This window comes from Rattus rattus, chromosome 15, assembly GCF_011064425.1.
Source record: "Rattus rattus isolate New Zealand chromosome 15, Rrattus_CSIRO_v1, whole genome shotgun sequence".
Taxonomy (NCBI): Eukaryota; Metazoa; Chordata; class Mammalia; order Rodentia; family Muridae; genus Rattus; species Rattus rattus.
This window is the reverse complement of record NC_046168.1, coordinates 70159501-70301283: the sequence shown is the minus strand read 5'-3', so window position 1 is coordinate 70301283 and position 141783 is coordinate 70159501. Positions and strand designations below refer to the sequence as shown.

The 141783-nt window shown below is 48.6% G+C and overlaps 4 protein-coding genes across 6 annotated transcripts; 1 reads left to right on the top strand and 3 right to left on the bottom strand.

Annotated features, from left to right (window-relative positions):
- Window positions 1-32180: 32180 nt before the first annotated feature.
- Window positions 32181-36633, top strand: Il17b (interleukin 17B). Its single transcript, XM_032885888.1, has 3 exons — window positions 32181-32242; window positions 34100-34389; window positions 36298-36633. The coding sequence occupies exons 1-3, from the start codon at window positions 32222-32224 to the stop codon at window positions 36527-36529; spliced, it is 543 nt and encodes a 180-aa protein (XP_032741779.1). The 5' UTR covers window positions 32181-32221; the 3' UTR covers window positions 36530-36633.
- A 5363-nt stretch (window positions 36634-41996) lies between these two features.
- Window positions 41997-52749, bottom strand: Pcyox1l (prenylcysteine oxidase 1 like). Its single transcript, XM_032885864.1, is given in 7 exon segments — window positions 41997-42982; window positions 43348-43488; window positions 43732-43943; window positions 47008-47182; window positions 48345-48530; window positions 48533-48550; window positions 52608-52749. Coding segments are annotated over 7 exon segments (1482 nt in total). The 5' UTR covers window positions 52696-52749; the 3' UTR covers window positions 41997-42320.
- A 6699-nt stretch (window positions 52750-59448) lies between these two features.
- Grpel2 (GrpE like 2, mitochondrial) lies at window positions 59449-71389 on the bottom strand. 2 transcript variants are annotated; one of them, XM_032885606.1, is made up of 4 exons: window positions 71265-71389; window positions 64757-64910; window positions 63807-63888; window positions 59449-60782 (listed from the first exon to the last, which is right to left on the bottom strand). In XM_032885606.1, the coding sequence occupies exons 1-4, from the start codon at window positions 71336-71338 to the stop codon at window positions 60418-60420; spliced, it is 675 nt and encodes a 224-aa protein (XP_032741497.1). In that variant the 5' UTR covers window positions 71339-71389; the 3' UTR covers window positions 59449-60417. The 2 variants fall into 2 exon arrangements, with proteins under 2 accessions (XP_032741497.1, XP_032741496.1); XM_032885605.1 differs by lacking the exon at window positions 71265-71389 and adding an exon at window positions 66230-66361.
- A 2398-nt stretch (window positions 71390-73787) lies between these two features.
- Afap1l1 (actin filament associated protein 1 like 1) lies at window positions 73788-135844 on the bottom strand. Of its 2 annotated transcripts, none has more exons than XM_032885912.1 (19): window positions 135737-135844; window positions 107963-108091; window positions 106989-107072; window positions 106155-106249; window positions 104939-105047; window positions 102074-102172; window positions 101314-101525; window positions 98437-98616; window positions 96530-96622; window positions 93724-93817; window positions 93143-93295; window positions 90803-91014; window positions 88492-88637; window positions 88036-88108; window positions 86669-86780; window positions 83372-83536; window positions 80544-80722; window positions 78699-78827; window positions 73788-76114 (listed from the first exon to the last, which is right to left on the bottom strand). In XM_032885912.1, the coding sequence occupies exons 1-19, from the start codon at window positions 135750-135752 to the stop codon at window positions 76091-76093; spliced, it is 2304 nt and encodes a 767-aa protein (XP_032741803.1). In that variant the 5' UTR covers window positions 135753-135844; the 3' UTR covers window positions 73788-76090. The 2 variants fall into 2 exon arrangements, with proteins under 2 accessions (XP_032741803.1, XP_032741802.1); XM_032885911.1 differs by having other exon boundaries at window positions 78699-78830; window positions 135737-135828.
- Window positions 135845-141783: the final 5939 nt, after the last annotated feature.

The following is a 141783-nucleotide window of genomic DNA, read 5'->3' as shown; positions in this document are numbered from 1 at the left end:
TGCTTCTGTTCTGTCTATGTCTTTTGGGTTTGTGTATATGCTCGTATGTTCCTCTGTGTGTGTGTGTGTGTGTGTGTGTGTGTGTGTGTGTGTTCGTAGGCATATGCTTGTGCATGCACATGAACCAGTAAGTGTGAAGACCAGAGATTGCTATTAGCTGTCATGTATCGTTCAGTACCACTTTTTAAAATTTAATTCGTTTTTAAGTATGTCTCTGTGTAAGTGCTTTAGAGGCCATAAGAGGGTGTTGGATCCCTGGGGACTAGATTACAGATGGTTGTAAGCTTCTGTATGGTATTGGGGATTGAACCCTCATCCTCTGCAAGAACAGCCAGCATCCTTAACTACTGGGCCATCTGTCTAGCCCCTCTACCTTATTTTTTGAAAGAGGGACTCTTTTCCGACCCTTGCTGATTCTGCTACATTGATTATCTAGCAAGGTCAAGGTTCCATCTGTCTTCGCCTTAGCACTGGGATTATAAGTGCTGTCAGAGGACCTGGCTTTTATAAGGGTGCAGGAGATCTGAATCCAGGTCCTTGTCTAAGGCTTATACGGCAAGCACTTTACCAACTGAGTCACCTTCCAGCCCATCTTGCCTGCTTTGTAAAGAATAGGAGTCTCCAGGGTTGTAGGGCTTCGTGGGAATGTTCAAGCTTCCTGGATATCAGGCACTGGTTTCTTCTGGACTATTTAGGGTACAAAGATCAGCAGGCAGGGATGAAACTCCTATGGGTCTTCTGCTCTATGAGTGTCAGGAGCTACAAATGCAGGACATGGGGGTAGAGAGGGGGACTTCATGGTGTCAGGATTCTCCCAACTCCCCCCTGTTCTCATTGCTTCACTCAGTGAAGCTGCCCCAGGACGTGAAATCTTGGGGCATTCTGGTCTCGCACCCTCGTTCAGATGAGAACTCTGAAGCTTGGAGAGGGGAAGAAGCAAGGGAAACAAAGGAAGTGGTTGAAGTCAGGGATCCAACTGACATCCAGCTAAGGTCCTGACCTCATCAATTGACTGAAGGATGTCATTGGTCGACACAGGGGGCCTCTGGGAGGAAGGGGGGGGCAGAAGAGGGCCTTAAGTTCCCTGGCTTTGAAGATGGAATAATCATGACTTCCTTCTTCAAATAGCTTTTGGCTCTTCCTAGAAGCCAGATGGCGGATGTTTGGAATGTATGCTGTAAATACTGTTTCAGGAGGGGGCGGGGGTACAGATGTGTCACTTTCTTCAGTAACCAGAAAAAGATCTGAGGGAGGGGCAAGAAGAGGGAAGCTGGCTGTGAAAGGAAGGATCTGGGAAGAAGGGAAGGATAAGAGAAGAGACACGCGCGTGCGTGTGCATGTGTGTGGTGTATATGTGGTGTGTGTATGTGTGTGTGGTGTGTCTGTGTGTGTAGTATGTGAGTGTGATGTGTGTGTGTGGTAGGTGTGTATATGTATATGTGGTATGTGGTGTGAGTGTGGCATGCGTGTGTGTGTGTATGTGTGGTGTGTGTATGTGTGGCGTGTGTGTGTGTGTGTGTGTGTGTGTGTGTGTGTGTGTGTAGATATTGATGGCCACAGAGGAGGGTAAAGGGAAGGAGACAGCAGCAGCTGGGGAGGGGGCTGTGGTGCAAAGGGACAACTCCATCTTGGGTTAGGAGTAAACCCTACATCTAAAAATAACTCAGCCTTTCTCCCAGCAGGGTTGGCAGCAGGGTTGAGAAAGGCACACTTGCCCTTTTATGGTAAGAAGAAATCCAGATTCTCAGAGGCAGGCTGGGCTGGAGCCTTACAACTCTGGATGAAGCCCAACCATGGGGTCTAGGGTGGGATAGGGCTGGTGGGACTGCAACTTGGTGGGATTTTCTGGTCTGAGTCCCCGACTGTCTGTAAAGAAAGAGCCAAGGTAGGGGCAAAAGGGGCCACTTGGAAAAGCTGTGCTGGTCTGCTGGATGCTGGTATTAGGTCCTAGGAAAGCCCAGGGAGGGTATCTGCAAGATGCTAGTACTGGGTCCTGGGTATCTTGTGTTCACACAGTTCCCTGTCTCCAGGAAGAAAGAAACTGAGTCCAGGTAGGGAAGGAGATTAGATTTCTTGTGAGGAGTTCAAGACAGTGGGAAACACTGACCCAGGGTCATACCAGGGTGGCCTTTGTATCCATTGCTCTGTAGACAGTGGAAAGAACACTGACCTGGGAGTGACAGGCCCTGCTTCTCTTCCGGTTTTTGACTTGCTTTGTGACCTTGAATACTCTGCTGACCCTTTTTGGTCTTAGCTTTCTCCACTGGGATAATTTTATTTAATATTTGTTGTTTTATTATTATCATTTGCTTTTGAGATAGCATTTCACTATGTAGCTAAAGGTGTTATAGAGCTCACTATGTAGACCAGGGCATCCTCGAATTCACAGAGATCCACTTGCCTCTCTGTCTTCTGAACGCTAAGACTTAAGGTGTAAGCCATTATATCTGGCTGACTGGGATAATTTTAAAGAGCTTCCCAGAACACACACACACACACACACACACACACACACACACACTCTCTCTCTCTCTCTCTCTCTCTCTCTCTCTCTCTCTCTCTCTCTCTCTCTCTCTCTCTCTGCTTCTGCGCCATCACACACTGCCCCTTACATGCACGCACACACGCAGTTTCATATTGCATGGTTCAGGCTCACCTTGAACTCACTAAGTATCCTAGGCTAGCTTTGAGCTCACAGCAACCCTCCTCAGATTTCCTGCAGGCGTGAGTCACCACGCCAAGCTTGTTTCCACGCTTTTTCTCTCTCTGGGAATTTCTTGGCTGGAAAGCAAAGCTTGGGCATAGAAGAATCTGTAGGCTGCTGTTTTCTTCCGGCGGCCCACCCACTTCCTGGGCCAAACCTCCGGGGTGAATTTCAGATGAGTGAGACAGGAGATCTTAGGGGGAATCCTCTGCTTTTCTGGCTCCTTGGGTCCAGACCCTACTGAACACACTGAGGCCAGAGGGTGTCTCTTGTTCAAGTTCATATGACGATCTAGGCAGAATCCAACAGAACCAAGGACTTCGCTGTCCCACATCTTGGGGATTTCTTTTGCAGGAGGCCCCCTCCCATTTGTGGCTCCAATAGCTTGGAGAGCATCTCAGGCCATATAAGGGACTTGGAAGACGGACCAGCAGGAATTGATATAAGTTGCTATTAGCTGACAATGGACCGTGACGTGTCCTGCTTGGATACCTGTCTCTACTCTGTCCCTGCCTTTGATTTGAGGAGCTGCATAGTCTTCAACATTGGCTAGAAGACAAAGGAGCTCCAAAGGATGCCTCTACTTGGACAGTGTGATGGTGGGGAAGTCTTTTCTCAGCTTCTTTATCACTGACATGAGGAGATAGAAACATTTTACCAAGAAGCCACAAGGATGGATACCAAAGGGATATCAAAAGGCCTGTTCTGGTGTTAGCCAGCCTGAGGCAGGGGGTTATCACTCAAGGTCCTCCAACGCTTCTACCCCATACCCCAATGCCTTTATTCAGGGAAGCCTGGACCCCTTCTGCCCAGCTTGAACCTGAGTTCAGGAAGCTCTACTGGTGAGCATCCCTACCCTGTCTGTCAGCCTGACTGATGCTTGACTCTGCTGTTGCAGGACTCTCGCCCAGGCTTGGCTGGTCCCTGGGCCTCTTGCCCAGAATGTCTACCTCCCTGGGTTCTAGAAGGTAATGGAGTACCTAGAGTTGCTCCTGCACCCCAGCTTACTATACTGACTTTTGTGACTCAGCCCAGGGAAGCTGTTTGCTTTCCTCACTAGCTTCTTGTCACAGCCATGGCTGGGGAAAAGGCAGGAGCAGAAGAGGGAAATACTGAGACATCGTGGTCATAAGTCAGCTGCTTTCCTGTGACCCTGCTGGAATCTCCATGCAGACTCTGTGGAGCGTGTGAACAGGCTCTCAGAGGCTCTGCCCCCCACCCCCCACCCCCCACCCCGGTCTCACTCCTGCAGGGTAGGGAGGCCATTGGATGAATGGTCCCCAGGGACCTTATTCTCATAAATAGGCTCCAGGTCTCTCTGGTCAGGCCTGGAGTCCCTTGGGAGGATGAAAAGATCACAGTAGGATAAAAGGAAGGGGGGGGGCCCAAGAAGCCCTGCGCAAAGCCAGGGCAGAATTGACGTCATATCTGGCTAGAATCTGACATGCAGGCAGCCAGGGACTTACGCTCCATGGCTGTCCCACGGCAGCCTGCGTGGGCATGTGGAGTTGCAGGCTGCTGGTGGGAAAGGCCTCACGGGGTCACCATTGCTGTTATCATTGCTAATCTCACATACTTCTTTGGATAAGAAGCTCACTACTTCCAAAGCACCTCCTCCCTCTTTGAGCAGACAATTGGAGACCCCTCTAGTGTGCAGATGTCTCTGGCATCTCTGGGCCTTCACGCCCTGTCCACTGGGCTGCAGAATTCCTGCTCCTCAGCGAGCTCTGGAGATGTCTGAAGTTGGTGATTGTAGCATGCTGTCTCCCTGTCCCGGCTCTTTTCCCTCCCCTAACATCTAAGCATTAGCCCTCAGCTGTATTCCCTCATCTCCCTACTCCTCTGGGGCTCTTGGTCTGATGGTGTTTTGGGGATGGGGACAAACAGATTTAAAAAAAAAATCTCTACCATCAGAAACCAAAAAGCTATCTGACAGCTTAAGTCATTTCAGAGCCCGGGTCTCTCCCTTCGCCAGCTTCCCCTTCCGTGTGCTTTTAGAGCTCCTGAGAATCCTGAAGACCCCTTGGCAGTTCTGCCTCCTGGCTCCTGGGGGGGCGGGTGCCCTCCCATCTCCTCTCCACTCTGATCTCCCTATTCCTCCACCTGGCAGTTTTCTTCCAGATGGAGTCCCGGTGACTACATAGACTTGGTCCCCTCCCATGCCAAGTGGTGGCATCAGGACCTGAAGAGCTCAGCAGGGCAGGGCTCTTCCTTAAGTGTAATGGCTACAGAGCCAAGACCAGGCCCTTGTTCAGTTCCCCTTAGAGGATACCTGAGGCTCTTCAAGGTGGGTGGCTGTATGCCCGAGATCTGCTGGCTCAAGGAAGGTAGGTGAGAAAGTGGGGTTTTTATCATGGCCACTACTTATGCTGTCTAGGCCAGCAGCCTGTTCCGACTCATCCCCATTCCTGTTTGGCTAGGAGAAGCAGAGGAGGAAGGGAAGGGAGAGTTGGTCAGGAGGGGCAGGGTTCTATCGATCACCCTCCCTGTGATACAGCCGGGGTCCACAGGGATATAGATTGACATGGCTCTTGAGGAGGTCCTCAGGGTGGGGTCACCTTTAGTCTTGGCCTAGCTCACTATTCCTTCTTCAAGACTCCAAAAGGCTGTGTGGGGAAAGGGCTGATGAGGCCTCCAAGGGGACACAGACACCCTGGCAGGTGTGCACTAGAGGGGTCTGGCCAGGGTCTGCATTTTCTGCCCTCAGCAGGGCCGTGGTTGAGAGTGTGTGGAGAGGAGGACTCTGTTCATCCTGTCAGCATAGTCATGCTTAATCTAGAAGGCACATAGCTTCCCCCACAAAACGTCAGGTATCCCATAAAGGAGGCGAATGCTGGAACTGGTACGGATTCATAGCCTTCTTGGCTGGTTCTAGAAAATAAGCTATGGACTCAGCCAGATTTGGAGTTGAGTCCCAATTTTGCCTATTGACCTGTGCGGCTTTGAGCAAATGGCCAGCTCTATCTCTCTGGGCATCTTCAACTTCAAGGATGAAGGTACTTACCTCAGGGTCCTGGGTAGGGAGACCTGATACATAGCAGTTTGGGTTTTGTGGGAGGTTGTCGTGCTGGGAATGGGCCCGTGACCTGGAGGCAAGCAAGTGCTCTACCATGGTACAGACCATGGGCTAACAACATCCCTAGCGTGATAACTGTTTTCTGAGACAGGATCTCATGTAGCCCAGGCTGGCCTTGAGCTCACTGAGTAGCTAAGGATAGCCCCGTGAATTCCTGGTCCTCCGTCCTCCACCGCCTGAGAGCTGCTATCACAGACACGTGCTGTTTTGTGTTGAGGGTTGTTGTTTTTGAAGGAACAAAAGCATTTTATTCCTTAGCATCCAAGAAGTTGGAACCCAGCAGGACATCTCCTACCCGAGAAGCTGTGTGGGGTTGGAACAGCTCTTTTTTTTTTTTTTTTTTCGCTTAATCCCTGTGTGTCAGTCATTACTCCACGGGCTTCAAGAGCCTCCACTGCTCTAATCTAAAGGCTCAACAAACTATCCTTGTTAAATACCTTAATCTCCCTACTCTACAGACGGAGCCGAGGAAACTCAGGGAACCACAGTTGCTTCCAGGCAAAAAATGAAAGATTCAGAACGAAGCCGCCTGTACCGACCTGGTCCCAGGAAATCCCAGCTCCCTGTGACTTCACGGTGTTTTTAGAGCACTTCGACTATAACTGTCTCGTTCCTTCATCCTGGACACGGGGGACGCCCCCACTCCCAGCCTCTGCAGAGTTCTGTATCTTGCAACAGACCCAAAAAGTGGTTGAGGGAGCTTGGCCGTGTGGGTCAGGAGAGGGGGTAAGGCCCACTGTGCATCAGGCGTGTTTCAAATCGGAGCAAAGGTTTGTGCTGCTGCAAGGCTGCCACCAACAGACTCTTTGGCAGGCAGGAAAATAGCTGGCCCCAGAGCCCTCACAATGCGTGCTGATGCCAGATCCCCGTGGGGCCTGTCTAAACAGGCTGTTAGCCGAGGCTGCCCCCTGCTTTCCACTTTCTGCCCAAGCCCTACAGCTAACCCTTAGGTACAGGACCCAGGGTGCATCAGGATGACTGGTATTCAGCCTCCTCCATGGTCTTCCTAAGTGCCTGTGTGGACAAGAATCAGCAGCCTACAGAATATACGTGAATGTGCCTACCTGCCTTTTCCTCCCTCCATCCTTCCCTTCCTTCCTTCTTCCTCCCTCCTTCCCTCTCTCACTTCCTTCCTTCCTTCCTTCCTTCCTTCCTTCCTTCCTTCCTTCCTTCCTTCCTTTGTGGTGCTACGAATGAACCCAGGTCCTCACCTATGTCAGACAAATGCTCTACTACTGAGCTACATCCTTACATTAACTGGCATATACAAAATAAAATATTTAATGTATATATTTCAAGAAATCCCATCACTTCCAGTATGGTCAAGGAGAGGGGGTCCACCCACTGGGAATAGCCTGATGACTTCTTGTGTGGTCTTCCAATTCACACCCAGGACCCAGCAACTCCACTCTCCAGGTACAAACTGAGAAACTCTGGCCTCTGTGTACAGGACGTGTGTTTAAAACTGAACAGAAAACAGAGGGCAACATTTCTCACAATTCTCACAACGTGTCTCTTCCCCCTTTCCTCTTCTGTTCTTACAGGATTTACATGGGCTGACCTGGTTGCCTTGAACTCACTGATATCCCCCTGCCTCTAACTCCTGAATGCTGGGATTAAAAGTATGTGTCACCATGCCCAGGTTTCTCATGGTCCTTTGAGTCACCAGGGACTTGAGCCACAGGGGCAGCCCTGATGGAGGACTGAAGGAAGTGGCAAAGGACCTTGGAGACCTACGCTAGGGCGTTGTCTCACCTGAGGAGATACTCAAAGCTGGCTCCGTTTGTGGCAGCTTAGAGTCTGGAACTTTTCTTCTCAGCAGAGCTGTCTGTATTCACTTTTCTCTAGAACTAGCCAGGAAGGAGAAAGGGCCGAGGCTGGCCACAGAGCTATAGTGTGGCTGGGGGACCAGTGAGTCTCTCCTCTGTTCTGGGACAGTGACATGGCTGAGAGTTGGCCTTAGAGCCAGGGGCCGCTCATCAAGTCCCAGTACAAACCCTGGGACTAGAGCCTCCCCTGAAGGTTCAGCTTTTACATCATGGCTCTACAGCTCACCCCTGGGAAGGCAGCTGAGAGCATGAAGGTGGAAGCTGGGTTGACACCTCCTGCTAGTTTCTAGTGGTGAGCCCTTGGGTGGGCTGTGGGTTCCTCCTCTGTAACCAGGGGTGTTGGAATTAGCTCCTGAGAATAAGGAAAACAATAGAAACTGTGTAGCTAGTGTCTGGCTCCAGGGGAAGGTCCCATACATATTTTATCTCCATACAAATTCTGTTTGTGAGATTCATTGGACACTTCCTAGGAAGACCATGGTGGCTGTAGCAGAGCAGGAAGATAGAAAGTCTTGGTGGAGACAGCACCCTGGGACAGCCAGCACACATATACAGTGTCTGGCCTCTCTGTAAAAAGGGAAGAAATGGACCCAGCTCCCGCAGTCCTGCAAGGCTTCAGTAAATCTAAAAGTCTCAGGTTCCTGGATCCAAGTCACGACAAATGAAAGCGATATGTTTGTTACTCACGATACCTGAGGAACCCCCTGACTAGGCCGACACACACTCTGCCCCAGCTCTGTTGTCAGCTAGAGCTCCACTTCCACCCAGACTTATGGTTGCCCAACTGTGTCCTGATTGCTCTACGGCTCTGGGGACATGCACGGCTGATTCCTAGCTCCGAGCAGAGGATGAGTGCAAAGGGAATTGTCTTAGTCTCTCTGCCCCTTTCCTCTGGCTGGGATTTGTTCTACCTTCCTCTTTCTAGGGCACTCTGAGTATTTCTTCCCTCTGTCTCATTTCCTCGCCATAAAAATAGGTTTGTCAGAACTTAGGCTGCCCCTATTCCACAGAAGAAGAAGCCTAATCTGAGGTGGCAGATGACAGGATCAACCGCTCTAATATGTAAACAAGCCAGAGTTGGACCCTCTCAGGGGGAGGGAAGCTCAGTGCTTCCTTCTGAACCATAAATCCCTGGGTGACCAGGTATAAGAAGGAATAGATGTGGCCCAGTCTGGAACTGGAGGACTGTGTTCCATTCTGGGCCCAAGATGTTGGATGCCGCCTGTGTTCCAGTCAGGGCTGTACCTGGCCCCTACAGTGTTCAGCACAAGCCTTCCTCCCAAGGCCCTGGAAGCGCTCTGTGATTTCTTCACCCCATTCCTGCCCTGAAGTCCTGCACTCACGGCTTATTGCATCAGACACCATCCCTTGTGCCCACCAGAGGCAGTGCAGCACCCTGGGGAAACAGAACCCTTCAGCTAGATGCCCTGGGAGTGTTCTCTGTCACCTTAAGCTCAGCCTCAACAGCTCCCAGGGATCTGACCAAGTGCTTGGACTCAGAGTCTATGATCAAAGATGGATGTAGCCCAGGAATCTCCTGAGAGGGCTTCCCCCAAATGGTTCAGAAACCACACCCTATGTTTCCAGACCATTTCACACCTAGATAGGCAAGCTGGCTCAGAGAGGGATGGGTACCTGCCCAGAGCCACATAATCCAGCACTGAGTACAGATCTGGAATCTGAGCTCAGCCCCTCCCCCCTCCCTTCTACACATATCCTTTTAACCCTGTGTTTCCTACTCCCTGGGCGTTTGAGCTATTCAACTGCTTCCTCAGGTTTGGCTTACTGGATCCATTATTTGGAAACAGTTTTCCTCAACTGGGGCCCCAGATCCTTGGGGCTGTGAACACCTGATATACGGTAGAGACAGGGCAAACTGCCCAGATGTGGCATGGTGGGCACTTGGCCTGCCATCAGCTCAGCCCCCAACTCCTCATTCAACAGAAGCAGCCCATAGGACTAGAGCTGCTCAGGGTTGGGTCTAATGCTTAAAGATCACCAGATGCAGCGTTGGTACAGATGGGGAAACTCAGATCTAGAGAGGCAGAAGGCAACAGAGCAGTTAGACAGCAGGAACGAAAGCCCCTGGAAGGAAGCCCCAGAGACCGGCGCAGGGACCTGTGTCTGTGGCTGGTCCTTACCTTGACTGGTGTCTGGTCCAGGGATGACTCTTCGGAGGTGGAGGCCCAGTCTGTTTGGGGTGTGGTTGTGGGTGTTACTGCTTCTCAACTAAGTTCACTTGGGTCTGGCATCTCTTGATGCTACAGGGGCATTTTTAAGCAACTTGCACTGGACCCCCCTCTGCTCAGCCCCTTGCCCGTGGCTCTCTGGCCACCGAGGCCTCGCTGCCTTTTACCTTATATGAGCTGAAGAAGCGAGCCTGGTGTTGGGGCAAGGCGGGTGCTGAGTCCTCCCTGGGTCCCCGATTGGCCAGGACGCCAGCCACGTGACTGCCTCGCCTTGACCTGCCCCTGGTGCCGAATGTTGCTTTTACCCCCTAAGGAAGGAGTGGTTGACAGTTTTCATATTTCTTCTAAATTTGGAGGTTTCAGACAATGCTGAGGGCTTGGCTTCAGCCCCCAGAGCCCATGTGGAAGTTATTAAAGTGGAGAAGGGCAGCGGAGGGAGGAGGAGGCAGGGAGGAGAGGAGGAAGGGAGTGGGGGACGGATTTCTGAGAGTTGCCAGTTGTCAGCCTGGGAACTCAGCAAACTCCTGGGAGAGAGCTGTGTGTGTGTGAGAACTTCCTTTTACTCCTGCTGCCCTGGGTCCCAGGACGGGACAACGGCCCTGGGATGTTTTGAGAATCCCCCAAGAGGAAGATACCAGTTGAAGCTTCTGGGGCTCAACGGGTGATGGGAACAGAGATACAGGGCAGGCCCTAGGGAAGGCGAGTAAATCTCTTCTCCAGAAATCCAGTATCTTGAGCCGCTGCTCCTATCCCCATGCAAAGGAGGCCCAGGGCCCACACAGTGAGACTGCCCTATCTGGGGTTGTCAGGCATGCTCTGCTGGGGAATTTCTTACCCTAAGGAACACAGCCTCTTTATTTTTATGAAGACTCTTAGGTTTCAGAGTTTGCAGGTATTCATCGCCACATCCAGTCCAAGGCCTGCTCCTGCTCTATTCGCAGACACCATCTCTGCGAGATCTGTGGGCTATCTCATTACTCCCTACCACATGCCCTCTTGCGTCCCCTTAGGACTCACCTCACACAACCACACTTGTCTCTTCTAGGAGCTGGTGACTTCCTGGACAAGCTCTGAGCCTCCAGACTTCGCACAGGGCTGGTCAGAAATACATATGGAAGGGCTGCGTGAAAGGCCTTGGCCAATGGGAAGTTCAGCTCTGAGGCCTGCAGAGAGCTCCTCCTAGTGGCCAGGCACGTCTTTGCCGAGGGCTACCACTCTGTCCTTGGCCTTCGTGGCTCAGGGTTTCACTTCTATGTCCACACTGGGTGGCTTTCCACTGACTATTCACAGTCTGATATAGATACCCAGGCTCCAGGCTGGGCGACTCCCACAGCTACCCAGGTTTCCCTTTCCTGGGATCACACTCTATGATCTGTTCCCGTTTTTCACGTTCCTGCTAATAACAAACTCATGCCACCCTGTGTGGGTCCAACCAGGGGGTTTTAGGGGATGGAGTCAGACGTCAGACTGTTGATTTGGGGGACAGAGAGGAAGCAGGGTCTGTCTACATAGCTTTGGCTGTCCTGGTACTCACTATGTAGACCAGGCTGGTCTTGAACTCAGAGATCCTGCGTGACTCTGCCTCCTGAATGCTAGTATTAAAGACATGTGCCACCATGCCTGGACCACACTATTGATCTTAACTGGTTCCCAATCAACTAGGAGTATTCCTAGTGGTTTATTAAACACTCCCCATCTGCAAACTTGGCCTTGAGGAAGAGTTCCCTGGATGTGGACAGGCAAGTAAGGGCAAAGTTAACTGTGGCACTCTGGATTTTCATCTTTGTGACTATAGGGAGCTAGCCACTCCCTCTCTGTATGGCCAGAGAGGATTGGCAGGGTAGTTGTGCATCCCGGAGTTGGGAGGGAGCTGGAGTCACCCTGAGTTCAGCTCTACCCCTTGGTGCCCAAGACAGTATTAATGGTTTTCCTCCTTAGAATGGAGCCGATGGAGCACTCAATTCCCAAGGGCTTGCCACACAGCAGTCACTGTGGATGTCTCTGCTTCCTTCTGTGTGCTGGGAGATAGATAACTCCACACACGCTTTCATTGGAATGCAACTGAGAGAGGTGCTGGGTGGTGAAGGCTTGTGATGTCTCGTTCCCCAGTCTCTGCATGGGAGTTAGCCATCTGACAAGGGTGCCTGGAGTGAAACTTCATCTCTCCAGGCCCCGGGTTCCGGCTGAGTACAATGAAGGGCTGCCTATAGGGCTCAGAGGCAAGGCAAAGCCAGCCCAACAGAACCATGAAGGAAAACCCCCTCTGGAGACCATGCTACTTCAGTCATGTATTGTGGCTTATGGTTGAGAAGAAGAAGGGGCAGTGTAAGCTCCGAGGACATGACATTGCCTCCGCCCGCCAGCTCTGCAGTGTTGTTAGCCGGCTCTACCTGTGAGCTAAAGCATGGTTACCAGAAAGTCCACTGGCCAGTCAGGCATTGTCTTAGTCAGGGTTTCTATTCCTGCACAAACATCATGACCAAGAAGCCAGCTGGGGAGGAAAGGGTTTATTCAGCTTACACTTCCACATTGCTGTTCATCACCAAAGGAAGTTAGGACTGGATCTCAAGCAGGTCAGGAAGCAGGAACCGATGCAGAGGCCATAGAGGGATGTCACTTACTGGTTTGCTTCCCCTGGCTTGCTCAGCTTGCTTTCTTATAGAACCCAGGACCACCAGCCCAGGAATGGCACCACCCTCAGTGGTCCCTCCCCCCTTGATTACTAATTGAGAAAATGCCTTACAGCTGGATCTCATGGAGGCATTTCCTCAAGGGAGACTCCTTTCTCTGTGATAACTCCGGCTTGTGTCAAGTTGACACACAAAACCAGCCAGTGCAGGTATGGTGGTGCACACCTGTTATCCCAGCTCCTTGGGAGGCTGAGCCAGGAGGACGGCTTTAGTCTAGGAATTGAAGGCCAATAGACAAGGACTTTGTCTCTCCCAAATCCCCCTCTAAAAAAGCAATCCGTTGTCATGACCATGACTTAAAGAGAGCCAGGAAGTTAGGGCTACTTCTAATTCTGCAAGGGGACCAAAGAGGAGCTCTAGTTTGTACAGGTGGAGACACAAGAGACTTTTTTTTTTGACACAAGATCTCAAGTAGGCCAGGCTAGCTTCAAGGTTGCTATGTAGACAAGGCTGGCCTTCAACTCTTGATGTTTCCTCTAGCCCCCAAGTGCTGAGATTACAGGTACATGCCATCACACATGCTTACACAGTATTAGGGACCCAACCCACAGCTTGTACATGCTAGAACACTCTAGCAACTGAGCTATTGTGGGACAGTGAAAGGCACCCTAGTTCCGTGTTGAGGAGGCTTGCATCCTGGAGACCCCGAAGGAACGGTAGGCCTTTCGCCTGACTCCTAGGAAACCAGACTGGTCACTAGCCCACAGTCCTCCACAGATTTGTGACCATCAGTCATGTAAGTGTAACGCTCCAAGCCCTTCCACAGGTAGAGGACATGACCACAGGTCGTGTAGACTCAAGACAGATCCCCATTATAATGAGGTACCTAAAGGCCTGGAGGCTCAGCCAATGAACTTTCCTTCCCAGACACTCCTCCCTGCAAAAGGTATTTAATCTCAGGCCCATTCCGAGAAGTGTGGTACGGGTTTTACTCATCTACTTTCCACCATGATAATAAATGCCTTAAAATCACGAACTGTCTCTTTTCATCGGGATCTGGGATCTGCCGCATGGGGAGCCACAGAAAAGGCCTTCGCCATCTATTGTCCTGTAGATGGCTTCCCTTCCTTCCCAGCTGTGACCACCAAGCTCAAGCCTACCCCATCAAGCCAAGGACTACCTAGGAGGGACCAGCTGGAGCTTCCCCTCCTTTCCCCTCAACCCCGGGGTTAAATCCAGCCCGCAGGCCCCCACTCCATTCTCAGCTCTTTTGAGGCATCCCAGCGGCACCTGGATGCCCAAGAGCCTGAGAACCAGACAGCCCCAGCCTCCTCGCAGGCCCGGGAACCTCCGAGCCAACTGTGTCCGTGACCTGCGCCCAAACTGCACTTCCCCACCCCTGAGTGGCGTTCCATAGCTTCTCACAGCCTGACACCCCTGTAGGATGGGGTGTGGTCAACTTCCTGTGTTCTGCCTCCCCCAGTGGCCCGAGCCTGTGACGGAGCAGACATAGGACGCCATTAACCCGACAACTAGCGCCAATTAATAATCCTACAAGCTACATACACCCCCAGCCCTGAAAAGACCTTGAAACAATCAGTGAAAGACATGAGGGATGATATGGGCTGATGGATTGGCTTGGTAAAGCAGTGAATTCTCGGCCACTAGGGAATGCAAGTAAAGGGTGAATACGAACCCGGTAAGTCTCTTCCAGCTCTGAGACCCTCTGAATTTCATTTCATATTCCAGCCCTCAGCCTTTCCCTTGCTTTTAGCATGATTTCCTAACAATTCACCTCAGGGATACAAGTCAGAGGTGAGAAAAATTATGTTTAGACAAGATCTATAACCCTTAAATTAAAACGTAAGCTCCAAGCTGGGCAGTGGTGGTACATGCTTTAATCTGCTCAGAGGCAGAGGTAGGTAGATCTCTGTGAGCAGGAGACCACCCAGCTCTACCTGGTGACTTCTGGAACAGCCAGGTCTATGTAGAGATACCTTGTCTCAAATAAACAAAAAGGAAAAGAAAAAGAAAAAGAGTTAATCATGGTGACACGCAGCTAAGCTATATCAGCTCTCGGGAGGCTGAGGCAGGAGAATCACTAAGAGCTCAAGGACTGTGTATTAATTACGTTTCTGTTGAGAGAGCAAACTGAAGGCAGGACAAGGCTATGAACTCTCAAAGCCCATCACCAGTGAAGTACTTCCCCGAGCAAGGCTCTCCCACCTCCCTGAACAGCACTACCAAGCGAGGACCAAATGTTCAAATACCCAAGCCTACTGGACGGGAAACATTTCTCAGTCTAACCACCATGACCTGCTTGGGCCATAAATCCAGGCCAGCTCAAGTGAGACTCTCGGAACCCAAACCGAAACTGGAACCCTGCATCCACAACCCATCACAACAAACAAACAAGCCAGACATAGAAATACATGCCTTTAATCGCAGCAGTTTGGAAATAGAGGCAGGCAAATCTCCATGAGTTTGAGGCCTATCCGGTCTCCATAGCAAGTTCTAAGCCAGCCAGGGCTATAGCGTCATGCCCTGTCTAAACAGATACGAATAACAACCTCCCCCCAAAAATGTTAACTGCCATCTCCAATGGTGTTTGAATGTGGGAGGTGAGGCTAACTGACTTCTTCACTGCAGAAATTTGGAAAAGGTTCATCTCCTCTCTCAAAATCTCTCTCTCTCTCTCTCTCTCTCTCTCTCTCTCTCTCTCTCTCTCTCTCTCTCTCTCTCTCTCCTCTGTTGAGATCTGTGAGGTTGTAAGACTCACTCTGAATATGGGTGGCATTGTCCCACAAGCTGGGGTCTGAGACGGAATAAAAAAGAGAAAGCAAGCTGAGCCCGGACCTCCATGCTTGCTGTTTCGAGACTGCATGTACAGTGTGGGCAGCCTTATACTGCTGCTCTCAAGACTTCCTCTGCCTGATGAACTGTCCCTTCCAACGGGGAGCCAAAAGAAACCTGTACTTCATTAAAGTGTTTAAATTATGCATATGGGAGTGTGAGTGTGCGATCGTGCGCGTGTGCTCATATAGTACCGTAGTGCATGTGCGTAGGTCAGAAGACAAATTTCAGAGTCTGTTCTCTTCTTTCACAGGTCAAATTCAGGTTATCATCACGTTTCTTTATCTGTTGAGCCGTCACACTGTCCCAACAAGTTGTTTTTTTGAGGAAAGTAGTTAATTCAGAATTCTATTATTTCCTCCTCATCCTCCTCTTCCTCCTCTTCCTCCTCTTCCTCCTCCTCCTCCTCCTCCTTCTCTTCTTCCTCTTCCTCTTCTTTTTGTTGAGACAGGTTTTACTGTGTAGCCCTGGCTATCCTAGAATTCACTCTGTAGACCAGGCTGCTAAGCATTCACAGAGATCCACTTGCCTCAGCCTCCTGAATGCCGGGATTAAAGGTGTAGGTCACCACCACCTGGCTCAGAAGTCTTATAATTGCTTGCTTTGTGATCAAACTGTGCTCTCACAAATGTACTCCGATCAGCAGCTCAACTGGAAGAGTAGAGGATGCATTAATTCTCAAAGATCGTGCTAGAGAGCTCCTCTCAACGTACTGATGAGGCTTTCTAACAAGCCCAGTACCAAAGACACATGGTAGAACCTCACTGGGGTAAAACGTAACTGTGAGTGGGTGAGGTGGGTGAGTGTGTGAGTGGCCATGTTGAATTTGTTTTGTCTCTCCCGTAGTCTTCTGCACAGACAAGCCAAGACAGACTCTGACTATGTGGTGCCTGAGGGAGCATCTCTGGGAATGGCAAGGGAGGGTAAGCTGCCCATTGTCCTGAAAGAAGGATGTAACAGACCCTTTGTGCTGCTCGCCAAGGAAGACTGGTTGTGGAGGTGGAGGAAACAATGTGTAGCATAGTTCTTCCAAAACTCTGGGACAGCCTGGCATGGGACGCTGACAGGAAATGGCAACAGATTGCATTATAAGGCTCTGATTAGTTGGCATGGGACCCTTTCCTGGTATAGTGGGAACACTGGCTTCCAACCCTCTGGCCCCTTTGGCAGTCCTGAATTTGACCCCACCACTCAGGCAGTAACTCGCTGAGATCTGCCTAGGTTGGTCTTTTCATGTTTTTCTACCACAAGGAATGAACTCACAGGGCCAAAGGGGCTGCTTAGATGACCTGTAGACCACTCATCAAAACCTAGCAGGATGGTGTGTGTGTGTGTGTGTGTGTGTGTGTGTGTGTGTGTGTGTGTGTGTGTGTGTGTGTGTACAAGCCGGAGAGGGCCGAGGAGCTGTATGTCTGACTTGCTGCTATTACCAACATGGGGCAGGGCCTTGAACATTTGAACCTCCAGGGACAACCCTGATATATTAACTAATACCCAAATAGTGCAAAATAACACATCACAGGGCCTGGAGAAGTAGAGAGGTAGCTCAGTGGTTAAGAGCTCTTCCAGAGGGGTTGGGGATTTAGCTCAGTCGTAGAGCGCTTGCTTAGCAAGTGCAAGGCCCTGAGTTAGGTCCCCAGCTCCAAAAAAAAAAAAAAAAAAAAAAAGAGCTCTTCCAGAGGATGTGGGATCAGTTCACAGTACCCACATGATAGCTCGCAACCATCTATAAGTCCAGTCCCAAGAGATCTGAGGCCGTTTTCTGGCCCTGAGGACACTGCATGCATGTAGTACATACAGAGATGGGAATTCACACACATACAGGTGTGCATTGGCACACACACACACACACACACACACACACACACACCCCATAAATAAAAACACTTCAGTTATACAGGTGACTTGCATTTGGTTGAGTGTGCACCAAAATGCATTGTTGGAAATAATTGCTGAAAGAGTGCTCAAGTTGGATAACTCAACAGAGCTGCCTTGCCAGGCCATTCTTACTCTTGACATCAGAAAGAAGTGCCACGGTTAGTCTTCTAACTCAATTGGCTAGACTAAGTCATGCCAGGTAGCCAGTAAAGCACTTCTTCTAGTGTGTCGTAGGCTGTTATTTCTATCAGGAACCGAGTGACGAAAACCTACCTTTGCTAGATCCCTCTCCTGCTCTTAGACCTTGGAGATCCAAGTCTTGTCCTGTGGTCTCCAGGAAAGAAACTAGCAGCTTCCTGGTTCCCTGGCCTTTGAAGATGATGCCAGCAGCTCCCCTGACTTTTAGTTCCCATGCCCTTGTGTGCATGTATCTGTAGGATGTCTGAAGTCAGACGGTTGACAAGGTGGCGTCCTTCTAAAGCTGTGAGAAAAAAGGGTGGTCCATACCCTAGTTTAGCATCTGAGGAGCGAGCGTTCTTTGGCACTCTTTGTAGACGAATTACTCCCATTTCCACCTCCATGTTCATAAGGCCTCATTTCTATGTCTGTCTCTAATTTCCCCTCCTCTTAAGGGACAGACATCTTGCTGGATGCTGATGTGACATTCTAATCGTACCTGGAAAGCCCTATTTCCAAATAAGGTCAATGTCTTTCCTGTTGCTACGACTAAACATTCTGCCAAAATCAACTCAAAAGAGAAAGACTTGGGCTGGAGAGATGGCTCAGTGGTTAAGAGCACTGACTGCTCTTCCAGAGGTCCTGAGTTCAAATCCCAGCAACCACATGGTGGCTCATGACCATCTGTAATGGGATCCGATGCCCTCTTCTGGTGTGTCTGAAGACAGCTACAGTGTACACACATACATGAAATAAAAGAGAAAAACTTTATTTTATCTCATAGCTCAAAGCCTAGTCTGTCATGGTGAGGAATTCAAGGTAGCAGGAGTCTGGTCATATCATAGGGACAAATTCTGAGGTGTTGAGGATTAGGACTTTATCATATTAATTTAAAGAAGGTCTACAAGTCAACCCTGGACAGGAGTGAGGAGACAATGCTACATATATGACCATGTGCTGGTGCTTCCAACAGCTCTAACAGTGGCCTTCCTCCAAGAAGTCTGGGTGAGGTAGTTTCCAGTTTAGATATCAGTTTGAGCTGGTTGGAAAAGATGCTCTAAAGACTCTTAAGCCTCAACCCGATACCACCTATCTACCACACCGTTCATCTGCCCCATCATTCTCAATCTCAGATGTTGAGCACATGAGTCTACTAGAAATTTCCCTGTTCTCAGAAACCAAGAGGTGGCGAGGGTTAAACTCCTGTGATTAACGTGTGATAACCATCATTCATCAGACCCACCTGTTGACTAATGGCTTCCTCAGAGTTGAAATGTTCCCTCAGGGAAGGAGGCAGGGAGGAGGTTTGAGACTCAAGACTCCCGAGATAGACAAAAGGTCACGTGTCTGGAGTGGCAGGGGGTAGAGGCAATGGGAAAGACTTAGAAGATTCTCTAAGACCCCTACCAGGCTTTCTAGAAGGGGTAAGCTACGCTAGAGAAGTCAACTGTGCTGAGGGAAGTCGACTCTGACTAGCCACGGTGCAGAGAGCTCTCTCAGACCAGGGAAGTTGTGCAGAGGGTTCCAGGGTTGCAGCTTTCATGAGTCATCCCCTTGGTGCTGAGCTTTTCAGTGATGCAGCTGCTTCTGACTCATCCCTGCCCTGTAAGTAACCACTCACTCGGACTCCTGCTAATAACCCTGATAAAAGCCCACTGCTTCACCAAGATGGACTTTATAATCATTACTTGGTCAGTCATAGGTTCCCTTTCTGGGATGAGTAGGTATGCGTGTGTTGTGTTGCTTGACTTCTCCCTAGGAAAAGTCTCTTACACAACACTACTGGTTGGGAAGCTCCATTGAACACAATCCAGTCAAGATGACGTGGTCCCTGGGGCTGTTACATACTCCCGACTAGACTCTAATCCCACATGCTGAGAACTGACTTTGTAGATCCTTTACACAAGGCTGTCACACCCAATTTGCTGTTCTGTTATAATTTTTAAAAAATATTTTAAAGATGTATCTACTTTTTATGTGAATGAGTGTTTTGCCTACATGTATGCATGTGCACCACGTATGTACAATACCCACAAAAGACAGAGGAGGGCATCAGACCCTCTGCAACTAGAGTTACAGTTTGTGAGCCATCACGTGGGCGCTGGGAACCAAACCCAGGTTCTCTACAAGAGCAGCAAGTGCTTCAACTACTGAGCCCCACTTTATTATTATTTTTATCTCAAGATTACTTCAAAATACAGTCGTCTTTTCTCAGCCATGACATTCCTGGCATTACCACTTCCTTTGTGCCCTGGAGATGGAGCGCATGCGCAGTCCAAACCCCACGCTCTCTTCCAGTGCATTACGGATGAGAAGGGATCCGAACCAGGGAACCAGGTTTCCCCATTTGTTTGGCTACTGCCTTGTTGTGGGTGGCGGGGGCCAGGACATCCAATCCATGAGAAAGGCCTACATTTTCTGCTCACCTGGGAGAGCGTGAGAAGGGTGTGGATGTATTTTTTTTTTCTTCTTCTTTTTTCTTTTTTTCGGAGCTGAGGACCGAACCCAGGGCCTTGAGCTTGCTAGGCAAGCGCTCTACCACTGAGCTAAATCCCCAACCCCTGGATGTATCTTTCCGTCTGTATCTGCTCTCCTTGATCTTGAGCTTGCTTGCTGAGGGCTGCAGAGATTTTGGCTGCTTTTTTTTTTTTTTTTTTTTCTCAAATAAAAGTGCTCAAGTATTGTTTGTATCGATACCTCAGTTGAGGTATCTGTGGAGTACCTCAGTAGAGACAGGGACGTCAGATCATTTCTATTGCGTGACATTTACTAATATTTCCTTTTGAAGAAGAATGAGGATTCATTTCTTACAGGGACAAGACATCATTGGGGGTCGTTGTAACTGAAGCCTTTGGGTAGATTCAGCTTAGATGCGTCTGGATCCGGGGACATCTGTCTTGTTCTCTGAGAATGCATTCTGGGAAAGAGGGAAGGGTTGGGGGGCGGAGCCACGTCACTGAGAGTGAGCGGCAGTCAGGAGCAACTGCTTTGTACAGAAGATAGTGCTGTAGGACTTGAGAGGTCTCGCGAAGCATGGAGGATTTCAGAAGGCGGTGGGATTAATGTATTTAGGCATTTGTCCATGCCTTTATTGGGGCTGAGATACCAACTCCTGTCTGACCTTTATAAGGACAAGTGGGGCACTTCAAAGATAAAGACGGCCTGATTTAAGGGCCTGTCACCGTCTCGGGAGTAGGCAGACCAGTAGACACCGGTTCCTAATTAAGCTTCTCTTGTCACAGTGATGGAAAGGGTATGCCAAGAGCTCAGCTCCTACTGGGAAGCCTGGGAAACTTCTGAGAAACAGTTTATAAGGATTCAGAACAGGGCAAGAAAGGCTTTAAAAGAATCCTTAGTCTTCTCCTGCCCCCCTCCCCCACAAAATTCTCGCACTGGAGAGGATGAGCAAAAAGATCATGAATTTCAGGCCAGCTGGGAGACATCGCCAACAAACAAACAAACAAACAAACAAGCAAACAGAATGCTGTCTGGGAACACAGTTCAGGGGCAGAGTATTTGCCTAGTGGGTGGAAGGTTCTCTCCTCCCACCCTCTTTATTTGGGTCCAGGAGATTGAACTCAGGTTGTCAGGCTCGGTAACAAATATCTTTATAGTCGAGCCATCTCTCTGGTCCTTATTCATACTTTTAAAAGATTTTTTAATGGGTATGTTCCTAAGTGAGCATATCTCTTGTGTGTATGGGTGCCCATAGCGACCAGAAGAAGGCATTGTGACTTCTGGAGTTACAGACAGCGGAGAGCCATCAGACACGGGTGCTGACTGAACTCAGCTCCTCTGCAAAGATGGCAAGAGCTTTTAGCCACCGAGTCATCTTATTATTTACACCCCACTATTCACACCCCACTATTTACACATCTTAAAGGCGCTACTATATTATTATGTCACTTTAACACAAACTAAAAGGTGGAATTTAGGATAGGATTAAAAACACAAACCTCTTACATTTTTCCCAAGCGTAGAATGACACCCACTTTGGGAACGCTGTCTTTGCTTCGAGTTTAGAATAGTTCTGTTCGAGAGGTTCTGGGGCATTCGTGTGTATGCTAACTCACGGGTGGTGGTGCGGTGAGGTTTGGGAGAGTGGAGATGCGCGGCAAGGACTTGCAGGGTCTCTAAATGGTGAGGGGTATAGACTGAGCAATGCCGTCCTGAATGAGGAGGATCGTGACAACCAGTAGATGGTCTGAGTCCTCAGAGCCTTGGCCTGTGGAGGAGTATTCTGGCAAGTTCTCCGTGCCCCAGCTTGGCTGCAGAGGAGTAGAATGGTACTCACCTTCATAATAACTCTCCTCCCTCCCTGTGAGTATCCACTCCCTGTCTCTGTGGACGAAGAGCTGGATCATGGTGATGGGTGAGGTGGTATCATAGCAAGGTGGTACCTGTTGGTTTTGATTATTTTACCTGCTTGCTGTAGGACAGAGAGACATTTCTCCCCAGGAGCCAGGGGTTACGCTATCAGAGAGGAGTTGGGAGGAGGGGTTTCCAACTGAGAGTAACCTGGCTAGTGGGTCTGGAGGACATTAACACCCCTCCTGCCTGGTTCGCACATACACTGTGCTTGCCCATCCTCTGTCATACTGCACAGGCTCCCTTCCCTGCAGGTACCCTGCCCAGTCTTTCCATCTGATACTCTTCAGCCCTGAAGACGGCTGCTGACTCCAAGCCTTCCTTCATAAACCACTCAGGACTGTTAAACAAATCCTATAATTAGAAGCCAGGTTTGCTAGACCAAGGGAGAAATGTAACATTGTCCTCTGTCTGTTCGCTGGACACTCAGCCGGTGTCCCATGACCCAGAGGAGCTGTGACCTTGGGTTTCTAAGAAGCCTTAATAAGGTAATGTTTATAAGGTTCTTAGCTTTGTAACTCCCGCTGGAGTACAGCCCTGTGAAGAGAGGACATGCCATAATTCCGGGACAGTCCCCTCCCCCGCTATCTTGATGGCGGAGCATGTTGTCCCCTTAGGTGGTGCATGGAAAGTCCAAAGCTTTAGAGTAAAGGAAGTGGGCTCTCCTCCCAATGCTATGCTGAATGCTGTGTGCCACGGCACCCATTTCTTTCCATCTCTGGACTTTCGTTTGTCCATCCTTAAACTTAAGAATCGAGGGACGTTGCTCTCAAAGCCTCTTCCAGCTCCAACAAAGGCTGTTTCTTTTCGGTGTTTACCACACTATGTTTCATCTCAAGCAAGGATTCATTTCCAAATTCCGTTTTCCTTCTCTCGATGCCACAGAACTTGGTAGTGAACTTGAGCTGTATACCTCTGGGAGGGAGCTGGAAAGACACATAAACACGCCTTCCTCTGCCTCAGTATTCAGTCCTCAGTCTCTGTCCAGTGAGAGGAAATGGAAAAGCAAGCAAACAAACACAAGACAGGGACCGTTAGGAAAAGAACTGACAGCCCCCAAGTGGGACAACATGGGGGATATAGGGAGAGATGGTCACACCAGCTCCTATAATGAGAGCTGACTGAAAGCTCTGTGAACCAGACTCTGATAACTTAACCTCTGTCTTAGGGTTTTACTGCTATGAACAGACACCATGACCAAGGCAACTTTTCTAAGGATGACATTTCATTGGGGCTGGCTTACAGGTTCAGAGGTTCAGTCCATTATCATCAAGGTGGGAGCATGGCAGCGTCCAGGCAGATCTTGGTGCTGGAGGAGCTGAGAGTTCTACGTCTTCATCTGAAGGCTGCTAGCAGAATACTGACTTCCAGGCAGCTAGAATGAGGGTCTTAAAGCTCACACCCACAGTGACATACCTACTCCAACAAGGCCAGACCTTCTAATAGTGCCACTCCCTGGCACTGAGCATATATAAACCACTACACTCTCCATCCTGCCAGCTCAACCCCCAGCAAAGCAACAAGGTGGTTACCTCCTCATCACCCTCATTTTACAGATGAGAAGCCAACAAAGAGGGAAAAAGAGGGATGGGCATGTAGTTCAGTGGTAGAGCGTTTGCCTGTCATATGCTATGCTAGACCCTGGGTATGATTCCCTGCCTTACACTGAGAGAGAGAGAGACAGACAGAGAGAGAGAGAAAGAGAGAGACAGAGAGACAGAGAGAGACAGACAGAGAGAGACAGAGAGACAGCGAGACAGAGAGAGACAGAGAGACAGAGAGACAGAGAGAGACAGAGAGAGACAGAGAGACAGAGACAGAGAGAGACAGAGAGACAGAGAGAGAGACAGAGAGAGAGACAGAGAGAGAGAGAGAGAGACAGATGAAATTTGCCCCAGTGAAGTCTATGGTTGGGATACAGATTCAGAAACCTATCCTTGGCCTCTGGAGATCGGTCACCCATAAATCTGTGATGCTTCTGGTCATGAACATGGTGGGAGGTTTCCATCTCTGCGTCTCTGCTTCTGATGGAAGGGGCTCTGTGACCTGTACGAGTCATGTGACATAGGCCATGAGGGCACCTTGGCTGCACCAACCTTCTTAGGTTTGGGGACTGCTAGTTGTTGTAGCACAACTCGGGGAATCCTGAGCGTGCCTGCTCGGCATGGACAGAGGCATCAGGCTTGCTGTGGGCATTCTCAGTCAATGTATGGGCAGCAGAACGAAGGTTCAGACAAAAGGTTCAGATGGAAGGCCAAGAGACATTTGATGGGCGTGTCAGAAAAATGTCCTTTGATGGCCTCGTGGAGCTTGAGAGTCGAAGAGATCTGCGATTTCCTTAAGAAGACATGTGATTCTGGGATGCCCAGCCAGACCTAGTTTGGAGGCTAAGATAATGGGGTGAAAGCAAGGGGATACTGGTATGGAAGAGAAAGTCCTCTGAGGATAGCCATGTATAACAGACAAGCCAAGCTGTCTCCAGGAGAGCACACTGGGAAGACAGAGCTGGGTCAGCCTGACCCCTGCGTCTCTACAGGGCTTACTCAGTGTCCTGGCACTCGGGCACAAAGCCTTCCAACAGATACATCCTCTCCCTTGCAGATGCGTGCAGAGTGCAGGCAGCTGTGAGCATAGCTTGAAATCATTCCACCTTTCACCCTTGGTGGAAGCCATCTATCTGATGATGGGTCACCCGCCTCTGACCCCAGCTGACCTGGCACCCTTATCTTTCTCTAAACCAGGGCCCAGCATTTCATCCCAAACCCTCTCTGTCCTTCTCTCCCTGTATAGCTATGGGCAGGTGATTCTCTTCCCTGGGACGCTTTCTTCTTCTCTTGTATTTATAGCGACTTCACTTCATGTACTGAGGAAATGAAGTCACAGGGTTGACTGCTTCTAAGCTGTAGAGTGCTGCATGCCTGTGAGGAGTGTCACTCTTATCCCCAGATAGTGGTCACATGCCTCTGTGTAGGACCTGGGCAGGACATCTCCTGTGATCCAGAGCCAGGGACCTTGAAGCTTCTTCCAACACCAGGCGATGATGGAGTTCATTTCCTGGGAGCCAGGCTCTGGAAATCGCCAACATCACCAGGCTGGCTCTTCTCCCCTCGTGATGTGTAGAGAACTGAGCCCCCCCTGGAAATTTGGGGAGACTTTGCCTTCTGGGGACAGAACTTTTCTCTGTTTAAGCTGAGCTAAGGGTCAAAGGTTTCTCAGAAGATGCAGCACAGAACTTGCAGAAGACGCAGATGTTGTCATGGATACAGGAGATGCTGAAGGCTGAGCAGAAGGGTTCAGCAAGAGCTCTTCCAAGATGCACTGCTGCTCCTGAAACAGGGACACTGTCACATCTGCCACTTTTCACTGGTGCACAAGTTTAGGAACTAGTTGTCCCCCAGGGCCTGCCGGGTGCCTGGCAGTTGCTTAATAAGGACACTGCTCACTAACTAGAGAAAACATTTAACCATTGCTATTTCCTCCAGAGCACACAGATAAGCTCCCAGGGAGGCCGAGTTGTGAGTCACTGTAGCCCTAAGAACCTATGAACTTTCTAGTGGTCACTAGGATAGGGACAGAGGCCTTGGCAAGAGTCACCAAGGCTCCTTGCCCAAGGGTAAGCAACTGAGCTCAGAGTTGTCGGTTCCCCAAATGGTGGGTTGTGAGTTGCCCTTGGGGAGAATGTGAGCAAATCTGTGTGGTTATCCTGGTCCCAGGCTCTCCACGGCAAGTGAATAAGAGACACTCATTGCTTGTAAGCAGTGCTCCCTGAAGGTACTCCAGAACTGTAGCGAAGCACTGAGACACTATCCTCAAGCCACATATCCCCAGATCCACAACAGAGAGCCACCCCAAATAAAACAGCTCAGTGCCAGACTCCAGCTAGAGCCTAGTGTTAAATCTGACCTGCTTCAGGCACAGCTTTCCCCTCTAGCCCGCCTCACTCCACTCCTTGTAAGATGGCAGATGTTGGCTGGCCCAACTCATCCCCTGCCCCCATAGCCTGGCTAGTTCCTTCATTGTGTCTAGGGCCCTGTAGCTGTTCTGCCCCCTTTTTTGCTGGATAGTGGGGCCTCCTTCCCCAAAGAGACACAGAGCTACCCAGGAAAGGGGTGGTGGTGAGTAGTGGTTTGGGAGATGGGTGTCAGAGCCCTGGAGACTCTAACAGATTATAAACATCCCCTGGGGCTGAGGCGGGGGATGTGTGGGTGAGTAGGAGGCCCAGTGCCTGGGCTATGCAGACAGGCTGTTTATATCCTGCTCCTTCCAGTCCCAGGCCAGGCCTGAGTTAGTATTGGCTGGGGACCATGCCTACGGGGTCCTGAGGCCTGTCCAGAAGATCAGGGACTTCTTGCTTGCTGGGAGATTCTACGGCTTGGGAAGCCTGAGCCCCCCCCCCTCCCCGTCTTGCTCACAGTGCCCCAGAGGCTTACTGCCTCTGGTGAAACGTATGGTGTGTCCGCTCTTCCCTAGAGTTCTTCCTTCTATTTGGGGTCTCTCTGGGAACTAGAAGGTTTTAGAAACGGAACTGACTAGAATTATCCCATGCTATCTGGTTGGGCAGAGTTAAGAACAGTCTGTTCAAGCAAACAGAAGCTAGGCCATTCATGGCACTTACAGATGCGTCACACACATAACCTCACTTTCATTACTCCCTCTCCCTTGATGGAAGTCGGGGTGCCTGCCCCAAGTAACCACAAACAGCTCAGCGGGCTGCATGCCTCTGATTGGAGTTCAGGTTGCTTTGGTTCAAAGTGTAAGTCTATACATCCGTCTTCCCAAAAACTGAAGAGCAAGAATACACCCATGAAAGTGCACAAGAAACAAATCGACAATAAAAGCAGCCCGAAGGGACCAAACACCAAGTGCCTGTTACATCAAAGGTGGAATGTGTATCCCGAGAGAAGAATGTCCCGGAAGGCAGGGAGGTCACCAACAAAGACCCCACACTGGAAGAGCTGGCAAGGTGTCCCCGCCCATGGGGATGTCTCTGGGTAGTGAGTGCTAAGCAGACACAGAGCAAGCACACAGTCAATCTGCAGCCTAGAAACGTGCCTTGGTGTTTTCAGGGCTGGTCACTAGAGAACCGAGTCCAATTCACACTTGTTTGACGTCCGCCCTTCGGGGTGCAGATGCTAGTGTCTGGCTAGGGTCCTGCTGACGTGGCTGTCCCTCCACACGTCTCGTTCACCCAGCCGCGTTCCCTTTTTTGAGAACTGGGAGCTTGTTGGCTGGGGCTATTCCCACCAACAGTGTTCCTGTCTCTGGAGCTTAAAATAGCCCCCTCTTGGCTGGGGCTCTGCAGTGAGCAGTGAGGTAGGCATTTGTGCAAATAAGGGCTTGTGAGAAGGGTTCCTACCCAGGAGGGCGGGGAAGCAGCATGGCAGAAGAGGAGGGCCTCCTGGAGGGATGCGCTTAGGGGTTCATCCCTGCAAGAGTGCCCGTGAGTGTCCTCCTGCTTCCCTGAGCTAACTGGATCCCCTTGATCAAGAACCTACATCTCTGAGCCTCCTGGCCTGGCTGAGGTCCCGGGGTGGACGCTCTGAATAGAAAAGCCTTTGTTTTCTTCCACTGGGTATAGCATCACTCCTGACTTGTTCGATAATGCCAAATTTCTACTTAGGAATGCCCCAAAAGCATCCCAGAAAGCCCAAGCTAAAACTCATTTTCCTAATAGCAACTCCAATTTCTGCCACCATGAGTCGGACACTCACTTTGGCCCAGGCATTGCGCAGAGCGCTTTGATGTGCATCCTCATTAGATCCTTACCGCAATTCATTGAAAATCAAGCGGTTGCCGTTTTGAGACAGGGTCTCTTGTAGCCTAGGCTGGCCTCAAATTTACTTTGTGGCCGGGGACGACCTTAAAGTTCTAATTCTCCTGCTTTTGCCTTCTGAATGCTGGAATTAGAGGGGGTGAGCCACCCACCTAGTTTATGCAATGCCAGAAATTGAACCCAGGGCTTTGTGCAAGCTGGGCAAGTACTCTTCTCTACCAAGCGAGCGGCATTCCCATGCCCATGCTAGCATCTCTATTGAACAGAAGAAACACAGGCTCGACTAAGGCAGCTTCTTTCCCAAGGTCACACAGCTACGATGAAGAAGATGGGACCAAGACTAAAGTCCATCAACCTGAGTAGTGCTAACTACCCTGGAGGATGTACCTGTTCCTCTGGATCCCCACAGCTCTGATCGCTCACCCTGAGTTCCAGCATCTCCAGCCCTTGTTACAACTGGCTCGGTCAAATGTCTCACATTGGGCTTTCTCTGTGTCCGAAATGTTAGAAACTGCCCCCGAGCTTGGGAGCTCTCAGGTCTCCAAAGGACTGGAGTTCCTGCCATGAGCTCCTAACCTTGCCTCATCTGGCTTATTTGAGACTGGAAGGTGAGGCTGAGGTGTTACAGGTCCTCTTTGATGAGCAGCCCCACTCCACCGGGGGAGGGGAGCAGCTGTCTTGCACCTGCACCACAGAAGGAGACAACGGGGTAGAATGGACTTGCTTTGTGTCTTCTGTGACTTTGCAGAAGTGGTTAAATAGAAGTTCCAAGCCTCAGCGTCCTCAGTTATCAATAGTTATCCTGCAAAGTAGGACTGAGCTCCAGATGTGCTAGGATTGTTCCAAACGAAACAACATACTTGAAGGAGCTAGCCCCTGCCTGGCACCCAGGAGGTGTGCCTCATCAATAACTTCTTATTTCTCATTATTTTCTTCCCTCTATTCCTCTCTCCTAATCATGTGTGTATTTGCATGTATGTGTGCACATGTGTTCTCCTATGTGTAGGTGGAGGCACACCTCAGATGCGATCCCTCAGGAGCCAGTCATCTTTGTTTTGTTTTTCCAGACAGAGTTACTCTGTGTAGCCCTGACTGTCCTGGAGCTCATTATGTAGACCAGGCTGGCCTTGAACTCAGAGATCTGCCTGCCTCTGCCTCCCGAGTGCTGTGCCACCATGCCTGACTTCTATCTTGTGTTTTGAGACAGGGTCTTTCATTGGTTAAGGGCTTGCCAGGAAGGCTAGGCTGGCCAGCAAGCTCTAGGGATGTGCCAGTTTCTGCCTTGCCAGCACGGGGAGCACAACGCAGACCAGAGCTCCTGGCTTTTCTACTTAGAATCTGGATTGAACCAAAACCCTTATGCTTACGTGGCAAGCCTTTTTATCAAGTGAGCTATCTTCCAGCTCCATAGTTGCTATTTTCTGAGAATATAGTAACCAGGTTTCAAATACTAAAGGCCTAGTATACAGTAGGTGCTCAAAGGGAAGGGTGTACTTAGGGTCACCACATAGCAACTCTCAGCAACTGTCCTCCACAGGCTGGGCTGGCTATCCCTGCTCTGACGTGGAAGACATCCTTAGTATTGCTTCTCAGCAGAAGTGCTACTGGGAAGCCAGGGGCAGCAAGCACAGGCCTTGTCCACCCACTTGGAGAGCCTGCTTAGCCTCAGACCCAGAAGGAAGGAATGAGCCGCGGCATTCTTCAGGGCCGTCTGGCTTTCTGATGGTGCCATCTAGTGGTCAGCATGATGAGGCTCTCAGCGCGTCTGCAGTGGACCTTCCTGCCTCACACCTACTCTGGCTGCTGATCCAAACATCTGTTTTGTCTTTCTCCACACGTGCTCCTAACCCTTATCCATAAAGACCCAAGGACCCCGGTCCTCATGCACAAGGCAAGAAGAGCCTCCAAGTCCTGCTTTCTTCTCCTTCCTCTTGGGCTCGGCACCCGACCTCTGAGAGAGTCCACAGGTTCACATACCAGACATCACTATGGGAAGACGACCCTTCTGTGGTGTGTCAAAGCCAAGGCTGGAGGAGGAGGCTTCTGTCTGATCCAAGACAGCCTGGGAATGGGGAAACTAGTGATGGTTCCTCTGTTGTCCCTGGGGTCCATTGTGAGCAATCTGAGCTCTTGGGGATGATCTAGCTCCCCCGCCCACTATAGACTAGCAAGAATGCTCAGCTCGGCCCAAGCCTGTCTGTCAGTTTAAGCATTGAGGGAAGCGCAGTGGATAGAAGCAGGGAGCTAGTTCTCCTTCTTGTTTCAGCACAAGTGCTGTGTGACCCCAGCAAGCCCTTGTGAACCCGGGATGGCCCACCTACCCTGAGCTTTATCCCTGGCTGGGGAGTGGTAAGGACCTCTGATAACTTCTAGACTGGGTTTGTATTAAAATGGAAGTTTTCCTATGTCAAAATCTCTGGATTAAAACACTAGAAATCTGGCTGGAGAGATGACTCAGTGGTTAAGAGCACTGACTGCGCTTCCAGAGGTCCTGAGTTCAACTCCCAGCAACCACATGGTGGCTCACAACCATCTGTAGTGAGATCTGATGCCCTCTTCTGGTGTGTCTGAAGACAGCTACAGTGTATTCATATAGAATAAATAAATAGATCTTTTAAAACACTAGAGATCAATCAACACCCTTCTTCTCTTCCTGTTATGCCCAAGACTGGGTCTCTTGTATCCCAGACTGGCCTTGAATTTGACATGTAGAGGAAGAGCTCCCCAAACTCCTGATACTTTTGCCTCCATTTCCCAAGTGATGCAGTCACAGGCTGTACTGCTGGTCTCCATTATTTTGTAATCTCCACTAGCACCACCCTGTGTCTGGACACTGGGCAGCTTCTCTTCATCCTCATGAATCAGAAGGAAAACTGCATGCACCAGCAAGTAAGAGGAATGGATATTTATGGGGTCCTGAAAGGCAGAGGAACCTCTATATTCTAATATATATATCTTTCAATCGCCTTCCCTGTCTACAGACCCCCAGCGTAGCAGCAGAAGAAAGCGAAGAACTAGTCATGCTGCTTCCATTCACTCCTTAGCCAGGTCCTTTCATTGTTTAAAGAGGGGCTGGGACAGCCAGAGCTGGGGGTGGGGGCTTGTTGCCCAAGGAGGTATTTTCAGAGTCCCCCGCCCTCCAGACTTTCCAAGGACAAAACAGAGCCCTGTCTAGTATTTGACCAAATATGGTGGTATCTCTTGAGGAGCTCGTGCCCCAGCCAGCTCCTCAGTTATGCCGTGGAAACCTGCCCCACACAGATTAATCTTGTGACATTCAGGAGCCTTTCACCCCCACACTCCCACCCCCGTCTCCAGTTCTTGTAAATGGCCAAGACTGGCCCTCAGCAAGACGAGGCTAAGGAACTTGTCCGCTCTAACCCCCTTCGCCCTCAGCGCCATTCCTGCCTCCCAGAAAATGTTATCTGTCGCTTGCTCACATTCGGTTGGCTGTTCACACAAAGTGACTGACCTTAGCCGCAGAGGATGGTCAGGTTAGCTTTGGAGGCCCCATGAGCCTTGGGGTCATGAAGCTGTGGCCCACTTTGAGAAGGCTGCACGCAGCACCTCAGCCAGAAGGATGGGTTTGAGGGGTACATGGGAGAGGCACTAAGACACATAAGCTCTAATGCTAAGACATCTGTTGTTTATAATAAAAAAAATAATAATTATCACAGCATCGTTTTATAATAAACAGTGAAGTGTTTGTTGAATGCCTACTCTGTGCCAAGCATTGTCATTTCTGACACAGCTTAGTTATTTATTCTTTGAAGTAACATCCAGAGATGTGGGAACAGACTTAGCCTTTAAGTAGGAGTCTGCGGGGGCCCACTCTTCCCAGGGTGTAACACCCATTATACAGATAATATAACTGAGGCTGAGAGAAGGAAGGCCGTAAGTAGTCAGTCACGCAGGGGATGGAGATCTCTCATGGAAGGTGGGCAAGTGTTACTCCATCAAGGCTACAACAGTTGGCTGTGAAGGTTTTAGGCATCTGCACCTTGGCCTGGGTGGAGCACACCAACAGAAACATGTCCATAGAGGGCTAGAACTGTGCAGAAAATATCCCAACACAAACAGTGTGGGATGGCATGTTGAGTTCTGGATAGGAACCAGGCCCAAAGTCCAACCTTGACACTGCTGATTCACTGTGGAATACTGGGGAAATCTCCTTCTCGTTCAGGTCTCAGTTTCCCTGCTTGTGACCAACAGGGTGGGCAGCCAAGCTCACCTGAGGCTGGTTGGAGTGGCTGGGGTTGTTTCTCTGGGAGATAGTGCTCCCTGGCTCTGGGCCAACCTAGTCTCAATACATTTTTTTCTCCGGACCAACCAGCAGCCCATCCCTCCTCCACCCTCACCCCCTTGCCATCCCCAAGGCAAACGAAGCCGATTGTCTCAGCTGGCGCTGTGGGTGCTGGCTGGTCAGCCAGCCGCAGGCCACAGGCAGAGGTGCCATCAGCCAGGGCCCCACCAGACACACAGGGCATTGTCCTTTTGGTCAACAGCCCCTGGGCACCTCAGCCTGGCTCCTGGCCGGCCCCCACACCCCTCACCGCCTGCCACTGTGCTAAGGCACAGCCAGCTGGGGGCCCAAGGCTCCCAGCTGACAGTGAGCCCACCCACCCACACCCCCCAGCAGCCCCCTGTGGAGCTATAATTGCCTCGGTCCATCCTGTTGCTGCCATTCTCTCTCTACGGCATCTGGGGTTCCTGGCCGGTGGCAGCTGCAGGCTGACTTAATGGGATGGACTGGCCACACAGCCTGGTACGTGGTGCTCCCCTACCCCACCTCCACCTTCTCTGTGAATGTTTCTTTCCCATTGATTAACGACTGCCTGTGTTTGGCTTGGAATCTGCAGGGACCAGCTCTGTCCTCTCCTCCAGGTCCCGAGAGAAACAGAGCTTGGTCTTAGCCTGCAGTCATGGCCCAAGGCCGGGACTCCAGTTCTGGACCCAGCCTGGCCACACTGAACCCCTTTCAGACAGAAGCAACTGGGGAGATCCAGACAGACTCAGGGAGGGACTAGGGTTTTTCCAGGCCTGGCTTCTGGAGTCTGGGCAGAATGCGTGATCTTTACGCAAGTCCTTCTGTCTTTGTTGCCCATCTGGAAATTGAGGGAGAGGCTGTCGAGTCTGGTCTGTGCTTCCCCTGCAAGGTGAGTTGAGCAGTGTGTGGGAAGCTTCACTGAGAAAGCCTGGAATGGCGGAAGTATTTCTGCAGCAGAATGTAGGACCAAAAGGAAGAATTTAGCAACCTGATTCACTGCGGCGGCGTTTACGCCAGCAAGTAGCTCTGCCAAGAGGGGCTATGCTGAAACTTGTTTCCAAGGATCAAAGCTTGCTGGGTAGCCTGGATAAGAAACCAGGCCCAGTCCCTGTGGACTGAGAGGTCCGGGGAAAGTATTGAGTCTGGTAAGAGGAAGAAGAGGAGGAGGAGGAGGAGGGAGGAGGAGGAGGGAGGAGGAGGAGGAGGAGGAGGAGGAGGAGGAGGAGGAGGAGGAGGGCGGCAGCAGTAGTGAGTGAATGATCTGGAAATGGAGTCTCAGAGGAACCGCACGCCAGCTCCATGCGGTGTTCCTTCTCGCCCACTCTTGTTTCAACTCATTTCCTTTCTGCAAAGCCTGTAAGCAGCTCCAAAACTCCTCTCACTCTTCCACATCCCTGGAAGAGTTTAGGCTTCCTCTGCTCGTGAGCCCTCCGTCTTATTCCATTGCATGAGCCTGTAGAAAAGCTGGGCCCAGCCACCTTGCTGACCCAAGCCAAGTGCGAGCCCCAGCCCCAGCCCCAGCCTCCAGCCCCTGTCCTGACTTGTCATTCCAGAACGCCCCTCCACCCCCACTCGTCGTTCCTGCTACTTTTCCGTCCCACCCCCACAGTTATCACAGCTGAGTTTCAGGGCAGGCTCGGTGGTGCAATCTATTCGCTCTGCTGGTATTCCAGGATGTCGTGACACCATGCAGATACCGACACGAGGGATAAAATTGTATGGAGAGGAGCTCAGTGCTCTCAGGGAGTCAGTGCATTGGGGGTGGGGCTCGGGGAAGCTAAGAGGATATCAAAGAACCGCAGGTCCAAGTACAATCACAGATGCATGAGGGGCACAGGGGTCAGGACAACTCCAAGGTGCTGAGGCAGTGAACTTGAGCCCACAGCTGTCCAAGGTGTTAGAAGGCAAACGGAGAAGGTAGAACTCTGATGGCAGAGGCCTGTGCAAAACCCTTCCTGCAGCTGCAAGAAACACGCTGAGCACAGGCACAAAGGAGTCGAGAGGATTGGGGGGAACAGGAGACCCCTGAGTGCCTCAGGACCGATGCCGGCCTTGGTGTGGTGAGATGACTAGAAGTCAGATAGGTTTTCGAAAGCCAGTTAGTAGGCAGTGGAACGATCCTGGCAAGCAACTATGGTCTACAGATTGAGTGAGTAGGGTGCATAGGGGGATTTTCAAGAGACACCCTATTTTAAGGACTTCAAGGTAGCTGTGGGTGTGTGGGGTGTTATCAGTGCCCAACACAAAGCGGGTGTCCATACGCAGGGTGGCCCATGCAGAGGCCTCTCTCTGTGACCTAGCTTTGGCCTAGAGAGACTTGGCTCTGGCCTTTGACCAGTAGGCTTCTCCCCCCAGCTCTTCCTTCTTGCCATCTCCATCTTCCTGGTGCCAAGCCAGCCCCGGAACACCAAAGGCAAAAGGAAGGGGCAAGGGAGGCCTGGCCCCTTGGCCCCTGGGCCTCAGCAGGTGCCGCTGGACCTGGTGTCTCGAGTAAAGCCCTACGCCCGAATGGAAGAGTACGAGAGGAACCTTGGCGAGATGGTGGCCCAGCTGAGGAACAGCTCTGAGCCAGCCAAGAAGAAATGTGAAGTCAACTTGCAGCTGTGGTTATCCAACAAGAGGAGCCTGTCTCCCTGGGGCTACAGGTAGGTCAGCCGGGCACAGCAGGCCACCTCTCCCACTGTCCCAGACACTGCGTTCAACACCTTGGATGTGGACGAGTTTTTTTTTTTTTTTTTCTTTCTTTCTTTTTTTCGGAGCTGGGGACCAAACCCTTGCGCTTGCTAGGCAAGCGCTCTACCACTGAGCTAAATCCCCAACCCCATGTGGATGAGTTTTAACCCCACATCTGCCTCTTACCAACTGTAAGGCTTTTGGTCAGTTGATTAGTTTTGCTGGGCCTCAGTTTCCCCAGCTGTCAGTGGAAGTAAAGGCCGTATGGACTCTGTAAGCTATTATAAACAGGCAGCCACATATAACACTGTCTTTATTATCCTCCAAGGGTGCTTCTAAGGGATTTTGTCCAGCACGCTTACTGGTGAGGCTTACATATTTCATGCCACATGGGTGCCTTCTTAATGTCTGCCTCAGAAACACCTCAGTGTTCCTGTGTTCACCCAGTCAAACTCCCTAGGACTGATGCCCAGATCACAGTGTTTTACTTGTCTTGCCTGCTTATGGTGCACAGTCCCCGCTTTGATTTGGGAATGTCTCTGCTGCTCTGGGCTGCAGAAGCAATGTCTGTGTGTCCGTCATCACCTTTTAGGTCAGCACGCAAAAGGAGTCCAAGATACATGAATTAAATGGAATAAAGAAATGGCTAGTTCACTTACCAACACAGTCTAGGGCTCTCCCAGCTATGCTAAGACTCTGGACTAGCACTGTTGGCCAGCACTGTTGGCCAGCACGTTCTTTAATAAAGTCCACTGTGGTAGCCATGTGACTACTGAACCACGTGGCTAATGAGACTAAAGGACTAGCATAGATTGAAATTTAAGCTGGCGTATGTAGCTGGTGGCTACTGTGCTGAGAGGTATAGCCCTGGAATGTGACAACAGAGTCAATAATGATTCTTCAGGCCACAGCGTGTTCCTACTTTGGCCGTGCCCATGTGTCAGTCAGGGAGATTGTAAAACTGTAGGCTTATTCAGGAGGTTTCCAATTCATTTCCAAGAAGCTCCCAAGCAAATCGAGGTGACTGAGGCCGTACGTTCCTAGGTTTAATTCTCTTACCTCTCACTCCTGTTTAACTAAGGAGGAAGTCGCGACAGAGAAGCAAAATGAATCTGGAGCAATCCCTAGAAGGCTCTGTTCCTTTTGCTCCCCCATGAATGCCTAAAGTTCAGGACAGAAATACTTATAACATGGGATGTGTATAAAAATACAACCCCCAGAATTCACAGAGTGGAAGGAGAGAGCTGACTCCCAAAAGTTGTCCTACAGCTCCTTGCAAGGTCTCCCTTGACTCAAACAAACCAACAACAGTTTGTTGAGCTGAGCCTGGTATAATTCCATCACTGGCAAGGCGGAGGCAAGAGGATTGCAAGCAGGTCAGCAAAACAAGACCAGCCCAAAAAACAGGAAAGGAAAAAAAAAAAAAGACAGAAACAAAAGAAAGAAAGAAACAAAAGTCCAAAGCGAACCACAACACTCCAAAACTTGTCAAATCTCTGAGGCTCAGTAACACAATAGAACACAGGTCTAGATTCTCTTGCAATGAATATTCTACACCCATGAGTGATCATTTTATCTCTGTAGATTAATTCCTCACAATATTAAAATAGGGTAGAGAAGGAAGAGGGATGACTTTCTTTTCCTCCCATAGTCCCCATGGTATCTTTCTGGCTGAAAGGAGGAACCTAGTTTTACAGACCCTGACTACCAGCGGCTAGCTTCCAGATTTGAGTCTCCTCTTTGAGAAGGAGGAGTTCAATACAACACACCCTGGCCGCTAGCCCTAACCCTAACCCTAACTGTGCAGACTCCTTGCGGTTGCCCTTCGTTGTTCTTCCTGGCGCTCACCCTGCCCTCTCTTGCCCACCCGCTCCCTGCAGCATCAACCACGACCCCAGCCGCATCCCGGAGGACTTGCCTGAGGCGCGGTGCCTATGTTTGGGTTGCGTGAACCCCTTCACCATGCAGGAGGACCGTAGCATGGTGAGCGTGCCAGTGTTCAGCCAGGTGCCAGTGCGACGCCGCCTCTGTCCGCAACCTCCTCGGCCCGGGCCCTGCCGCCAGCGTGTTGTCATGGAGACCATCGCTGTGGGTTGCACCTGCATCTTCTGAGCCACCAACCCTCAACCAGGTGGCTACTGCAACAATCCTCCCTCCCTGCACCCACTGTGACCCTCAAGGCTGATAAACAGTAAACGTTGTTCTTTGTAAAGGAAGGCATTGGGCTTGCTCCTTGTGACTAGGAAGCTAAAATTGTGTCAGAGTTGGAGACAGATTCCAGATCAGCGTGAGTGAGCATTTTCCCGGACTCGGCTTTCCAACAGTGAACTAGGCTATTAGAAAACGCTGGTCTGAGGGTGTAGCTCAGTTGATAAGAGTATCTGCCCAGCACAAATGAAGCCCTGAGTTCCATGTCTAGCACCATATAAACCCAATGGGGGTGGTCCACACCGGTAAACTCTGTGCTCTGGACGTGGGTAGGTCAGGAAACGCAAGGCCGTCCTTGACTACGAGTACAGCCTTGGATTCATGAGACTCTCTTAGGCAAACAAACACTGCTCTTATTTTTCTCATTTAAGATCGTGGCGGGCTTGCTTTGGGCTCCTAAGTCTGTGTAGCAGTGGTGTGATTGAAGCCTGGTTGTCTTAAGCCAATATGCTAGTCAACTAACGCAAAGTTACTAGGACTTTTAAGTTAGCAATTACTCTTGAGAAGAGACTGGCTCCAGGCTCTGCAGTGACAAGCTAGGGCTCAGCCTCTCTGGGTTTGATGGAGCTGATCCCTGTCGCAGACTGGTTGCCCTCCGTTCCAGGATTCTTTGCAGAACAGATCTAACCTCCCCCAGAGGACCTCTGCTTGCCAAAAAGGCATGAAAATATTTACAGTCACACACACACACACACACACACACACACACACACACACACACACACACCAATGAATGAATGTTTTATATATAAGAGCATTATATATATAATAGGGTTAATATATATTAATTATATAATATATATCCCAGAAGGGGAACTCTGGCTTCTTTTAAACACTCAAGAGTTGTAAGGCAAACTGGATATTTTTTGTGTTTTTTTTTTTTTTAAATCCAGCCACTAATCTGCAGTGCTGGATATTATGTATCCGTGATCCTCAAAATGTCAGCATGAGTCAGTCACCTGGGAAGCTCGTTCAGCCAGATGCTGGCCCAACACTCCGAGTGCTGACTTAGTTGGGGCTTGCTATCTTTCGCTTTGAGTACAGTGACTTCTTTTAATTTCTACCACTGTGAGTCTTGGCTGTTCCTTATGCTGCCATCTGTGACCAAACTCTGAGAAGCACTGGGTCACGAGCAAGACATTCTACTGACCAGCACGCGCAGTATGGAAAGTTATCCTAAGCCCCTACAGGGTTTTGCCCCCTGATGTTATCTCTTTCCCCTTGAAATTGAATCTTCCCCCCTGGGCCTTCTAACCCCACAGCAAATCCCCAATCAGCTGTCCTGGGCTCTAAAAATACCCTGCCTCCCCCCAGGACAGCTGAGGGGCTTGAGCTACTCTCCGTGAGTGAGTTAGCATTTCGGAGTTACCCTCCGGGAAAGGGTCAGCAGCCCCCTGCAGGAATACTTCACTCGGTTGCTTGAGCTCCTCTGTGTACTGCAGCTTCAATGTGCAGTGTCCTAATTGTCTGATTCACGAAAAGCCAATGGTTAGGTATGCGCCTGTCTGGGCCTGGAAAGTAACTTACCTTTTTTGGTATCGTTGTAGAGTGTATACTGGTTAAAATTACCCTGGGAAGCTTTTTGGCCTGGTTCCAGACACATGGAAAATACACTCCACGTGCCAGCTCATGCCGATCCCTTTAGCAGCTACTTCTGCAGGGGTTGCTTGTCTCTGAGACTCCCACAGATGTTCTCTGGGTCTTTTGTGCCTCTAAATACAGGGTAATCAAACCCAGGCTTTATACACGTTAACTACGAACTATACCACTGAGCTATCTGTCCACAAAGCCCTGTGCTCTCTGGGTCCAAGGCTTTACTGGAAGTCACCTTGGGGGAAGCTGAGCTGCAGAATTCCTGGGAGAGCACAGGTAGGTAGGTAGGAGGGAGTCATCCTTATTGAGGGCATGTCGGAACTCTGGCGATGTTTAGTATAGGCTTGTTACAGGAGGATGGTGCTTTCCCTATTGCTGGGTCCTCGTCTGCGAAATGAGCAGATGAAATTTCACTACCAGGTTCTTCTCCAGTCTACTTAAATCTATAGCCACGTCTTAAAAACAGTGTGATTTTTTTTATTATTTAGAGAGAGAGAGAGATAGAGAGAGAGAGAGACAGACAGACAGACATAGAGGGAGAGAGGATGTGTGTATGAATGCATACCGCATGCCACTGTAAAGTTCACAGGATTAATTCCTTCCACCCTGTGGGTCCTGGGATTGGACCGAAGTCTTCAGGCTTGGCAGCGAGTGTCTTAACCCACTGAGCCATCTTACTGGCCTGAAACTTGGCCTCTTCTTGGACCGGAGCAGGATAGCACAGGGACTGGGAAAAGTAAACCTAGAATCCAGAAACGTACTTGGGTCTAAAGCTAACTACATTTACTGTTTTCCGCTTGCCTGTGAGAAACTACCCGTCTGTGGGGTAGTGGCCTCGTCTGCCTTGATGGGCGCTGCACATCTGTACCTTACAGAAACACAACACGTAAATAAACACATGCTTCGAGGGACCTACCATCCACCCCTCACTTTCCTTGGTGCTGTCTCATGACTAGGTTAGGAGCACCTAATCGTGGCAACTCCTGAAGGTCGGCCATCTTGTGTCATCTGCTGTAGAAGGTAGAACATTTGTGAAGTTTTCTGTTTTTCTTTTTTTCTTTCTTTTCCTTTTCCTTCCTTCCTTCCTTCCTTCCTTCTTTTCCTTCCTTCCTTCCTTCCTTCCTTCCTCCCTCCCTCCTCCCTCCCTCCTTCCTTCCTTTCTTTTCTTTTTCTGAGACAGAATTTCATGAACCCTAGGCTGGCTTCAAACTTACAGTGTAGCTAAGGATGACCTTGTACTCCTGATCCTCCTGAATGCTGGGATTACAAGCAGGGATGACCGTGACTCAAGGCTTCCTGCATACTAGGCAAGGACCCTATTGACTGAGCTACATTAACCTATGTGCAGGGTTTTTTTTTCCTTCTTTTTTTTCCTTTTTTTTTTTTTTTTTTTTTTTTTTCGGAGCTGAGGACCAACCCAGGACCTTGCCCTTGCTAGGCAAGAGCTCTACCACTGAGCTAAATCCCCAACCCCTATGTGCAGGGTTTTAAGCGCTCCTTATACTGTACTGATGACTATGGACCACAAAGGTGGTGCCTTTTCTGTTTTACTGCCCAGACACACAAGCCTCTCTAGGCCTGGGGAGAGATTGCTGGTTCTGGCCAGAGAAGGCTGAGTTGGGCCCTGGGACCAGTTTTTGACTGACCTGTGTGTTCCCCTATTTGGAGTCTGTCCTGAAACTATGGTGACCATGAGTTGAACTTGAAGGCTTGGGCAAGCAGACCTGAGGGCATTGGGAGTGGCTCTGGATTGGAGCTGTTTAGCCCAGCCCATTCGGGCAAAGAAAGGCTCTGAAGAGTGCCCCCAGCCCAACCTTCCCAAGATGCCTCAGCCCAGCACTGGACCTGCCCTGGGGTCTAAACCATGCTCTCCTTGGGGAACTGAAGAAGGGATGGTTAAGAGTATGTTTTGCATTGTCTTTGGTCCTCTGACATACAATGAATACCTGAGCCATCTGACCAGTGAAAGACACTATCACATGTTTTACTGATGCCATTAAACTTGGGGACTGGATACACAGCTTTGACATGTGGGTAAGACCTCTGCTCCAGGGATTATATTATTAGAACCTGTTATTCTAAGAAAATCAGTCTACTCTGTTGTCCCCATTACTGGATGGGTGTCTGAAACCCGATCAATCAGCACTTGGCCCTTCCCTGGCCATGAGTGTTGGTGCAGGGCTGGTCTACATGGCCTGTGTTAGGAATTTGGCTCAGTGGCTGTGGAAGAACCTCCCAGGGGTTTCGGGGTGCTGTTGACAGCAGTCTTTGGTTGTGGGAGAATCTGAGAATTGCCCTGTGCTCTGCAGGTGGCCTCAGGTCATTTTAACCCATTTTGTCTTTACTGTTCAGACGTTTGTTTTTCTACTTCAACCAAATTTGTCTTACTGGCGTGCCAGTCTGTAACACCTACCACATGAAGATCACTTGTGCCCTAAAGACCATCTCTTCTCTGCCACTGCTATCACCTTCTGGAGCACGAGCCTGTCGTCCGAGTGTGAGCCTCCCTGCTCGGGAGGGGCTTCTGCTCCAGATTCAGACTTAGTCGAGACCTCAGACAAGTTATATGCTCACTTATGTGGGCTTTTGTCTTCCCTGCAGAAGGGAGCAGCCAGATGACTCTCAGGACTATCAGTTGGGCAAGCTTCTACGCTAGAATCCTCAGGTAGCAATGTTTCCTATGTGCACCCAAGCATCTCCCCTAAAACCCAGCTTAACAAATCTGAGTGGCCTGTGTATGTGTCTATATCTGCTTCTTCTGTGTGTCTGTGCGGGCAGGTGGCCCATACTGGCTCTATTTACTCCTGGGCTCCCTCTGTAGAAAGGCCCAGATCCGAAGGAACGAAGACAAGTTTCACTTCATTGTTAAAAGGCAAGTTTTGGGGGTGGGGTTGGTGCTGAGACTTGAACCAGGGGCGTCACACACACCAAACATATGCCCTTGAGTGAACTATGCCTGTACTCAATATTAATTTTTATCTATTTATCTAATGGTTCAGGGAGCCAACGCCCAGGTCTTCCCAAATGCTAGGCCAGCACTTTCCTACTGATCTTCATAGGTTAGAGAAGCAAAGCAATGATTCCCTCTTAAGCTAGAGCTAGAGAAAGCACCAGATTAAGCTTCAAAGAATCCCATCCCATGCTTCCTTTTGCCCAGCAAGGAGGAGGCTTTGGGGGTGAGGGAGGACCACTCCCTGAGGGCTTGTCTCTTTTGCAAGACAGAGCCATCGCATGACCCCTGTACCCTTGCATAAAGAGAATGGCCAGTACCTCCAGGGGATGTCAAAAGTGACCCTTCCTCCGAAGGCCCGGCTTGTTTCCTTCCACTTTTAATGGCAGTAGCGGGTAAACATTTCTCCCTCAGGTCGGATGAGGTTGGATCAGGTCGGAAGTGTGGAGATGGCCTCTAAGGAAGTTCTGAGCTAGAATCCGCTCCAAACAGCCCACCCTAGTGCTTTTACTTTCTGATCTTGCCTTTTGCTCTTAGTAGCTGGTTGTACATGCTTTTCTGCAAGGCTGTGCATTTTGGGAAGTTGGGAATGGAAGACAGAAACGAAATAAAACCGAGTTCTCTGCTCTATACCCCTTCTCAGTCATCTTGGCCTCTAGAGAGAAAATGAAGTCCGAAGTGGCTTGGAGGATGGATTTTTATTTCTTCTTGAAAAACAGTAACCAGGGGCTGGGGAAACCAAACCAATCCCCAGCTCAAAAAAAAAAAAAAAAAAAAAAAAAAAAAAAAAAAAATCACCAACAAAACCAAAACCCAAACTCCAGAAAACAAAACCAAAACCCTCCCCCCAAAAAAACAAAACAAACAAACAAACAAAAAAACCCAACCAACCAAAACAAAACAAAACAAAAAACCCAAAAACCTACTGACTTGAATTTGCTTCCCTTTTCTTAATCTCTCCCTCAAAAAATGAAAATAGGCAGCCTCTAGGAGGATCCTTAGGTAAGCAGACAGCAGATCACCTGGACCTGCTCAATATGTAAGGGCAGAGAAAGCCGCGCAGCCCGTGAATGTGACCTCGTCAGTCCTGTGCTGCTGGAGTGGGCTCCATCTTCAGTGTGGGACAGAGTTCCTGGGCTCTCCTCGGAGCCCTCACAGTTCAGTCTTGACCTTATGGATTAAGTCCTTTTGGTCAATCTTGTCCAGGTCTTGGTACCAGCGGTTATAAGCCAACAAAGCCACGTTCTTAGCTGCTACAGCCGCCACCTCCACGGAGCTGGCCGCCCACTCCAAGGCATTGAGGTAGAAGAGTTGATCGTGGAGTGCGAACTTTGGGAGGGTGCGGCGGGAGCCGTAGAGGGGGTGGGCCTGCCACTCCGCTGTCTGGACGGAGTAATAGGAACGGAAGAGGGTCTTCAGCTCCGTCCGGAAGAGGGGCTTTGGGGACTGCACTCGCCACACTGCTGCCTCCTGGGGTTGCTTCCGCCGGAAGCTGGTGGATATGTTGACAGGACAGATGTTGTCCAGAGAGCAGAAGAAGCTCGGGAAGTCTGTGGTGAGTATGTTGGCGAAGGGGAAAAGCTTAGGGTCAGGGAAACCGAAGTAGGAAGAGTTGAGGTAGCCATGGACCAGGGAGACCACAGTGGGCTGGAAAGAGCCCTGAATGTCATCAATGGGTGGAGTAAAACCTTCAAAGGTGATGTTACTGCTGCTGTTGTCCAGGTGCAGGGGTGTGGCAATGACCACGATGTCGTAGAAGTCAGAGCTGTTGCCCTTGTCTGTCTCGTACCCCACTTGGTACAGGGCTTTCCCTTCTAGCAGGAGAGAACATAAACGTTCATTTATACCCACCCACCTTCCCTTTGGGACCCAGCACTGGGGGTACAATGAGAATCTGGTGTCAGGGGTGCAGTCTCCTTTCCATAGCGATGTAGCTGCTGGACGAGCACTGACAGGGCTGTTAGAATGCCCAAGCCCTTCCTCTGGTTCTGCTGCTGACTGGCTGAGGAAAGGATGTCATTTGAATTCTCAGTGCTCAAAGGCATTGTAGCTACATGGAAGGAAGCTTCCTAGCTCTTTCTGTGAACCAAGACAGTGCCCTCTAGTGTTGGTAGGCCTCACACTGATTTTCTGAAAAATACTTCCTACAGGGACCATAACTCCTGCTCTGTTCACTTACCTGTGCTGTGCAGGGTCACAGAGGTCACTGTGGCATGGATCACAGTGGCCTTGGCGAGCTTCAGCAAACCAGAACAAACCAGCTTGTTGCCCCCTTCCACGGACCACAGGTTGCCCTGAGCCCCAGCTAGTGACATGGCTCCTGGGAGAGGGAGGACAGATGTTGGGCTTTCCTTCCAGGACAAGGCTTCTCCCAACCATGAGCATGGATAACATACATTAAATACAATGTGATTTTAAAATTAAAAACATGAAGAAGGAAGAAGGAAGGAAAGAAAGGAAAGAATGAGGGCAACGGTAATAAGCCAGAGGGGTTGTCATGGGACCCAGCTTGTTCTAAGGATATGGGCAGGAAGGAGAAGCAGGCTGAGAGTTACACACTCACCAGCAAAGGCGGGCATTGATGCTGACTGGCCATAGCTGGCCCGTAGGACAGCGGAGACGACATCATCAATGAAGCGCTGGGTGACGCCCACCTGAAGCAGGGACTCAGCCACGGAACGCTGGGTCATGTTGACAAAGGTGGCTTCCCCCAGTGAGTAGAGCAGCTCTTCTGCGCCCGAGAAGGCATAGCCGTGAGCCTGGTACTTGTAGATCCTAGGAGAAGCAAGGCACTGGAGTCTTGTGCAGAAAAGCTTTTAGGTCGGCCACCCATCACGAGGTCCTCCTGCAGGCCCGCCACTCCATCTCTTTGGCCTGTTCTGTGGCTTATACTGGGTTTATCTGAACCTCGTCACTGGTGGCCAGGGACAGCGCAGAGGTAAAGACATAGTCCAGGGTCCCACAGGACCTGGCTTCCTAGTGTGGCTCTGCTGCATGACGGTTACCTCACACTTCCTGCCCCAGGTGCTGATGTCTCTGAGTGCATTTTGTTTTCCCAGCTTTAATTCTGCTCTGGCTTCAAGGACCGAGCTGGGTGGATGGCAATAGCCTCATATCACTACTGCCCTCCCCTCTGGCTTGACCTGTCGGGGATCTCACTTGCTCAGAGCTCCTGTCTTATCCGCTGCCATTCACTTCGGGCCCCCAAAGTAGCACAGAAGGGAACCACCTGCTGCTACAGTTCTGGACTAGCTTGCCTTTGAATGGCTGCCTTGCCTGGGCTTAGCTTTCGATTTGGCCACTAGAGAGCAGTATGGAGAGGGTGGATAGGAATGAGGGACCGGAGGAAGACACGTAGAACTTGTTTCCACAACAGGGGACAGTCAGCACGGTAGGGTTACTTAAAAAACTGACAAGAGGGGGCTGGAGAGATGGCTCAGTGGTTAAGAGCACCGAATGCTCGTCCTGAGGTCCTGAGTCAGCACGGTAGGGTTACTTAAAAACTGACAAGAGAGAAAAGCATATGGAAGAAAAGAGAGGGCGGAGCACAACTGTGTCCATGAGGGACGTAATGCAGTCCCAGGACTTGGGAGGGTGAGGCGGGAGGGTTGTGAAAAGGTCTTACAGGCACGCCATGGCTGTGGCACTCAGGAACTCCCAGTAACTGCATGGAGCCTACAGAAGGTAGAGCCCTACAGGCCTTCAGTCACGGATGGGGAGGGGCTCACGGGGCCCCAGGCCACCCGAGGAAGCTAAAGACAAGTCAGGGCTGATGAAGAGAGACACTGAAGTCAGTGTCTTTACTAGAGAGGCCCATACTCCAGGACGGCTCCACACCAACCGCTGTGTGAGCAGCCTGACTAAAGCCAGTGGATGTCAGAGTAAACACAAAAACAGGGCAGAAGACGTGAAAGTGGGATAAGGACCTGGTGGGAGTGGAAGAGAGGCCAGTAAGAGAGAGAAGGGGGAGGGGGAAGGGAGAGGAGGGAGGAGGGAGGAGGGAAGAGGAAGGAAGGAGGGAAGAGGGAGGAGGAAGGAGGGAGGAGGGAAGAGGAAGGAGGAGGAGGGGAAGATGAAGGAGGGAGGAGGGAAGGGGGGAGGGAGGGGAAGAGGAAGGAGGGAGGAGGGAAGAGGGAAGATGAAGGAGGGAGGAGGGAAGGGGGAGGAGGGAGGAAAGAGGAAGGAGGGAGGAGGGAAGAGGGAAGATGAAGGAAGAGGGAAGAGGGAGGAGGGAGAAGGGAGGAGGGAGGAGGAGGAAGAAGGGAGGACGGAAGAAGGAAGGGGAGGAGGGAAGAGGAGGAGGAGGGAGGAGGGAAGAGGGAAGAGGAAGGAGGGAGGAGGGAAGAAGGAAGAGGAGAGGGAGGAGGGAGGAGGAAGGAGAAGGAGGGAGGGGGGAAGAAGGAAGATGGAGGAGGGAGGAGGGAAGGAGGGAAGAGGGAAGAGGAAGGAGGGAGGAGGAAGAGGGAAGAAGAAGGAGGGAAGAAGGAAGAGGGGAAGGGAGGAGGAGGGAAGGGAGGAAGGGGAAGGAGGGAGGGGGAGGAGGAGAGGGAGGAGGAAGGGAGGAGGGAGGAGGGAAGGGGGAGGAGGGAAGAGGGGAGGAGGGAAGAAGGAAGAGGGAGGGGGAAGAAGAAGAAGGAGGAGGGGGAAGGGGAGGAGGAAGAGGAAGGAGGGGAGGAGGGAAGAAGGAAGGGGGAGGAGGGAAGAGGAAGGAGGGAGGAGGGAAGAAGGAAGAGGGAGGAGGGAGGAGGAAGGAGGGAGGAGGGAAGAGGAAGGAAGAGGGGGGAGGAGGGAAGAAGAAGGAGGGAGGAGGAAGGAGGGAGGAGGGAAGAGGAAGGAGGGGGAAGGGAAGGGGAAGTAGGGGGAGGGGAAATTGAGACCAGAATGCATTACATACATGTATAAAATTATCAAAGAATAAATTAATTTAAAATGAAAGAAAGAAGAGACATCGGAAGTGCAGGGACATCTGGAGAATATCAAGAAGTCATGTCACCTTGGATGGCCTAATCTAGAGTGGAGAAGGACAGAGAGGTAGAGAAGGGTGCTATGGAACCATAGTAGGGCATCTGACACTGAGGAGGGTCAGTGATGGGGCCGGAGGAGCAGCCTCTCCTCAGGGCTCCAGGAAGCAGGGGGTTTACAGAAGAGGTGTGGCTGCTTGGCGGTGAGTACAAAACAGGTTCAGACCACCTGTCCTCTGTATCTAGAGGTAAGAGGAAGGGGCTGGCACTCAAGAGGAAGGAAAAGAGAATGTTCTAGAGCAGTGGTTCTCAACCTGTGGGTTGTGATCCCTTTGGGGGTTGAACAGTCCTTTCACAGGGTTCGCATAACAGAAATCCCGCGTATCAGATAATGACATTAAGATTCATAACAGTAGCAAAAATACAGTAGCAACAAAAATAATCTTACGGTTGGGGCTCACCACAACATGAGGAACTGTAAGAAAGAGGTGCATCATTAGGAAGGTTGAGAACCACTGTTCCAGAGAGGCTGCTGGCTGCCTCCCTCAGATGGCCTTACTCCTCAAGCTACCCCGCCTCTCTGTCCTCTTCCACCCGGGCGCCTCGTATAGGCACGCCGCACTTCAGCCTTTGTAAGTTACTGAGTTTGCAACCTGTGCTTCAGAACTTTGGTGGGAGGAAAAAATGGAGATTAGTATGACGTGGCCAGGCCCTGTCCCACACACTCCACAGGCTGGGGCTTGCTCTGAGCCTACATTGAATTGGGCCAGGCCCTTGGATTTACCTTCTCTCCCCTTTCACACTTTCCAACCAATCACTTCCTTCCTAAGAGCATTCCTAGTCTCCAAACAGGGTTCTGCGGCTCCACCCGGCCTCACCTCATGAACTTCTCCATGACTTCCTCCACCCACATCTGCAGCCTCAGGAAGCTGATGCCGTAGTGCCACCAGAGGCGGAAGAGGTTCAGCAGGTACCAGTCGGTTTCCTCCAGCACGAAGTGTTCTCCTCCGAAGATGGCGCTCCTGCCCACCACCTCACGCCGCTGTCTCAGCCCTGCGGGAGACCAGCAGCCCCCTCAGCTCCCCTTCAAGGACCCCAGGAGGCCCAAGCAGTACCTTGCTTGAGCTTTGGCACTGGGGCCTTCCTGATGCAAATGGCCGGAACTGTCTATTTTGTTCCTATACACTACTTGCCTAGAAGCAGCATGCTAAGGAGTACACTGAGAACATTCACTCTTCCTAGTGAATATAGAAACGAAGATGAAAACAATGTACCAGTTTGTATTTCTCTCAACAGGGATCTGCTTAGCCAAGAGCGAGGGGAAGGCTACCATTCCAGAATGTCTAAAGGCTGTTGTGACAGGGGCCCTGGCTTTGAGGTGGGGCCCTGACCTCACATGAGCTCCTTCTCGTTTCTCAGCTCTCCAAAGAACACTCCACTCATGAATATATATGTGTATAGCCATGATTTGGTCCCTTCTCCCCCGACCCCAACATGACATATACATTATCCTGCTCTGGAAAAACATCCTGCATCCTGGATAGTCTACTGCATTCTACTGCATGCTTACATGACATTGGGTTTGAGCCCCAGTACAGAGAGGGTGGGCCGAGAGGACATGTCAACCTTCTGGTATGGCAGACCCTGCTGTAGTGAATGAGTTTGCAAGTTCCCACTCTGTATATCCACAAGATCCTATAGGACCACTTCCGAGAGCTAGGACTTCTTGAGAGCAGACAGGGTGTAGATTTGGAGTTTAGATGATGCTGGCTTTGAGTTCCAGCTTTATTGCCTATACTGATTGTCATCTCAGCTGAGGTAAGTTAATGGTTTGAGCTCCAGTGTCTTTAGAGTGAGATCGGTCTCTCATCCTGAAGGCTGGTAGGGTTTGAGGTAATGTCCACATATCACCTAGTAGAGCACCAGGTATCTGGTGGGCAACAGGATGTGTGCACTGATGTAATTGTGTACTTAAGAGGCAGTAGGCTGAAAGGGAAAGACTGGTCTGGGGGGTCAAACCTGAGTTCTAATCCCGGCTCTGCAACTAACACTGTGTACCTCAGGCAAGTTCTTTCCCCTCTCTGGTCTCAGCTGCTCCATCTGTAAAATGAGGAGATTGGGCTAAAATGACTATCTGACCTTAAGGGTCTGGGGGAGTCTGGGCCCCCGGGAGCCTGAGGCACCGGGCACTGGAACCCCCATGATGGACACTCACCCAGCAGCTTGACGAAGTCCTGCATATGGAGGCTCAGAGAGTGAAAGGAGGCAGCTCCGCTCTCGTAGTTCTGCTTGTTGACGGAGATGGTGGCCAGGCGGCCACCTACGGTCCCTTTCTCATAGACGACAATTTGCACTCGGGGTCCAAAGTGTTGCTGAAGGAAATGGGCCACAGCAGAGCCCCGATCCCAGCTCCAATAACAGCTGTTGGCAAGTCCAAACAAGGCAGGGAAGGAGATGACACGAGAGAGAGAGAGAGAGAGAGAGAGAGAGAGAGAGAGAGAGAGAGAGAGAGAGAGAGAGACGGGGGGGGGCTGGTTACTTTTTACACACCCTGTGCAGAGCAGAGGCTCCTGGCACTTGCACTTAGTGGGCTTACGAAATTTCAAAGGGGGTAATTTCAGTCTGAGTTTTAAGATGCTCTAAGCTCTACAATTAAAGGGCTGCCCTCACCTACTACCACCCTTATCAGACAAAGCAAGACCCTAGCGGGAGAGAAGGAAAGAATCTCAAATTCTAGAATGTTCTGAAACATCAGATTGAGCCGTTCAGTAGTGGTGCACACCTTTAACCTCAGCACTGGGGGGGTGGGGGCTGGGTGGGGGGGAGAGGCAGATGGATCTGAGTTCGAGGCCAGCCTGGTCTACAGAGTTCCAGTACAGACAGGGCTACACAAAGACATCTCTGTCTAAAACAATCAGACAAACCAAACAATGAGAGCGATACAGACAGACAGAGTGGGCCAACTAGATGACTCCACGTAAAGGCATCTGCTGCCAAGCCTGGTAACCCCGAGTTTGATCCTTAGGACCTATATAGTAGAAGGAGAGAACTAACGTTTGTTCTCTGATCTTCACACAAATGCCGTGGTATGCATGTACCCCCTCTGCATATATCAATCAATCCATCAGTGTTTTAAAAAAATCAGATAATAAACTTAGAGTTTTATAAAATTCCCCCTCTCCTCCATTTCGCTTATTTCAGGGTTAACTGGTGAAAAGTTACTGACCAAACAAACACTTCCATTGGTGGCTAGAAACCAGTCCTTAGTCCAGGATCAGCACACTATAGCCCGCAGGCTAAAATCCAAGCATAGGCTTGTTCTATAAGTTTTACAGGCATGGGTCTTCCTTCCTTCCCTGTTTTTATTTATTTATTTATTTATTTATTTATTTATTTATTTATTTATTTATGTTTGTTTGTTTGTGACAAGGTCTCCCTAGGTAGATGAGGCTGGCCTCCAACTGATAGATATCTGCCTGCCCCTACCTCCCCAGTGCTGGGGTTAAAGGCGTGAGTCACCAAGACTGTCTGGTCTGGTCTGTTTTGAGATAGGGTCTCGCCATGCTGCTTAGGCTAGCTTTGAACTCCTAGGCTCAAGTGAGTCTCCCTCTCAGCCTCCTGATGCCGTTGACTCTGCCAATGAAGCCCACACCCTTCCTTTTACCTACGGTTGTGAGATGGCCTTCAAAGCCCCAAATATTTACTCTTTGGCTCTTTATAAACAAAGTGTGTCAACCTTTGGTCACAGTCCAGCCTACTACCTGATGCTGGTGGGAACCACTGTCTAGACGGACAGAAGTCAACAAGGAGCCCCGAGGGAGGAGGGTGAATTCCTTAAGAAACCCTTAGGTTGGGCTATTGCCTTCCCTGCAATTCTGTCTGTCCTCTATCTGAAACACTGCTTCCCTCTCACTGACAGCCCAGTCAGTATTCCTAACCAGCCAGGCAAGAAGATAGACTCCCTTCAGCTCAGCTTGCCCTAACCTCCTTCTAGGGAGAGGCAGGGATCTCTCACACATATTCCTACAGCACACTCTGCCTTTGCCACACCACATTCAAAAGGTTTGAGGACAGAGAGGGAGCAGGGTTATTCTGTGCCCAGACCCTGGCAGACAGCAAAGTCCACGAAATATCTACTGCATGTTGAAATAACCAACTCCTTTTCCTCAGTCCTTAGGAGTGAGTCACACCTTTAATCTTAGCACTTGGGAGGCAGTGGCAGGTGGATGTCTGAGCTCTGGGGCCAGTCTGGTCTACAGAGCAAGTTCCAGGACAGCCAAGGCTATGCAGAGAAACCCTGTCTCAAAAACCAAAACGTGGGGCTGGAGAGAGACGGCTCGGTTAAGAGCAAACTCTTCCAGAGGTCCTGAGTTCAATTCCCAGCAACCACATGGTGGCTCAACCATCTCTAAAGAGATCCGATGCCCCTTCTGGTGTGTCTGAAGACAGTGTACTTATAAAATGAATAAATGAATAAATCTTTAAAAAAAAAAAAAAAAAAACCAAAAACGTTACTTCCAGAAATACCCTTAGCTTTTTCTTAACCACTCTGCTCTCTTTCCTTCTTCTTGAGAGTCCCAAATTACACATTTTCCCCAAAGAAATGGTCTCCAAAGAAGGTCTGGGGGTGTTACCCAACTCCCACTCTCTAAGGCTCTAGGTAAGATGTCATGTCACTGTGAAGAGGTTTATGAAATACACCTAACAGACATTGTTTTGTCTTATAAGATGTACCAAGGCTCAATGATGAACCAAAGAGGGTTCTGGTTCCCAGGAGCCTAAGCAGCCAATGGGCAGAGACTCGTTACAGTCAGCTAGAATAATCCATAACCAAGTAGGACCTCAGGCTTTCAGGGTATCCTGAGACAAACCTGCATGCCCGTGAGAGCAGAAAGGACAGCGTGGGCAGGCCATCAGGGGGACTCTAAAGGGTCCCAGGGCCACCCAGAAGCATTGAGATGAAACCCTGCTGGAGCCTGAGGACTATGCCCTCAAATAGGAAGCATCCTCTCCTTCCTCCTTTCTAGGTCCTGTCCACAGCACCAAGGGGTTGAAGGCGTTCAGGCTGAATAGCTAAAGGGTAGTTTGTCATCAGTAGGGGAGGACTTGGGTGATGTGTATCTGGGGACAAGCTGGAAGGAGGCAGGATGCAAGTGTTGGAATCACCATTTGGTTCTGCTGGGAGGGGTCCTTGCCGCACATCTCTAGGAAAATGGGCACTGCACATCCCTGGTCCCTGCCTGCCTAACTCTTCAGTACCCTGCCAAGTCTGCTCCAAAGTCAGTCTCCATTAGGTCTTCTCTTAATACCCAACCCCCAAGATTCTCTCTCCCATGGACTCTCAGTCATGAATCGATTCCCCAGTATGCTTTTGGCAACTTTTTAACCCTTTGTGGCCTGTTGGAGTTTTCTTAGACAATTAAACTTTAGAATTTGTACTGGTCCAGGCACGTCTATGATGTCCCAAGGCACTCCCACCTGCCCTCCCACAGCTAGAAGCTCAGCATTTTCGGTTGTAGGAATTCATATACAAAGAGATTTGAGAAGCTCTGAGTCATGCAGAGTGAAAACAAAAGAAAGAAAGAAAGAAAGTTGGGAACAAATGCGGAGCTAGTGACAATGACTACACAATGGGGTATTTAGTGAGGTGTCCCCAGGCCTGCAGTTTATTTTGAAATGCACCAAAATGTAAGTGGTGTTAGTAGCAGGAGTGGGTGGTGGGCACATGAACAAGATTGTAAAATGTTTTCAACTTTGCAGTATGCCTCAAGAACTTCGGAATGAAATGTTGGGGGAAAACCACAGAACTAATCATTTTAAAAAAGAAAAAAAAAAAAGGTCGTTAAGAGTTCTATATATTGGGCTGCGGAGATGGACAGTGCTTGCCTAGCTAGTCTGAGGAGAAAAAGTTCCCCACTCTGTCACTCAACAAATCCACCCCCAGCAATCTATTGTTCTGTCCTGTGGAAGGAACTGCCTTCTACAGACCGGAAGTTCTGGTTAAATGTTACTCTTCCAAAGCCTTTTTTAGTTTCTGCAGCACCTGCCAAGTGCTCTCCGGACACGGAACTTTCTCATTCTAAGGAAGGGCCTCTCGTCCTTCAGGAACCACAGCCATAGCCTCTGCTACATAAAAGGCCCTCAGCAGATCCCTGCGAACGCCACCGCCCGCCCTGCTCCTGTCTTGTCACCCGCGAGCTTCTCTAGAGCAAATGTGCAGTGACCATGTGCTTTGCAGACAGCAAGCTGTCAGTGGCTATTCCTGCCCAGGCCCCCTCCTTCCCAGGAGACCCTCTCCTCGTGTTCCAGCCACCCTCCCCATGGCCTCCTCCCCTATGCACTCTTCTTCCGCGCCCAGCAGCCCCTAGCCTCTCCTACACCCAGTTCATCTCCGGAGCAGCCCTCCCCTAACCCCGGTCACCTGCGAACCCTCTTCCCGCCCGTCCTCAGTGAGCACCCCACCGCATCCTTCCCGCACCGATTTTCCCCGGCGGTGCGTCTCCGCCTGCAGCGGCGGCGGTGAGAAGTGTGGCCAGCACGGCGAGCAGCGGGGCAGCGCGGGCCATGGCGGGTGGTGACCAGGCAGCACGCTGCGGATCAGCCTCTAGCGGTTGGCGCTCGACTGTGCGCCCCGCCCTGGCGCCCCACTGGCGATCCGGCCTAGCAGCCTGGCTGGTCTCAGTCTTTCATTGGTCGAGCAACCGTCCTTCTGCAGTACGAAGTCCTCATTAGCTACATCTGTCTCAGGGAGAGCTCAGCCATTGGCAGCGACCCTGTCCCTCCTCCTTGGATGCGGGTTCTTCATTGGTTGGCTCATTCTGCTCAGGCGCAGGTGTGCCACTTCTTTGGATCTCAACATCAGGACCAGGGCCCAGCTGCTGGAAGATGCACAGAAGGGAATCCAACCAGTTACTAGCTCTGTAGTGTCCCTTTTCTGTGTCTGTTTCCAGGGGACAGAATAATCTGCGCTCTTTCTAGGTTGTGGTGATCACGTGAGATAACAGAGGGGGAAGTCCTTTGGGGGCTTGTCTTTCCAGTGCTGTAAATTGCTGACCAAGCTGGCGACCTGCAGGACTAGACGCGCTAGCGTGTGCTTAAACAAGCCGGTCTGCGTTATATCCTGAATTTTTGGTGTTTGTTTTCTTCCAGTTTCTACATTTTACACCTGCCTTCTACCGTCTCTCCCCTCCTTTATTTTTAACTATTTAATTTAGATAGAGGTAGCTTTGGCTGTCCTGGACCTCACTGTGTAGTGTAGGATGATCTCGATCTCCCGATCCTCCTGCCTTCACCTCTCAAATGCTGGGATTATGGAATGCTCTCCCGTATCTTTGGAGACAGGGTCTCACTTGGTAACCTAGAACGGCTATTCTCCCTCAGCCTCTCAGCTGCTGGGAGTACAGGCCTGAGCCACCATACTTGTTTTAAAATTTATGTGCTCGAGTGTTTGCCTGTGCAGCACCTGCAGCCTGCACTCCTCTAAAATCAGAAGAGGATGTAGGATCCCACGAAGCCAGAGTTACTCAACATGGATGTGAACCATCATGTTCAGGCTGGGAACTGGACCTGGGTCCCAAATGCACAAGAGCAACAAAAGCTCTTAACCACTGAACCATCTCTTCAGCCCCTGTTCCTTATTTTAAATAAGCATTTATTTATCATTGAGTCAGGTTCTCTTATGTGCTGACCACTTAGGGTTTTTTTTTGTTTGTTTGTTTTAGTCATATTGACTCTAAAATTTGTTTTTTCTTTATTTTGTAAAACTGGGGTCTTGTGTTCATTGAATCTAAGATGAATTTTAGTTCAATTTTTATTCTTTACATACATTATGTCCTGACTTCTACTTCCACTTCTCCCAGCCTCTTCTCCTTCCCTCTCCCCTAGATCCACTCCTCCTCCATTTCACTTAAACAAAACAAAACAGAAAACAACAACCAAACAAAAAACCAAGCAGGTCTCTCACGGAGATCAACCAAACATGGTGTAACAAATTACAATAACACTAGGCACAAACCCTCATTATCAAGGCTGGACAAGGCAACCCCAAGTGTAGGCAAGAGTCAGCGATCCTCCCCCCATTCTTGCTGTAAGGGGTCCCACAAGAACCCAAGCTATGAAACCATAATATTATATATGCGGAGGACCTAGCTCAGGGACATACGGAGTCCATGATTGTCACTTCAGTCTCCGTGAGCCCCTATAAGCCCTGCTTAGTTGATTCTGTGTGCCGTGTTATCGACCCCTCTGGCTCATAGTTTTCCTTCCTCTTCTTTGGGGTTCCCCTGGCTTCACCCAGTGTCTGGCTGTACCCATTGGTTCTTATAACCCTACCAGCTTATTGCTAATGCATGAGACAATCAGGCTTTTCAAAAGAGCTGGTTAAGAGGAAAAGCAAGCAAACAAAACCACACAAATAGTTGGTACTGGGGTGTAATGAACCACTCTAAAACCAAAGTAATAATCTTTTAGTTTGCCCACAAATGTACAGGGTAGCCCCACTTGCACGATGGAGCCACTGGTGGACAAGATGGTCTTCGCTCAGCTATTTTTTTAAGGGTTGATCCAGAAGCCCAAAGTGCCATTTTCACTATTATCACATGGGTCAAACAATCACAAAGCAATGAGAAGACTTGAGAATGAACTCAGGAACTAACCTTCAATGTGTCAAAAAACACTGGTGTCCTTTTAAAGATTTGTTAATCTATACGTGTGGGCAGTGCCTTTGGAGGCCCGGGGAAGGCAATCAATCTCCCAAATTGGAGTTACAGGCAGCTGTGATACCACAGTGAATCTGGTCAGTTTCAGGAACTTCCTAAAGAAATTTTGGTTTACTTCCCCTATAATGATCAGGATTGAATGCCCCTGTGCATATAGGACATTTTTAAAAAATTAGTGATTGATGGGGGAGGCTCCAATCCATTCCCAGGTAGAGATACCCCTGGGTTGGTGGTCCTGGCTTCTGTAAGAAAGCAGACTGAGCAAGCCAGTAAACCAGTAAGCAGTAGTCCTCCATGGCCTCTGGAACAGCTCCTACCTCCTGCTCTCTTCTTTCAATGATGAGTGATAGGAAATGGAAACAGAATAAATCCTTTCCTCCCCAACTTACTTTTGTTCATGGTGTTTCATCACAGCAATAGTAACCATAAGAGTCAGTGTAGCGATGGGTAAGTCTGAGTGAATGTGTATTTTGATATGGATACAGCCTGCTGAGGACAACAGGGCCAATTAGTTGGTCCATGGAAAACTGGCTAAACTTTTCTCTGGAGTCTGAGTGTCTATGGAAGACTCAGTGTTTGCAAAGACTAGCAACCATGGCTTTCTCCTCCTGGATGCTTAGTCTGAGATTGCTGGACTCCAGACATCTTTGAGAATAGTTAACTCCTCCCTTGTGCTTATCTAATAATATTCACAGGCTCCAGTGGTAGTGGCAACATTAGAGAGGCCCATCTGATCCCAGCTTCACTGTGAGTACATGTGTATGTCTGTCCTTCCTTCACTCCCTCCCTAGCCAGGGTTCCAAGGTTCAAGCACACAGGTCACAGAAGGTTAGCTAACAACAATCATAATCCTCATCCATCATCATCATCATCTTCTTCCTCCTCCTCCTCTTCCTCCTCCTCCTCCCCCCTTCTTATTCTTACTCATTATTATTAATGCTCTCAATCAACCAGTCTTTAGGCAACTATAAAAATGTAAGAAAAACAATGTGACAATCTAAGCAATACTATAGGAGAGCTTATTGGAGTCTCATGTACTCCTCACAGCATCACAAATTATAACCATTTTATAAGCAGGGAAGGATTAGTAACAGAAGTCACAGCGACCAGAACTGGGCTCAGAGTCTATACCAAGAGCCTGAGTTCTACTACACTGTAGGCTTCCTCCCTTCTTTCAACTTTTTTTTTTTTTTTTGCTACAGCTTCATCTCGTTCTGAATTCATGATTTAAGTCTGCAAAAACTACAGAACAGTAAAAAAAATATACTACTAACCTACTTGCAAAATTATATGGAAAGATCAGAACGCTCTTTAGATAACAGAAATTCCTAAAGTTACAGTTCCTCCTAGTTTCCTGTCAAGGGCAGCTAGTAACTCCAACATAGACACGCCTCCTTTTCTTACTGTCTCCAGCTGTCAATCTGGTAGAAATGAGGCAAGAGGGGGCAGACTCCAATTGTGGAATTTCACTGCTTATTATATTTACAATGTGCACCTAGTGGAAGAGTGAAATAACGACTTGACAAGAGAATCTTCTGACTGCAGAGGGTGCTGGGAATAAATCCTGGTTCTCTGGGAGAACAGCCCGAGTGTTCTTCACCACTGAGCCATGTCCCAGCCCCGGTAAGTGTACCCGCATGGTGGTTTACAACCATGTCTAACTCCAGTTCTAGGGGACCTGACACCCTCTTCTGGCCTCCGTAGGCACCAGGGATGCATAGGACAGACTTACATGGAGACAAAACGCGCACATAAGAGAGTCATAATTGTTTTCTAAAGTGGTTATTCACTGATCCCGGTACACTTTATACCATCTCCAAGCCCTACCTTTGCCTAAGGGTTTAGATCTGGTGGAGATGGTGAGGACCAAAGAAAGATGGCTTCATTTAAACACATCTTACTCATGAGGGTCCCACCTGAAGATGGCTGGAGGTCTGAGACTAGAATATGCCACCTCAAAACATTCTGTGGTATATATTGAGCTGATATTATTTTGGGAAACTGCAATCACGAGAGTACTCAAAAGGCTTACTTTTTCCTTTTTTTAATACACAAGTTGAAAATTTGTATATTTACAATTGTCAGTTTTATGTATCAAAGGACCTCCCAATGTCTACAAGACCACCTTTACTCATTATAGTTTTCTCTGCTCTTCCAGTTTCTAGGAGACCTAAGCCCTGTTCTGTAGATGAGGACAGGATCTAAGCATCAATTTTCTAAGTCTCGAATTTTGTGGAATTCTTGTATTTATATATACAACAGAATTTGGTTCTTCTAGTAATCCAGTTTATTTTGTAGTCCAATTAAAGTGTCTAGAAGGGTCGTCTCTCACTTGAGTCTGGCCTTCGAACAGACTGCATTTTTAAGCTTCAGCAGCAGCAGAACGGGATGTTATAGAATTCATATACCTTCCCCGGGAGAAGTCACTCCATCTCTTAGGCATTAAAAAGGAAAGCTCTTTTAGTGTCAGCACGTGACTGCTTCTGGCTAGTGGACAAAGGGGAAGCGGCCCTGAACAGAAACCCCTTGATATACTTTCCAGACTCCAAGTTATACTTTGAGTCATTAACTACATTTCAGTTAGAAATTCCAAGATTTGGTTGTATGGACAAATGGGGTAAATTTACAGTGTAAAGTACTGTTATGGTTATATCAAGACAGACCAGCACTGCTTTTCCCAGGCAGCCGTTAATCTGGGCCATCCTGCCTGCCTGCCTGCCTGCCTGCCTGCCTGCCTGGGAGAATTATGCTAAGAGAATCGGAGTGCTTCTTTTGCTAAATTCTACTTAGTATTTCCTAAGCAAGCTTACAACATCAACTTCTCGTTCCTGTTTTCTCCTGTATCAGTTAAGACCTCTTATATTAAAACCTTTATAATAAAGTTTACCTCATGCATAATAAAGTATTATTCGTGCAATAATGTACTTACTGGGCAGATATTTTATACACCATCAGTTACTGAGACTTAAAAACTATACGGGTTCATAAAATTTACAAGGTAGGTGTTCATACAAATAAGGCCTAAGGTGGATACAAAGACTAGGAAACCGAGCTTGTCAGGCGCAGAGGTGAAGAGAGCTCACTTAGAATTCATGAGGCCTTGCATTCCATCCCCAGTTCTAAAAACACGAGTTCTGTTGATGTGAGAGGTAGTAATTTGTCAGCCCCTATGGTGGGGAAAAAAGGCACACATCAGCCTTATTTAATGAGAAACTATAGAGTCCAGAACTTTTGTCTTCTCCCCATATGAGCTAACATAGGATCCCAGAGCTAATCTGACAGAGGCCGAGATCAGGGTTGGAGGAACCAGCCACTGTAGGTAATTACCCATACAAATGTATTTGGGTCACTGGCTGTTGGTGCCGCCTAAAATCACCTCATACCCAAGAAGCTGTGAAAGTAGCTCCTTGCCTATCAGGGAAGACACTGTGTAGTACCCACGTTTACCTGGCAAGCAAAGGCTTCTCTCAGGTCCTCCACTGCTGGATCCCCACCTGTCCCCATTTGCCATGTAAGCAGATATTGTTGCACTGGGGCTAACAAAGCTGGCTTCGTAGGCGAAGATGCTTCCGAGTCTGTCTCCTGCCTCCTGGTGGGTAGCCAAATGCACTGGGATGTGATGGTGGCACTGGCCAGGTTTCCTACGTGGGTGGCAAGGCCTCGAGCAAGAGAAGCATTCTGACCCCAAGGTATCCATAGAGGATGTAAATGTCACCAAGTTGGATGAGAGATAATACGACAAGACATGTGTGGTCCTGGAGGAGCATGGCACTTGGTGCTGTTTACCGAGGCTCCCTGAACCCTAGGCAAATCATGAATAGAGGACCCAGATTATGCATATATAGTGACCGAGGCTGTGCTGTCTTGATATCCCACTTGCATCCCGATGGACTCGAGAGACAGGGTCACCCACACTATCCGTCTACAGGGACTGTGCTCTTCCTTATGCAGTCCTGTTGGAGAAGACCTTACAGATTACCCACGAAGCTCCTGAGTAAGCATGCTACAGCCTCACCATGGCCAAATGTTAACATCAAGGAGAAACTGTGCCATGTTACCTGAGACTTCCCACAAGACATGCCTGCTGCTTCATCCTTCTCCTCCCTGGAGAAGAGCTATGAGCTGCCCGATGGCCAGGTCATCGGTATTGGCAAGAACCAGCCCCGCTGCCCTCGGTGCTCTTCCAGCCTTCCTTTCTAGGTGTGGAATATGATGGTCTCTAGGAACTGACCTTCCACCATTACGTGTGATGTCAATGTCAGCAGAGGCCTCAGTGCCGACAGTGCCCTCTGGTGGTACCACCATGTACTCAGGCACTGATGAGTACAGGATACACTAATTCCCCCGGCATCCTGCACCTCTGCCTTATCTTCCAGCAGATACAGTTCACCAAGAAGGACACAGGGAATACGGCCCTTCCTTTGCGCACTGCCAATGATTCTAGGTGGAGTTCTAGGAGCTGTGTCACACCTTTTCTTAACAAAACATATGCAGAACTGAGACAACTTTGATCTTTTCGTCAATTATAAATATGCAAAAAAATTTTCTTGGTGCTTTGGACTCAGGATTTAAAAACTGGAATGGTGAGGGTGACAGCAAGTGTTTCACAATGTGGACACATTCATTTTATATATATTTTTGTTGCTGCTGCTATAGGAAGTTCCCTGTTCTCTCCAAAGCAGCCCCACACCCTAATCCAGAAAGGAGGATGGCCCTTCCGAGTCCATGCAAGGGAGGCAAGCAGCATCACGTCTATGTAAATTATATACTGTAAAAAATTACCCACCTTAGCATTCTGTTTTTATTTTTGAATTGACAGCCATCATGCCTGGCCCCTAAAGTCTATTTCTCTGACTTGAGATGTATGGAGGCTTTTGGTTTCCAGGATTGGGTTGTGTTGTCAAGGCAACCAGGGCTTGCCTGTTCTTAGACTTGAGACTAGTTTAATGATAAACGTATTCACCTTACCAACAACAGAAAGGGAAGACTGGCCTGACCCTTCAGCCCTTCCAAAAGGGACCAGAAAGGGGTGGCTATGAAACAGTGTGAGTGTGACCCAGAAGGGAACACAAGCACAAGAGATGACTGAGTGAACTGTGAAATAAAAAAGGAGCCTTGGGAAATCTCTCTCCACTCCAGCCCAAATGATCTAAATTTATACAAGGGTAAGGCATTATTCATCCACGTACCTAAATGTCAAAACCAGTCCCCACCATTTCCCTTTCCCAAAAAACTCAAGATACAGATGCTGCCCTAGCTCCAGCAGGCAGATGGAAACACAGGTAAGAAGATTCTGGATTCAGTCATCAGAGTACCAATTTAAATGATTTCTGTAAACATTTTGATAAAGGCCACATGACACTTGTCACATTGTTCAAATGCCTAGTGGCAGGACTCCTGATGAGACCAAACAGGTCACATAAACCCATCAGACACTGCAGAGACACAGCCAATGTGACTAAATCCGAAGTGGAGCACATGAAGGACCTCATGTATAATACAAACCAGCTTAATAAATAAAGGAGACAGAGGTGCCTGGCTCTGGGACAGGGTTTGGTTCCAGTCACCTGTTCAGAGCCTTCTTTGAGACTCCACTGCCACTTCCACTTGTGCAAGTCTAATGGTGCGGCCATGAAGTTTGTAGCCATCCTGCCGAACTAATGCCACGGTGCCAGGCTGCACCCCAACGCCTGCTGGCATGTGGCAGATGAGTTCATGCTCATGAGGGTCGTATTTGTCACCGATGGGTGCCATTTTCTCCAGGCCATGCTTGGTAAACACACTTTTCAGCTTTGCTTCTAACAGGGACAGCCCTTGGAAGACTTTTTCCAGAGTAAGCTTGTGGTCCTGAGGTTCAGCTCCGTCTGAAAAGCACTCGGCAGTCTTCTCCAAAATGTCTGCCACCTCCACGAGGTCCTTACAGAAGCTCTGGATCCCTGTACACAAATCAAACACACATCTGAGGACAATGCTGACCTTAGGGGCACAATCTGGAGGAGGCCCAGGGAAGTGACTAGTACACTTTATACTGAGTATTTCTGAAAGGGGGAAGGTTGCCATGCAGGACTTGGGGATCAGCTTAACCATCCCAGTTCGTCTGACAAGTCAGTGCCTTTTTGCAAAGTGTGTCTGTTTGGAGATAGACAGCTATCTCCAGGAATCCTACTGGGAAACTGGGAAGTTACAACTTGACCAAGTAAGTCTACATAAAACAGACTAAAACCAGGTACATCTTAGTTGTGCAGGGGCCTTTCTCAAGAGGTAAGATAGGAAGATTGCACTAGGAGGGTACAGGTTGGGAGTATCAAATAGGAAAAACACATTGTGCTAAAGAGCCAAGAGATGTTCGTGAGGCTGGCTAGACAGGAAGGTATGACACACCTATAGACAAGGTGAGTGTCCTTCCTATGGCCTATCAGGAAGGTACTGGAAAAGGTCCACACAAACCTTTTAGAGCAATGTGAACTGCTACAAGAGGAAATAAAATTCAGTTGCTGAGACCTACTGTTCTCACTCTGCTGGGACAAGAAATGCTCACCATTAGACATCCAGCGCATAATGCCCAGGAAGGAAGGGTGGGTGAAGAGTAAGGGCTCTATGGACAGGTTTGCAGCCATGCCAAGTGGACAGCTACCTAAACTAGCCACATGTAAGCAACAGACAAGCCCTGACACAGAGACCTGAGAAAGCTGAGCATAACGAGGATGGAACTCTCCCATTAAGTGCCAGGGAAGACGACCCAGTAGAGCTCCGAGGAAAGCAGTGGGAGCCTCATTCAGGCTAGTCCAATGAGAGCAGTATTAGCACTGTGCTTGCTGGTTTGCTGGTTTGCAGGAATGCAAATGGGCTCACAAGGAAGGAATGAACTCAGTGTTGCATGAAGTACTCGGTACCATCTAGTTTACAGGAAGAGGAGGCAGCAGGGAGAGAGAAGGGTGAGCAAAGGTCCTTCAAAGGAACAAGCCCTGATTGAGAGCAGACTAGGTTTTCAGTGCTGGCTATCATGCTCAAGCCCGCGGCTCTGAACATGTGTGAGTGCTGAGCCCTCCAGTACAGTTTGAGAGCAGCACGCTTCTGAGCTGACCTGTGTACTGCCAGGAGAGGCCTGGCTTCTAAGTTGGTGAAACAGTGGAGATTTGGCTAAATGGAAGCCCAAGTTCTCCTTGCTACACCCAGGCCCAGTGTCTGATTGCACTCCCACTACTGCATTAGGACTATTTAGTGTGTGATGTGTGCATGTGCTTTCCTGTATGTGCACACCAGCAGAAGCCATCATAGGTCAACACTGGATGTTTTGTCCTCTGTTTTTCAGTCTTTTACAGGCCACAGAGCTGAACATTTCAGTCAATCTGAGTGCTCTGTCAGCTTCCAGAATCTACCTGTTTCCTCTCCAACAGCACTGGGGTTAGTTACACACTTGACCTTTTTATTCATGAGTTCTGGGTATCCCAACTCAGGCCTTCATGCTTGCAAGGAAATTACCCACTGAACTATCTCCTCAGTCCCAATTTATTACATTCTTTTAATAGGTAGTAATCTCTTGGAAAAAAGAATCTTTGTGACCAAGAAGACAGACTTCGAAGTTAAAAAACTACGCATGCGAGGAGGTGAGACAGTTGTCATGACATCTGTTAAAAATGCCATACTTTGGGGTTGGAGATTTAGCTCAGTGGTAGAGCACTTGCCTAGCAAGCGCAAGGACCTGGGTTCGGACCCCAGCTCCGAAAAAAAGAAAAAAAAAAAAAAAAAGCCATACTTTGTGCCAGGCACGGTAGCTTACTACCTTGGGTTTTAGCACCTGCAAGGCAGAGGCAGGAATCTCTGTTGCGTTCGAGGCCAGTCTCAAACTGGTCTACATAGAGGGTTTCAGGATAGCCAGGGCTACATGGAGAGACCCTGTCTCAAAAGACAAAAATCAAAAACAAACAAAAAACCCATTGTACATTCCTTCTCCCTCCATGATCGTCCAAAAACCACTTTGGTTTCCTAAGTGACTCTGGTCACCAGGAGGAAATTCCCTAGGCTAATGACTGTTATGGGCTCTCTGGCTAGATACAGTTTAGGTTAATAAACTGGCTAGCAGTTAGCTAACATGAGTTTCTTCCTAGTATCTGACTATTTCTTGAGTAAACGGATAATAACTAGTTCTAATTCAAAGCTTGACTTCTGGTGTCCGCCCATCTTGCTCAGCAAGCAGGTGTACACCAGAAATTCTCCCATTGCTACAACTGTGCTATTTGCAACAGACATTTCCATAACCCATCAGCCAATAACTGTCTTCTGTAAAACATCACATAGGAAGCATTTTAGGCTTTGTGGGACAAGGGCAAAAGCCAAGGACTTTATGTTCTGTAGGTAAAGAGAAAACAAGTTTATATGGATTTAAAAAAAAATCATGAAATTTAAAACTGTATATGTTAACTGGCTATGGTTTGTTGAGCCTTGCTATAAACTTGGTCGGTCGGTCGGTCGGTCTGTCTGTCTGTGTCTCTCTCTCTCTCAAATTTTAGCTTCCTTCAGGCCGTTTTATAGATCACCAACTTGTGGAGTACTGATAGAAACAAAGAATTCTCACCCACAGCAGCAGTCTTTCCCATGGAGACAGACCAAAGTTGCTTACACCAATCAAACTTTAGCCTCCCTGGTCATGCACTGTCCTTTGGATTCTCCTTTGACCGTCTTAAAGACTGGCTCATTAATGACAGAAAAGGTTGTGTACAGACTAGAATGTTGGAAATTTACTAACTGTACATGCTTAGAAAAACAAAGGCCAGCATATCATAGCAATGGTTAACATGACACTATTCCCACCAACAGCAGAGAAAGCCTGTGGGGAGGGTGGGAGGAGGGATGAGATCAGCCAGGGACTCAGATGCATTTCTACTTCACTTACTTTACAAATGTGCTACAAAGGTGCGTGCCCTTCAACCACACTTATTCGTTTGCGAATCATCTCTTACCAAATATCTTCGCGTCTTCCACACATCTCTGGGTCCGTCTCCTTATGTTTTCACAGTCAGCGACGGCTCTCTGGTATCTCAGCTAAACATCAAAAGCAAATTCCAGGGATGAGAAACCACTGGGAAAGAATGCTTTTACGTTCTAAGTCTCTTGCTAGTGACAGGGCTCTCTCTCAGCATGCACAAGGGTTTCAATAAAACTAGTTAAGAACAAATAGTGTGAAGCTGGCTGCTCTCCAAACTACCAAAGAGGTGATCTACTTCCTCTCCAGTAGCTCGTAAGTAATTCCGACTAGCTTGAACACATCAGTTTTCAAGTTCATTATTCAGAGAAAAGAGCTTCGAATTTAGGAAAAACTGCCGAGATTTCTTTCATTAATTTGAATCTGATATGACTAAGAGTAAGTTTTAAAAACCTATCACTTATTTCAAGGCAGTTCTCAGCTTGTTTAGTCCTCTTCTCACTTGTAATTCCTGGTTTCTTTAATTGCTCTCATAAGACATGCTTCCCAGCACCCTTTAGTCCGGAGTGGCTTTGCTCTGCTTTGAAATTCTTCTGCTTTACCGATCGATCTCTTCTCTAAGTGCTCAATCACGACTGTGTCCAGTAAGCCAGATGCCCTGACAAGTAGAGTACAGAGACCCAGCAGCACACCCAACAAATATTTACTCTCTATCACCTGACTGGCAGGCACTGTGCCACCTTTACTTTGCCAAGCCATCAGCTATCTAAATGCTGCAATGCAAGAGGGAGCCAAAAAGAGGTACATTCTGAGCCACGTGGCATTTTTAAAAATCACACCTTTTTTTTTTGGCCTAATGGGCCCAGTGGTAGAAGAGCTATTTTAGAGGAAAATTTATTTTTAAAAAAGACACACACAAAACTCTGCTTGAACATTTAAACCAGAGAAGAGACATAAACAACAAATAATATAAAATCTACTACTCACTGTTAAATCCTGGACTTCTTTTTCCAGTTTAACAGCTTTTAGCCTTAAGGCCTGTTCAGCAAGGGAGGGACCAAGTCCATCAGGAGGGTCCTCAGAACTGCAGTCTTCCCCAGCAGTTCTCTGGGTGGCAGTGCTGAAAGGGTGTAGCCATCCCCTAGGAGGGGGGGGCGGGGCAGTGGCACACAAATGCAAAACCACAACAGTTAGAGCCCAGAGCACCCACACAGAAACTCTCCACAGTTTTCAATCAGTCTCGGTGACAAACAATGAAGTCCTTCCTAGGCATTTTTCTGCCTCATCTGTCTCAATGCTTTTAATCGCCCAATACCTGCAGCATGACTAGACTTTAAAGTGCTCTTAAAAGCAATAGCTTTAAGGAGAGAAAAACAGCCCATCAGTTAAGAGCACTGGCTGAGCTCCCAGAAGACGGGGATTCAATGCTGAGCCTTCCGAATGGTAGCTCACCACTACCTGTAACTCCAGTTCTAGGGGATCTGATGCCTTCTGGCTTCTGTGAGCAGCAGGCATGCAGGTGGTGTGGTACACAGACACAATGTAGGCAAAACGCTCACACACAGTTCTACCTGTACGTAGTCGTCAGGACATACAATTTACCATTCATATTGTACAAATTAAACATTTTTACTATGTCCAGAACCAACCAAATTCTGAAATCACAATTTCAGAACATTTTTGCCACATAAAAGAAGACTTTTGTACTCAGTACAGCACTTACCATTTCCTCCTGAATTGCTTGCCCCAGGTAAGCCTGACAATATTTTGTTTTTTACAGACATGCCCTATGGATGCTTAGTGTCAACAAAAGCATAATAGAATGTGTTTCAGATTCATTCATGTATTTGTGATAAGAAAAAAATACTAACAAGTTTTCCAATTAAAAAGAATAGGAGTAGAATGAATTTACTGACAAGTAGAAAATATTAGGTTACACAGGTAGATCAAGGGGACAGGTTTAGTCAATCTGAGTAGGAGCAGTCTTTATAGAGGAGCAGTCTTTAAATCGTAACTATCCAGAGGGGAGAAGCTATGGTGGACAACTTCTACATACACTGCCAACACTCACACTCAATCCCCAGAGGAAGGCGTTGTCAAGTCTCAGAACCTCACCCCAGGGGAGGCTTTGCCATTCCTCCATGGGCCTGAGGCTCTGGGGTCTTTGACATGGCCAGCTCAGGTCAGGCCACACACATCCACTATTTAATCTCCTTCAGGGCTTTCTCTGTTCCCTACACTTTCTTATTTCTCAGATGTTCAGGATGACTCTTCACTCCTGGTCCAGTGGCTGTTTGCTGCAGTACTCAGTACCAGACAGACAGCAGTAAAGCTGCCTTCTTTTGTTGTGTGCCTTTTGGCTACTCCATGTTAGTGCCCCCCTCTCCCACTTTGGGCTCCATCCTGCCCTCAGGTGCCCAGAGTCATTGTTTTTGGGAATCTGTTTCAGCCTCTTTACACCTGGAGACAGGCTCTTCATTGGCTCCAAGGACCTTTCCAAGCCTCAAAGGTACCCAAAGTGGCTGTTCTGCACCTTCAGGAAAACACAAGCATACCCTCATCCCCACATTAGCATGGACCAGATCCTTCTCCTGCTACAGCACCTTAGGGTTTACTCCTCTGTTACCATTCTACACAGTGAGGTTGTCTACTGTACAATTAAACTTTTTTAATGTAAACAAGGCCTTGTTAGGTAACTGGGTAGGCATAGAGCTTTACTCCTTTTAGCTTTTTGTTGCTTGAGACATCTGTGGGATCTTTCTACAATAGCCTGTCCCTGGGGGTTGGAAGGAATGGATGTGTTGTGAGCTAGTTTATGCTGGGCACGAAAGATTTTAATGTAGAAGATGTGTGAATAGGAATATTTTCTACCTAAAGATGCTGTGGTTAGCTCGAAATGGCAAACGCTATGAAGCAGTGAGCAGTGTGGTGTGCTCTGCAGCCTCCTGTGTGAAGAGAGGCATAAGCAATCTGAGGACAGGTATCATTAAACATGCACAAACTGTAGTTCCCAGAGGAAGACATGTGAGTTACAACCATCTGCCAGGGAGCACTGTGATGTAACCCCTGGGGTCAACACCTCATGTGTGACAGGTTGAAAAGGAACCCAGTGGGTTCCTGCTTAACTACTTGCCTAGCCAGTTCTAGGGAGATGGCAAAGTTATGGCATAAAGAGGCGTCATTTTGATGGTACAGAGCATGATTATAAAGAGCTTGCACTAAACAGACTACGCAGCAGCAGGGAAGCAGAGAGGGATCCTGAAGGCGCTGGCTCATACACTACCTTCAGCCAATGGCAGAGGGAGACCTCAGTGTCACCAAATAGGACCAACATAGTAAGAGTTCTGGGTCCTACATAAAAGATGGTATAACTCTTGATCTAGGCTTGTAGCCACTTCCAAGGCTTGCGTTGTTCTGACAACATAGGTGTTGTCACCATTGATGGGAAAAGAAGCAGAGTCTCTTAATTAAATGAAACATAAGGTACAGCCGTAGTCGATGGCAGTCCTGCTGTAGGGATCCACTGCCCGCCTGCGTGACTTCATGGCTCTTAAACCCTGCAACAGCCTCCATTTACCCTATTTCTTTTTTCTTTTTCTTATAACAAAGACTGGGTGTTCCAGGGGCTACTGGGCCATTCTGCTTGGCCTGTAATTGTTTTCCACCAAAACAGTAGCTCCACTGAATACCCCACCTGATGCTGCAAAATGGCCAACTATCTACAGACCAGCTTCTCTGATAGTCAGTGGACTAGGAGAATAATTTCCAGTGGGGTGTGCCTTGTAGTATTGATGGGGGCTGTTAGTGGAAAGAGTCTGTCAAGGAATACCTGGCTCCTGGTCATACATTGATGGGGCTGCAATGTTTTCACTCTCCTTTCATGGTTTCTCAGAATCTCTAAGTACTGAAATATAACTAACTGCCTGTCTCTAGAATCTATGTGTCCTATATTTCTTATACCCAACACTTAGAAGTGCACACCGGGTTGGGGATTTAGCTCAGTGGTAGAGCTTGCCTAGCAAAGCGCCAAGGCCCTAGTTGGTCCCCAGTTCTGAAAAAAAAAAAAAAAAAAAAAAAAAAAAAAAGAAGTGCACACCCATTCGCCCTTTGTTCCTTTAGCTTTATGCCTTTCTCATTTTTCCTACCTTATTGCCCCCTTTTTACCTGCATAAGCACACTTTCTCGTGGAAGTGGTCCCTCGTCTGACCAATAAGAGTTTCTCAGAGCCACTGTCCACACTGTCCACGTCCCTGGTTGGGCGCCAATTGCTACATCCAAATGGCTCCAGGGACAGATGACTGGGGTGGTGAGAGCTCGAAGAAAAAGAGACAGAAAGCTGGGATCAGCTAGTCAGGTCTCCTGGCTGGAGAAACCTCAGCACTCTGGAAGCTTTGATTATATACAGTTTAGTATACAGATTGAACAGAGAGGCAGAGTTATTGCATAAGGCTGAACAAGGAGGTGAGGTTACTACCCATGGATAAACAAGGAGGCTGAACTTATGCAGCTGGATCAAGGGGGCAGGTTTAGTTAATCTGAGTAGAAATAATCTCTGTAAGGAAGCAGTCTTCAGGCAACATCCAGGGCGTGGGGGTGGGGGAAGCTATGGTAGACCTTTTCTGCACAACCACTGTTAACTGTTGGGGTGCACTAGGTGAAGGTGTATCTCTGTATATTCAATTGTGAAATTCTGTACTAGCAGGGTATGGCCCATCCTCGGGTTTTCTATTCTGTAAACATTCACCTTCCTTACTTGCTGATTGGCTTTAATAAAGACCTGTGGCTAGACAGGAAGTGGAGGACGGAATTTCCATGCAGAGAAAGGGTCTCTGGGAGAAGCCAGTGGACATGAAGGAACAGGACGAATTATAGCAGAGCAAAGATACAGACTGGCCACAGATGAGGCCAGGATTAGTCAGTCCGGTTAAGAAGATGAGCTAGCTGGGAGCTGACCCAAGCAAAGACTCCATGACATTATTTATATAAGTGGTGGGTGCGAAAGCCCCATTGTAGTTAACACTAGCACTTCCCCTCAGGAAGGTCTTGTCATTCTTCAATAGGTCTGAGACTCTGGAGTTTTGGGGATGGCTGGTCCCTGTTGACATAGGCAAGACCCAGGACTTTCCCCAGTCCCCACAATAAACCCTACTTAGTGATGAAAAACTCAAGATGAGAGGCTCAAGGCTTAATCACTTGTTATGGACCGCAAAGTTAAGCTGGGCACAGCAGCATGGGACTACCTGCAGTCTCAGGTACTGGAAGGCTGATATAGGTGGATCTTTCTGGTAGCACAGTAAAAAGCCTGTCTCAAAAGAACACCACCACTACCCTTCCCCCAACCCAAAACAAACACACAGAGCTGGTGTTGTTTAGCCAGGATATTTATCACACAAACTCATACAAAGTAACACGGTTCTGGTTTAACTCTTTTATCTTACAGAAGTGGAAACCGAGTAAAAGGAACTCAGTTAGGCTTAGCTAAGACTTCGTGACCACACACTGTAAGGCTCTCAGGGAGGAAAGAGGACCTATACTGTGATAGAGAAATTCTGACTGGAACAGCCTATGGGGTTGCTAAAATAGAATCTTGTTTTAGTCATTTGGGTTTTGTTCAACTACCTATGCAATCTAAAATATGGCACAGCTAGTCAAATGGCTAAGGTCCCAACAATGGGGACATAAATTCAGGAACTGCTTCAGGAATCCTTTCAGGGAACTTTCACACAGGCTTTTAAAGACAGGACATTACCACAAACCAATTTGCCTTGCCAAGGACATTTGATAGCACAGGCTCAAAAATCACAAGCACAAAACATAATTGCCCTTAAAAAGAAACACATGACTTGTGAAGAAGCATGATGACATTTATATCCTCACAAAAGAATTAGATCTTTCTCATTCTCACCACCTAAAAGAGGAAGAAAACACCTCTCCCTATAATTACTCTATCAACTGGCCAGGGAAAAGGTAAACCTTCTGCGACTTCCTCGACAGCAGACCTTGCAAATAAAACCACCTGACCTTGGCTTCTATGGGCATAGGGAAGTGAGCCCTTGCACCTGGTGTTACTAAAATAGTTCAGTTTACATAGAAATGTAGACAAAAACCTAGTTCAGAGCAGATCTTGGGAGTGCGGCTGTCCTGACCTCTAATTTAAGGAAGTTTTCATCATCACCCCTCCTGGATCCTGGTCATTATCTCAAGTGAAAAAACAATCAGGTTAATCAATCTGTGGGTCCAAGACTTCTTTAAAGCAAGCAGTTCATTGCTTATAGGAACAGGGAGATAATGGATAGTGGTCACTGAGAAAAATCTAAACAAAAATTTAAGGAGACGGGAGTAAAAGTTTGCTTTAAAGAGAGCATTCTAGGCAGAGTGCAGAGCTAGTTTGGAGACACACGTGAGAGAACTTTCATCTCCCAGACATTTCAGGCTGGTTCTCAAATTTTATTATGGTTTGATATCCAGTTCTACATAGTTCCAATTATTTGGTTCAGAAAAATATGTCTGAAGCAAATTACACATGGTCAGAGTCTTTCCCTCCTAGAAAACTACATTTACCCTGGGTAAACAGATAGGTGGTCAAAATAGGGCCAGTTTAGAGAAAACGGTCAGTGTTCTGAATAGTTTACTCCTGGAAAGGAAACTAATGTTTGATTATTTCCTTACTCACGCAACAAACTGCCAAAAGATTGAAAACAAACCACCCTGCCCTAAGCATCTCATAGCTCTGGTATGGCGGGTGTTAGGTCAGGTGCACTACGATTAAAAAAAAAGTGACAAATGGCTATGCAAATTTCCTGGATTTCCCCGCAGCTAATTTACAAGTCGGAGTTCTCTAACTCATAGACAGTCTTTTTATTCATTCTCAGGAATGAGCCAACACAAAACACCTGTTCATGAATCACAACTGGTTTCTTGACAGGGTTACTTCCTTAAGATTTAAGTCTGGAGGAGTTAGTAAAATTCCCTAAATTCCAGTTTCCTCAACTATTAAACACGAAATAATAAAAAGAACCAACCACAGTTCTACAGTCCACTGACGGCAACTGTAAATGAAAGTATCCCCAAGACTGATGGGCTGGCCATTAGGAAAACCCAGGTCTAGTGCTTTCTTTTTACACTCAGGTAAAGAACGCCCCTGAGAAGGTGGAGAGATTGCTTGCCCTAAGACCACATGGAGTCCGGCTAAGAACCCTAATACATTCATCACTGCAAGAAACAGGTGAGCAGGGGCTAGGAAAGAGTTCATCTCCGATTCAGTCAGGTTCAGAGTTCTACCTCCCAGGAATGGCCTCGGAGCCACTTATCTTTCTTGACCGGGAAAAGCGCGCCTATGGGCCTCAGCCTCCCTTGCAAGGGACGCGGCGTGGACGCCGGGTCATGGGACCTGAGGCTGGTCCTCGCCGGCGCCCGGTTAGCCCTCAACTTCCGTCCCATGGTTGCCCACGGCGCGCTCACGCCACTGCCGGCCCGGCCCCGCCGCCCCTCTTACCTGCTCTCTGACACAGCCCCCGAGGCCAGGAGGCGCTGCAGCCGCTGCACCGCCCACAGCGAACGCGCCGCCATGTTCCAGATTAGAGCGCCGACACTGCGCGTGCGCGCTCGAGCCAAGTGGAGAGTCGCGCTCTGAAAAACCACGCCCCCCAAGTAGGCGGGGACTTCCGTTTTCCTGTGCGCTACCCTGCTTTTCCGGTCAGGTCGCTACCCTCCTACCTCGTAGTTCATCTAGTCATAGTCATGTGGATGCTTGTGCCAAGAGCCTCGTAGCAGGTGCGAGGTTCACTGTGAGCTAAGTGGATCCTCACCTCATCCTCGAGAAGCGAACACGCAATGAGTGTAAAATGCTTAAACGAGGGGGGGGGACACGGCGTTGCGAAAGTTTAGTAGATTCAGAGCCGATGAGATGACTCCCCAGGCAAAGGCGCTGGTCAGCAAGCCTCAACAACGTGAGCTCGATCCTGGGACCCACTTGGATGGAACCGACTTCCTCAACATGCCCTCTGACTTCACTATGACCTCAGTCATCTATGCGCCATGCGCATAAAAAACTGCAAAGGAAAGACTAGAGTACAGGTTGAAAACTGGTAGATGAAAAGTGGTTCAGGGAGTGACATCCGTTGTAAAGAAAGCCAGTGAAGAGGGAGAGTTGGAAGGGAAAAATACAATATGGGGAAGACATTAAGACTGGGAAATTGGTGCAACCTGGTTGCATCTTCCCCAGTCACACTCCCATAGTTTTTCTTTTCAGACTTGTTTTCCAACCTAACTGTGTGTTAATGGTGTATGTTGTTTCCTCTTAAAATCTAAGCGCTTTCAGGGCAAAACTATATTGTCCAATTATGAGTATAGTGACTTGACAACAGATGCAGTGACTCAGGCCTGTAATCCCACCCACTTAGTTTTAAGGTAAGAGGGTCACAAGAGCCCAGACTGAGTAACAGCGAGGTGGTGTCAAATTACTGGAGAGCTGGAGATAGAACTCAGAAAGGCTTGCTTAGGACATTCCAGGCTTTTCCTCAGAATTGGAAAGTCACTTCTTTGCTGTTCAGAGAAAATCGAAGGGTGTAAAAAGAGGCAGGGAGATACACTGCTGGAAGAGCCTAGGCAGGAGAGGATGGAATGTTTTGTTCTGGTTCATGGCAGAGGGCCTTCTTACTATGCAGCCCTGAACTCTCTTCAGTGCTGGGATTGCAGTGCTGGCCAGCTCATTCCTACCACTGTGGTGGAGTTTCAGAGAACCTGACAACCCCATGCAAGTCGCTATCCTTACATCATATTTTTTCTTGCTTCTTTTTTTTTGCAATCTAGAATTTTGTGGTAGGTCTTGATCACTGATATTTTTTCCTTGCCCAATAAATACTTGTTAAATGAATGAATGAAGTTGGGTGATATCAGTGAAGATATAGGTCAATTTTATTTTTTAATACATGTGTATAGGTATGTATATGCCTACACCAAGGAATGCATGTAGTCACGGGATCATTTGCAGTAGTCAGTTTTGTCTTTAAAACTAGGTGGGTTCTGGGGTCTGAGTTCAGGTCATCAGGCTTGGTGGTAAGCACCTTTTCCCTGCTGAGCCATTTCCCCAGTCCAAGATGTAGATACATTTTAGTGTTTTGCTCGGTGTGGTGTTGCATGACTTTAATCCCAGCACTAGATCTCTGTCAGTTTAAAGCCAGCCAGGTCTACACATTAAATTTTAGGCCAGCCACAGCTGCTTCCCCCACACTCCACTCTCGACAGGGTTTCCCTGTATGGTCCTGGCTATCCTGAAACTCAATCTATATATACTAGGCTGTCCTCAAACTTGGAGATCTTCCTACCTCTCTCTGCTTCCCAAGTGCTGGGATTAATGTGACCTTTCTTTTAGAAAAAAAATTAGGGGATTTAGATGAAAGGGTGTGAAAATGGACCAGTGTTTAATTTTTTAAGAAGGAGTGGGACGTGCTCCTTAAGCACCCTGAATCCTCACCAAAATAAACTTAACTTTTACCGTAGCAACTTGGTCTGACTTTGTCCTCTGCCTGTTGCAGTTCCACGAAGTCCAGGCTTCTGTATCTTTGATCTCGGCTAAGGTCCATCTCAGATGTGATAGCCAACACACTATTATTGTCCTCATGTGCTGTATACCAGTGCGCTTAGCATGGTGGTCATGAACTCTCCCAGATAAGAAACTTGAGGCCCTGACCAATTTGTGACCCTGTGTAAGGTTCCCCAGTGAGGATGAGTGGCCCTAAGAATGTGACACTTCAGACTTGGGAACGCTGAAACTCGAGTTCCCTTCAGACCCATGTCCTGTAGTCTGGAAAACCACAAGGCACACTAATAATGGAGTACAGGAGCTGGCGTTTGCTTTAGTGGCTGTGCTCATAGTTCTTTTAGCCACACAGCTTAGACTGAGTACTTACATACATGTGTTTATTCGTATATATGTGCATACATATGTGTGCATGCATCAGGTTTGAGACCATCTGTGTAGCCTTGGTCAGCCTAAAACTTACTATGTAGACCAGGCTGACTTTAAATTTGGTTTTTATTTATAAATGTATTAGGCGTAACTGCTTCTGGAGATCCACAGATTTGGCTTTAAGAAATAAGGGTTTTAAATCACATTGAACTACAAAAAATAAGTTTTTTTTAAAACTGGTCTCACAGAATCTTAGTGTAAAAGTACAGGCAGTAAATACTAGGGCTGGCTACTATTTAAAACTTTTTTTAATGTTTATTTTGTGTATGTAGATAGGTACAGGTGGAGGTCGGTATGAGTGCCAGTGTGCAGGTCAGAGGGCAGCTTATGAGAATGGGTTCTGTCCAACCTTTCATCATGGATTCTGAGGATCAAGCTCAGGTTCTCAGGGTTGGCAGCAAGGCCCCCCCTTACATCCTGAGTCATGTTGCTGGATTCTGGCTGCACTATTTAAAAGACGAGAGTAAAATGCAGAACCTCTTGTCCAAACATGATTAAGGAGAAACATTTTCCAGAAGGCAAACACTAGGTGTGCTCTGAACATGGGCCTCAGGCGATACATGCTTATGCCGAGCAGGTGCCATGGTCTCATGTTAATGATTAATGATGTAGGGCCCCTCTTCCTTTGAGCTTAAGATCTACTTGTGGAGAAGGCATTTAACCCTAAAATAACTGCCTAAGAAAGAATGTGACGGGTACATAAGGCACAGTGCTGGGCACCACTGCAGAATATACATCTTTTAAAAAGCACTGGAACCCAAGTCTTTGTCACTGAAGATTTGGAGGTCGGATTTGGAATGAAAACCCTCCCTTTGGATTGGATGTCTTTTGATAGCTGTTACAATTTAAATTGTTTTTTTTTTCTTTACAGAAAGAACAAAGGTTTTTGAGCCACACCTTTCTCATCTAGCTGATATTAAGATCCACTTGTGACTTAAGCATTTCCAGCTTTCAGCAATATAGAAAGAAGATGTTCCCCTGAATTAGCTCATTAAATACCAGCCAGGAGTCTTGGGGTGAGAGTCTGATCACAATATGTTCTTATAGTGAAAACCAGAGGGGCTGAATGACGTCCAAGGTTATCCTCAGTTAGCAGCAGACAGCCCAATCTGGACCCAGGACCATGACCCCTAATGTGTACACCCTACTCGTGAGGTGACAGCTGAGGTGATTTTCCTGCTCTGGTCTCCAGCTACTTCAAAGGCTGGTAAGGTTTCAGTGAAGCTGAAGTATGGTAAATCTTGGGTGGCTAACATATCAAGACTAGCAAACCCATCAGCTGGTTATTCTGAGGCACACAACTTCCCCCTTCCTGATTACCCTCTGACCTCTCAGAGTTGAACAGTTTCATCTTTATTGGAGATGAATATGTTAAAAACAGACCTAAAAGCCCAGTGTTGAGACAGTCATGAGTGGTGTAGAAAAGAGGTTGCCTAGGACTTGAGGTCCTATAAAAAATATCAAGTGTTTGGAAAAGGCTTAGCACCCTTGTGGCAGACATGAGCCACCATCCTGTTGGTTTTCCTTAACAGTCTCACTTTGTAGCAGATAAGGAAACAGGCTTGTGGGCCTCCTAGTACAAGATGACAACTTCCTCCGGCCAGAGACTTAAGTCTTCCAACCACAGTCCCAGGAGCTTCAGTGTCACATTAAATAGGTAAGGACTTGACTGACAGCAAAGGAACAGTGTCAGCATCGGAACCCCATCCCTCTGCCACTGTGCTTAAAACGCTCCAGCCGATCAGCTCTCTATACCCTCTCAATGCTCAGATAATCTGATTTAAAAATGCTCAAACCTGGAAGGTTCTAGTGGCTGTAGTCTGGCTCTAAAACAGAAAACTGTGGGATTTTTACATTCTCAATAGCTTTTGTTCCCTGCTGTGCAGGCAGGGATATATAGATTTTCCAGTCCATTACCCCTGCCCAGAGGTTGTCTGTAATGCCCAATAGGAATGCAGCCTGCCTAAGTGTGATCAGGTGATGGAGTGGGTTTGTTTGTTTTTATCACAACACTAGCAGCACTTCAACACTGGCTTCCTTTGCCTTAAGGACTGGGATTGGGATGCCGAGGAGAGGATGGAATGGCTTAGGTGCTTTCATTGCATTGGAAGGCAAAGATACCTAATAAGACCTGTACAGCTGTGGATGCTTCTGTCTCCCGACTCTCCCACCCTTTGCTAGGCCAGAAGGACGCTTCCACTTCTCCCTTCCCGCAGTCCCTAAAATCATGCGACAGTCAAGCTGGTCTTTTGGGTGCCCCAGCCTTTTCCCGATGTCTTTGCGAAGAAAGTATTTCCTCCTTGGACGGACAAGCTTCCGGATACTGCTTCCGGATGGAATTCTCACCCTTTCTAGGTCTTCTTCATCTCCCATTCCTGCAGCACAGAAAGACGGGGAAAATCAGTGTGTTGAGACTGCAGGCTGGAACACTCGCTGCACTCTGCCAAACCAGTCCCTTCCTCCATGCTCAGCACGGCAGCTTTTGTGTGGTGGTGACAAGGTTTCAATATACAGATCAGGCTGGCCTCAAACTCTTGGCGCTCCTCCTCCTTCAGCCTCCAAAGTGCTGGGATTGCACCCTCACCAGGACGGTTGGTTGGTTTGTTTGTTTATAGGGCACGAGTGTTTTGCTTGCATGTCTGTCTGTGTACCATGTGCATGCCTGGTATCCATGGAGATCAGAACAGATGGCGTCAGATCTGGTACTGGAGCACAGATGGTTGTAAGCAACCGTATAGGTGCTGGGAACGGAACCTGTGTCCTCTGCAAGAACAACTGTTCTTGACCTCTGAGCCATCTCTCCAAATACCAGAATGTCCTTTGAAAAATGTATGTTGTATTTACAAAAGTCTGCTCAAGCTGGCCAGTGGTGGCAAATACCTTTAATCCCAGCACTTGAGAGACAGAGGTAGGTAGATCTTGGGTTTGAGGCTAGCCTGGTCTACAGAGCAAGTTCCAGGGCAGCCAGGGATACATAGAGAAGCACTGTCTTGAAAACAAAGAAAGAAGCAAAAAACCCCTAAACCAAACAACCAACCAACCCCCCCACCCCCAGAAAACAAAACAAATAAACCCAAAAGTCTGCTCAAATCTGCCCAGTATGTTACAAACCACAGTTCCTCCACTGGTTTGAAGTTTATAGATTAGGAGCTGGCTGTATCCTGTAGACTCAGCCTGGCTTATCTGTTTTATAGTTTAACAAACTATCAGCTAAGAATGTTTGGTCACGGGGTTTTTAGCTCAGCTTGCCTAGGGAACAAAGGCCCTGGGTTGGGTCCCCAGCTCAAAAAAAAAAGAACCAAAAAAAAAAAAAAAAAAAAAAAGAATGTTTGGTCACATTTCTAAGCACTTGGAAACAATACCAAAAGAATAACAGTATTGTGTGTCAAATAAAAGCGACACAGAATTGAAATCTCAGCGCCTGGATGTTTTACTGGGAGGCAGCTGCACTCTTCCTGAGTTAGTCATTGTCTTTGTCCCTCCCAGGAGAAGTTTGCTGGCTTCTGGGCCTGGTCGGTCCTTCTTGGGGTCTCACTCTTAGTGCTCAGCCTTCTGCCTGATGTCTACAAACAAGCGACTCGGCACATGCTTTTCTCTTTCTGGATTACCTTTCTCTCCAGTGCCGTTTGGTCCTTCACACTGTGTACTGAGCTCTCTGCTTGTGTGTGACCCTCTGCAAAGGCATTTGCTGTCAATGGTTAAAGTAACTGCCCCAGTCACCTGTCACCTTTTCTCCTCTTTCTCTGCCTTATTTCACTTCAGAGTCCTAACTGTGGCCTGACATAGTTTTCATTTATGTATGCATGTGAGGTGGTATCTTCCTGAGTCCACGAGGGAAAGACAGACTTGTTCAGGTTCCTTGCTATATGTTTTTTTCTTTCTTTCTCTCTCAGTTTTTCGAGTCAGGGTTTCTCTGTGTAGCCCTGGGTGTCCTGGAACTCCCTCTGTAGACCAGGCTGACCTCGAACTCAGAGATCCGCCTGCCTCTGCCTCCCAAGTGCTGAGATTAAAGACATGGACCACCACGTCCAGCTGTAGGTTTCCATTTTAAAGTAGAGAAACCCCATTGGTGTCTCCCCATCTCTTAGGTTGGGTACTTCTAGATCAAACCACCCAAGAAGATGTCAGAGTTAGGTTTTACTGAAGCTTACTGGGCACACTGGCTGAGTTTGCTATCCTACACAGTCCAGGCTGGTCTAGAAATCCTGATTCCTGCCTCAGATTCGGGAGCTAGGACTGCAGGAAGTGACACTGTGCCCAATGTGGAACATTTGTGTTTTTTTGTTTTTTTTAAGCTCCATACCATCTTACCTGTATCTTCTGAAACTCAGAAAACAATTGAAACAAGCATATTTTCTAGGTGTTTTGGCACACACTTATTTGGTGGGAAAACCTGATCTTGCCTGATGTAAGGAATTTTCTACTCTGTGGTTTATGTATTCTTACAACTTACTATAGAATTATTCATCTTGAGAAATATGTTGGAGTGTTTTGTAATACATATCCCTTTCTAAAGCCCCAAGTGTTCTTTTTTTTTTCCCCCGGAGCTGAGGACTGAACCCAGGGCCTTGTGCTTGCTAGGCAAGCGCTCTACCACTGAGCTAAATCCCCAACCCCGCCCCAAGTGTTCAGCTGTCTCTGAAACTTACACAGGAGAGGTTGGGGACCAGCTTCAAAGAGTGAGCGCTGAGTCTCTCTGTTCCTGTGTTAGCTCCTTTCTTAGCCTTGGGGCAGGTTCACTACTCCCACTCCTGTCTCCTTACTACCTCAAAATGCTGTTAGGCTCAGAAACCAGATGGCCACTTGATAGAACTGTGTTAGTGAAGGGTGAGGATGCTGGCTTTCCTGGATAGCCATCCCAGCGGATCCCTGCCTTTCTCCCTGGGTGGGGTCTGGGGATAGGTCCTGTATAAACAGATCCAGATCCGTGACTTGCCATTAGCCAAGCTCTTGCTTTACCTTGGCCTTCTGTAGCACTCTGCCTTGGTTGGAGGTTACAATGGATGGGCTCCTCTTTCTCATCTCAGAAACACAGTTGACAGGGAGCGATTGCTCTGGGACACTGCTTTGGGGTTTGTTTGTAGTTTCCTGCTAATGGGAAACAAAACCAAACCATTAAGTTTAGAACCATTAGACCATTTAGAAGGATAATCAAACTTTAAATTGGAAAGCACTAGGCAAATATGCCAGCACTGACAGGGCAAGAAGGGGTTGGGGGCAGATGCTGGGGACTCTGGAATAAAGACAGTAACAAAGTCACAGAGGCCTCTGTATGCATCGGGAAGGCACTAAGGCATTATATGATTGGGTTTTCCCATGAGCCTGTGGAATAGGTATCCTTAATTAATCACCCCATTTTATAGGTGAGATCAGGAAGGTCAAGGCTCCGTGCAAGGTCACATGGTTGCTTACTATGAGAGCTGGGGTTCGAATCCCAAAGCTGTACTGTTTCCTTTGGGGGATGCTGCTGGTCCTGAACCACAGAGCTTCACGTATATCCACCCAATTTCTACCCAGCATTCCGTCTTACTGTCTACACTGTCTTCACTGTTAAACCTTCCAGATAATTGTTTAACATTCAGTTCTGAAAGTTCCTGTGCTGTCTACAGTCATGTCAGCTTAACACGAGCTTCTGAGAGGAGGAGCCTCGATTGAGGAAATGCCTCTATAAGATCGGGCTGCATCAGAGCATGTAGGGCATTTTCTTAATTAGTGATTGATGGGAGAGGGCCCAGCCTATTGTGGGTGGTGCTGTCCCTGGGCTGGTGGTCCTGGGTTCTATAAGAAAGCAGGCTGGGGGTTGGGGATTTAGCTCAGTGGTAGAGCACTTGCCTAGCAAAGCAAGGCCCTGGGTGGGTCCCCAGCTCTGAAAAAAAAAAAAAAAAAAAAAAGCAGGCTGAGCAAGCAGCAGCAGCACCAGCCACGGCCTCTGCATCAGCTCCTGCCTGCAGGACCTATTTGAGTTCTTGTCCTGGCTTCCTTCTATGATGAACAGTAAGTTACACAAACCCTTTCCTCCCCAGACTGCATTTTGCTCATGATCACAGCAGTAGTACCCTAACTGAGGCAACCCTGAAAAATGTTTAGAAAAGACTTTTTTTTTTTTTTCTGTCTCCAAAGGGCATCAAAAGGATCAAAGCACTGAGTGGTGCTACTGAGAAGCAGTAGCTGGGATGCAGGGATGGGTTCTTGATGCTTCCCCCCCAGCCCTCTGCAAACCAGGTTCCCCATCTGTAAGACGAGGCTAACACCGCCCCCAAAGGGAGGAAGAGTTGGGTGGCTTCAGGTCATGGGGTGTGGTCCGCCCATAGAGAGTGGCTTGGAACACAGCTCCCAGTGGCAGCTCATCCTTATCAGACAAGTCAGGGTTGCTGTCTGAGAGCAGGGAGGGCATCTAATCATCCAGCAGACACTTGGTATACTCCTCTCCTGTGGTTGTGTCTGGTGCTGGTGATCTAACCTAAAGCCTCATACACGCCAGTGCGAGTGCTTTATGCACCACACCCCATCCCTCAATTCTTAATAAAACCAATTACTCGGGGCACAGGACGCAGGACACAGATAAGGATGGATACACACCCCATCCCCCCTGTTCAGGACTATGAAGAGGAAGAATGGATATAACCATTGGCAATTTATAGCAATGCTTCCTAGTGGAGTAACCCTGTCCTCCCTGGGACATCCGGCATTTTCTGGTGACACTTTTGAGTGTCAGAACTGGGGGTGAGAACATACATGGGGGTGTGTGTAGTGTGTGAGGGACTCGGGAGTGGCTCCCACGGAGGGAGAAGACACTGGACTCACTTGGCTCTTGCTCTTGCTGCTCACGGACAGACCGAGGGCTGGACCCCCGGCCAGGGACTGCTGCAATCGTTCCTTCACAGCTACCAGCTTGAGCTCCAGGTCGATCCTCTGCTCCTCCTTGGCACGGCACTGAGCGTCCAGAGTGGCCACGGCCTCTTCCAAGGCCTTCAGCTTTGCTCCTGGGTCCAGAGACACTGATGAGAAAATCTGCGGGGCTGCAGGCCCCATCTGTCTCTCCTGGAGGCCCTTCCAGCACTATGGGTCCACTTGAAAGATGGACTCTGAGGTGCGTCACCAACCACACTGTGGTGTGGTCTTTATCCGCCCAGCTCCATCTTCAGGAAGCAGTACCCTAATATTCCACCACAAAACCACCCTTGCCCTCCCTTCCGTATGCCTTGAGTGGATTGGCTCCTCGTAGTTCCGGCTTGGCCCATAATCACAGTGACTGGTTTAGGAGTCGGTTCACAGGGAGGGAATCCTGAGGTTTTGGTGGTGGCTACTGGGAAGGGATACAGCTCTGCTGGAGTGTCCAGGACTGGGTGAAGGCTTGCACTCTGCAGCCACTATGTCACCACAAAGATGAAGACGATGGAGTCACGTTTCCCTGTACTTCTCTCAGTTTGCAGTGTGTCTGTCTCTGTGCTGGTGTGATTTTGTTTCTATTACTGTGTACTAGGGTCACAGCACAGACCTCTCCACAGACCAGGTTCTCCAGGAGGACCTTGTTGCTTAGTTTAAGCTGACAAATTTTCATTAACCCTTCTCTCATGCTAAGAAGCTCCATTTGTGTGTGTCGGGGGTGGGGTGGAGGGGTGGGTAGAGATAGAACCTAAGGGTTTGCACACTAAGAAGGGCTCTGCCTCACAGTTATACACACAGCTCTCCAGTTTTAAAAATAATAGTCTTTAAAACAAAACAAAACAAAACAAAACAAAACAAAACAAAACAGAACAGGGTCTCATGTAGCCCAGGCTTGCCTCCGACTATGCAGTGGAAAACGACCTTGAATCCTGCTCTCCCTGCCTCCAGAGTGCTGGGGTTATGGTGGTGTTGCCATGCCTGGTTTATGTGGTACTGGGGATTGAACCTAGGGCTTCGTGAATGCCAGGCAAGCATGATACCAGTGAGGCACAGCGCTAGCTCAGTCCGGATCACCTCCATCCTGTTACTTACATTAGAAGGCTTTTGCAGTCATGCTCAATGCACTCATCCACTGCTTTAGTAGATGCTTATTGAATTCTGACTACATAGCAAGCACTGACCTAGACCCTTGGGATGGATCAGGGAAGAAGACAGGCCGAGGTCTCTGCCTTATATCTACACACGTGTGACAAATATATAAGTAAATATATAAACATAAGTAAAGTATAATTTATGTTATATGGAAATAAAAGACAAATACAGGCAGAAGTAATGACTATAATAAGCTTATCCATACTTCAAAGCGATACAGATAAAACCATTTGGGTAGATAGTTGTGTTCCAAACCGTGGTTCTTACCTCTGCAAAGATACTGTCATTAATTAATTAATTAACTAACTAATTGGTATGGAGGATAGTCAGTCTGTTCCAAATTGTGGTTCTTACCTCTGGAAAGTTCCTGCTATTTGTTTGTTTGTTTATATTGGGGGGGGGTGAGTCTAGGGCTCTAACACTGAGCTATATCTCTGGCCCCCAAATTTTTCTTATACGGAAACCAGATGGTTTTTCCTTGCCACCCTCCTATGTGTTTTATTTATTCTTATGCTCTCTCTCTCTCTCTCTCTCTCTCTCTCTCTCTCTCTCTCTCTCTCTCTCTCGATACAGGGTCTCACTATGTAACTGGACTTTGTAACTCTCAGCTGTCCTGGACCTTGCGATGGAGACCAAGCTGGCCTGCAACTCATGGAACTCATGGGGATGTGCCAGCCTCTGCCACCTGAGTGCTGGGACTAAAGGCACGCTCCACCACGCCTGGGTTTCTCCCATGTGTTCATTCTCTACACCAGAAGTCCTCATCTTAGGCCCATTGTGATCTACGGGTGGGCTCTAAGGTTGGCCCACTGAATCTGTCTGTACTGTTTTGATGTGTGTTTTGTTCTTAGGGAAGGGTCCTTAGATTCTATGTTCCATAAGGGTCATGCATATTCCATAAGGCAGGACTTCCTGGACCCCAGAACACATGGCAGAAACCCAGGCAAAAGTGTGGTGAACTGAGCTAGGTAAAGAATTCAGAGAAAGAGTGGAAAATGGGGTTAGAGACACCCCGAACAGGCAGTGCCTATTGAGGCCTCTGGATTTCAGAGACCCTGGGAAATGTCACTGCTCATTAAACCTAGAGCTGGACCATTGTCCTACATCAGAGTGAATGAATGCAGGACCCAAAATCATCGTACTTGCGAGATACTAGGGCGAGCATCTGTCTGAGCTCCACCATACTGGGATGGTTCCCACCCTCTATCTGAAGCAGTTACTAGGGCTGGAGAGATGGCCCAGTGGTTAAGAACACTGACTGTTCTTCCAGAGGACCTGAGTTCAAATCCCAGCAACCACATGATGGCTCACAACCATCTGTAATGGGATGTGATGCCTTCTTCTGGTGTATCTGAAGACAGCAACAATGTATTCATCATATATAATAAATAAATCTTTAAAAAAAAAAAAGGAAGCAGTTACTAAACTCCAGGCTTTCTTTAGACAGGGTGAATGACAGCAAGGGGGGTTGGGAGGGAGCTGGGTGGGAAACCAGGAAATCTGTGTAAGAGGCCTCCCCTTACTATTCCAGGGGAAGTGCTCATTAGGCTGAACGACCCATTGTGCGCTCCGGGCAACACCTTGGCAGGTACCTGGGTTGTTCCGAATGGCTTCCTTCAGCTCTTTCTTCTCCTGTCGCAAAGCTGTCAGTTCGGTCCGAATTGTCTCCTTCTCTTTCTCCAGCCTCTCTTTTTCTACCAGGTACCTTCGGGCATCCTCCTCCGCCCGGTTCTTGCCGTACTTATATTGATTGGCACCTACAGAGATACAGGAAAGCAAGAGGTCCTTAAGTCTGACCTCTGGTGAGGTACCTAGGGGTGTTAGCTTACCTCCACTTCATATATAAAATATGGGTGTTTAGGTCTACTCACTTAAGTGTACTAGCGTGAGTCTCTTGGGGAAACAGGGAGCAACAGGGAAGTAGCATGCACTGGGCAGACTGACTCTGCATTCCCTCTTGACTGGGTGTGCGATGTCAGACAGAAATGATCGGGGTGCTTTTGTGCCTTCCCCCCAAATCTCAGTGTCCTTATGCACAAATAAAGATACTGATAACATTTAGCCTCCAGGATAAAGTGAGGTTGAAATGTGGTAATCAAGGAAAATTACGTAATACAGTACTAAGAAAAGTACCTAATTAATAAAGTACCTGCTGGCACATGAGGAGTGCTTAGTACCCGTTAGAGAATAATAATAGTAATATCGTATAATAAAGCAAATTTTGTGATGTGTAACCCATCTCGCTTCGTAAAAAGTGTGGTTTGGGCGAGTCAGTATCTATGATAAAGGGAGATACCTACTTATAACTGAGATCAGACCTAGACCAGTGTCAGCTGCTGCTCATTGCACTGCTGAGGAGGAGTAGGGGGGGGGGAGAGAGAGAGAGAGAGAGAGAGAGAGAGAGAGAGAGAGAGAGAGAGAGAGAGAGAGAGACACAGAGAGAGAGAAGAGACAGAGAGAGAGAGACACAGAGAGAGAGTGCAAAGGCCCCAGGAGTGCACTGGAGGCCCAACACAATGGTGGACAGCAAGCAGCTGCACAGAAACACACTGCTCAATCCACGTGTATGCTGCATGCTTCTTGAATTTCCCGTCTAACCTTCCTCTAGCTGATGAGGTCACAGAATCTTTATCCATGATGTTAGTGGCCTCATGAGAGAGCAAGATAGCTGTGTATGCAATACTGTGTGGCCCTTACAGACACTAGGCCTGCTGACTTGGACTCCGGTTTCCAAAGCTAGGACAAATGAGCTGTTGTTTTTAAAAAGGTCACCTACGTTAGATGTTTTGTTACAGAAGACTGAGGACCAGGGACGCTTTCCTCCTGTGTGCCTCAGGATGTCACTGGCCTATACTAGAGTTTCCATGTGGTTTCTAGCCCTCCTCCACCTCCAACCCTGTGACCTCAGCGATGGCCTGCAGGCCCCTGGGATGTAGACAGAGACACCACTGGGCCTCAGACAGACCAGACCATTTCCACAGCTCTTATAATCTGGATTTTTGGGAGAGATTTGATTTGAGAAACATGTGTAAGTTTTTACATTTTTTTTTGACATTTTGTTATTTGTGGAGAGCTATTGGTGCTGCTTCTAGGAAATTGGCGAGAATATTTGACCTTGAGCTAGGACAAGGAAGTAGGCTCAAGAAAAATACGACTGAGGAATGTGCTCCGTGTATCTTGATCATCTTGATAAGTCCCTGGATACAGTGACCTTGGGACCTCTGTTTATCCCTTGTTTGTTCCTTGACTACTTTGCTTATGCCTTCGAAATGACCCTATTCTTTCATGTACCTAGAATATAAAAGCAGACAAAAATGAAACCCACCTCAGCATCTGCTGGTGTCACACTAGAATGTTGTCTAATTGTCTCTTTTCTTCTTTAATCCTCACCCCCTCCCTTGAAACCTGGCTGACTGAGTCGGCTTGGTTAGTAGTGATTTCTGTACTGTCACTGCTGACTTCCATTTTCTGTTTTGCTTATCCTCTGATTTTTTTAATTTTTGTACTTTATTTTTCTTCGAGACAGGGTCTCACTATGTAGCTCTGGCTACATAGAATTAACTCTGTAGACCAGGCTGCCTTGAACTCAAGAGATCTGCCTGCCTCTGCCTCCTGAGTGCTGTGATTCAAGGCGCGTGCCACTATGTCCAGGGATTTTTCTCTTTTCATGACAGTGTTTCTCTGCACAGCATTATCTGGCCTTTGTATTGATGCAGTAAGGCTTGCCTGGAACTTGTAGTGACTCTCTGGTCTCTGCCTCCTGAGCTCTGGGGATTGCAGCATGTCAACGACAAGCTTCTCAACAACACTATGCATCCCTCATTCTGAGTGAACCAGACAGGAGAAAGGACTTGTTGCAAAGTCTCAGCCAAGTGAGGAATAGAAGACAGATCTCCTGAGTCCCAGGAGCAACGATTTACACTAACGCAATGGAGTGAGGGGACAGAAAAGTGTTGTGTTTTGTGTTTTTTTTTTTAAAGAAGTCTTGGAAAAGCAAAGACTAGAAGTCCAGGCACAGTGGAAAGAAACACATTGTCCTGTAGGAAGTTGACTTGCTCTGCAATGGTCTTATCTAGTCCCCTGTGGGGTCTGGAGAGCACGGGTGGGAACACAGGTGGGCGTGGATCTTGTGGCATCCCTACAGGACGGCAGAGGGATTGGTTCTTTGCAAACCACTCTAGGTCAGAGACCAAAACTCTGGTCTTCTGGAATAGACAGGCTTAGAGATGCTCTCTCTCTCTCTCCCTCTCCCTCCCTCCCTCCCTCCCTCCCTCCCTCCCTCTCTTTCTCTCTCCCCACCCCCACACTTATATACCTGTATATGCATATATAAATTTTAACACCCAACCGTTACACAGATAATACTCATGTAGTCTTAAAAACATTAAAATTAGCAGTTAATATTAAAAATTCACACACTGGGAGGTGGTAGCACCTGACTTTAATCCCAGCACTCAGGTAGGCAGAGGCAGGCAGATCTCTCTGAGTTCCAGGGCAGTTAAGGCTATACAGGGATACCTCAAAAATACAAACAAACAACCCCAAAAATTTACGTGAAGTTTAATTTCTGGCCTCTTGACTAGTTAGTAAATGCTACATGGTGTCTCCTGGGGAAGCCACACAGGGTCTGTCTCTGCAGTTGGGACCTAAATGCTCTCCTCAGCAAACCTCCCTCCCCCATTCACCTGCCCTCTACCACCCTGTCTTACCACACCAGGCAAGCTCTCCCACACCGCCCAGCCCCATTACTTTCCCTAGGGCAGAGCACACTGGTGCACTTACTCCACTACTGGCTCATCTTGATCCCTTACTCCTGGGGAAATCTGGTCTTGAGACCCCTGAAATGTTCTACTCTCCCTCCCTCCATCAGAAAAGGCCACAGCACTCACTGGAGGCATGGCGCTTGACTTTGACCTGTGGGTCCGCACGATGGGACTTCTCACTGCAGGAGGAGGCATGGCGCTTCACCTGAGCTCCGGTGGGGCGCTGGGGCTCCTCATCCTGGGCAAGGAGCATAGAAGAAAGTTAAACGCAGGTGAGGTTCACCCCGTTCAGGCAGGGAGGGAGCTTCCGGCCAGCACCTCTGGGAGCTTGGCCTTAGACATATGGATTTGTGCAACACTTCAGTTTACAAACCACCTTCACTAGGAGGATCATTCAAACCTTGTCCCTTTCTTTGGGAGGTAAAAGGCAACCTTAAGCTGGAGTACCTACTGAGAGGACAAATTAGTGGGCACAGGAAACAGTGGGTGATCATTATTATAGGCATTTTGTCCCCATATCCTTTGAAAGCATGCTTCTATTTTCTGAATTGCTAATGCGGTCTTCTCTCAGAAGACGAGGGAGGAGGAGGAGGAGGAGGAGGAAGAGGAGGAGGAGGAGGAAGAGGAGGAGGAGGAGGAGGAAGAGGAGGAGGAGGAGGAGGAGGAGGAGGAGGGAAGAGGAGGGGAGGAGGAGGAGGAGAGGAGGAGGAGGAGGGGGAGAGGAGGGAGAGGGGGAAGGGAGGGGGAGGAGGAGGGGGAGGAGGGGAAGGGGAGGAGGAGGAGGGGGAGGGAAGCCATGCCATAGATGAGAGGAGCCAATGATAGGTGATAGAACTTATTGGACTGGCCGAATATTTGTGCTTCAAGAGTATTTCTCACGCTCCGAGTCCAGCCAACATGCTGGGAGCCTGGTGTGATACATTGCTGTCATCTAACATCGTATTCTGGACAGCTTTGCCATCTTTCTGTACAGAACGTTCCACTGTCTGGGAGCTGTGCTAATTGCCTTCTTTTCAACACAGATCATTTTATTTTGTTCTCAAAATGCTCCTCAGAAGGATAGAGCCAGAAAGTGGGAAGCAGGCTCTGAGAAGAAAGGCCGAGGTCTCCCCCGCTCCAGCCTTGGTATCTGAAGCGCTAAGGCCGTGCAGCAGCTAGCTTCTCTGAAACTAAGCAAAACCTTCAATTCGCATCCAAGAAAGACCTTAGGAACAAAAGGGCAGGCTGGGAATGTTTCTAGAAAAGGGGGATTGTGGAGGGGAGAATGCACAGGCGTACTGTGTTCTCAGAAACTTTGTTCCCTGGCCTCTAGATGCCGCCCACCCACTGGCTGCACTGCGCCTGGCTTCTAGTTCTTCCCAGGAGAAGGCACAGGGCGTGCTGTTGGTGCAGGCAGGCTCAGTGAAGGCAGTTTCTCTGAAGCGAAGGATAAAGTGGGCCGTGAAGGGGAAAGAAGAAACGGAAAGACGGGCCTTTGCCACGTTTGACCGTACCTGCACCTTTTCATAAGGAACCTCATCGTAGATGCGGGGCTCGGGCCACTGATCCTGGCACGACTGTGCATACCTAGAACACGAAAAGTTCAATGATCTTGGTGACAGTTTGCGGCTTACGTTGCCTTCCTGACTTCTCGCATTTGATGCTGGGAGCAGTTTCTAATGTAGAGCGAAAGGTCATGTGCTTGTGAGGACTGCATAGGCATGTGTGAGTACCACAAGTTTGACCACACTCATTCCCAGCATCCTTTGTAAGCCAGAAGACAGGCTCCAGGATGGCAAGCACCAGGCCCTGCTTCCACCTTGGTTGTCGGTGCGATCCTATCCAAGGAAGCAGACTTCCTGTGCTTGCCCCTCCCCTTCCGTTTCTGTGCTCACGGCTACATGCAGAGCCTTGGAAATGGAGCTGAGACAGAATACCCTGGCCGCAGCAGACCACAGAGCCACCCTTACAGGAAGGAATTGCGCCCAGCACTGACGATGCTGGTTAAGGTCTCCACGTCGACGTAGTCATAGTGCAGCGCCTCTGGGGTGACTTTGGAGCCCATCTCCACCAGCAGCAACCCGAGCCAGCGGCCCATGTCTTCTGAGCAGCTTGCCTGGGGAGAGGAGGCACAGTGGGGTTCACAATCCCTCCGTGAAGCCTTCTGGCTGCTTGCTCGTGTCAGAGAAACCCGCAAAGGTTTGTAAGTACTCAGTCCTTAGAGACGGAGGAAGAATTAGACTAGACACACATGCAGAAATGGGAGACTCACACATTCTCTTTTTTCAAGTATCTGTCAAAAGCTACGTCCTCTGAGGGGGTCTCTGATTACTTCTGTATGACGGCACACCTCTACCCTCGGCCCTCTGGGTTTTTAGATCCAACCATTTTTGATATAAAAACATGTACGTGTTCTCAAAACTTCTTCCCTCTTCTCCATGCTGGGGATCAAACCCAGGGCCTTGTGTATATAAGGCTTGGTTCTACTACTGAGCCACATCCCTAGCCAGAAAACATATTGTTTTAAAATTATTTTTATGTCCTGCGTATGACTGATTGCTTTGCCTGAATGTGTGTACATTCATGTCTGATGTCTGCAGAAGCCAGAAGAGGGCATCAGATCCCCTGTAACTGGAGTTATAGGTGGTTATGAGCCAAATTGTGGGTGCCGGGAATCAGAACAGGGTTCTCTCCCAAAGTGGCAAGTGCTTTTAACTGCTGAGCTATTTCTTCAGCCTCCGTATTTATAATTAATTCTCTAAGTTATGTGAGCAATTGCACAAAACACACACAAAAACTCAATTTTTTTTCCCTAGGCTGAATTTAACAAAGCATTATAGTACCATTTATAGGGAAATCTCCCCAAACTGTTGGCCAGTTAAACATATACTTAATTCTGATTTAAAAAGCATTATCATGGGGCTGGAGAGAGATGGCTTAGCGGTTAAGAACACTGATTGCTCCTCCTCCAGAGGTCCTGAGTTCAATTCCCAGCAACCACATGGTGGCTCACAACCATTTGTAATGGGATCCGATGCCTTCTTCTGGTGTGTCTGAAGACAGCTACAGTGTACTCAAATACATTAAGTAACTAACTAACTAAATCTTTTCAAAACAGTATTAGCATAAGATCAACTTAGCTAGTGTGGTAGTTTGAATAGATATGGCCCCCATAGACTCATGTGTTTGAATACTTGGCATAGGAAGTGGCACTGTTAGGAGGTGTGGCCTTGTTAGAGGAAGTATGTCACTGTGGAGGCTGGCTCTGAAGTCTTCTATGCTCAAGTGACACCCAGTGTGGCACACCGTCTCCTGTCCCCTGAGGACCAAGGGGGACAGGGAGCTCTTCCAGCTCAGGTCTGCCTGCATGCTGCCATGCCTCCCACCATGGTGATGACGGACTGAACCTCTGCAACTGTAAGCCAGGGAAACGAGAGACTCAAAAGTAGGATTAAAACGGACACAGGGAGGCAGATGGAGAGAAGCACTGCCCTGGTCTCTGTTTGTCTATAACACAGGGAGGTACACATTTGAACTTTCCTCCTGGGTCAACATTTTGAATTCTAAATATCCAAAGGCTGTCGCTTGGAGGGTTATTGGTGTCCCCAGTGCCAGCAAGTGCGGGGAGGGGAGGGCGGGGGCGGTAGGAAAGCCAGTGAGCAAGCGCCACAAAACTCGATGTTCAAGATGTGTTTACCGAGCTTGCCGCGTGTGCTGGACACCACGTAGGAAAGATAAATATTGTACAAAAGCATGGCCGCAGCCCTGCCAGCACAAAGCTGGAAGGATCTGAACTCAGTGTGGGAAAACTCTTCCTAGAGCCTGGAGTTGCTCGGTGAAAGGGACAGGCACCCCGAAGGGCAGTGCTTTTTTTCTGAGGTCGACGATCCCGGTGGGAAGGTTTAAGCTAGAACTCCAGAATCAGATTCCAATTCGACCATGGGAGGTGCCTGTTAGACCTGGAACTTTAAGGTCAGGGCCGATAAGCAAACCTGGGCTCTAGAGTTAGGGCTGTGAGAATTAGGATACCGGAACACAGAGTGCCATGTCGGGTTTGAACTTCAGACAGACGATATAGAACCTTTCAGTCTAGGCACATCTCCAAACTGCCTGGGATACCTTCCGCATAAATAACACCATTCTCTGTTAGTTTGGAATCCCAGCATACCTGGTGTCCCCGGGTGTTATCCGACAAGCCCGTTGGGTTCTTCCCCCAAAGTTCGTGGGGTAGAGTAGCAAATAAGACCACTACCCCGGGCTCCCTGGGCCCACTTCTCTCACCTCCAGGATGGCCACCTCCTGTCGATTGCGCAGGATCCTGAAGGCAAAGGGGTGCCTGGGTCCGAAGCCTGGGGCTACCTCACAGCCCCTGAGGGCAATGGCGTTCACGTGGGTATGCAGGTCTGTGCGGTCTTTGTGGAAATAGAGAGTGTTGCACCTGAGGCGACACCACCGTTCCTTCCAGCCGTGGTTTACCAGCACATTCAGGTAGCCTGGGACAGGAGACAGTGAGGTGACCCCTTTATAGCTCCTAGGGCAAAGGCTCTGAGTGGTGCGGTATCTACGCAAACCTTGTGATCTAGCTTAGCAGAAAGGCCTGGCACCTTAGGTATCCTCTTTGTGTCTCAGCAGCCTAGCTATGAGTGCGTGTTGTTGACGCCATTCGTGCATCCGTTCACAGCCTCGGGACCACACCAAGTGTGACGGAAATGGCCGACACCAGTACAAAAGCTACAACTATCCCCCTCATTCCCACAAATTAAATATTAAGGAAAGATGGGAAATGGTGGACGATGCTGACACCTAGTGGCAGAATGTAGAAACGCCGCCATCTAGCCACAGAAAGGATTCTTAAACCAGAGCAGAGAGAGCCGACCACAGATGGAGGAATTAGAATCTCCTTTGAGCATTTATTTATTTTTTCCTCACCAGAGCATGCTATGGTTCAATGATCACGAAATATTTCTTTATAGCCACAACTTTTAAACTAATAGAGTACTTCTGCATATCCAAAATAGATGATGTTATTTTTTGCTGTGCTGGGATGGAACCAGGGACCTCACATGACTTAGGCTCTGCTACTGGACGAACCCTCATATGCTTTAAAACGGGTGATTATCTTACAGGGTTACCGTACATGAGCCACAGCACCTGTGTGAGCCAAATAACCCTTTCTCTACCAGACACTTTTTTATCTTTTTTTAAAGATATAAATACATTGTAGCTGTCTTCAGACACACCAGAAGAGGGCATCAGATCCCATTACAGATGGCTGTGAGCTACCATGTGGTCACTGGGATTTGAACTCAGGACCTCTGGAAGAGCAGTCAGTGCTCTAACCACTGAACCATCTCTCCAGCCCAACATGCATTTATCTTTAAAAGTGATATTTTTAATCCCAATTTCCTTACCAGACTAGGCTGCAAGCTACATACAGTTACACATATATGTACATGTCTATAAACCGGAAACCTCTGCCGTTCACGGTGCTTGACCGGAGCTCCGTGCAAACAGCTCTAGTCTCTACACAGAGTTTCCCCACACTGAGTTAAACTCCTCCATCTCCATAAAAGCAGCAGCTATACTTTTTTTTTTTTTTTTTTTGGTTCTGTTTTTCGGAGCTGGGGACTGAACCCAGGGCCTTGCGCTTCCTAGGCAAGTGCTCTACTCTGAGCTAAATCCCCAACCCCGCAGCTATACTTTTTATGTAACCTTTATTTTCCTCTAGCTCATAAAGGCCAGGAAATAAGCTCCACATACATCGAAACCCATATACCTTTGTTGATATTGTTTGTTTTTGAGGTACGGTCCATGTACTCCAGGCTAGCCTCTGGCCTCACACGTACTGTGTAGGCACAGATGACCTATTACCTTAAACTCCTGACCCTCCTGCTTCTGGTCCCCTGGTCCTGGAATGACAGATTTGTACTACTGCGTCCAGAAAACCTTGCACGTTCAAGGCTGTGAATTTACTCCTATCTCCTATTAGCTGGGGAGACTGAGGCCTGCAGGTAGACAGGGGTTTGACTTGGTTCGCGGGAATCATAGCTATGATGGTCAGTTGTTGTTTCTTTCCTAGGCCATCCTTTTACCCAGGGGAGTGAAGGGATGCACGCCATGGATGTTGATAGAGTGGACTTTTGTTGCAGTTTCCTCTCCAACCCGAATTGGCCCGTACAAAGAAAACGCAACTCAATTAATATGAAAACAATCTAGCGTCTAGATTGGGCAGATCCACCCTACACTGTCCTATTCCTAGCTCCCAAATCCCTCATCCCTTGCACCTTTTATTTGCCAGGTCTCCAGCTTCTCCTTCTCCCATGACAACTCTCTCCTCACTTCCTTCCTTTCTCCTCCCCTGACTCCTCCCCCTCCCGACTCCTCCCCCTCCTGACTCCTCCCCTCTCCTGACTCCTCCCCTCTCGCTCCCGACTCCTCCCTCTGCCCAAATCTCGAGCTCTTGCCTTTATTTTACAAATTCAGAGAGAACTCCAAGGCAAACCACAACAGATTCTAGCCATCTAGGGGCAGGGACTAAGGCACAGAGAGTCCCCTGGAATTAGCCTCAGGAGCCCAGGTTCAAGAGTCTGAACTACCCTTCTGCTCAGAGTCAGTACTCACCACAGCATGGAACCTCGTCCTCACTGGAAAATGTCTGCAGGTCCTCAGACAGCGCCTTCTTCTTGGAGAAACTGATGATGCGTGTGATCTTGCGGCCGGCGGCTCTGCTCATGGAGCCCTTAAGCTCAGCCAGGCTGTTCTTCTTCCCTTTGCCTGACAGCACAGGAGTGGGTCACAGGGGATGAGGAAGGAGGCCATGGTCCCACTTCTACCTATCTCTGGCTTTCCCGGAGTCCCTTACAACCTGCCTGTAATTACTAAGATATCAAAGGCCCAGAGGGTGGCTGGAGAGATGGCTCAGTGGTTAAGAGCACTGAATGCTCTTCCAGAGGTCCTGAGTTCAAGTCTCAGCAACCACATGGTGGCTCACAACCATCTGTAATGAGATCTGATGCCCTCTTCTGGTGTGTCTGAAGACAGCTACAATTTACTCATATATAATAAATACATCTTAAAAAAGAAAAGAAAATCCCAGAGGCCTTACTCTGGTCCCCAGGTCTACCACAGTGGACCTGTAGCAAAGTCCCGCCCACCTTTGACATTCTCCAGCATGGACTCTGGAAACTTGTGGAAGCTCCTACCATGCTCACAGGCTTCTCGGCGGCTGAGAGTAGAACTGCTGTCGTTCATGCCCAGGCTGTCAGAGTCTGAGTTCTGTTTCTCTTGGGACAATCTCTGGGGAAGGACACAGACAGCCTCACATCAGGGGGACTCTCTTGTCCTCCCAGTCTTCCTCTAATTCTCCAAGCAACATCTATCATGTATCTGACACCACACCAATATGATCAGGAAGGTGGCAATGACTTAGACATGGCCATGTCTTCAGGTTACACTCTCCTGGGGGAATAGGGTCATTCATCATAGTGCATTGACAGCAGTGTCCTGGAACACGCACTGTATCTGGCACGTGACAGGGAGCTGGGCAAGCATTTAAGTGGGATGTGAATGTAATCCAGTAGCACTGAAGGGATGGACGAGCAGGGGCAACCTTGGATGATGAAGAGCCACTGGGCGACTCTGAGTGATCAATCAGAAAGGGATGGACCCAAGGTGATGACATAGAGGAAAAAGGATGAACTAGAGAATGTTTGCAAAGGGGTCATGATAAGACCCCGATGATCAGCAGGAGTCCATTATAATTCTTGAGTGAGAGGATGAAGGAACACACACATACACACACATGAACACACACCCAGACACCCCTCCACACACACTTTGTTGCCAGTCTATTATTTTTAACTCATTATATCAACTGTGAAACAATCATACCCTCACTAATTCATTAATACATTCATTTGCTACAACAGAGATGGAACAGAAATGATGGAAGGACTCACAGTGCTTCTGTTACTTATTAGCTGTGGGAAAAATCCATCACCCCCAGTCTCTGTTTTCTCTTGCCAATCACACTCACCAGAGAGCTGGTGTATAGGAATCTATGAGGCCAACGAGTCAGTTCTAACACCCATGTAATTTGCTGTTATCTCGTTTCAAGAAGCTAGACTTGGCCCGGCCAGACTTGAGACAGTGTTAAAATGATACCCACTCCTTCAAGAAGGTACAGCAGTAGTTCTCCTGATGAGGATCCATTAGAACAGGCCCAGTGATGATTTGGGATAAACTCAGCACTAGAGAGCAGTGAGGACAAGAGAGGAGTTTCCCTATGTCTCTTACGGGCTGGGTGTGGGAGAGGGACCTATCAGGAAGTGGATGAGCTGTCTTAAGCATAAAGAGCCTTGACGGTAAGTTCTGAAATAGAAGTTACGGCTCCATTCATTCTACAGCAGCTTCCCCCTCAAGATGGGAAGCAAATACAGAGGAAGGCTGTGGGCACTTTATAAATGAACTCAGGGATGGTATTTCAATCTCATGATCCCATGGAAAGAGACCCCCACCGACACAACATCCTGGCTCTTCTACCAAAAAGACCACCATAAGCACATCAGCCGTGCCCTCGCCCTGTATACTCAACCATGGCAGAGAACTCCCACCACACAGCTTGTCCACTGTTGCTCTATAGAGCCTTGACCTGCACCAGAGGCCATACCACGGTGTGCATCTGCAGTCACATCCCTCTTCCAGTGTCAATTTCTGTTTTTCTAACGGCCTTACCTCTGGCAAAGGCCAAGCGTGGACGGGGCTAGACTTCTCCTTCAGTAGGTACCTGAGACCAAAACTCCAAGGCTGTCTTTCTGACCTCACGCCTTTGCTTCTATTGTTCCCCCACTTCACCCACCTTGGCTCAGTTATATCACACCTACTCTTTAAGGCTCAGCATAGGCATCCATGCCCCCCCATACTCCAGCCATCCCAAGCTCCCTGTTCCATCTCCTATCCCTGTCCAGGACCAGGTAAACCAGTTCTCCCTCGTTACACCGAGACGCACAGTCCACCTTCACACCCACATTTTCTCTGTTCTGCAACCTGTTCCTGCCGATAAGAGCACCTTTTAAATATAATTTTATTTCATTTTGCCTTTTTAAATCCTTGTCTGAAGCGTCACTTCCATGGGAATAGCCTGAACCTCTGAGACAGGAGCATGTCTTTCTGACACACTAGGAACTGTCTCTTTTGGCTTGCACCCAGAGTAGCAGTTACAATGCAGTACGATTGCTTTGGCTTAGGTTTGCCTGACTTGGGCTGTAGGTGTCGTGGGGTCAAGGGTCATACTGGTTTCTGCACAGGGCCTGGTATGGGTGGAGCCTCTCTGTAGAGTTTGCCCAGTGGTTGTTCAAGGTGCTCTGTTGGCGTTAAGCAGAGTCCTGAAGAGCCGGTCTGTGTGGCCTGAAACCCTGGCTTGTTCCTCATTTACTACCGGACTTGGTGTTACAGCTTTTTCTTTTGAAAATCTGTCTCCAACACAAGCATTCCAGAAGCGGGGTTTCTGAAAAGAGGACTGGATCCTAAGGGCTCTTCCTCCAGCGGATTTACTCATGGCTAAACTATCTGAAACTGAGGGGAGGCTGCCGAACTCGTTAGACCAGGTGTCTCTTGAGGGCATGTCCTGAGAGAAGATACACCAGGTCCCTTCCTTCCTCCCGTCTGCTTCCGGTCTTTCATGAGGAGAGCTGCACGCCTGCCTACACATTTCCCACCTAGGCCTACTACTGCAATAGATACCCTGATGAGGCTCAGCCTCGCCCAAGGCCTGCAGCACACAGCCTGTGGGCTGACTGGAGGCTGACCCACAACAAAACTCTCCTCCTTTAGTTGTTGATGGCAGGGGTGTTGTCACAGAGACTAAGTTTGACTTAGCTCTGTTGCTAAGCTTGTACGATGTCACAGTGTGTGTGTGTGTGTGTGTGTGTGTGTGTGTGTGTGTTCACCACCAGCCTGTGCTTAGCACCCACTACCTTATCCAGAGGAGATGACTGGAGACAGACATACCTTGTCCTGATCCAGCTTGCACAGGATGACTGGGGATCTGGGGACCTCCAAGCTCTCAGCTCCACCGATGGGCCGGCTGACCTCTCGGATAACCTGTGACGAAGACACAGAGCTGGGGACAGAAGCATGGCTGCTGGTGTTCATGGAACCAGGACTGTTGTGAAGAGGATTAGAACCACTAGGAGGCAGAGTAGGGTTGAACTAGACATCTGCATAACTGTTGGCATGTCTGAGTCTGTCTGAAAGGACTTTCTACATCCGTAAGGACACTGCTCTCTGGTGCCTGAGGAGGGGGAGACCCTGGAGAAGAATGGTATGAATCTCAAAGACTCACAGTGGTGCAGGGCCTGCTTCTGTGAGCGCTAGGACATTTATCATAGCCTCCAGGCGGCTGGGGTCGTCCCTTTGCTTTCAGTGATATGGAAACTGAGTCCCTTACTCAAGGTTGTAGGAAAAAGCATGCAGGTGATAAAATCAGAAAAATCAGTGTCTAAACTGGTGGTGGTGGGGGCGCACACCTTTGATTCCAGCGCTCAGGAGGCAGAGGCAGGTGGATCTATGAGTTCAAGGCCAGCCTGGTTTATTGAGTGAGCTCCAAGACAGCCAGACTATACAGAGAAACCCTGTCTCAAACTAAACTAAACCAAACCAACAACAGCGAAAGGGCACCATCTGATGCTCAACTAGAGAGCAGCATTTTATCCCCACAGCAGTCTGTGATCCCCTAGTTATAGCAGAGATGATGTGACTTGGGAAATAAAGGCTCTGGTTGGAGGCCGCTGAGCCTGACCCACAGTAGGCTATGTGACTGCCAGACGGTACGCCTTGGGCTAGACTACGGAGGACCAGAATAGCCAGGCAGATCCCTCCGAACCCTGGGCCTCAGGCTCCAGCTTCTGACTCATAAGGAGCCTGAAGCTTGAGGCTCCCAGAAGGCAAGCTTTCTCCCTTCTTTCCCCTCAGGACACAAAGGATGAGAATACTGACCATTCCAGGGAGAGCCGATTCTCACCTGAGGAGGAAGGGAGGAGAGACAGGACGGTAGGAGAGGGGACCAGGGGGTCCAGTGGAGGAAGTAGAGGGCAGAAGGTCTGCTAGAAAGGACTTGGGAGGGGGTAGTGTGGCAATCACCACCACCACTTACTGACTGACAGGCACTGGGCCTAAACTATGTTGAATCCTTAAAAGAACCGTTGAACTGAGGAAACCGAAGCGAAGGAAAGGAATGCCATTTGCGGGAGGTCTCACAGCCAGCAAATGCTGCTTAGTTCTAGAACCTGAACTCAAATCCACGCACTGCCAGAGTCCCTTGCCATTGCCACGCCGCTGTGGCGCTGTGCCCACTTTGGAGCAGATCTTAGCGTCAAGTCCTGGCCTCAGTCACCCAATGCTGTCTGTGATCCTTGAAAGTTGTGTTAAGTCCCCTGTGCCTCAGTTTACTCACCATGTAAGTAACAACACGAGGCCTTGGGCACATTCCATGGTACAAAGCGATTAATACATAGCTTCGTGGGTCTGTGACGCCATAAAGACGTTGGACTCCAGTGGACATTACAACAATAAACATTTCCATCTAAGGGACCCCTCTTTCCCCACACCACTTTTTTTTTTTTTTTTTTAAATTAAAAGGGCATGCTGGCCTAATGATAAAATCAGTTTCAAAGGCATGAAGCTCACTGTTCTGGAAGTGTAGGTTGGGCAAACAGTAGGTTGCTAGATAGGGAAGTTACATGGCTGGAAGATTATAGACCTCTTATATGAGGTCTGTCTGTTGTGAATATCCAGGGCCCATTTGATATGAGCCACACACATGGCACCTGGATCCATTTTCCCCCAAGGTTAGGACCCCAGGCCTGGGGAAAGAAAGGGAGGTCAAGATGGCAGCTTCCCGTGTGCCCTGTGCATACCTTCAGCCACTCCTCCGCCTGCTCCCTGCTCTGCAGAGCCAACACCAACACCTCTGTGGCCCCTTGGGAGAAGCGCAGCTCGTGCCGCTTGTGCCTGCTGTCCTTGGGCACATAGACGACGGTGCAGACATCTAGTGGCAGCCTCAGGTGTGGCTGTCGGTCCTTGGAGCTTTTGTAACACTGCAGGGGGAGAGATGGGGGTCAGAACCTTCCACAGAAAACCCTCACATACAGAGAAGCGTCCCCACCCAGTCCCACTGTGAGCACTATCTCAGGGAGAAGCCCAAAGAGGGGAGGGTCTCTGGGAATCTTCCAGCACTGCTGTGCACGAGGAAAAGGCAGACTACAGCACAATACTAGGAAGGCCATGTGGGTTGAAGAACCAGAGAACAAATAGACCGGCTTGGGAGGATGCCAGCTTACAGGGCTGCAGAACAGGAGTGAGTCCCGGGAGGGATACAGTGTTGCCCTTGAAAAGGCAGGCTTTCTTATAATCTCGACCACAATGCTACAGAAGGGGATCTATAATGGGATAAAAATGGGATCTAATGAGGGATAATGGCTGCCAGGGGGAGGGAGAGACACTTCCTTCAGTAGTGCACACACTGTAAGATGGCTACATTGCTGTAAGCAATCACATTGGTACACACACACACACACACACACACACACACACACACACACACACACACACACTGCAGTGGGAGGGGCTGGTTGGAAGCGGAGGGGATTAGCTCAAAGGTGACCGAGGTGACTACCAGTGAAATCTATGCATGCATGGCTGCATCTTTCATAGTGAAACCTGTGATTATGATACTAAAAGCTTTAAAAAAGGCTAACATGGACCAGTGGGTAAGGGCATCTGTTACCAAGTGTGGTGACCAGGGCTTGATCCCTGAAACCCACGTGGTGGAGCTTAGAACCAACTCCAGCGATCTGTCCACTGGCTGCTACACATCACCTCAGTGTGTGCTCCCAACTCCCCAATAAAGAAATAAATGAAAAAATTTAAAAGAGGAGAATCATAGTCTGATTTCTCTTATCACACAATTGAAAATCCTAGAAGAAACACTGGCAAAGGAAATCTAGCTGCTTACAAAACACAGGGGCCGTTACTGGTTTATTCTAGGAACACAGGGGTGGCCTAACATTCAGAGATCCGCATAATTCATTATAGTGAAAGAGGAGGGAGAAATCACACAACTCAGTCAGTAGAGGCAGAAACAGGTCCTTGATAAAATTCAGGACCATATATGCTATAAAGCAAGGAATCAGAGTAGTGAGGAAGGGACTGCCCCGCGTGTGAGATAAAAAGAATGTTTAAAAACACCTTAGCAAGAGCACCCTGTACTGGAGGGGTATTAAAGCATTCTCTTTGGAGTTGGGCTGAGACCGGCTGCTTCTCCCTTCTCTGTCTGTGGGCTGAATGGCCTGCAGCAGCAGCAGGCAGTCAAGCAAAGCAAAGAAAGGGAGGTATAAGAACTGGGAACACCCCATCGTGGCCCTTAGACTGGCCCTGGTCTATGGTCAGCCTTCACTGCCCAGGGTTTGAAAAGCTCCAAAGCCACGTGTGTTGACCATGGCTTGCAAACAGATTAAAACTATTTTTTTATTTAAAAAAAAGAGAAATAGCTATTATCCTTCCCCACAATTCTGTTCGCTTCCCTACTTTGGAATCCCCAGTGCCCAGGGTTTCACTGTGTAGGCCTGGCTGTCCTGGAACTCACAGAGATCTGCCTGTCTCTGCCCTCTGAGCGCTAACATTAATGGAAGTGCATTTTGTTTAGGGGTGATGGTAGTTAGAAATGGTGCAATAAAAAAAAAAAAGCTTCCTTTAAAGAGGACGAGTTATAGACTTGTATGTGCAGGAAAGGGATTGAGGCATAAACAGATGTGTGAAAGCAAGAGTGGAAACAGGAAGTGTGTCTTATTTAGTTTGTTTGTGGGTGTTTAGTCTATGCACATTTGTGCAGTACCCCAGGAGACCAGAAGATCCCCCTGGAACAGGAGATACAGAGAGCTGTGAGCCACCATGTGGGTGCTAGGAATCTATTCCAGGTCCTCTGCAAGAGCAGCCCATGATCTTAACCACTGAGCCATCGTGATTATCTCTTAGTCAATGAGATTCATTCATTCGTTCCCTTTGTCTCTCTCCAGGGTCTTGCTGTGTAGCCCTGGCTGGTCTTGAACTCAGGAAAATCCTCCTGCCTCCACTTCCCAAGTGCTGGAGTTGTAAGCAAAGATCTCTCTCTCTCTCTCTCTCTCTCTCTCTCTCTCTCTCTCTCAAGATTTACTTCTTTATTATATATGAGTACACTGTAGCTGTCCTCAGACATACCCGAAGAAGGCATCAGATCTCATTACAGACGGTTGTGAGCCACCATGTGGTTGCTGGGATTTGAACTCAGGACCTCTGGAAGAGCAGTCAGTGCTCTTAACCACTGAGCCATCTCTCCAGCCCCCAAGATCATTCTTTTAAAATCATTTTCTTTTTTTCCTAGTGATATTTTTTTTTTGTGGTACTGGGGGTTGAATTCCAGGACTTGAGCATGTTAGGCAAGTACTTGGATACTGAACTACATTCCTAACCATCGCCTGGTTTATGAATAAGTACACTGACTTGCATAATAAAGCACAATGAATGTTTTAAGAAATTAAGAAAAAATTCTGGAAACAAAACCTAGGTGAGCTTCCATCTGACTTTCAAGTGCGTGCGTGCGTGCGTGCGTGCGTGTGCTGGAGCTCTGATGTATCATTCCCTGAGGTTCTGTGCAGAGACCAGTTACACCCGCAGACACGAGCTGCGTTTCTCCCAAGGGGCCACAGAGGTGTTGGTGTTACAAGGACACACACGCAGGCCTCCAGTGAATCACTCACCAGTAGCTGCTCCTCCTTGATGACCGTCAGCTGCTTGGCCCACTGCCCAAAGCGCTTTTTCCGAAGCAGGAAGGCGCATATCCTGCAGTCCCTCACCAGGTGCATGGAGGCCTCTTCTGAGGGCCACTGGTGCTTGGGCTGCCGTCCCTTCTCTTCCTCCTCCTCCTCATCGTAGGACTCGTAGGAGCTACTCATGGCGTCAGAGTCATTGTCTGCGGGTGTCAAGAGAAAGGACCCCAGGAAAGTCCCTTCTTACCCCGGCACACAGCCTGCTCTGGGCCGAGGTATAGAAGGCAGGGGGATGACAAGGGTGGACCGTAGGCTTTACTCAAAAGCTTTGCTTTGGACCGGCCCGGGTGATGGGATCTTTGAGATTTCACTCCTTGGGGGTTCCGCAACGTCACACGGTCATGATAAATACCAGATCCTACTTCATCTGGCACGGACAATGTTTGGCTAAGCGTCTTATACCAATAACTGCTCAGTAAACGTCTGTTATTACTCTGACCTCATCACCATACACAGCCATTGTCCCCCGAACATCCCCGTGAGCCGGCAAATCCCCAGGACAGATAAGGAAACCGAACTTGGGCAAGAGTCAAGTGAGTCCATTCCAATGGTCTTCCCACCCGGCCCACTGAGAGAACAAGAGCTCTGGGGCCTGTCTGGTGATCTCAGCCTGGCGAGGGCCGGTGGTGTGTGCATGCCGGGGGTCAGCTCTTCAGGGGGACAGCTGTGTGAACAGCTGCCCGGTACATACAGGAGCTCTTCAACTCTCCGTTCATCCTTGTCGTGGGGTAGCTGCTGTCTGCGTCCTCGTAGTAGCCATCCACAATCGACTGTGCTGGGCTGCAGCCATCTGTGGGGGTGTCAGAAAGAGCTGAGCTTATAGAAATATGGACAGAATCCAAGGGCAGGGCTGGAAAAGCCCCAGGGGTAGAGATTGGGGACTAAGGGCAGTCTCAGCCTGGGTCCAACGTATGCTCCGACTTCCCACTTAACCCTACATACCCATCACTACGAAGTGCCTTGTTGAGCCCTGTTGGATCTCCAGGCTACTCTCGTGGGCCTTCTTACATTTTAATCAGAGAATTACTCCCCACCCCTCAAGACCTAACTCAAAGATGTCTCCTCTCCTCTCCCAATGGCATTCAGTGTGTGAGAATGTCCTCGGTCAGAGCCCTGCTTCTCTGCACTGCAGGTGGGGTACCCGGTGCAAAAGGTAGGCTTTGGTTCCATTTTACATACAGGGCAACAGGCCCCACAGAGATCGTAGTGGCTGAGCCTGGATCAGGACTGAGCCGGATACCTTCATTCACACAGGCTAGCTCACTCTCTCATCACGACACCCTTTAGAGCCCCACTCTGGGTTGTTAGGTCCCCCGTCCATCTGTTTCCTGAGGAAAGCCATACTGAGGTCCAGCTATGGGGGTGCTCAACTCACTCCCAAGCGAGGCTCAGAGCCCGCCTTTGCCTCTCCGAGGCCTACCTGTTGGCAGCGTGACCTGCAAGGTGGACTGGAGGCATTGGGGTAGGTGGGTGAAGTGGGCTCGTGGGGGCATGAGTGGATGCTGTGTGCGGGAGGAGGAACACTGTGACTGGCTGCCTTGGTTGTAGGCTCTGACTGCGTCTGCGGTCTTTCCTGAGGCCTTCTCTTCCTGCCTTCGCAGAGGGAGCTTCTCTGCCCTGTACTAGGGAAATGAGCTCTCTGGGAAGGTTAGGGAGCCTCTTCTCGCCAGGGCTCTTGACATGTGACTTGAGGCCCAGCAACTACTTTGCCCATTGCTTATTCCTCTGCCCTTAATGGACCAGATAGGAAAAGTTGCCGGGTTCACCTCTGTGACACGGGACTGGAGACTCATGGGTGAAAGAAGGCCACAGATCACTCGGTCCAACCTCACCACAGGCAAAAGCTGTAAGCAGCATAAACGTCATCAGCTGACGGAAAGACAAGCTGCATGTGTCCTGTCCGTAGCAAAGGGGATCGGCCACAGAGGAAGCCATAGAGAAGCCACTCTGCCGCACACTCCCACACAGACAGACCTTGCAAAAGCTGTGCTAAGTGAAAGAAGCCAGGCTAGGAAGGTCACGGGTCAGATGATTACATTTACATGAAATGTCCAAAGCACACAAAGCCACATTGCCACAAAGCCACAAGCTGTTATGCAACTGGCAGAGGCTGGGGCATCAGGATGGAGAAGCAGTGAATGAGGAGGGGCTGTGGGTCCTGGTCCAGGTTCTTTTGGGGATGAGGAAAATGCTTGGGGACTTGATAGCAGTGGTAGCCAAGTGAGGCTAAATGCACAGCTGGACACTTTCGCCCATGGGAAAATACTAACGTAAAGAGCATGAAGAACACGTTCCCTTCACATGGATTTGCTTATGTCTTCCCCTTCTTCCTCAAGCCATCCTCCTGCCTCAGATTCCTAATAGCTGGGATTCTAGTGGATGTCATCAAACTGGCTCAAATAGGATGTTTTCAAATTACATATCACACTCATTATTATTATTATTATTATTATTATTATTATTATTATATTTTATACAAGGGCTCTGTTCCTGAGCTATCTCATCTGGATTTCTATTCATTCCCCAAGGAAAAAAATAATCCTGTTACCAGGTTCTTGCATGTCCTAGGAAAATTGTTAAAATCAAGGCATGAATGTGTATACCCTGTCAGAAAAAAACTCCAAACAAACAAAAGCGTGCTCTGAGAAGTATTCCGTGCTTGATTTTCTTCCATGGCTTAGCCATTCACATGCACCGTGTGAATTTGTTTCGGATCACAGCGGACCTGCTTGGTTTCCAGTTCGGTGGGAAGAGAGTGCTCTGCTGTGCTGCAGAATGGCCGGGAAATGGGACACTGACTTTGCCAGCTACAAACTCAGCTGCACATGCTTGGACATCCAGGCCCACAGTTTTCCCTGTGCAATGTCGAGTCCTTATGTTGGGTAAAGGGACACCATCTGATCCGCATGCAAAGGATGCTGTACGCTGGGAAGTCAGCAGAAGAACAAGGACTCTCTTTTGAGGCTAATTTAAGAGTTTGTCCCATCAGTAAAAATACGTACACATATTTTTTGTATGTACTTATATATAAATTATGTATATATATATATGCTATTTACAAGCATTATGCTATAAGGAGATAATAATAAAATAAAATATTCATAGTTTTAAAAATGGTTGAACTATATATAAATGAACCCTCTTACTATTTCTGCCTGCACCACTGTATGATACGGCTCCCTGGGGCTGCCCCGTGAAGCTTGGTTTGGACCATGGGTCACATCCTATGATAAGCTGACTTGCTAATACATATGCACACACAGAGACAAACTATGAAACTATAATCGGGGCTAATCTAATGACTGTCACTTAGGTCCTAACGCTCTTTCATGAATGGATCTAGTGCCTCCTTGTTTCAAGAGTGGAGGAACTGAGATCCTCAGAAGACAGGGGTCTGTCTCAAGCCACACAGACCTGAGGCTAGAAACCAAGCCATATCATTGGTTCCAAGGTTAGGAGCTCAGGATAGCCAAGGGTGATGGAGCTGGTGGAGCAGTGGCTCTTGACCTGGTGCTACTCAGGGAATCCTGTAAGCCACAAGGGGACCAGAACTTACTGTGAGAGCTGATATACTCGGGAGACTTGCCGGGCCCCAGGGGAAGGGCTTCTTCATAGTAGTCCTCAGGCGGAGGCTTGTTGGGCAAGGGTGGAGGTACATCAGCTGTCTGCAGCGGAACAGATAGGGTTTGTGACACAAGGTGGCCGTGAACACAGCGGAGGGGAACGCTGACATGAGGGAGGCAGGGAGGCTGGAGGGACAGGAGGCCAGGGCTCTAAGGAGGCAGTCAGAATGTGAAGCTCTAAGCTGTTTTTGTGTTTCGAGGTCTCATTATGTAGCCCAGGCTGGCCCTGAACTGCAGCGTTCCCATCCCTCCCTCCTGCGTGCTGGGATTATAGCGTGTGCCGCTATGTCTGGTGTAGGCTGTAATGCTGCATAGACTCGGAGCTGGCAACCTGACAGCCTATTTGTGCTGTTCTGCTTCTGTAAATTCTGCAAGCGTCAGAGCTCCTTGGTAATGCCTGAGAGGTCTGAGGTTGCCCAGCATGGCTGTGGCGGGTTTTGACTGTGCACACCTGCAGTTCTCCGACACCAGTGTGAGCTCTGCCACCACACGAGGAGCAATGGAACAAGTAAACATGGGGGACGTAATTGAGCGAGCAGTGAAACCTGGGGTCAGGAAATCCCTGCTTTTCGGCTCAGCGCCGTCCTTTACTAGCTGTGGGTCAGTGGGTGCCATCACCTGCCCTCTCTGAGCCTCATCTGTAAAATGGGGATAGCAAGTGTGTCACACACGTTTGGTTGCTGTATGCACATGAAAGGCATAGCAAGTTAGCAACTAGTACCTGTGACGGAGGTGACGAGGATGGGGTTCTATGGTTGACAAGCAAAGCTTGCCCTTAACTGTAGTCCCAGGGTTGGGAGCCCTTACTTTGTGAGTATGGAACCCAGGCTCTAAGGAAGGTGTTTTGCTCACAGCCTCCCAGCAGAGCAGCAGGGTTGGCAGAAGCCGCACTTCCTAGCCCAGAGCTTCCCCTCTCTCCTGTGTATATAACCTGAAGCTCGGGTGGTGAAGCCCTTTGGGCTGGAGGGCACAGACTAGGCTCACCACCTTCTCTCTACTCTGCACGGACCACTGTAAGCATGTCCTGGGTCAGTGACAAGTCCACGTGGTCCTACATCTGCCCTTAACCATCACCATGGAGAGAAGACGGGGTCCCTGGGGTTACAGGAAGAGCCTCCCTCACCCTTGCCAGACGGGGCTAGGACTCACGCTTCTCAGAGACGGGCTCTTGATTGGCTCAGGGCTGGCTCCTTTGCTGCGTTCCCCATCATCCGACATATCCCGAAGGTCACCCAGGTCACAGTCTAAAGAAAAAAAACCAAGGACAAACATGGCAGAGGGGAAAGGTGGCTGGGTTTGGGGTCCAGGTGGTCTGCCTGTGAAACCAGACTGGACTTCCTCTGTCATCAGGAACTTGAACAGGCAGCTGACAGAGTGCCCTGCGCACCTTCTGGAGGTTGGCCGCACTAATGGCTCTTGCCTGGCTTCCAGAGACAGACCACAGTAGACTATCTTTGTGAGGTGCCTCAGAGAGCTTTGGTGGTGTGACACAGAGGCATGGGGCTTCCTGCATGGGGGAGGGGCGCCCACGTCTGTTGTACAGGGGCTATAGTCTCAAAAACTTCCCTAGACCATCTCTCTCCTTAGATGAACAGTGCTTTCGTCTCTATGATGGTCACATGATAGCTTCTCTCTCACGTGCCAGCATGGCTGCTCTCAGGTCCAGGCAGCCGCTCTCCCCAGTCATAGCTCCTCCTTTCTCTGGAGTTGCTGGACCTCTCAGCCAAGCTCAGTGGCCATGACTGCTGGACAGCTGGTAAGTAAACCACTCTGGGCTTCGCTCTCTGGCTTGCATGTTCACTTCCACAAGCTTGGGGTGAGTCCTTACTAGATTCAGGCAGCTTCCAGAGCTGCCAGGGCACAGGACCCCAAGGAGACCTAATAGCTCACTGTGAAAGCCAAGAGCAGCACAAGCCATCTTTGTGTACATGCATGTGTGTATGTGGGTGTAGAGGGATAGTTCATGGCTAAGACGGAACTTACCAAATTCTTCAAAGAGAGACTCCACAAAGCTGGGCCCCGAGTGCAGGTCTGCAGTATTCACATACAGGAAGGAGACTTCCTTTGCTGAGGGAGGAGGACAAGCTATGGTGAGCAGGCAAAGCTACCTCACACACCTCTTCCCACTTGTTTGCATTGTCAATGAGAGCGTGACCTCTGTCTCCACATGAAAAGGTACAGCCATAGGGCAGTGCAGGGATGTCAAGGAAAAAGGGTCCCTGTAGGGAGAAACCTTTGTCCCTTGCATCCCCACAATGATCCTGTGAGGCAGCAGGGAATATTCTGTTTGGTATGGCGGTTATCAGTGGTGACTTTCAACCGTATCCTTCACACTCCAGAAGCCCTGCAAGCCTGGGGTATAGCTTGTTCGTTATGAAGAGCCTGTGCTGTCTGCTGACTAGGGGTGTCTCAGAGAGGCTGAGGCAAGCGGCTGGGTAGGCAGTGAAGCAAACGCACACGGTTTAAGAGGGGGCATGAGGAAAGTGGTAGGAACTGTTTTAACTTGTGAGGATGAGTGTGTCAGAGAGTACACAGGAGTGAACGTCTATTTGCAACTGCATGCTGTTCACGCACACATATGTTATAATGTAGTCAAAGCATGTGTTTATATGTGTATATGCTGTATGTGTATATAGCATATGTTACTGCTTACTGTGTGTCGTGTGTGGTCTATATGGTGTATTATGTGTGAGAGTTATGCTGTGAATTACGGTGGCAAATATGTGTGTGCATGTTCCGTGTGGATCGGTGGAGGGCTGGGTTGGAGGAGGACATACAATACAACCAAGACTACAGTGGAGGGGCAGGGTTTCAGTGGATGAGCATATTGGGTCACAGCATAGGACCTGCCGTGCTAGCTGAGCTAACCTGAGGCTTAGACCTCCCCTTAAACAGGCCGTGGGGTGAATGCTACCATTGTTTTGTTGTTTGTGTAAGTGGGATTCTTTAGGGCTGACCTGGGAGGGGCTGCAGGCTCTGCAGGAGGGAGGCCACAGCCATCTTCTTCTCCAGGGTGCTGTCACTGAGATACTCATGGTCCAGGAGGCTGAGGAGCCCGGTGAGCTCTGGGATTAGCTGTTCCAGCACTGGGGACAGATACACAGGCTCTGAGTTAAGATCCTGTCCACTCCTGCTAGAGGCTAGGGCAGCAGGGGCCAGACAGCAGGGCTCTGTTCACCAGGGAGACACAGGGACCCACACACAGCTGTCCCATGGCTGGTCACCAACCTTTCTGGGGAGGGCCCTACTTAAAACCAGGTGGCTTTCCTCCAGCCTTCCTACTTTGCCTTAGACCTCAGATGGCCTTGGCCTGAGGACAGGGCCTTCATGTTGGCACTTGTGAGCCCAGGGCACTCTAAACAGAGGCAGAATGGCTTCCTTTGCCTCAGCCTGGTTTGGAGGCACAGGGGCTCTGAACAATCTCAGCCAGAGTCCCCAGCTGCCCAGGACACAGGCAGGAAGGGAGCCTTCCTGTTTCATCATCCACATGCTTCAATCTCTGGAACCTTCTGTTTCCTGTGCCAGAGCCAAACGAAACATTAACCCTTCCTTCTCCATGCCCAGAGCTATCACGGCTGCTCCTTCCACCCGTACACTGGGGCATCTTGACCCTACGTGTGCACAGGGATCTCCTGGGTTCTTGCCAAAATGCAAATTCTGGCTCCGGAGGTCTGCGGCATGAACTGAGTTTTTGTGTTTCTGATAAGTTCCCAGGTCAGAGACCCCAGCGAATTGCAACATCTCAGAGCAGAGAGTCCTTTAAAGACAGGAGCATGCCAAGAGCATGATGTCATTGACATTTCTTTGTCCCTTCTACAAGCTAGCTAACTTCCCAGTGACTCAGTTTCTTCCTCTCTAAAGGGGTTAACCACAATACACCTTGCAGAGGGGCTTACGCCATGCCCCAACTGTTCTTGCTGCTTCTGGAATTCACCCCACTTACATTGGATGCTCTAAAGGCTTCCTAAGTGTGGGCAAAACCAGGTGCCTCACTTTCTAAGTATCTAGGCTGCAGCCTGTTCAGAAGAGTGCTTCATGCTGAACTTTGTTTCAAACAGACATCTTTTGCACACTGTCACTGTTGGGGGACAGGTAGCAATGTCATCTCTCTGTGGCATTAAGCATTAACCCGAAGTTGGAGCAAATGAACCGCGGCTGACAATCCAGACAGGGCCTTACGAATGTCCCAGTCACTGGGTACTGTGGTAGCCACTCTAACTCATCCCCACCAGGCTGCTGTGAGTGGTCTGGCAGGGAGACCCATTTTCCAGGATGTCCAGAGGCCAGCAGAGCTGAGGGACCTGTACAGCTTCAAAGGAGTGGGTGTAACCCACTGCTTCCCAGCTGTGATCTCAAAGCTTGCAGAGGAAGAGAGCTGTTGTCCTCAGGGCCCGAGTCCCCCATGCCACAGGAGCTGAGGGTCTGAAGGAGTGGTAGGCTCTCCTTGTTAGAGCAGGAACACGTTAAGTTTCCCTAAGAGCCAAACTTCCACTGCCTGGAAGGAAATATCTTCTGAAGAAAGGGACCAGAGGGACACACGGATTTCAGTTAAGATGATCTCAAAACATTGCTGGACATTATGTGTTAGGCTGGTTCTTCTGGGGATTAGCAAAAACAGAAGAAAGATTGTCCCAGGAGAAATTATTCTGTCTCTGTCTCTCTTTCTTCTCTCTCTCCTTTCTTCTCTCTTCTCTCTCTTTCTCTACACATACACACAGAGACACACACATGCAGAGAGAGAGAGAGAGAGAGAGAGAGAGAGAGAGAGATTGATACCTAACCACTCATAAGGGAGATACTTATGGTGTAAATACAACAGGGCAGCCTTGCTACCCTGCTCGTCAGCAGCACCCTGGGGGTGAGTATTGGGCAGAACAGCCTTACACCAGATATTCTGGGTTTTATTGGTCTCAAAATTCTTTTATACTTTCAGAAATTCTTGAGGGTCTCTAGAATCTCTGGTTTTCTGTGGGTTGTGCCAATCAATGCTGCATAACAATTAGACCTATATGTATGAATAGCCCTGGCTGTCCTGGAACCCACTGTAGATCAGGTTGACCTCGAACTCAGAGATCTCCCACCTCTGCCTCCCAATTGCTGGGATTAAAGATCTGTACTACCATGACAGGACAAACTAAGAGATCCTTACACCACAAGGATACACACTCATCCCAGCAGCCTTTGGGGCTGCCATCTTCACGTGCCCCTCCACTCCGACCCTCGTATTATCTGAAATGGCTCTGAGTCAGGCTTGGCAGTGCACATCTGAAATTTCAGCACTCAGGAGCCTGAGGCTAGGGGCTAGTTGGAGCCCAGGGAGCTAGCGACCAGTCTGAAATCACGGCAAGATCCCGGCAAACAACAAGAAGGCCACAGAAACGTTGCTTTGATCTTGTGGTCCCCTGGAAAATATCTTGGGATCTTCAGGTGTTTCCAATCCCCATGCAAGTGCCCAAGGGCAGCATCCTTCTGGCCTCTGCAGAAGCTGTACTTGTATTTATTGCTCTGAGCACAGCTCGGCCACACTTTCTAATTAGGAACAACTAGGTGGAGTGAATTCTCTGAGGATGAGATCTGGGCTTTACTACCACACTCTGCAAGGAGAATTCTGTTTCCCTACCAGTCTTTGATAGGATCCTGCTCATGACACCCCAACTTCTAGGTACTCCCTCCCCTCCTGTGGGGGATTAAACTGGGGGCACCTGGACAAGCTAGGTTCCCTCTGAGACCTAAAGGACTGATTGCCGAATAGAGATGGATCACTGAAGGCAACCAGAGAGAGAAGGAAGGAGTTAAGGCAGCGGGAGGAAGATAACAGAGTGGACTGCTACCCAGGCTGCAGTGGTTTCTGCCTCCCAGAAAGAGAGAAAGTTCAGCTTGCTGTAAATGAACGAGGCCTTTCCTTGGGGCTAGTCAGTCATCTTTTGCTGGCCTGTTATTGCACTTTCTTTAAACCTCTGGTAGTTTGAATGAGGATGGCTCCCATAGGCGCATCTATTTGAATGTTCATTTCAGTTAGTGGAACTGTTTGGGAAGGATTAGAAGCTGCGGCCTTGTTGGAGAAAGGTGTGTCACTGGGGCTTGGGCATAGGGGTTTCAAAAGCCCATGGCAGGCCCAGTCCCCTCCCCCCCTTTCTGTCTACAGCTTGCTGACTAGGTGTGAGCTCTCAGCTACTATTCCAACACCATGCCTGCCCACCTGCTGCCATGCTCCCTGCCGAGATGATAATGGACTAATCCTCTGAAATTGTAAGCAAGCTATCAATGAAATGATCTCTTCTGTAAGTTGTCGTGGTCATGGTGCCTCTTTGCAGCAGTAGAACAATAACTAAGACAACCTCCACTGACCTAGGAAAGAGAACATAGAAGCTCAGGGGAAGAGATGTGAGTGCCAGGGATAGGCCTAACTCTGGTGTTTTAAGCTCTGACCGCTCAACTCAACCAAGCAACTTAAAGGCCAGGGCAGGAGGGGGGAAGCCATGGCAATGCTTGACTTCCTCTCCAAGCTCTCTTTGCTGACAGCGCTGAGTGACTGCTTCACCTGTGAGATGCTTTCTAAGGGGCTGAGGTTTCTTCTGCATGGCCATCTTCTCAGGCAGCCTACCAAAACACCACAGCCTTAACTGTCTGAGAAAACGGCACTCAGAGCAGTTATCCGGCAGGGATCCCAGGATGTTGTATATACACTGAGAACCGAGCACCATTTAGCCAGCATCAGGCTCTTCCAGGGCAAGAGCTCAACTCAGGAAGCTTGCTTAGAAGTGTGTTCCTTCTGTGAGCGGTTTTCCTGCCACAGGGATTTTAACCATCACAGAATTTAATTAAAGAGAAGGCTTCTGTGTCTAATATAGATGACAAACTCCGTGCCACCAGGTCAGCGGGTCACCTTGATTTTTAGGTAGAGTAACACTCTGGGGGTTGTTGGAAATGTAGACTCCTGATCCCCCTGGCAGAAAGGTGTGTCACATCTTTCAGTAGGCCCGAACCAGGGCCCAGGAGCTGGCGTTTTAGCAAAGACTCAGGTGCTTTGCCCTGGCAGTTCAAGGATTAGCATTTGCAAAATATGGCAACAAACATCTATGAACCACAGTGACTACAGGAAGGCTTTTATCACTTAAGAAACATCGCCTGCCTCCTCCAGGGTAGCAGAGGGAGGGACAGACACTCCTGCAGACGATGGTAAATATATAGCTTCAGGGCAGAGCCTCGTGCAGTGGCTGGTGATCTGGGTCTAACTTGTAACGAGTCCTTGGATTCTTGTACTTTCATACTGCACTTGTGCTGAGCTCTGGTTTTGCAGTACGTAAAGTGAGAACTGGAGGGCTCCCAACCTCAGGGGCTCAGGGAACTAGGTAAGGTCCCGCTGCACCTGTAGCCGATACTCATTAAACGACTGCTGTACTGTGTGCTATGGTCAGAATTGTTGCTGTCTATTAACACCCTCAAGAGCTTCTGGATTCCAAAGCACTGATACTTGTGGATGGCGAGCTATCCGTGTTTTAACCCGAGGCACATGGCAGATGCCCAATGAACAGTACTCAATGAAAATGATACTTGGATGAGCGAGTCCAGCTCTCTCATTTTAAAGATCTTGTAAAGTGAGGGTCAAAGAGGTTGTGTGACTTGGCTGTGGTCACGCAACCAGTTGAGGGAAAAGAAATAGCCGGTGTAAAACTGACACACAATTTACCTGAGCCTGATGCTTAAGATGAATCGTATCAGACAAACCAGGGGCTAGCCAGAGTCCTCCTCCGTCTGGTTACTGCTGTTTTCCAGCAGTGGGATCCTGGAAACATTTCTAAACATTTCTAAGTTTCCAATCTCTTAGCAAGCAGTAGATTAGCAGTCACTCCCCCACGAGGTGACAGTGAAGTCACTGATTGCATCAGACAGTCGGGCTGCATCCACGTCTGCTCCCAGGACGGCGCTCCCGGTGTGTGTATGTATGTGGGCGTAAGAACGGGGACTCTGCCAGTCTTACCACATGGACAGCCCTGTGGGTCTGGTCTTGACTGAGCTTGGTCATGGCAGACGCAGTACGGCCTCTTCTTTCACACAAGGTGCTCAAAGTCAAGTGAGGGGGACAAGATTCTTTAGAGGGACCAGCAATGTCACCCATGAGCCAGGCCTCTATTCTTCCAAGTTACATTTACAACCTGTCTCTCTCCTTTATTCCTGGCCCAGGGAACATGAGCTTTTCATGGGAGAGACTTAAGGTATCGGCATGGGGAGACGCTGAGGGAATGTGTGCAGTTGATATGGGCACAGCCATGTCTAGGGTAATAGCCTCAGACCTATGGGAAAATGCAAAGTCTCCCTGCTCCCCAGGGGTGGGGCTCAGAGGAATGGAAAGGCCTTCCTCTGGTCCAAGTGTGAAATTGACCATGTGCACAGAAAACATTCACCATAACTTTTCCCCCCTCATATGTCCATGTTTATGACCTGGAGACTGCACCTCACCTACAGAGTTTATACTGTCTCTGTGATCCAACAATCTACCACCTCTTAAAACAAACACACCAGCCTTCCAGGGCTCTGCACCTCCTCAACCAGAGGGTCCAGTCTACCTGATCCCAGCTTTTCAGTCAGTCAGTCAGTCAGTCAGTCAGTCAGTCTGTCTGTCTGTCTGTCAGTCTCTGTCTGTCGGTCTGTCTGTCTGTCAGTCAGTCTGTCATTTCTTTAGCCCAGTCAAATCCACAGAGCTGTGCCAGGGCTCAACAAATCAGAACAGAATAATCTTCCTGTCTAAAGTTTATTTAGAATAAATTTCTCTAGTGTTCTTGGTTTAGTCCTAGAATGGTTCAGTGAATTCTAAGGACTAAAAACAGGAAAAATAGTTTGATTGTCCATAAATCTTTGATGTTTCAAATGAGAGTAGACAAAAGTTTCAGACACAGACACTCAAGATGAGGAGAGATTGTTCTCTCTGTTGCAAGGAGGGTTCTCAAATAAAATTGAAATTTAGGAACATACCTAAGATTAGACTTCTGAGAGTGTATTGTTTCTGGGGAGAACCCATCTAGGACTAAGATCAACGATCTATGCTTCTCACTCCCCACTGAAACAAACTGAAAACAGGATGCCATGTATCAGAGGTTAAATCCAAGGCCTGTCACTTGCCCATAGCCCTGATGCTGGCTCAATGAAAGCTTTAGCCAGGAGGATTCTTAGCAGGTAGGGAGCACAGAACTCCAGTAAGAACACTGGGAATATGGAATTTATTGAAAGGGCTCAAAGGTAATACGTCTAATTTCCATTATAAAAGAGAAAACCAGAGGACCCCAAAACCCTTCTGTAAACCACAGGCAAAATAAACCCTGATGGGGCTCCTCCAGGTTTGAGGTCAGTCCAGCCCACCTTTGAACCTGCTACCTTTCAGGTCTCTTAACAGATCACAAAGTCAATTCACCCTTGTCTGCTCTCAAAGCAGCTACAGCACGGTTTTACATGGAAAGGATTTACAAAGGGTCTGAAGAATTTTCTTTCGGTTTACTCAAAGTTCTAAGCATCAAAATGTCCCAATTTCCTCCTTATAGACATTTGTCTGGAAAGAGAATATGTCATTTCTTGTTTTAAAAATTAATTATATTTTTCAAGACAAGTTTTCTCTGTGCAGTCCTGGGTGCCCTGGAACTTATCCTGTAGACCGGCCTTGAACTTGCCTCTGTGCTAGAATTAAAATCATGCACTACCACCACCCCAAGCCATTCATTTAGATGTCTGAACCCATTGTGGTGGTGAACACCTTTCATTTCGGCACTCTGGAGGCAGAGGCAGGAAGATCTTTGTGAGTTCAGGGCCATCCTGGTCTACATAGTACGTTTTACGATAGCCAGGACTACATAGAGAGATCCTGGCTCAAAAAACCTAAAAGGAAGGAAGGAAGGGAAGGACAGAGGAGGGAGGGAAGAAGAGGGGGGGGGAGAGGGGAGGGGAGGAAGGGGGGGGGGAAGGAGGGGGGGGGAAGAAAAGGAGGAGGGAGGGGGGAGGGAGGGACAGTTCTGTGTGCGAGTTCTAGCCAGCAGACCCATTAATGGGATATGGCCTATAAGGACCTTGGGCTTCCTAGTTACACCTAGGAAGGCAGAGTGCCTACCAGATGTGAGATTGAGTGTTTGGGTCTGGAGACAAAAGGAAAAGGAATCTTCCTATGACCCAGGGAGACCTTGCCATGGGACCCCATGCTGGTCCTCAGCCTCTCAGCCCCAGGCATTCTGTAAAAGTATCTGACCTCTGAGGATTTCCCTCTCCTGCCTGCCCAGTAGGCCTTCTGCTCTCCACTCCATCATGTTTCCTTGGGAAAAGCTCTGTTGTCTTGGCCTCACTAATCTCTCCTGATTTATGCTATCATACCTTGATGCATCTCTCTCTCTCTCTCTCTCTCTCTCTCTCTCTCTCTCTCTCTCTCTGGCATCTCATGGTGGTAAGACTGTCTTAAAAGCATTTATTTACTTATTTTTAAGTGTGTAAGTGTTTTGCCTTTGTGTATGTGTGTGCACCATGAATGTGCCTGGTCCTGGCAGAGGCCAGAGGGGCAATCAGACTCGGAACTGATGTTAGGAAGAGCATCAAGTGCTCGCTACTGTGAAGCCATCTCTCCAGCCCTCACCTGGTAAAATTTAAATCTCCTTACCATTTTTTTGGTTTGCTTGTTTGTTTTTTGGGGTACCAGAGTCTTGTGTATCCTTGTGTAGCCTCAGACTGGGGGATGGCCTTGAACTTCTGATCCTCCAGACAAGTGCTGGAGACAGGGGGATGGCCTTGAACTTCTGATCCTCCAGACGAGTGCTGGGAGCATCATCATGCTGGCTGTTTTATGTAGTGCTGGAGTAGAATCTTTCTTGTCCTTGTCTGTCTGTCTGTCTGTCTGTCTGTCTGTCCCTCCCTCCTTTCTGTCAGCTTCTCTCAATCGAGCCTGAAAGGAATGAATTATGGGCACAAACTTTTTTCTTGTGTGGATAAACTCTTAAACTGCTGATGTGGTTTAAACAAACTCATCCACCCTGACAGCGGCCCGACAGAGTAAAAAGGTGCTTGGAAAAAGAAAAGCAAAACCCCAAGACCTCTGGTTATAACAGGAAGCAGAAGCCCAGGTTCTCCCTTGGCTCAGCTCCCAAAGACTGTGCTGTCTTGTAAGCCTCATGGGGATGTAGCTGAGTCTGATTGTGGGTGTGGTGTGCTGGCGGTGGGTGTGAATTCTAACACATACATTGGAGATGGTGGTAATCAGAAGATACCGAGGAAATGGCCTGTGATTGGGAAATGGTCAGCTTGCTGGGATTCAGAGTGACCAAAAACCAAATCCCTGGACATGGTCGTGATACAGTTTCTAGTGGAGAGTGGATTAGCTAGCTGGGCAAACCTTCCCTAAATGTGGGTGGTACCGCACTGTAAGCTGCAGACCTGGATTGAATAAAAAGGAAAGCACCAGGATCCACCTCTCCTGCTTCCTGTGGATATATTTTGACATGTTTCCTCTCACTCCTATTGTGGTGATGTCCTCTTCATGATAGTCCGTAACCTCAAATCGAAAGCCAAAACAAACGCTTTCTTCTACAAGTTGCTCTTGTCACAGCCACAAGTTAAGTAACGAATATATCCCCTGGCCCACCCCAAGTTCAACTCCCATTGTCCCACTTCCTGGTCATGCATGACTGAGATGAATATCCCCTTTGCTCTACATGTACCACTGTTAGCCCACAAATATTCCCCCTCTGTAGGAATGGGCTTGACACAAGAGAACTACTTAGCATCTAGCACATTGCAGGCACTCAGCCAACATGGGTGGTTTACCTACTTTACAAGACTTATACGTTATTCAATGCATTAATTAATTAATTGATTAATTAATGTTAGCCATGTTTCATAGGTTTGAGGATGGCAGAAAGGGAAGGGCTGGTTGTGGTGCCTTTCCTCCAGAATGTTGCTCCCATGCATGTCCAATTTTAGGGTAGCTCAGCAGAGGCCATTGGCGAAGCTAGCAGAACTGTCCCTTCAATCTGTAGGTTCAGAACTCGCACCCTCTCTGACGAAGTTCACTGCAAATCTTCCTGGCTGAGGCCACATTGGATCTTGCTTCTTCCTGTGGCTTTATAAGAGCTTTTTTTCTAAGACCAAGGAGCAGCCACACAGTGGGCAGAATGCTGGACGTGACAACATTGGTTGGATTAGCAGTCTTGTTTTTCCAGCAAAGTAAACATTTCCTGTTGTCCCGTTACACAGGAAGACAATGGTAAAAATGGAATGCAAAAGAAGCAACAGAGACACTCCACATGCCCAGCCAGGTCCTGGTGCTCAGGATCTTCAAGGAGCTCAGTTTTGCCCCTGTGGAAGACACCTTGGAAGGCTTGTGCATGTTAAGCAGAGCATTTGTTTCCCACTTGGGGGAAAAGAACAGGTTTGACTTTGTAGGAAGGAGGCTCAAAGTCAGGAGGAAGGTGTGTGTAGGTTGGGGACTTGATTTCAAAGGACTTGGTTTGAGTTTTAATGCCCCTTACTTACTTTGTGTGATTTGGGTAAACAATCTTATCTCTTTGAGCATCAGTTTCCTCCTAAGTTTGAAGATGTTGAACTCACGGATGTATCGTGCAGGGAGATGAGGAATGACCATGCTTTTAAAGCAGGGGTTAGTACCAGGAGAGTAGACTAGCGTACTTCTCTAACCTGCTATAATTTTAGCAAGATAGAAAGGTAAGAAGCCAGGAAGACTTGGTCAATGGGCAGGCAGGCAGGCAGTTGGCCATATCTGGTGGCTCTGAGCCAGGCTTGGGGACAGGCTCAGGGAAATCCAGTGTCTTTACTGCTATTCTCAGCAGCAATTTGTTCCTGTTGAGGGCTCTTGCTTGGGGAACCTGTTCCTAGCTCTGAGCCCCAGGGAAGCCCCAGCTTCCTCACATTGGGCTATTTGCCATGGGAGGAGGTGGGGGCTCACCGATGACTTCCCACTTCTGAGGAAACAACTTCTGATTGTGGAACTGGGCTCTCCCATAATTGTTCCTTTGTCTGTGGATTCCTCCTTGTTTAGCTCACAACGGAAACAGTTCTAGGAGGAAGTGGGAAACTGTGACACCAGCTCCTTCTCCCCCACAAGATGGGAGCTGCTTTTGTTTGGACAATCAGCACTGTCTCCCTCATAAGAGGCAGGGGGCACACAGCAGAAGCACAAGGAGCCCCCATAAAATAGCAGCTAGCATTTGCAGTGCTTCAGTGATGTTCCAGATGTTGCACTAAGCACTGTGCTACATTGCCTCGTTTCTCCTCCTCATCCTGTACAATATGTACAATCTGCTATTCTGTGCATGGATCAAAAGAAACACAGAGGCCACAGTCATTTATCTAGAGATGCACAGGAGCACAGACTACGATTCACACTCAGATCTAATTCAACTTAAGCTTCTCGTGACTACCCTGTAATCTTTTCTGGCCATCTTGTTACTTAGCACTTCCTGCAAGGAGGTTCTGTGTGGAGTGGTTTTATTTCTTTTATTAGAAGGGACAGAAAGCCTCAGGGGGATGAAAACTGGATTGATTCTAATTCTGGCTTCAGGAGTTATTCTCAACACTAGACCAAACACATACAATGCCATTCTTAATTTAGTCATTATTTGTGCCATCAGTAATTCTTATTATCTCTGTAATTGGTTATTTTCTATCGGTCCTAAGCATCCATCAACTTAGCACACTACATGAAAGACAGGACCTTGACAGCCCCGTCTCTGTGATCCCCAACGTCATCTTCAGAGTTGTCTCCTCCCTGCATTTGCCTCTCTTCTTCATAGTTTTTGTTGTTTGTTTTTCCTGGTATAAAGGAGGTTTATTTGGGGGAAGGGGAGGGAGAAAAGAGGCAGACAGATGGGAGCAGAGCCATGGAGAAGTGGAGACAGAGAAGAACGAAGGATTTAGAAAGAGAGTCCAGCCAGGAATACATAGAGAGAGAGGGGGGGGGAGTGAGAGGGGGAGGGGGAGGGGGAGAGAGGGGCAGGGGGAGAGAGAGCCTTTTTTCATAGTTTTATTGTAACTAGGTAAGATGATGAAGATCCACATTTTAAAGTTTTAGTGATTAACTTTATTAAGAGGACTTGATGCTACAGATAACGCTTTGTTACCTATGGTGTTGCAGAGGGATTTGTTCATGTTGCTAATGCTCCTTGCATTCCCCACTTTGGAGGGCTGCGTGCTTTTCTACCATGGGGCCATCTCTGCACCTCACTCTGTGATTGTTCCCTCTCTGTAGCACCGCTGTGTACTAGATCCTGTAGCACCGCTGTATACTAGATCCCGTAGCACCGCTGTATACTAGATCCCGTAGCACCGCTGTATACTAGATCCTGTAGCACCGCTGTGTACTAGATACCGTAGCACCGCTGTGTACTAGATACCGTAGCACCGCTGTATACTAGATACCGTAGCACCGCTGTGTACTAGATCCTGTAGCACTGCTGTGTACTAGATCCTGTAGCACCGCTGTGTACTAGATCCTGTAGCACCGCTGTATACTAGATCCTGTAGCACCGCTGTGTACTAGATACTGTAGCACCGCTGTGTACTAGATACTGTAGCACCGCTGTGTACTAGATACTGTAGCACCGCTGTGTACTAGATACCGTAGCACCACTGTGTACTAGATACTGTAGCACCACTGTGTACTGGATACTGTGGCACCACTGTGTACTAGATCCTGTAGCACCGCTGTGTACTAGATACTGTAGCACTGCTGTGTACTAGATACCGTAGCACCGCTGTGTACTAGATACTGTAGCACCGCTGTATACTAGATACTGTAGTACTGTTGTATAGTAGAAACTCAGTTTTGGGTTTTTTGTTTATTTTGCTTTTTGAGGCAGGCTTTTTCTGTGTAGCCCTGGCTGTCCTAAAGCTTGCTCTGTAGACCAGGCTGGCCTCGAAGTCACAGAGATCTGCCTGCCTCTGCTGACCGAGTGCTAGGATTAAAGATGTGTGCCACCACTGCCCAGTAGGAATTCAGCTTTACTGAAATCCAGTGTGGTTCTGGATCGTGCTGGAGATCATGCTACCACAGTGAAATTTTTCTGGCCACCCATGGTATGTTGTGTTTTGGTACAGAGGAGAAGACACAGGCACTGGAGCCAGAATCCAGGGATCAAATCTTGGCTACCTCCTTACAGACTACAAGGCCTTGGCCAAGTTGCTTTGTGTATTTGAGAAAACATTGGTTTTCTCCACATCAGAGTAGGTGGTTTTAACTGTCTGCCTAACATGTGAGACCACATCACTATGGCATGAAAGTACTCTGTGTGCTGAGCTTTTGTAGACTGATCAATTTCAATCAACGGTAACGATGTGTTGGAATAAAGGTTCTTATCATGTGAAGGACTTCATAAAGATTCAGGAGGCGTGGCTAAGCAGCAGCCCATACACAAGCTCAGGCTGAGGTGGAGGCCAGCACCCAGGAACCTCAGCACACAGAAGGATCAGCAGATGCCTCCGACCGCACAGATGGGAAATGACTATTTTGTCCTGCATTATGGCTCGGGTATTTGAACACTTGTCCTCAACTGTTTTGGAAAGCCGTAGGCTAGAAAGGCTTGCTGGAGGAAGAGTATCACTGGGGGTGGGGTGGGGTAGACCTTGAGGTTTCATAGCCGGCCCCCAGTTACTCTGCTTCTCACCTGCAGACCAATGCCACCAACCACCTCATATTCATGGCTTTTCAGTCCAGCTTATGTCTGACCTTCTTTTAGTACCTGAGAACCCTTCCCAGTGCATGTGTCCTCTTACTGACTTGAGCTCCAGTGACCACCTCCTAGAAGCTATGTGGCCCGAGGTAAAATGTTTAATCCCTACATGTCTGCTTCCTCGTGTGCAGAGTGGAAATAATAGTATCCAGTAGAGCACAGCACAGCATCCTTATGCTAACCGAGTCTTATTATGGCTTAAAGTCACATCAAATGGCAAGCCAAAAGGTTGCTTCTTGTCATATATTTTGTCACAATAACAAGAAAAGTAATTCATAAAATTGGTACCATGAGTGGGGTCATTATGTAATAAACCTAGCTGTGCAGTTTGTTGATGTTTGGTTTTTCCAGAAGATTATGGAAGAGCTAGGAGCTGGAGAAACCCTAGAATGCTATAAACAGACTTCATGGGCCATTCTAGAGGGAGTCTGAAAGACAAAACGTGGAGAGAAATGCAGACAGCAGAAGCCTGACTCATGAGATTCCAAAGGGAAATGAGGACTCTTAATTTTTTGTCTCTCAAAGGAATAATCGTGTTCTGGGCCTGGAGGGCTGGAAGAAGTTTGGGTATGTTGCAGTGTGGGTCAGTTGCTAAAGCAAGAAGGAACTCATGGAGGAGTGAAAGGAGGCTAATTGGACAGAGGTGGCTAACTAGGGCTGAGCAAACACTTCAGATGGGAACAGATGCCCAAAATAAAGCACCTTGCTGTGAAGAGTAGAGGCCACAAAGCCTCGTTTCAAGTGCAGTTAAAGGGCAGAACTCCAAGTCTAATGGGGAAATGAGGTTCTAAGTGCCTATTCCGGCATCTACTTCCATGACCTGTAATCAAGTTGCTGTGTTGTTATTGTTGTTGTTGTTGATACTTTGAATTAATACAAGAATCCCTCCTCTGAGATCTCCTCAGGGGAAGCCTTGGAGGGGTGGGTTCTTACTCACAGCCAACTTCACAGCAATTCAAGGCACATCAGAAGGTTTTCAGCCTAGAGGACAGTCCGAAGGGTCAGTCTGAGCTCACCCTTAGCATCCCTCCTGGACCATCTATCTCACTTCCTAAGCATTACTGTCAATAACAGCAAGGCTTCCCAGCTGCTTGATAGGACTGGACACTGTTCATATGTTTCCTTCTTAGTGACCTTTGTCCTACAGGTGAGAAACCAAAGGCTTGCTGAAGGATGTCAGCTGCCCAGATGGCTAGGGAAAGGGAGGAAAGTCCATTTGATTCTGGGTGCTTCTCACCCCAGTTCACAGTGCTAGTCACTACTCGCTGGCTGACCCTAGTCTTTCCACAGAGGCATCTTGGGTATCTGCTTCTTATTTTCAGTCCAGACTGAAAATTTCTTCAATATAGTCAACACAATATTGTGGTGGTGGCACTGCCCCACTACCCAAGGAGCACTCTGCTCAAGATTCCCTGCCTTCCCAGGAGCCTTCCATCCTTGGATAGATTGTCTGAAGGGGATTCGCTGGCCCCTCTCCAAGTGCACCCGCTGTGACCCTCTGCTGGCTAGACACCACTGGACACACACTAAGTGAAGCACTGTTCTCATGCTCATGGACTCACAGCTCATCGGAAAAGGACATGGTACAACTCGGTTCTAAAACCAAAAGCAGGGTAACCTTACCTGTTCAGGAAGGCAACACACATGTTTAAAACACGTCTCACATGATGGTGTGGTGGTGCAGGTTTGTAACCCCAGAATCACAAGGGAGTTAGGCAGAAGGGATCAAGGCCATGGTTGGCCATCTAATATGTGTATGTGTGTGTGTGTGTGTGTGTGTGTGTGTGTGTGTGTGTGAACCCATACACGACAAGCCATGACACACGAATTGAGGTCAGAGGACACGTCCCAGGTGTGAGCTCTCTCCTTCCACCATAGTTTTCAGGAAAGCCCAAGATGTTAAGCAGTAATGAGGGGTGATCCGGTTTGCGCGAAGCCACCTGCAGAGTTCTGCAACCTCATGGCAACGTAGCCATAATTTCCATTTTGAAGATGAGGAAATTGGCACAGGGACATTAAAAATCTTGCCTGAGGTGACACAGCTTCTAGGCAGTGACCACTGGAACACAGGTCAGTAGGAGGACACGTCACAAACCAACAACACTGGGAGGTATCTCAGAAATTAAAAATGAGACCAGACGAAAGCTACGTGTGTTGGCTGGAACTTGTAATCTCAGCTCTGAGGTAGTGTCAGGCTGCTTCCTGGGATTCACCGGCCACCAGACTAGTTTACTTGACAAGTCATGAGACAATGAAATACTCTGTCTCAGGAAGATCCCTCCTGGGGTAGATGGGAACAAATGTATAGACCCATACCTGGGCATTGGGCAGAGAGTGAGAGACTGTGGAGCTAAAGGAAATGTCTCTATCAAATCTCTCCCCTTAGGGCTCAGGGAACTCTGCAGAAGCAGAGATGGAAAGAGTGGGAATAGAAGACACCAAGGAAGCTGGGCCTTCTAGACACGCAGGGCCGAGGCACATATGAACTCACAGAGACTATGGCGGCATGTATAGAGCCTGCACACACCTAAGCCAGATGGTGTCCCAGTGTTGAAGGTTAACTAGAGGTTAAGGAGACACCAGCCTCCAGTCTCTTACCCAGAAGCTACCTGCAGCTGATAACTGCTCTCAAAGGAAAAACTACTTTTCACTGGTAAGGTCTCACTGGGTATACAAGCCACATTAGGGGCAGGCCAAATGGCTAACACAAAAGAAACCTTGCAGATCTTTTGCTTATATATTATGGCTTGCATTCATTCATTCATTCATTCATTCATTCATTCATTCATTCATTCACTCACTCACTCACTCACTCACTCATTCATTCATTCATTCATACAGGGTAACTCTGTGTAGCCCTGTCTGTCCTGGAACTAACTCTACAGACTAGCTGGCCTCGAACTCAGAGATCTGCTTGTCTCTGTCTCAGAATGCTGTGTTTAAAGGTGTGTACTACCCCCCACCCCCACCAATTTTGTTTCTATGGGTTTTTCTGTGTGTGAAAATGTGTGTCTCACCATCTGTATGGGTTTCTTGGGCTTTTTCTTTTACTCTTTTCTTGTCTTGTTTCTTGTTGTTGTTGTAGATGATGATACTATTATTTCAGATGTCTGTCTGTCTAATGACAGAGGGAAGGGGCGGATCTGGGTGGGCAGGGAAATGGGGAGCCTCTGGGAGGAGTTTGGGGAGGGGAGACTGTAGTTGGAATATACTGTATGGAAAAAAGATCAGTTTTCAATTGAGAGAGAGAGAGAGAGAGAGAGAGAGAGAGAGAGAGAGAGAGAGAGAGAGAGAGAGCCTCTCTCTAAAAGGAGGTAGATGGCATTTGAGGAATGCCAGCTACATTTGTCCTCTGGCCTGCACCGACAGGTGTGAGTCCCTACACACACGCTGGGGCACACTCGCAAAAGTAGGTCAGACACAGTAAAAACAGTAAAAACAATTACATTCCACCCAAACAGAATGCACTAGTTGGCAGTGCTATGATCAAATACCCAACTACAGCAACTTAAGGGAGAAAGGGCTTATTCCGGCCCACAGTTTGAGGGGACAGTCCCTTATGAAGTCACAAACATAAGGCAGATGGCCACATTGTTCTGCCTACAAAATCAATGCCCTAAGGACAATGCTGGCACAGTTTGCCCAAGATGGAACCCGGTACCCCTTGGACTCAAACTGTTGTGGTCTCTCAGAAGAACACTTTCCCTTAAGCAGTTGCTTTCCAGCAGGGAACCCCTTGGTGGCATACCGAATTCACGTTCTCCCTCCAATGAGTTCCCAGGGGTGTAGGTTGGACTTGGATTGGTGAAGTCTGACCCCTGAGCACCTTGGCGATTGCCCTGGTACAGGGGCAGACATTCTTGAATAATGCTAACCTCTAACAGTTCATTGGCGCTTCACCCTAGTCAGCAATTCTGAACTCAACTACTTTTCTTGCCAAACTGCACATTTTTTCATGTCCTTCAGGTCTGTTTTTGTCTCCTCTCTTTATAGACCCGAATAAAGAACTCTGGAGAGTAACCAGGAGCCAGGCTGAATGCTCCCGTCTTGAAATTGCCTTCCGCAAATACATTAACCATCACTTTTGAATTTAGCCTGACCCCAGTTCTCAGGATACAGGCAGAAGGCAGCCTGATCCTTGCCAGTCTAAACAAGAATGGCATCTCACCCAGTTCCAGGGCCATCTTCAATCCTGCTGTCTTCCTTCAGTGACAATAAGGGGTGCATAAGAATAAAAGCCTTGAAGGTGAGGTGCTGGAGAGAATCATGGTTCCTCTCTTGCTTAATTAACAATCACAGGCTGGAGAGATGGCTCAGCTATTAAGAGCACTGACTGCTCTTCCAGAGGTCCTGAGTTCAATTCCCAGCAACCACACGGTGGCTCACAACCATCTGTAATGGGATCCAATGCCCTCTTCTGGTGTGTCTGAGAACAGTGACAGTGTACTCACATACATTAAATAAACATAAAAAAAAAAAAAAGACAATCATAACTTGTACTCCAAGCTTCACTTCGAAGAACTAAACCGGAAGTGTCCTGTAGGCGGGGTATTTTCCCATGCCTGTCTGGAGCCTCTTGACCGTTCCAGGGGAAGAAACTGAATTATATGGAAGCAGGTATAGACAGGATCCAAAAGAGGTAACCAGACACCAGCAGGCATCTAAGTAAGGCCCTTGACTCTGACCTTATCTGTCTCTATAATTAGGCACAGTGCAAACAGCACAACCTCTGAGAATAGGGACACACCCTGTTAGAGACCCTGGGAGTGGGGCCTCCTCTCTGAAGCCACTCAAGGCTTAGCTTGCCTCTTTCTGCTGCAAGCATTCTGGGCTGCAGGCATTCGCTTCGCAACTTCTGGGCCCTTCTTTCCTCTCTGTCACTTCCCCCACCTGGAACATCATCTGCAGAGTTTTGGAGGGTCTTGGCTACAAAGTGTCCCTTGAGCCCTCTGGTCCTTTACACATTCTCTTTGATGCAGGGCGACCAGATATGATTTCAGGCCACAGACAGTCTCACTTTCTCCAGTTTGTTCTCTATAGCCCTTCAGAGCCACACCTGGCTGCTAGGGAGAGTTGAGGAAAAGCCATTAGTCTCTCTGGTTTCCTGGCACGGTCCCAGGAGATCAGTTTTCTTGGTTGGAGTGGAGCTAAAAAAAAAGTCTCCCTCGGTTACATATCATATCATACATATCATTACATATCATATCAGCAGGATCTGCCCTCAGACACCCTCCTACAAGAATGGGCAGGAAGGGTAAATATTTATTCTACAAATGAATGAATCTGATTCCATCTTCAAAGGAAAGCTTTTGTATAAATTATCATAATTTCTCCATCTTAAGATGCTACTGATTTGAAGATGTTTTTATCTACTGAATAACAGCTTTTTTTAGAAAAGGGAAAAATGAATAAATTAACATGTCAATTGTAACATACACTCCGAGGTTTTTAAAAAAAGTCTTTGTACCGAAAATTTTAATTTTTTTTCTTTTGGTTCTGGGTCTCTCAGAAAAGAGGTGCTCAAACCCGACTCAGCCATGGTGACGTAATGCAAGGCAGGTTTCCATGAAGTGTCCAGCAGAGTCCCCAGATCTGACCCCTGGAGGCTCTGGATCAGTGGAGCTGGCTATGGCTGCTGTGCACTGACACCAACAGCGGGTTCTGCCCAGCTAACAAACAGGCCTGTTCCCTGAAGAGATGGGTCTGTTCTCTGCTTGGGACATTAGTGATTCTGCACAATGTTATCTGGGGGCTCTGTCACATGATTAGGGAAGCTACTGCCCTTGAACCTCAAGTCCCCACTGTAAAAATGGTGGTGGTGGTGGGGCACATGGTTTTCATCTGATCTTTTGCAAAATCCACGATGTTTGTTTGGATTCCACATGGAGTGGAAATATGAGGGAGGGAGGTTGCTCAGTACCCTACCTCACCCACTGTAACTCAACTGCTTAAATTTTGTTTGCCAAATAATTTTGAGGCTAAAAGTCATCTGAAAAATGGAGGGAAACAGTGTTCCCACCCCCCTGCATTGTTTTGGCACACTGCTTCGTCCTCAGTACCAACAGACCCTTACCACAGTACTCCCAGCAGGGTCTGCACTCCCTCTACAGCCTTACCTAGAGTGGGCAAACCTCTGGGAAGGCCTAGATCAGTGGTTCTCAACCTTCCTAATGCTGCAACCCTTGAATCCTGCTGTGGTGACCCCTAACCATAAACTTATTTTTGTTGCTACTACACACATTGTAATTTTGCTACCGTTAAGATTTGTGATGTAAATATCGGATGTGCAGGGTATCTGATAGGCAACCCCCCGTGAAAGGGTTGTTTGACCCCTGAAGGGGTCATCATGACCTACAGGTTGAGAATGGCTGGCCATGACCGTTGTTCATGGTTTTTAGACTTTGAAGGAGGCTTATGGTCTGTTTCAACTATTCAACTATGGTCTTGTGACCGAGGAAACTCATCAAAAATGTATAAGGAATGGGCATGGCCCTGCACCTAGAACACTACTAAGTCTGATACTTGGCCCATAGGCTGGCGTCTGCTGACCACTGCACTGCAACAGAGTCACTGCACAATATTCTGTCAGATGGAGCAGCCCGAGAAGGTGATTCAAAGAGCCAGGGGCTGGGTCGGGTCCCCATCTGCCACAGTGCACTGGCTTCCTTAACTCACACCGTTCACTCGCTCTCCTGCCCTAAATGGAACTGAGGGAATTGAGAAGGTGCCTGAACAAGACACATGCGCTCTCTCTCTCTCTCTCTCTCTCTCTCTCTCTCTCTCTCTCTCTCTCAGATCAGTTTTCTTCCAGGTTCCTGGAGGGCTATAAAAAGCCCCTTGGCCTGCCTCCTGGGCAGCAGGCTGCTGGTGAATTCCCCCGAACTGGAATGACTGCAATGTGGTGCCACATTCTGCCCCCACCATGGCCTGACAGCTGTGCCAGGGAGAAGAATCACGCCTGGCCAGCTCTGCACTTCTATGTCCCACTACGAGTGTCACTGGCATTCCAAATGGAATCTTACATGGAAGACTAACCTAGCCTGGGACCCTCCTGGGCCAGCCTCCTTGGTGGCTTCTATAATTTTAAACACCAGCTATGGTGGGAAGGCTAGGAAGGGTAAGACATAACTTAATACACAGGGCTGCTTGGCTGTACTCCTTCTCTGATGGAGGGTGTCCCCAAGAATGATTTAGATCTCCTTCTCTTAGTACCTGTCCAATCTCTACCTTGTGGTCCTTACCTGGTGAGCCCCCCAACACTCATGCAAAGCAGCAGAGAACAATGCTAAAGATGAATGGGTCCGCATGAGACCAAAAAGCTTTTGCACTGCAAAGCAAATAAATAAACCACAGAGCCAAGAGACCATTGTGCCCGCTATATATCTGACAGGGAACTAATACACCCTGGAGAAACTATACAGAACCCAACAATTAAACATTAAAAGAACAAATAATAATACAGTCAATAAATGAACAAATGAATCATAGTTCTCAAAAGAAAGACAAATGGCTGATATATATGGAAAAAAAAGTGACTAACACCCCTAGTCACCATGGAAATGCAAAACCACTTCACTGAGAGTCCATCTCACCCCAGTGAATGACCAGCAACTCAGAAACAAGTGACAGCAAATGCTGGAGAGGAGGTGGGGAGGAAGGAGTCCTTAGACACTCTTGGGGGATAGGGAGGGAATGCAAATTGCAGCCACAATGGGAATCACGGTAGGGGTACTTGAGGAAGCAAAAGCTAGAACTATTACATCATCTGACTAGACCATTCCTGGGTACGTGTCCAAAAGACGCTTACGTCATGACACAGAGAAGCTACACCGCATTTATTGTGGTACGTTCACGATGGCCAAGCAAGAAGTCAGCTCAGGTGCCCATCAATGAATGAAGGGGGGAAAATGAAATGTGTATGCCCCATCGAGTTTTATTCAGCTACAAAAAACCCTCAAACTGTATCACTTGCATCAAAGTAGAGGGAACTGAACATTACTATCAGTGAAGAAAGCCAGACTCACGAAGGCAGATATATATTTTTTTTTCCTGATATGAGTGATTTAGATTTAAGAAATAACATAGGAGCTGGGCAGTGGGGGTGCATGCCTTTAATCCCAGCAGTTGGGAGGCAGAGGCAGGAAGATCTCTGAGTTTGAGGCTAGCCTGGTCTACAGAATGAGTTCTAGGACAGCCAGGACTACACATTGAAACCCTGTCTCAAAAAACCAAATAAACAAACAAGCAAGCAAGTGACACAGATGTAGAAGAAGTATTTGGGTAATCTGGGTAATCATGGAGATTTATTGTCATAGTACATTATATACATGTATGAAAACACCATAATGAAGCTTATTATTTTGTACGATGAACATATACTAATGAGAAAGGAACTTAGATTTGGAGGCGGGCAGAGATGAGTGGATACACAGACTTGCTAAGACTCCATGTTTTTTTTAAAGAATTATTTATTTATGTGTATGAGTATACTGTGGCTGTCCTCAGACACACTAAAAGAGGGCATCAGATCCCATTACAGATGGTTGTGAGCCACCATGTGGATGCTGGGATTTGAACTCAGGACACCTGGAAGAGCAGTCAGTGCTCTTAACCGCCAAGCCACTCTCCAGCCCAAGACTCTGTATCTTTATCTGTAAGACGCAGGTGACGATAGTATCTGCATCGACTGGGGTCATGGTGAGTGCACAGTGGAAGCAGAATGTGACTACAGATATTGAGCATTTGGCATAGGATAGGCCATGTGAATACACTGCAGACGGCAGTCCTAAGCATGGGGACTCACAGGTACATGGAAGACACACATCAATGATAACCAGGACCCTCTAAAAGCCCAGACTTCTGAGGAGGGGCTGGTAACTGGAAGTCTTAGGGGAACTAAAACGGGATGCGGTGAGAAGACCCCGCAGGTAGGTGATGCTGCACTGGTCTCTTTCTGGAAGGCGCTGAATCTCCTTGTCTGCACAATAGGGAGAATGGCTGCCTTGTCCACTTCCTAGGACTACTGCCACGGTCGGGAAGAGCCAACAAAGAGAAGCTCGGGGATAAAAGTGTCTGAGAAAGGACGTCAGCATCCGTTTCTCAGTCTGATGATTCTATCACATGGCTCCTTCTTCCCACTGCATCACCCTCCCCAGCTCATAAATGGTTGCTAAGTGATAGTGTACGTGATGACCATGGGCACAGGGTGGTCTAGCCTTTGACAAAAGTGTTCTATAGATGCTCAGCATCCACAAGGCCAGGCCGAAGTGAACACCACTGGGGTGATGTCAAAGTTAAAAAAAAGTAGGTCAGGGTTAGGAAGAATTAGATATATTATGGGCTACAATAAAGAATTTGCATGACCATTCACCTTTAGGGTTTTGTTTGTTTGTTTGTTTTTTAGACAGAATGTAGCTATGGTTGACCTAGAACTTTCTATGTAGATCAGGCTGGATCAAACCGACAAGAGATCCATCTGCTTCTGCTTCCTGAAGGCTGGGATTGAAAGGTGTGTGGCCACCACGTTCTGCCTGGCGATTTAAGAGTTAAAGTAAGAGAACTCTAGTCTGAAGGAGGCTACATTGAGTAAACAGGTACAGACCACAGAGTTCTACTTGGCTGAAAGTGGGAAAGGCCTTTATAACCCCTCATGTACTTAGAGCGGGCAATTGGGAATCCGGGAAGGTTGTGTGAGCAGGGTCAAAGGTCATGGCAAAGCGGTGTGTGAGAACTGCGGTATTTGCCAGTGAGAACAAGTTTATCCAGGGGCTGTTAAAAAAAATGCAGATTCCCAGGTTTCACCGCACAACTGCTGATCAGATGTCCAGAGTGTGTTTCCCCTGGGTTCCACATGGCATGCTCAGGTAGATTAGGGGAGCACTACTTTAGACACACTGGGAGTAGTCCTTAAGGCTCGATGGAGAAGCCAAGGGTAGAAACAGGAAGACTCCATATCGGGGAGCAGGATATAAGAGAAGCAGCCACCCAAGATCCATTTCCTAGGAGCAGTCAACAGGATTTGGGATCTGTCTATACAAGGGCGGGAGGCCAAGGACGCAAGGGATAATGAACGATAAAGCCATAACTCTGTCCCTCAAATCACCATCAGTGACATGGCAAATCCTGGTGCCACAAATGACGCATCCAGGGTCCATTCTAAATTAGGTCCTCTTACTTTCTCTTCTTCGACATCCTGATAGACATTTCCTGGACAACTAACTACTCAGTGTAGGCATGGTGGGAGGAACTGAAGAAGAGGTTAACTGAGACCACGAAAATGACCACCAGAGGCAGTGAGCAGAGGCAGCCCCTGGGAAGACTGGGAAATACTGCCCCAGGGAAGAGATGCTTGCACAATGACTAGGGCAAGTGGAGTGAGCCAGGGGCAGGCACAGAATATTCAGAGCTGGAAGGCGGAAAACCAGCAAGAGGAAGTTAGCTGGTGGAGGGGACCAAGGATTGCAGCTTAGAGACAAACCAGGCAAACGTCTGCTCAGGTCAACATGGTCTCTCCCTTTCCCCTTTTTTCTTTCTTCCTCCCTCCCTCCCTCCCTCCCCCCCTTCCTTTCTCTCTTTAAGTTTCAATTGTTGAAAGAGGGAGAGAGAGCACACCCTCCACATGCCAAGATCAGAGAACAGCTATCGAGTCAGTTCTCTCCCTCCACCATGTTGAGTCTTGAGGATCAACCCCAGGTAGTCAGGTTTGGGGCGGGGGCGCAATTGTCTCTACCCACTGAGCCAGCTCACCGGCCCACTAGTTTTCAGCAATAGTTTTGAACTGCATCAGACCCCCATCTCCTCACGTTCCCATTTTCACGCTCTGATCTATAAATCCCACTCAAAGCCGCACCGTAGCACACAGCTAAATAAAAGCAGAATGTTTTGGGTCACAGTACACACACCTGGGAGCCCTGTTCCCTCCACTGTGCAGGAAGGTGTCTGTGGAATTTGGAACTTTAGGCACAGGTGAGAGCAGTCCTTAGCCTACATATTTGTTCAGGACGATTTAACCCCTGCCTTATGTCCCCAGGCAGCACTGGCTTTAAAAAAAAAAAAATCTCTTTTGCGTTTATTTACTGTTTTTGTCTGTTTGTAGAACTCTTCCTGCCTCGGTTTCCTGAGTCTTGGAATTGCAATCATTCCTCACCACACCCAGCTTTGAACACTTTTATTCATAGGCTTTTAAGTGGAGCCCGCACCAGCCCTTTGATTTGCCTTTAATAGAAACTTCTGGAAGCTATTTCTACTACCTCTCCTATAGGATGCTAACCAGTCTCATGCCGCTCTTTCAAGTTTTGCCTTGTTCATAAACACCCCCATTTCCTTTGAAAGCTCTTCATGTAGTTGTGCACACAACAGAAGGAGCCACCGCAGGCTCGTCTGACATGGCGGGCTTGTCTGACATGGCGGGGGACGACAGAGTTCAGAACTTGAGCCCTTGGAGGTGAGCTGAGTGAATTAACAGCAAGCATTTCTGTGCACCCTGCATGCTACACTTTGGGTACATACACTTCGCATCCACACCTCCAAGAAAAGGTATCCTCACTTTGCCCACTTCGTCTTCACCTGGGGACGGAAAGTTTGCTAGCTTGCCCTGTAGAAGATGGAGTCGTGAGGCTTATCTGTGTACTACGTCACTAGTGGCGCTCCAGTTCTCTTTGTGTGACAGAAAATCAGGAAATCCTGTGGGAAGGGATTCCATAAGGAGTGGTTTCTATGTATGTGGCCGGGCTCTGTGACTCCTGCTCCACTCGCTCGTAGACCGTGTGGCGTGAGAAGAGAAATCCCGTCTCCCATGTTTGTTCCTATTCTCCGTGTGGGGGATGATGACGTCAGTATGACAGAGAACTCGCACTGAACCAGATCTTGTTTTAGGGCTTGGCCGCCATGGAGGCAGTTAAGTGGTGTGCTGAAAATCAGGGCTGTGTTCAAGTCTTGTTCTTGTGCATCGAAGAAAATGACCACAATTAACATCAGTGGCTGCTCTGGTCTGACTTAGGTCTCTTGTCTACCCTTACCGTTTACCCAATCAAATGCTGAAGCCCTAACTCCCATGTGATTGCCTTTGGAGCCAGGGCCTCCCGGAAGCAGATGAGGTTAAATGAGGTCATGAGAATGGGGCCTGAATTTGATGGGGTTGGTTTCTGTATAAGAGGTGTGTGAAAATACAGAGAGAAGGGGGAAAACTAGGAAAAGGCCTCCTCCTGGTCTACTGGCATGGAGAACTATGAGATAAGAGCTTTCTGCTATTAAAGAGACCTGGTTTGGGGAATTGTGCCTTAGCCCGCTTTCCTGACAGGGGATAGCATCTGAGTCATGAGCCGCTGAGGGAGAAAACCTAGACAGGGAGCCTCTTGCCTGGTAATTGCAGTGGTGATTTCTATGGTAACTGCTGCAAATACCGATGAGTGTTCTTGTTCAGGGAGACCCTGTCCTGCTTAAGACCATCCTACCCTGGGTAGGAAAAGGCTAATGAGACCTGCTTTAAAACTTTCCTTGATATGGGGGTGGGGGAAGAAGAGAGCATGTCTGCCTGCGGACGGGGCACAGCAAGGAAGGCTATGTCTTACTTTTTGTTTTCTGTTGAGGTAGCAAAATACCCCCACAAAAGCAATTTGGGGAAGGGCAGTGTTTATTTTATCTCCCAACTCCAGGTTCCAGCCCATTACTGTAGAGAGGGCAAGGCAGCAGGAACTAAAGCAGGGAGTCTCCTCCACAGTCAAGAGCAGAGAGAGGACCTGCGGTCTGGAGCCCAGCTCAGGGGCTCCTTTTTTAGGGACTAGTGCGGCCCACTGCTAGGCTGAGTCTTCCCACATCAACTAACAGAATCAGGAGAATCCCTCAAGGGCACGCTCAAAGGGCAGCCTAATCCAGACAATCCCACATTGAGGCTCTTCCCCGGTGACTCTAGAATGTGTCAGTTCACAGGTGAGAACTGCCTCCAGATAAGACTTCAGAAATTACATTAGTAGACTGTGATGGCTGGGCTTTATCAACTTGGCCCATTCTAGTTTTTATTTAAAAACAAACAAACCAATAGGCACAGACAGATTTTTGCATTCTAATCCACAATACAGTCGCATTTGCTCTCACCACAGTATTGGAAGTCTAGGAAACCGAGATTTCCCACTGCCCACTCAAAGGTTGACATGGCTTTTGTAGCTCACGGCAAAGTCCCATTGTGGGAATTTTGTGGGATTCTCTTTTAAAATAGACGTCATTATGAGGAGGTGGTGGTGGTGCGTGATTTCAATCCCCACACTTGGGAGGCAAGGGGGATCTTTGTGAGTTCGAGGCCAGCCTGGTCTAAGGCATGAGTTCTCGGACAATCAAGGATACACAGAGAAACCCTGTCTGGAAAAACAAAACAAAACAAAGGCAAAACAAAACAAAACAAAAACCGCCCAGCGCCAAAACAATAAAAACCAAACACGATTAATTAATTTGAGGTGCACAAGAAGCTTAATCTCACTTATTCAACCCCAGTGGTCAGCTCCCGTCATGTGATGTGTCAGATACTCACAAGCTCTGCTTCCTGGCTTCTAGAAGTTCACTTCTGTTCAAGGGAACAAGATTAAGGAAGCTAACGCTACAGCACTAACAGGTTCCTGTGACAAGAGATGGGTGAGAGGGTGTGTGGGGGGTGAGTGGGGGAGGAAAGTAGAAAGGTCAGAATCCTTGAATGCTCTGGGCACCAAGAGATTCTGGGGAGGTCCCATCTCCTAACTACAGTGTCTGGAAGCTGCTTTTTGAAGTGGGCACAGTGCTTATGGAACATTAAAACCCGAGTTCTCCATACAGATTTTGGTTCAAGGAACAAGACCGAGTGTATGCGAATTTGAGGACGATCCTTGCTTTCGTTATGAGGCTGGGGTATTGGGAGACAGCAGAAGGAATAAGATGTGCCCATTGGGTTTTACTGCCCCGGTGGGAGGTGCACCCTTGCCCTGACGTCAGTTGGCAGGTGAGAGCTGCCTTCAAATCATGCCTCAGTCTTGAAGAACAATCGGTAAGCCCTTCCTCTAATGTCTGCCTGCTCTCCAAGGACTCTGAAGAAGGTGGGTGCTGAATTTTGTGTTGGAGAGGGGCAGATGAGGAGGATGGGGTGGAAGGTCCTCGAAGGTCCTCTGAATATACACGGGTGCAGAAGGTAACCCTACACACCTGCTCAAGCACTCGCCCTCGCCCAAACACTTCCTTTGCCCCTGGGGCCTCAGCAGAGCAAGCAGGAGGCGGGTTGTAAGGATGATTGTAGGAAGGGAGAGGAATTTTCCACTAACAGCAACAACAATAGAAACTGCTTCTCTTAAAGACACAACACGCAGTTTGCCAAGTGCCTTCCTTCACACCTGTGATCTCTGGATTCCAGAGGTGCTGGCCAGACCCAAGTTTGAGCTACCCCCCCCCCAAGCTCAAGTAGGCACGGGTCCACTGCAATGTCCTAACCTTTACTAAACTGTGTGCTGTCCCCACCCCAGAGTCCCAGGAAGCCCTTATCTTTGTCCTGGGCAGTCCCAACTGAGTAATCCTCAGGACTAGTAAGTCCACCAAACAGAGGCGCAGCAGAAGCGTGCTCACGCAGCCCCGCCTTCTCCAAAGTTCTAGGGAGCCACACACTTAAGTCTCCCCAGGGCTTCTCCTAGGGAGCATAGTAGGAGCCTTATGGGTTGGCTGTTCAAGGAGTTTAACCTGTACCCTGTATTTCACACTCACTCTATATGTGGCGACAAGTGGGTAGCTCGATGACCTCAAGACTCCTGGGAAGCCTTTCATAAAGTTAGGAAGGAGAGTGTGCAACTATGCCAATTTCCCACCCAACGAGGGGACTTAGACCTAGGCCACGGGGGGGGGGGGTCGAGGGGAGGGCGCTGACACACAAGAGATTACTTCTGCTGCAGGAGGCACCTGTGCTCAAGTTGTTTAACGTCCGCCAAGCCCTAGCGCCACCTCTCCTCTTTCTCGGTCCTATCCGGCCTGCGATCTCCCAGGCCTCCCTTCCCCGCCGCAGGAACCACTTACCCCTGCTTCGGTCCATGGCTCCGGCACGGATCCCGGAGCACTCAGCCCAGAGCGCAGCGGCTGCCGCACCAGGCGGCGTGCGCTCTCCCGGGCTGCCGGGGCGGCTAGCTCGTCCCCTCCCCCAGACAGGATGCTCGCAGGACGCCCCCGCCCCGCCCTGCGCGCTCCCGGAATAGACCCGAGCACGCCTCGCCCCCTGCGAGTGTCTCGGTCCCCGCACTGGCCAACGCCACGCCCTGCTTTCCCTCGCCCTCCTGCTGGGCTAGCAGGGACAGCCTCACAGCCCACACGCTTGGGTTCGGTGCCTAGGTGGTCGACCTGCCTGGACCACTCAGTTTTGCTTGCCCTCCACTAAAGACAGGGAAGCGAACCACTCACTCCCCTGTGAGGACTGCCTTGCATTCCTTCCAAGGACTCAGCCTGGCCCACCTTTTTGGCTTTGAGTTTATCGTGTCCACTCCCAAAGTTCTTTCCTGAGCCAGGCTGGTAAAACGACAACAAAGGATTGAGAAATATTAAACAAAGATCTTAAATTGCTAAAAAGACAGGCGGTGGATGGGGCCCCATGTCAGCTTTCCAAGTTCCTAAATGTACTAAACTGTGAAGAGATACCAAAACAGTGTGATAAACACCGCAGAAGGCAACAGTTTTAGCACTGGGAAATACAATGCGGTGCACACCTCCGAAGATAATTATGGGATGCAGAAAATGTATTGCTACAGCCCAGTGGAGAGATTTAGTATGGGTGTCAGCTTTTAAAATTACTGGTAGGGTAGGACTGTGGTCGGCCTGAGAGGCCTGAGTTTGAGTCTGTAAGTGCCATTCAAGGCCAATGCTCAGACACACTTCTCCAACTGTGGGCCTTACCCTGTATTCAGTTTTGATTGAGGGACTACATTGTAGCATATCTAATGTTTGGAACGTCTGCAAAGACACTGAGGCAAGAATGGGCATCTTGTATTTTCTTCACCTCGAAGTATTTCCTCCCGAGTTTTTACCTGCAGGAAATTAACATTACCTGGGGCAAAATGACCCCTGTAGTTTGTTCTGTGCGTTTGAATGTAGAGGGCTTAGAGAGAACATTGGTGCGGTTAAAAAATAAGTAAAAAAATTTTTCTGAGTCTTTCCTTCCTACTCAGTAGGAGCTGCTTGTAATGTCCCACCTTCGAAGCCTGTCTGCTCATCTGCGCTGAGGGAGAGACCTCGGACTGACCTCACGGAGCTGTTGGCAAGGCACGTGAAAGGATACTACAGACCCACTTTACAAACCATAAATAGCTATGAAGATGTGAGCCATTGTGAGCTTCCAAGTTCCTCTTTGTCCCTGCCCTCTTTTCCAATTTGAAAAGGTCACGTTCAATTCTAAAGCAGCTAATCCTCAATTGCAAGCGGATTCAGCTTCCTAAGTCCACTGCTTGAACTCTGGAACTTGGAAGCCATCAGAACATTCTGAGTTCCTAGGCTAGCTTACTAAATCACCATTTTACCCAGAATGCTTTGCAGCACTGAGCATAGAACCCAGGGCCTTCCTTGGGCAAGGCAAGCATTCTACCATAGACCATCACCCCAGGTTTTATTCCTTCCTTCCTTCCTTCCTTCCTTCCTTCCTTCCTTCCTTCCTTCCTTCCTCCCCCATTCCTCCCTCCCTCCCTCCCCCCTCCTTCCCTCCCTCTCTCCCTCCCTCCATCCCTTCATACTTTTCCTTTTGAGACAGGTTTTCCTAAGTAGCTCAGGCTAGCCTCCAACTCACTCACCTCTTGCCTTCTGCTCCAGAGGTTTGGATACAGTGACAGTCGACCATGTCCTCTGATGAAATCATTTTCAAATGACAGAAGAAAATACTACCATTGTCAAATAGATGGAGGCTTTTGTAGACATTTTTAAACTTTAAAGGACCTTGAAGTTTGTATTCAGATAATTGTAGCGAGGAGCTAACGAGAATTTACGTGTTTCTGTGGGATGACGGGTACAGTAGCTTTAACTGAACTATGGCCTAGAAAATATATAAAAATGGGAGTGAACACAATCTCTGCGCAGCTCTAAGGATTAATAAAGTTAATTATGTGGGAGGTACAGCGGCTCTGGCTTACCCCACCACCTCCGCCAGGTGGAAATGTTGGCCAAGTTGACTGCAGTTGCTGTCAGGGAGATCCAACGAGATCTGTGTGTTAATACGAAAGAATCATCATAGGGTTTTCTACATTTTTCCTTTAAGGAACCATAACAACGATTCTCACTGTCCATCGGTTCCCTTAGGCAACATTGACTGGGATCTGTGGATGTTGGTGTCGAGAGAACAGATGCTAGGTAGGAGTGAGCCCATCTTCAAAGAATCATGAAGTCGAGAAGAGGAGGTAATTTTAACGCAGATTGCTGTGTCAAAAAAAAAAAAATACGCAAGAGCGATCAAGTGCTTTGGAGTCCATGAGGACAAAGCAATGTTTCATATGGACCATGGAGGCAGTACTGGGGGACAGGCATTTGCTCAGGAGCCAGTTGATCTGCATGTGTAACGAGGAGATAGCATAACAGGCAAAGAAGGGTGAGAGCCGAGACACCCAGATAGAACCCGGCAGGACTGTCGGCAGCATGGTTTGGATTGGCCGGATCATAGGGTATCAGGTGCTAGGCATGAGGACAAGGATTGGGAAGGGGACTGTTGATGTCTAGCCTTTAATTCCCTCTTCTGTTTCTCCATACGTAACTCTGGCAAAGATAATGAAGACTGGCCCCGTATCTTCTTGCTCACTGCTGTGTTTTCCAGGCTCGCCTGGTGCTTGTCTAGAGAACTCCATACACAGAGGTCCAGCTCTGTAAAAAGATATCGTTTGGCCCCAAGGAACAATACCTGGAAGAAAGCTTTCAGCTCTGTCCCGCTCCTGGTCTTGTGAAAACAAATGGTAAACCTCAGACTCTCTCTTAGCTTATCAGGTAGAGCCGGAAAATCCTGGGGAAAAAAATCTGGAGTCTGAAGGGCTCTTGTCCCAGGGAGAGAAACTTTCCCACCTTCCAATCCGTCATCTTGCATTCAGGGTCAGCTTCCCCTGTGGTTGCCAGAGTGACCTTTTCATGACCCCAATCAGACTATGTAACTTCCACCTCAAACCAATTCCACATTCTCTTCTGCATCCAACTTCCTCCAACTTAGGGCATTTAGATGCCTTCTTTATTGAGCTTGGAGCATCTCAGGAATCTCCAGGAAGTAAATGCAACTGGACAGATTGGAATCAGATCTGGGCTTTCCAGTTGACACGGCTGTGGCATGACTCTTAATTTTCCCATCGTGCCATCAGTGTGCAGTTCCCTACCTACCCTTTCTTGGCTCCAGATCACTGTGCAGGTGGACTTCCTCAGAGATCCCTGCATCCCAGCTCAGCCCCCTGAATCAGGTAAGTGAAAATTCATGACAGGAATCAGTGAAAACAAGGCACCTGCAAGGCCCACGCCATCAACACTGTTGCTAATGCTGAGTCCCGGGCTGTTATCCCTCTGGGATCTATTTTCAGAAGGTGATATGGTGTCCTGTAGCCTGCATCTATGCTAGCTTCTACCCTAAGGCTCCTCTGCTCTGTGCTTTCCAGGCTCCTGTGTACACCAGGGCCATATAGCTTCTCTTTGGCCAGGGTCCTCTCCTATGTTCTTTGTTCAGGGTAAGCTCCAAGCTCGAGTGTCTGCTCGGTGCTGGCTGCAGGATGAAAACCTCTCTTGTTCCACACAGCACAATGTTGGCATTATAGCCCTGGTCCAGGGAAGTGACACATGCTGCTGGTCCACCCGGGGCCCCAGCAGGCAGACAGCGATCTGGTGACAGCTGCAGGGAGGAGAGAGGGTGAGCCAGCACTCCTCTTTTCTGAGAGCCGTGGCATTTCTGTTCCAGGGCTTGGGGTCTGTATGAAACCTGGCTGGGGGCTCCTGCTGAACTCAGGGCTTAGGCTCACACAGGCATGAGCTGTGAGGCCGGAGGAAATGTTTGAAGGAGGGAGCCATTGTCATCAGGTCCAAGTGCCTCACGGAGCCTGGATCTATGCTAGGTTCTACCCCAAAGCTCCTCACAAACAAACATAAACTAAAGTCTCTGGGCTAGGGGTGGGAATGGGGCAGAAAAGGGTGTTTGGAGTGCTGGGGTCTGTGGTAAAGCAGAGCTCTCCTGTTCCCTTTAGATGGAGGAATAGCCAGTCAGCTCACACCTGGAGTGAACACAGGGGTGGTTTTTTTTTTTTTTTTTTTTTTTTTTTTTTTTTTTTTTAAGAAGAACCCAGAAACTCAGATTTTCACATAAACATAAAAAAAGGTACCTGTGAGTTTATGCGCACTACACGCATGCGTGGCAGTCAGAGGACCACATAAGGGAATCGTTTTTCTTCTTCCACCACGTGGGTCTCAGCAGACTCAGGTCATTTGGCTTGGTGGTAAGCACCTTTACCTATTGAACCAATTCGACAGCCCTTAAGATTGATTGATTGATTGATTTCTTTCTTTAATTTAAGGACACTGGGTTTGAACTCCAGCGCTACATAAACCGAGTGTGGAGGTCCATGCCTGTAGTTACAGCACTAGGGAGGAGGACAAGGTGGGAGGGTCAGTATTCCATGGTCACTCTTGACTATATAAAAAGTTTGAGATCAGCTTGGGGACCCTGATCGCAAAAAAATATCAATCATGGATTTCTCTTGTTTTAGACCAGTGCTTCTCAACTCTCCTAAGGCTGCGATCCTTTAATACAGTTCCTCATGTTGTGGTGACCCCCCAACCATAAACTTATTTTTTATTGCTACTTTATAACTGAAATTTTGCTACTGTTATACATTGTAATGCAATCATCTGTGTTTTCCAATGGTTTTAGTTGACTCCTATGTAAGTGTTGTTAGACCTCCAAAGGGGTCACAACCCCCAGGTTGAGAACCGCTGTTTTAGAATATTGAGATCCAGCTAATCCATGCCTATGGGCCGTATGCAAACCATCAGCCTTCCCTGTGGAGACTTCTGGAGCTCCTGCCCACCTTGAGCACCCGTCCACCTGGGAGCCTCCTTCCAGAATGCTGCAGCAGAAGGGCCCTCTTTTTAGAAGCTCACCATTTTATTCTGAGGCTCAAGGCAAACACTGGGCTTCGAAGTTCAGAATGAATTAACCTGGTGCTAGAAAAATCCCAGAGCTGAGAGGAGTCTAAGGCACCAGCCAATCTGGTCCTGGCCCTCGTCACATGGGAAAATGGGGGTCAAGAGCAGGTCGAGACTTTTAGTGAAACTACACAAGGCCTTGGCAGCAGAATAGAGAGCGGTGGGGACAGGAATCTAACAATCAAATGACTATGTCATTTCATCAGAGAGACAAGTGTCTTGGGTTGTGTAGAGTTTGTTCTGATCCAGGTGGCCCAGTGTGTTAGGGACAGGGAGGAAGGCACACTTATGGTACAGTCAGGTGTGGTACTGGGAACCAGAGATTGCATAAGGCTATGGAAGGCCTTCTCCAGGGCTGAAAGACACACTCCTAGTCTTTCACACTGGCTTTTCCATTTCCACAGGGATTCACACATCCTGCTGTCTTCGCCACAGCCTGTCACTCCTCTCTGTGAAACAGTGGGGAAGAGCTAACCTTTGGAAGGAGGTAGATCTGATCCCGATCACTTGACCTATCCCTGCACTCCAGGCCATGATAATTCAACCTTTCTGAGCATAGCTTCCTCACCAAGTTAGTAAGGCTTAGCAGAGTGGCAGGAGGGTTTAAACACAGCTACATGCCAGGCAGTGGTGGCGCACACCTTTAATTCCAGCGCCCAGAAAGCAGAGGCAGATAGGTCTCTGAGTTCAAGGACAGCGTGGTGTACTGAGTGAGTTCTAGGACAGCTAGGACTGCACGGAGAAACTGTTTAAAAAAAAAAAGCCAAAAATTCAAAGCGTGACTATGACTGTGTATGTCGGATGCCTGATGCCGTGTGTGTCAAATGGCAGACATTCTTCAAATGCCACTTGATGCTCTAGCTAGGGAGATAGCCACTCACGGTTAAGTACATGGTTATCAAGGGAGGTAGCTGCGAGTTCAAGTACAG

Bases quoted from the DNA above. Each gene is read 5' to 3' on its own strand.
- Il17b (XM_032885888.1), top strand. From the start codon at position 32,222: ATGGACTGGCCACACAGCCTG. The intron at 32,243-34,099 runs GTACGTGGTGCT...TTCTCCCCCCAG, and splicing joins TGGACTGGCCACACAGCCTG to CTCTTCCTTCTTGCCATCTC. The intron at 34,390-36,297 runs GTAGGTCAGCCG...CGCTCCCTGCAG, and splicing joins CTGTCTCCCTGGGGCTACAG to CATCAACCACGACCCCAGCC.
- Grpel2 (XM_032885605.1), bottom strand. From the start codon at position 66,330: ATGAGGGTATGCTTGTGTTTTCCTGAAGGTGCAGAACAGCCACTTTGG. The intron at 63,889-64,756 runs GTGAGTAGTAGA...TTTGATGTTTAG, and splicing joins AAGAAGTCCAGGATTTAACA to CTGAGATACCAGAGAGCCGT. The intron at 60,783-63,806 runs GTAAGAGATGAT...ATTTGTGTACAG, and splicing joins GGAAGACGCGAAGATATTTG to GGATCCAGAGCTTCTGTAAG.
- Afap1l1 (XM_032885911.1), bottom strand. The intron at 78,831-80,543 runs GTGAGTCCAGTG...GTTTCCCATTAG, and splicing joins GCAGCAAGAGCAAGAGCCAA to CAGGAAACTACAAACAAACC. The intron at 76,115-78,698 runs GTAAAGCAAGAG...TCTGTGCTGCAG, and splicing joins GAGTGCTACAGAAGGCCAAG to GAATGGGAGATGAAGAAGAC.